The sequence below is a fragment of the Alosa sapidissima genome, chromosome 16 (genome assembly GCF_018492685.1).
Source record: "Alosa sapidissima isolate fAloSap1 chromosome 16, fAloSap1.pri, whole genome shotgun sequence".
Lineage (NCBI taxonomy): Eukaryota > Metazoa > Chordata > Actinopteri > Clupeiformes > Clupeidae > Alosa > Alosa sapidissima.
This window is the reverse complement of record NC_055972.1, coordinates 2,230,053-2,359,895: the sequence shown is the minus strand read 5'-3', so window position 1 is coordinate 2,359,895 and position 129,843 is coordinate 2,230,053. Positions and strand designations below refer to the sequence as shown.

Sequence of the window (129,843 nt, the reverse complement as noted above, 5' to 3'; positions counted from 1 at the left end):
AAGGTAACGACCGTCGGCCGTGTCAGAGCGGGGGGGTGAAGGTGGTGTTTGTGGATTCATGTAAAATCCCACTGTGACGAGCACGTAATGTCTGAGTCCACCTCCCCGGGACTTTTCCATCGCTGATCCCATCCTATTCATCTCTCTGGAACAGCACTGTGTCCCCCAGTATCATGCCATAATGCGCGCGCGTGTGTGTGTGTGTGTGTGTGTGTGTGTGTGTGTCGATGCCATAATGCTGTTGTGATTCGAGGCGGCGGTTGTGTGTGTGTGTGTGGATATCATGCCATAATGCTGTTGTGATTTGAGACGGCGGTTGTGTGTGTGTGTGTGTGTGTGTGTGTGTGTGTGTGTGTGTTGAGTCCCTGTGTGTTTACTGTGGTTGTGGGATAATTTTTATTTTTCTCAGTGAATGTTTAGTAGTGAAATCTAATTACCATCCTCTTACTCTGACCCTTGTGCCATCTGAAACCCCTGTTGGAATGTTTTGACTTAGGAAAGCTAAGATAACCCCTGTGTCACCGAACTGTGGGTGACCCTCAGGATGAGGGGTCGTAAACATTTCTTATCTCTGTTAAAATGCCAGATGTTTAGGTGATTACTGGAGGGTGACAACTTGTGATTTTGCGTGGGTGTGTGTTAAGGGTATAGGAGTTGGCTTCACCCACAGATGTGTGGGCTTGTTACTTTGACATTTCATGTGTGGAAAATGTTCCCGGCGTCGTGAATAAAGCTGCAGTCTCACACCAGTTGTCTTGGAGTAATTTTGACCTGTGGTCATCTCCTCAGGACTTTGCCATCGGTCTGGAGAACAAGGTGTCCTCCATCAACGAGGCCTTGCAGATGAAGGCCCTCACCTTCGTCATCGACGCCTGCAAGATCCTGGCACAGGCACGCAAGGTAGGAGGCAGCTTCTGAACATGAGCACACACTCTTCCTCACGAGTACACACACACTCTTCCTCACGAACACACACACACTTCCTCACGAGCACACACACACACTTCCTCACGAGCACACACACACTCTTCCTCACGAGCACACACACACTCTTCCTCACACACACACACTTTTCCTCACAAACACACACACACTTCCTCATGAGCACACAAACACACTCTTCCTCACGAACACACACACACACACACATTTCCTCACAAACACACACACACTTTTCCTCACGAACACACACACACTTTTCCTCACTAACACACATACACTCTTGCTCATGAGTGTGTGTGTGTGTGTTCTGACCTGACCTGCTGTGGTCATCCCCAGGTGCTGGCCTTCTCGTGTGTGTGTGTGTGTTCTGACCTGACCTGCTGTGGTCATCCCCAGGTGCTGGCCTACTCGTGTGTGTGTGTGTGTGTGTGTGTGTGTGTTCTGACCTGACCTGCTGTGGTCATCCCCAGGTGCTGGCCTACTCGTGTGTGTGTGTGTGTGTGTGTGTGTGTGTGTGTGTTCTGACCTGACCTGCTGTGGTCATCCCCAGGTGCTGGCCTACTCGTGTGTGTGTGTGTGTGTGTGTGTGTGTGTGTGTTCTGACCTGACCTGCTGTGGTCATCCCCAGGTGCTGGCCTACTCGTGTGTGTGTGTGTGTGTGTGTGTGTGTGTTCTGACCTGACCTGCTGTGGTCATCCCCAGGTGCTGGCCTACTCGTGTGTGTACAGCTACTACAACCAGGACACAGAGAAGATGGATGTGATGGAGCAACAGACGGAGGCTCTGGACCTCCACACCAACGCCCTGCAGATCCTCCTGGGTGAGGGGGGGGGAGAACGCCCTGCAGATCCTCCTGGGTGGGGGGGGGGGGGGGAGAGAGAGAGAGAGAGAGACCGAGACCTGCAGATCCTCCTGGGTGAGGAGGGGGGGGGAGAGAGAGAGAGAGAACGCCCTGCAGATCCTCCTGGGTGAGGGGGGGGGGGGGGGGAGGGAGAGAGAGAGAGGGGGGGAAGGGAGGGAGGGAGAGAGAGAGAGAGAGAGACCGAGACCTGCAGATCCTCCTGGGTGAGGAGGGGGGGGGGGAGAGAGAGAGCGAGAGAGAGACCGAGACCTGCAGATCCTCCTGGGTGAGGGGGGTGGGGGGGGGGAGAGAGAGAGAGAAGGCCGTTTGAAATATAAATCAACTGAAAAACAAATAAAAATGCAACTAAGATCATGTATACAAAGGGCAAAGTAAAGGGATGTGCTGGATTATAACTCAAAGTAAAGGGGTGCGCTGGATTATAACTCAGAGTAAAGGGGTGCTGGATTATAACTCAAAGTAAAGGGGTGCGCTGGATTATAACTCAAAGTAAAGGGTGCGCTGGATTATAACTCACTGCCTAGTTCTCATACATAGCACAGCCTCATAGTGTTGCCTGTGCTCACTGTCTGTATGCTGCAGAGCACAGTGTGAAAGTGCTCCAGTGTTAAATGTCTATGCTACATAGTGCAGTGTTAGTGCTCCAGTGTTAAATGTCTCTATGTTACATAGTGCAGTGTTAAATGTCTATGCTACATAGTGCAGTGTTAGTGCTCCAGTGTTAATGTGCTCCAGTGTTAAAGTGCTCCAGTGTTAAATGTCTCTATTCTACATAGTGCAGTGTTTAAGTGCTCCAGTGTTAAGGCTTCTACATACCTGACGCACCCGACCGGTAGCGCGACAATGTGACGTCAAAATGACGTAGATCTCTCTGGCGCGCCAGGGTTTTGGCCGTGTAGCGCGAGGTAGCGCACCACTCATTTTTTTTCAGACGAGCGCGACAAGGCGGAAACAGGAAGATGGACTAGTTCGAGGGCAAGCGAGTTGCAGTGTTTTGTTACAGTCGTGAATTTTTAATAGTTTGCTGGATAAGTTAACAAAGTTACCAGTGAGAGTTGCAACACATGGAATTAAGAGGAAAGAATAGAAACGATTTAGTTTCAAACAAAGGATATCTATTAAGGCCTGAACAAAATCTCTTTCCACTTCAGGAAATTACACAAACTCAGCCAGCTGCTAGCTAGCTAGCTAGCTAACTAAACTGTTTAAATTATTAAAATTTCCCTCGGGATGACTAAAGTACCTATCTATATATCCATCTATCTATCTATCTATCTACCTGTGCACACACCTTGGAAACTACATGATAATGATGATGGTAGTTGTGAATAGTAGCAACCAAAGTCTGAAGTACCATCACAGAGGCTAGCTACTGGTGTTTCTTACTGCAGCTTCTTCTGCTGTGTAAGTAGTTAATGTTAGTCTTTTCACAACAGCGACACCTCTGTTCAGGAGAATATTGCAACTAGTGTTGCGCCCACCACGCGCGAGTATAAATGGTTACGGCGCTTCTGTGACGTCACATTGTCGCGCTACTGGTCGGGTGCGTCGAGTATGTGGGACGTTTTAGTGTTCCGTGCTGACTGTGCTCTGTGCTGCCCCCAGAGGAGACGTTGCTGCAGTGCACTGACCTGGCCTCCTGCGTGCGCCTGCTGAAGCCGGAGCACCTGAACACGGGTCTGGAGCTCATCCGCCGCATCCAGGAGCGCCTGGTGGCCATCCTGCAGCACTCCACACAGGTGAGCAGGCCAGTGCACACACACACACCTGTCCACAGGTGAGACCAGTCCAGATCACTGATCAAGGATCCCGCATACAGGTGAGACAGGTCAGATCACCGATCAACACACCTGTGTACAGGTGAGACAGGTCAGATCACCGATCAAGGCACAAATAATAATAAGAAGAAATGGTTAGCATGTGAAGGTACACCTGTTTACAGGTGAGACATTATGTTGTAGCAGTGAACCGCTTTATATGGCAGTCTTGTTTAATGTTTCTGTGCGTGTGCATGTGTGTGTGTGTGTTGGCAGGACTTCCGGGTGGGCTACCAGACCAAGTCTGCAGACCAGGAGGCTGGACAGGCGTCAAACCTCAACCACACGGGGACTAACAAAGAGTGAGCCCTCTCTCCCTCTGTCTTCCTGTCATTATAGAGTTTAATAGGATAGCAACTATCTCCCTCTGTCTTCATAGAGTTTAATAGGATAGCAACTATCTCCCTCTGTCTTCATAGAGTTTAATAGGATAGCAACTATCTCCCTCTGTCTTCATAGAGTTTAATAGGATAGCAACTATCCCCCTCTGTCTTCATAGAGTTTAATAGGATAGTAACTATCCCCCTCTGTCTTCATAGAGTTTAATAGGATAGTAACTATCCCCCTCTGTCTTCATAGAGTTTAATAGGATAGCCCTCTCTCCCTCTGTCTTCATAGAGTTTAATAGGATAGCCCTCTCTCCCTCTGTCTTCATAGAGTTTAATAGGATAGCCCTCTCTCCCAGTCAGTGCTGTCAGTGCTTTTCAAATCATAAAGTGCAACAAGTATTCTTCTCATTCCTGCATCTATCATTTCTATCTCTCATCCTCTCTCTCACTCTATCCCTTATCCTCTCTCACTCTATCTCTCATCCTCTCTCTCACTCTATCCCTCATCCTCTCTCACTCTATCTCTTATCCTCTCTCACTCTATCCCTCATCCTCTCTCACTCTATCCCTTATCCTCTCTCTCACTCTATCCCTTATCCTCTCTCACTCTATCCCTTATCCTCTCTCTCACTCTATCCCTTATCCTCTCTCACTCTATCCCTTATCCTCTCTCACTCTATCCCTCATCCTCTCTCTCACTCTATCCCTTATCCTCTCTCACTCTATCCCTTATCCTCTCTATCCCTTTATCCCTTATCCTCTCTCACTCTATCCCTCATCCTCTCTCTCACTCTATCCCTTATCCTCTCTATCACTCTATCCCTCATCCTCTCTCTCACTCTATCCCTTATCCTCTCTATCACTCTATCTCTCATCCTCTCTCTCACTCTATCCCTTATCCTCTCTGTTACTCTATCTCTTATCCTCTCTATCTCTTATCCTCTCTATCCCTTTATCCCTTATCCTCTCTCACTCTATCCCTCATCCTCTCTCTCACTCTATCCCTTATCCTCTCTATCACTCTATCCCTCATCCTCTCTCTCACTCTATCCCTTATCCTCTCTATCACTCTATCTCTCATCCTCTCTCTCACTCTATCCCTTATCCTCTCTATCACTCTCTCTCATCCTCTCTCTCACTCTATCCCTTATCCTCTCTATCACTCTATCTCTCATCCTCTCTATCCCTCTATCCCTTATCCTCTCTATCACTCTATCTCTCATCCTCTCCCGTTGGTCTCACCTCCAGGTCGAAGTCCGAGAGGGGCTCTGAGTCGGGGGATTCGGACAACAACAACTACACGGGTGAGGAGGGGGGTGACGAGGCGGAGGAGGATGAGGAGTACGACGACGACTACGTGCCCGAGTGGCACGAGGACTACGACGAGGAGGACATCGACGAGGACGACTTCTTCTCCGATAACGAAGAGTCCGAGAACCTGGAAAGCGACTTCAGTCCCCTCGACTGAGGAGACGGTGCCGTACGGATCCGCCTGTCCACCCAGACGTACCGAACCCACCTCAGCATCTTCACTGAGCAGGCACCGCGACCACACGCATCCCAGAGTTCCCAGATCAACGACAAAGCACTTAGAGGAAGAATTCAGAATTCAGCTTTGGAATCAACCTAGTGGAGGTTGTGAATGTTAACAGTAAAATGCCATCCCCAGAGTGTATTGAGGGCGGTAGAGCCTGGTTGGCCTCTTACATGTTTGGATTGAGTCCCGTGTTTATAAAAGCTCCATTTTGGGGCGGTTGCCTTTTTTATTTAACCATTATGAGGAGCAGGCATTGTATGGCCTGCTGAGGCTCTTGCCTTTCTGTTTTCTTTTGCTCTTTATTTTATGAGACATCACATCTGTTTTCATTGCCAAGCAGGGTATGAAGATTCAAAAGCGTAGAGAAGGAGAAGTTCCAGGCTAGTTGTGCAGACGCTCTGAGACATGCGTTAGAGAGAGCAGCTTGCTACTTTTGATTTGATGCTAAATGCTGTTTCTTTTCTCTGCCTCTTCCAACTGTAATAAGAAGGGATTTGTATTGCAGTCAAAGCACCTTTTTTGGCAAACATTTCTTTCTTTCTGTTTTTTTCTTCTTTTTTATCCAAAATTGTGGATGCTAAATGTGTATTCCTTCATTTCTGTAACAAAATGCCTTGATTTCTGTTTATCCTCTTTTTTTTTTTTTTTAAATTCTAATAATTCATGAAAATGCCTTGGTATGTGTATTTCAAGCGTTCTGCGTCCTCTCTGTGGCTGCACATCAATTCCGCCCGTTGTGATTGGGTGTGAGAGGCAGGCACGAGAGGAGGAGGAGCCTCTGAATGCGTTAGTGCTCCAGAACTGTGTTGTCATAGCAACTGATTGCTGTGACGGAGAGCTGGGCCCTGGTTCTGGTGTTCAGACAAATCACATATTTCTGCTGTCCCCTACTGGACTCCATCACTACAATCATAAGTTCACGGGCGACATAACTCGTAATCGCTATTATGCTCCTAATGGCTTTATCTTGATTTCTTGCTAAAAAACCGATGGGTAAAAGAAAGTCAAACTTTTGGACATGTTTATGTTCCGTTGCAATGTTCAGAGATATCAAATATCCTACAATGTCTTGGTTTGAATTAGCAGTAAGTTAAAGATATCCTTAAAGATATCCTTATATTCATATATTGTTCCACCATTATATAATGTTCTCTTTCTGCGTGAAGTTGTGCAACTTCAGCTAACTGAATAAAGTGCTTTTCTCAAACTGCATCGTTGTGCGTTCACTGCTGACTTGGAGGTAATAAGAAGCTGGTCTGACTGAGAAGTGGTGTAGACCTACTGGGGAAGTTGTAGTGTAGCCTACTCGTTGTAGTGTAGCCTACTCGGTATAAAAACACGGTGCCATACTCCGTATGTATTCAGTCATGTAGTGAACGTAATGTACAGTTCAGAATAGGATCAACAAACCAAAATGACTCATTCACAAAAGGTTAGTGAATGAAACCTAGATACGGTCTATATCATGTGATGTCTTAGACAAACAAATAAATTGATTCAAAACTCAGAGAGACTGGAAATCCTGAACACTGGAATCTTTTTTCAGAGTCCGAACTGCAACTTGTTTCCGTCTGGTTGTGATGCTGCTTATATAGATTCCAAGTATGTACGGAATCAGAATCTGGATCCTCCCTGGTTTACCGAGATGCCATGTTCAAACAGAAGGTCAGCGTAACAGGAGGTCAACTTCCCATGCCTGTCTGGGACGATAACACGCATTGTATGAACAGGAGGCTGTAGTGTCTCTTTTATGCTGAAGGACAGGAGCTGTAACCTGATATTAGACCTCAAATAGTAAAACCCATAAGGACTTGGAGCCTAGAGATGCTGACAGTACAGATCTAAAATAGTAAACCCCATAAGGACTTGGAGCCTAGAGCTGCTGACAGAGCCTAGAGGTGCTGACAGTATAGACCTAAAATAGTAAAACCCATAAGGACTTGGAACCTAGAGGTGCTGACAGTATAGACCTAAAATAGTAAAACCCATAAGGACTTGGAACCTAGAGGTGCTGACAGTATAGACCTAAAATAGTAAAACCCATAAGGACTTGGAACCTAGAGGTGCTGGTCAGCACGGTTAAAGGGAGTAAATAGAATGCAACCTAAGCACTATCCAGTACCTGGAAAAGGAAATATATTGGGTCTCCAGTCTATTCTAAGTTTACAGAAACAAGTGATTTCTTGAAGCTGAGCAGCAACAGGATACGGCAGCTTACTTCATGAACTCATGCTCAAGACAGTCCGGATTGCATCAAAGCTACACATCTTAAGTATTCTTTCACTTTGTCAAAATCCTTCTGAGTTTCAATCAGTTAATCAGAAGTCGACACAACAAGGCTACCTTGACATGCAGAAGGTACATGGCCACCATGGTATATGGCCTTGCCCCAGGGTAGCCTTTAACTACTGTGGTACATTTCCATTGAAAAAGGCCTATGCATCATGTCGTGGAAAATTAACCACTTTCTCGAACCTCCAATCTCAACTAGATGTACCGCATAGCGGTACAAAATATGACCGCCGCTCAGTCCTGTACATCCATTCCGCAAAAATAAATCATATAAATGAATTTGTCTCCATCTTCTATTCCATCCCCCACTCTTGAAACTTTTGTGTATGCTTGTTTGGAATGTGTGTTTGCGGGCCTACTGGCACTGCAAAGGTGAGTAGATTTGTAGCACTTGCCAAAAAAATTGTAGCATTGTAATAAAACCTTTAAAATATCTAAACAATCACAAGTAGGGCAGTTCATCACAGTCCAGCCATTGCAACTGGACTGATGAAAGGTACACCTGTAGGCTACATTGTATTTGGGAAAAGCAGAAGGTAGCAGCATAATGTATTTATATATTTATTAAACAAAACAATCCCTGTCAGTTCCATGCAGTTTTCAACAGCTATCAAGAAGAGAGGTCATGTCATGGATTTTTGTGAATGTTTCTTCTTCTACATGCATAAGTTTAGTTATCTAGTTCATATGATATTCAGCTTTATTGTCAATGCACAAATTAAATACCAGTAGTAACAAAATGCCGTTTTACCCAGTGGTGCAAATAACTGACATGTCCAAAAGGGCCTTCATGAAATGCATTGCTAGACTGTTCATACACATTTTAACGGGCCAAGTTGAAGAGCTACTGTCCGTTATTGTTTGTGCAAATAATATGCTGATTCATGTTCCCTTGCATTTTGCAACTATGAGGTCCATGGTTAGTCTGGCTTTCGCCAGACCAAGCTCAATCTTTTAAGAAATCGAAAAGGAATCGCCGTCAGATCAGGCTGAGTTCACCCAGCCTAGTCCATTGTAGGCGCCCGATAGAAATATTGTTTAATTTTGCAATTGAGATATCCACGCACTGGCGCGCACCCCCCCCCCCCCCTTGCGACGTGTTCGCCCCGGTTTCAGAGCTATTCTAAATGCAAAAATGCATATAGGGAGTTATGACAAAACCGTGACTGTTAACAAACTATAAGTTATATAAGGTAGGCCCTATGATAGGCCTATTACACAACATAAATTGTCACTAGGCTGTGCTGGCGACCCAAATAAAATCTCCTTTGGGAACCAATGGCTTACAGTATCAAGCTGTCACCTCTTGGCGAAAAGTTAATAGTTTTGCATATCAGTAGTAGGCCTAATACATTTCACGCAGCTGTGTGAATCACGGAAAGCAACACTTCTAAATGAAACCCAACCCACTGTAGCTCAAGGTCTATAAAGCAGCCATAATGAAAGCGTTATCATTGTTTGGATACTTCACACACACGTGTTTTTTAATCACATAGACTACTACTACCAAGCTGGAATCAAAGCACATCGACTGCCCTCTCACACCCTAAACACGCACTTTGAACAAACAAAAAAGGTCTCAGTCTCATGGTATAGCCATAGGCAAAACTGTATTGGACCGGTGTAACGTTGGTACTAAATCATCCATCGCACAGAATGATTTTTGTAGCACGCAGTGGTGGACATTACTTGAGTACATTTACTCAATTACTGTACTTAAGTCGCTTTTTCATGTATCTGTACTTTACTTGAATATTTCAATTTTGTTAAACTTTTTACTTTTACTCCAGTACATTTTGAGGCCAAATATCTTACTTTTTACTCCACTACATTTTGCGACAGCTGAAGTACAACTGAAGTTCCTTTTGGAAAAAAGACTGTCCAAATACATGTGTACTTACATGTATCTTTTCTATTAAGTGAGCTAGGCTTTAAATAATGGTGTTGCCTAACCTATGTTATTGAGCCGTTCCAGAGTAATCCAGTTTTGAATTTGCAGTAAATTTCGACATGCATGGATGTCTCCAAATTTGGGCTTTAAGTTTTACAATGTGTTTAAATTGTTCCACATGATTTCATAACGGGCCAAATACAAAATAAATGTTACAAATATCGCCTAGATATTGGTAAATCAGAGGACAGCTGACTGAGTTTGTGAAAGTAGCCTTAGCCTAATGATCACAAAATGCTAAGCATACATCTAGGCTATTTGAGTTTCTTAAAGCTGAGCTGTGGTTAAATTGTTCAATACATGATTTTATAACAGGCCAAATATAAAATAAATGTTATATATAATAGCCTAGATATCTGTAAATATTAGATGATCAGATGATTTACAGTTCTATGTCATGTTTCATGTTTTTGTAATGTTTCATACAGTGATGCAGGTCTACTGCAGTGAATAGGCTAAATAAAACTTTGATCATTTTTATAGCCTACTACTGTATAGTTAACTTTGGCCTTGGTGCCCTGACATGTGGCCTTTGTGCCCCCCACTAAATATGCCCAACTGAAGGCCAAGTGGCCTTGCCCCCAGAATAGTGAAATTCCAAGCCTGGTGTGAAGTGTTCAAAACTAATGCTTTTCGTTGTTGTGGTAATTTACATGATAAAACTAAGTTTTGTTAATATTTTAGCCCATTCAAAACATTTAGTAAGAGCGCTTGCTTTTATCAGAGAATGTCTGATTTTATTAAATTTGGCGTGACGTAAGGGGTCAACCGGATATTTCTTTCATGATACCACCAAAGATTGTTAAGGCGGAGCAAGATACTTCGTCGTAGTTCATGTCTATGGGCGCGAAATGGGGATCGAATCCTGTCTGCATAAAGAGGCGTGTCGATTACGTATTGACGAGCGTAAGTTGCAACCGGCCAACAGCAGCGGCAGAAATAACCGGCGCACACCTGATATAAGGTTGATTTTCTCCAGACTGGATTGCTCAAAAATGCTAAAAATGTACCTGAAATGTTCAGAAGGGTTTGAGGATCATGAAAATGTGCCCGAAATTCACATTCCTAACTCTATAGAACCAAGACTTTAGCATATGTGGTGAAATTCTGAGCTATGCCCATAGACTTCAATGGAGCAGTCGCTGCCTCTGCTCTGCATAAAGGGGGATTTTGACCCCCCCCCCCTCGTGCGATCCGGGTTCCCGGAAGTGGCTCCTGATGAAATATCTTGCTCCGCCTTAACAATCTTTGATACCACCCATTCCAGTACAACAACATCCGGGCTCGGCAGACTCTCTGATTATGTGCTGCTAACGCTACGCAGCTAAGGTTACCGTGTGGATTCTAACAGAAGTATTATTATCGTTTAATGATTACAACGTTATGGGGAGAGTACACCAAAAGCCGTAACGAATTTATCAGGTTACCTTTCCCTGGCGGCTTTGTTAGCTGCGGAGTTTTCCGTTGTTTGCTGACTAGCAAGCTTCAAAGTTAGCTAACTTATCATTGAACGTTACGTTAGAGCTTCATGGCGCGAGGTCGAAAAAGAGGTGGAATGTATGATCCTCATGGCAGCGGACCCCGCTTCCCGTTGTATCAACAGGGGCCTCCCCAGCCAGAGCGACATTGGATGGGGCCACCACATTGCGATGATCCTGGTCAAAACTTCATGCACGAACCTCCACCGAGGTACCGGATGCCTATGGGGCGAATGTCCGAACCACATGTCCACGCTGGTCCAAGACCAATTCATCATCCAGTGGATATACAGCCGATGGATTGTCGTCCTAATAATGACACTGACTTGCGTTTCAGTCAAGGACCTTATGCGAACGATTACCATTCAGAAGCGGATCGTCCACCGATGGATAGTAGACATTATCCTCCGAGGATGTATGAACAGGGTCTGGAAGGGGATCGTGAGTTTGAGCCTGTGGAGCGAAGATTACCCAGGCCGATAGATTTCGAAACTGGACCGAATCGGTATAGACCTGTGGAGCATGGTCATGGACATGTAGATCCCCACTTTGCAGCGACAACGTCTAATTTCGGACCAGACAGGCGTCAGTTTGGACCTGGGGGTCATTTTGGACCGATGGACCCTGCCTTTGGTCCAGATTCGCGTCAGCCTGGACCAGGGGACCACTTTGTACCGATGGATCCAGACTTTGGGCCAGATACGCGCCAGTGTGGACCAGGGGGTCACCTCGGACCGATGGAGTCTGACTACGGGCAAGATTCGCGTCGGTATGGACCAGGAGATCGCTTTCGACCAATGGAGCCTGGCTTTGCGCCAGATTCGCGTCAGTGTGGACCAGGGGGTCGCTTTGGCCCGATGGAGTCTGACTTTGGGGCAGATGCACGTCAGCGTGCACCAGGGGATCACTTTGGAGGGATGGAGTCTGATTTTGGGCCGGATACGCGTCAGCGTGGACCAGTGGATCACATTGGAACGATGGCGTCTGAATTCGGCCCAGATTCGCGTCAGCGTGGACCAGGGGGTCGCTTTGGAGCGATGGAGCTTGACTTTGGGCCAGATTCACATCAGCGTGGACCAGGAGAGCACTTTGGACCGATGGAGTCTGACTTCGGCCCAGACTCGTTTCAGCATGGACCAGGGGGTCGCTTTGGACCGATGGAGTCTGACTTCGGCCAAGATTCGCGTCAGCGTGGACCAGGGAGTCGCTTTGAACCAGTGAATCCTCACTTTGCTCTGGGGGAGGATCATTACACGCGTGTGGGCGCTCGTCTTGGACCCATCGATGATCGTGTTCGACCGTTTGATCCTGATTCCGAAATGGAAGAGGATCATTTTATCCGTGACGAGCAATTACTTGACACTGTCGCTGCGGAAGAGGAGAGTTTTATACCTGTAGATCAAATGCTTGTCAATGTCGGTCCGGTCGAACGGACCGTTATCATTGGTTCAGCTGTGGACAACCGAGAATTTGAGTCGGACAGACAGTTTGACCACGCGTCTCCTCTCTTTCCAATCGAGGTAATTCTTATTCTTATTATTAGGCTTTTACTCTTAAATCTTAACATTTAGTTATTCATCAACTAATCAGAACGGGTTCTCTATGAATCTAAATTGTTGCCAGTGTCTTCAATTCTTTATTATTTTTGTGAGTTAAGGCTCTGTCTCATTGTGCTTAAAGCATACAGGCTACTGGAAACGGCAAGGAATGTATTCTGGATAACGGGCAGGGCTAGTAAAAGTCCTTGGTGACACATATTTGCTTAACTGTTTGCTTAACCTGTTGAGGAGTGAATTCTTTAAGACAATGCTACATGGTTTGTAAAATATTGTTTTATTTTCATTTATCACATATTTGTGACCGTACTCCTCAACAGGTTAATAGCTGCATCTCAGAAAGCTTACAGAAAGCACTCCATTAGAATTAGTTCTACTCTTGTAATGTTCTAGAATGCAGTATGTTGCTGAAGGTGCTCCGGTGAAGTTTATTGCAGTTTGCCATCGGCTACTTCCCTCTGGGTCATTTACTAATCTGTTTATCGCTCTGTGTGTCCATCCTCTGTGAAGGGTGGAGACCCTCTCTGTGTTCTTTCTGCCCCCTTGCCTGGGCTGGGGCCTTCTGCGCCGCCTTCAATGCCCACGCCAGAGCAGCCTCCTCAGGACGGTACCGCGGCCCCAGGGGCGAAGCCTAAAGTCACAGCCAAGGCTGCAGCCAACGCTCAACCAAAGTAAACCAACCAACCGTACCTTTTCCTCATTAAAGGAATTTATTTTTTATTTTATTTCCTCTAATTGAAACAGTGGGCAAAATGCAAAGGCTGAAGTCTAACTAAAGCTTATTAAATAATTTTGCTAAATGTATTTTCTAATTTAATACCCTCCTTGTGTAAGATCCTAACCACGAACACGGATGAGTCCACTCCATACTGCGTCCCACATGCTGCATCATAGCAGTAGTTTATACCGAGACCTGGCTGACTGACTTTGCACTTTGCCTGCCGTATAAATGAGGGCGTACTGAGAGAGGGAGGTGTTTTCACAAGAAGAGAGAGTGGACTTTGATATGTCATTGTATTGCTCCTCGTTTACCCATTTTGATATGTCATTGTATTGATCCTCATTTACCCATTTTTCCTGTATGGAAGTGGTGAAGCCAATAGCCAGAATATCACAGCTTTTTATGGAGGGCAAAGTTTGTTTGTGTGTAATATTCTTTGACCTTTGGCTGAGTGCTGTGTTTAACTGCTCCTCTCTGCTGTAGGCCTCCCCCAGGGCGCTCCACAGGGGTCCTCTCCTTCATAGGGGTAAGTACCGTCAGCTGTAGGTAGCGCTGCATTGATAATACCCCCCCCCCCCCCCCCTTTTTTGGGGGGGGGAAATCAGACATGAGATGTAATTTAAGGTTGTTATATGATGATGTTCCCTGAGTGTAGTGAGGAGGATCCTCCTCCAGGTGGCAGCACAGTCACAGAGTATAACTTGTTGCTGGAGGCTCTCATGACCACACCCATTTCCTGAAGGCCAGTCCACACCCAGGTTTAAAAACTTGTGTGTGTGTGTGTGTGTGTGTGTGTGCGGGTGCGTGTGTGTGTATTATTAGATCCAGAGGCAAAACACTAATTACCAGGATTGTATCTTGCGCGCAAAATTGTATCTTACCCTTACGGGATACAGGTAGGCCAGCTACACAACCAATCAGAACAACCCAACTATCAGCTACACACCCAGTCAGAACAATCCAACTATCAACTACACAGCCAATCAGAACAACCCAACTATCAACTACTCCAGCACTGATTCATGCGGCGGTTTCAAAGGTGCTGGGCACAGAGCCCTGATTTGGGCCACAGATGCTCTAGTTCAAGTTCAAGTTAAATTTATTTCTTTGTCCCAAATGGGCAATTTGATTGCAGATAGGATCACATACTACCCAACAATAGACACAACACACTACAATACAGACAGATATGCACAAAATAATAATTTAGTTGTGATAAATAGGTCTGACGATGCCTAAAAAAAAGATGAGTCAGTAAAACCAAGATAAAACTTAATTAAATAAGTTAGATATAAGAGGAGGAAGTGAATACCTCTGTTTAAAAGCAGACCGACCTGATGTTATCAGACGTCCGCCGATGCGGTTAGACCGACCTGCTGTTATCAAACGTCCACAGACCCTCTAAGACCGACCTGATGTTATCAGACGTTCACAGACGCTCTAAGACCGACCTGATGTTATCAAACGTCCACAGACGCTCTAAGACCGACCTGATGTTATCAGACGTCCGCCGTCTGCTTGGTGTTTGCTGCTCTTTACAGCCATAATCAGATAGCATAAAGATGAGTCTGCACTTAGGGAAGCTCTTTAGTGTTAAGACACTATATATAAAGTAAACATAGTGGAAGTTCCCAAGAGCTTTTACCTAAAACTAGTGTCATGTTTAATGTAAAATTACACTTTGCACTTCAGTTCATCATAAAGAAACCTTAATGTGGTCAAAATGTCCATTGCTCCTCCCTGCTCTCACTGTCGCAATGCTGTTGCTGAGTTACCTGACTCATGACTGATGTGAGGAATGCTGTTGCTAAGTTACCTGACTCATGACTGATGTGAGGAATGCTGTTGCTGAGTTACCTGACTCATGACTGATGTGAGGAATGCTGTTGCTAAGTTACCTGACTCATGACTGATGTGAGGAATGCTGTTGCTAAGTTACCTGACTCATGACTGATGTGAGGAATGCTCTCACAGTCGCTGAGTTACCTGACTCATGACCGATGACCTGACTCATGACTCTCTCAGCTTTGTCAGAAGTGGCTGATTCATGTGTTGTCACGGTTTCCTCAGGATAACAACGGCGTGATTGAAAGGGACGATCTGAAGAGGTTTTCCTTCAGCTTTAGTGTTTTTGTGGGCAACATCAAAAACTTGGTTCCTGGAGTGAAGGTCCATTTCACCGTCTACAAAAACAAGGTGAACCATTTCATTCCAGTCCAACAAAAGTGTTTTCATAACCTGCAAATGTTAGATGGATGGATAGGCAGATACATCCTCTCTCTCTCTCTCTCTCTCTCTCTCTCTCTCTCTCTCTCTCTCTCTCTCTCTCTCTCTCTCTCTCTCTTTCTATCTCTATCTTTATCTCTCAATCTGTCTCTCTCTCTCTCTGAAGAAAATTTTGCAATGTAATGTTATGTATCTTCTGTATTGTTATAGAGCAGATGATTGTGTGTGTGTAAGCATTGGCCTTGCTCTAGTACACCCCCCAAGATGATCATGTGTTCTGCTTATAACTCTCTTGAGTTTATAATCTCAAACATAACTGCTCTGTACCAGGTTAAGTTTGCAGCAAAATTACCATGGTAATCTAGCCAGGTTAAAAGATGGCTAATTTTGTGTCATTGAAAACCTTTTTGATTTAGCATACCACAAATGTATGTCACTAGCCCATTAGCCTTTCTCTGTAATACACCCCATAAGATGATCATGTGTTTGTGTTGTTCTGTATGCTCTGAACTCAGAAGAAGCAGGAGTTTGCCACGGATGTGATCATTCCTCCAGGAGGCACGGAGGAGCTGGACAGTGAGGAGTTCCCCGGAGTCCTCAACAAGCAGGTGACAGCGCTGGGTCCGCCTGCGGAGAGCTGCTCTAGAGCCGTGTTCTGTTACTATGAGTAGAAAGTGTACGGGTTCTGGAGAGCTTCTCTAGAGCCGTGTTCTGTTAACATAAGTAGACAGTGAGTGTACGGGTTCTGGAGAGCTTCTCTAGAGCCGTGTTCTGTTAACATGAGTAGACAGTGTAAGGGTTCTGGACAGCTTCTCTAGAGCTGTGTTCTGTTAACATGAGTAGACATTGTAAGGGTTCTGGAGAGCTTCTCTAGAGCCGTGTTCTGTTAACATGAGTAGACAGTGTAAGGGTTCTGGAGAGCTTCTCTAGAGCCTTGTTCTGTTATGAGTAGACAGCATACTGGTTTGGCCTCGAGTTTAGCCCTGATTCAGTCTTACCTAACAAACTTTAGAATCGTAACAATCAGTGTTCCAGCTCCAGCCCAATCAGATTAGATTTCTGGAATATCGTAAATATTATCAGTCGTCTTGCATTGTGAGTATAAGTATATATACTCTTTTGATCCCGTGAGGGAAATTTGGCATTTATCCCAATCCGTGAATTATTGAAACACACTTAGCACGGAGTAAGGTGAAGCACACACTAATCCCGGCGCAGTGAGCTGCCTGCTACAACAGCGGCGCTCGGGGAGCAGTGAGGGATTAGGTGCCTTGCTCAAGGGCACTTCAGCCGTTCCTACTGGTCGGGGTTCGAACCGCCAACCCTCCGAAGCATTACACATAAAGTAAAATATTTCAAGCCATTTTTTGTTTTAATCTTGATTATTCTAATGCTCTGGATGATTACAGTTTACAGCTAATAGAAGTAAAATATCTAGAATCGCAAAATATTCGAATAAAAAATGTAACAGAACTGTCGCCCTGAGATGAGCTGTAATGTAATCAACTGATTAAGTCAAAACACTGGCCGTGGTTTCCTGAGCCCTTAATCTCTCTGGCTGGGCAGGGCAATGAACTTTTCCATGATAATTAAATGATTTGAGATGCACCTGTATTTGGAACCTTTAGTTGAGGTCTAATATCATGCAATTATTTTGCCTGCATAAATAGCATCATAAACAGCAATGTTGTGAAATAAAGGGAGCATTCTTCTCATTCTATTGCAGGATTCCAAAGGAGGATTGATCGAAGCGACCCTGTTTGGTAAGGTCCTGGTGTTGCCGTTCGGCAAGGCCGACTCTAAATGGACGCTCTTCATGAACGACCGTGTGAGCTTCCAGGTGGTTACTGACCTCGTGACGAGAGCAAAGAGAGCCGCCAACGTCAAGCCACAGTTCCCCCTGACGGTCCAGTTCACCAGAGAGAAGAGAGAGATGGTGAGATGTCAGCTCTTCATGACCATCCAGTCGTCTGCACATTTAGTATCATTCTTCGTCAATATCATATCATAAATAATATCATAACTGAGCATGGCTGTGAATTCTTTACTACCATTTTATAAGTAGTATAGTAAGCAAACCTGCTAAACATGACAAAGAGATGGTGAGATGTCAGCTCTTGGTGACCCACAACCAGTCGTCTGCACATTTAGTACCATTCTTTCTCAATTAATATCATATCATAAATAATATCATAACTGAGCGTGGCTGTGAATTCTTTAGTATGGTAATAATGGGACGTAGCTAGCTGTTAGTTACTGTAAAAGAACTATAACTCCACTACCACTTTGTGTTCTGTAACAGTACCCCTTTTCAACCTCTTACTTGTGTTGTGTTGTGTTGTGTAAAGAGCTTTTGATGAACTGTAGAGAGGTGCCAGTACTGAGATGATGCCCTTCTTTTCTCTCTGAATCAACATCAGGGTGTGATCATGAACATGAAGGAGGGTTCCTGCTCCATCATGTCGGAGAACCATAGCAGCCTCCAGGCCGACGTCCGAGAGAACCTGAGTGAGGGAGAGCTGTCGGTCATGGACGAGGTGGAGTTCACCGCTCTCCCGGTGAGTTAGTTACGCACTGGCTCCTCACTGTTGCTTAAGTGTGTTACATACTCGCCGTTCCCCACCTGTAGCGCGACAATGTGATGTCATATTGACGTAGATCTCGCTGGCGCGCCAGGTTTTTGACCAGATCGTGCTCCAAAGCGGAAACAGAAAGATGGACGAGTTTGTGGGCAAGCAAGAGTTGCAGTTCGGAGGACTCATTTGTTACAGTCGTGAATTTTTAATAGTTTGCTGGATAAGTTAAGTTAAGTTACCAGCGAGAGTTGCAACATGTGGAATTAAGAGGAAAGAATAGAAAAGATTTATTTTCAACCAAAGGATGAGGAACAAAGGAACAAAATATCTTTCCACTTTAGGAAATTACACAGACTCAGCTAGCTAGCTAAAATTATTAAAATGTCCCTCGGAAATCTATCTATTTAACTATCTGTCTGTCTGCACACACCTTGGAAACTAGATGGTAATGATGATGGTAGTTGTGAATAGCAGCAACCGAAAGTCTGAAGTATCATCACAGAGGCCAGGTTTTACTGCCATTGACGCCAATGCCACTGACCGCTCAGATTGCTTCTTCTACGGTGTAAGGTAGGTAGCGATAGCCTTTTCACAACAGCGACAACTCTGTTCATGAGAATATTGCAACTAGTGTTGCGACCACCAAGCGCGAGTATAAATGGTTATTGTGCTCCCATGACGTCACATTGTTGCGCTACAGGTCGGGAATGGGGAGTATGTAACAGCCTTTAAGGCGTCTGCAGGTCGGGAATCGGGAGTATGTAACAGCCTAGTGTCAGAGTTGAGAATACAAGGTGGAGCTCACTGTGGGTGGGGAATTAGGCTGCGTCCACACTTCCGGTTTACGTTTGAATCTGAATCTTTTATGTTTGTTTTGTTGTTATTATTGATTTGTTGTTGTTGTTTTGCTCTTATCTACACTGCTCCAGCATTTTTGAGCTACTGAAACAAGAATAGAAAATGCTGTCGGCTTCGTATTCATTTGAATACTCCAGCTTTGCATTTTAATGTGGACCGCAAATCTGCAAACATCTGAATAGTCATGTGATCTGTGTGAACAGGCATGTGATTTGTGTGAATAGTGAATAGGCATGTGATTTGTGTGAATAGTCATGTTCCTGGTGAGGTGAAGGTGCAGAGGCAGGCCTGAGAAGAAATAAGACACCAAAAATCAGTTGAATGTCCTCAGAGGCTTCAAAGTTCACTACAGGGGTCATATATATATATTACTGTATTACTGTATCAGAATGTTTTGGTCTTTGCATGTATCAAACTCATGACATTTGAGTATCAAATTGGAGAAGAGCCTCCGATGAAGACAAGTCACACATTGTACACTCAAGGTTAAAGAGTTCCTATCGTGTGTGTGTGTGAGAAAAAAGAAACACCAAGATAGTTCACATGAACAAACAGTAATGCTACAGCAGTACACTCCGATACAACACAAAACTGCCTTGAGAGTGAACATTTCCCACTTCAGAGCAGGTATCGGGCCCCGGACTATCATGGACCCTAAATGTCCTCTGACCTCAACCTTGTCTTTACAGGAGGGGGCAGTTCGATTGCTGAAGCTTCCAGCAGGTACCGTGACCTTCCATTCGAGTGCCAAAAACAGAGAGATGAAGCAGATGAGTGAGGTGAATGCCTCCATGAAGAGCAAGGTGAGTAGGACTGGCAGCAGGAACTGTCTTTGATTTCTGCTCCTCAGAGAACAATCACAACAATGGTTTTGTCAAAATCAGAACGCCTGTAACTTGAGGGCTCTTCCATTTGTGTACAAATCAGTTTGAAACTGGGACAAGTTCTGTCAGAGTGTGAAATAAACAGCAAACAAATAAACAGCAAACAAACCGGTATAAACAAATAAACAGCAAACAAATCGGTATAAACAAATAAACAGGAAAACAAACCGGTAAATAAACGGCAAACAAACCAGTATGAACAAATAAACGGCAAACACGGGTATAAACAAATAAACAGCAAACAAACCGGTATAAACCCGGTAGTATTTTCGAATGATGGTGCTTCCCACCCTCATTTCTCCCCTGAGACGAGAGATCTCTGTATTTCTTGCCTGGAAAGACTGGGGAAAGGGAATAGTCTTGTTTTGCCTTCCTGTGTTCGGAACATCAACCTACCAGAGAGGCCTACCCGGCTCCCGAAAGACAGGAACGTTACTGTGGTTATCAAGAAACTGTTGACGCTCAGGATGAGCTATAATATGTTTTGATGGCATCCAGACCGGTTTCGTGTCTGATATTAGCGAGCTAGCTCGAGCCCTCCGTATGTTCGTCGTTATGTGTAAGTTTTGACAAGTTTGTTCATATATTTCTTTTTAATTAAAAGTTTACATTCATGTTGGTTGTGGTTTATTTTATAGTCCTTAATGTTGCTCCATTAGGCTACAGTATGTGAAATAGTGATTTAATTTGGGGGGAAAGGTTGACTACGCTTCATAACTGGAGCTATGAAGCTACTCTGTTGCCTTTAAAATGACGATAGCCTAGCGGAATGATAGTCCTGCCTTGCATCATCTTTTATTGTGCAAGTGTAACTTGTATAATAGCCTATATTAGTAAGTAATATCACATTACATATTAGGCTGAATGGATAATGATTTTGCTGTCCTTCCACAATAATGTTGAACGTTGGTGGGGGAGAATGAACGGTAATATTTTGTCACTAGCAACCTACATCTGTCTTCTGTCAAATAATGTACAGCTCTGAACAAAACCGTTTAGGAATTATTTCAGCAACAGTGGAAACGTGCATGTTTCATTCCTCCCTCCTGGTCCAGATGAATGAAACTGGCATGGGGACAAAATAAGCATGCAGTTTAAACTATCAAACAACCTACAACTTCGATATATTACAACATATACTAAATGTGTGTTACTTAACATCAGAAGTCATCACTACCTGTAGTATTGTGTATAGTATGTGTGTTCATCTAACCAATGACATTGCTGTCAGCAGCAGTAGGCTATGAAGTTTCATATCAGATGAGTGGCCTGGCAGGGCAGGGAAGGGCAGTGCATTCTGGGAGTTGTTGGCTGTCATCCACATGAGCCAAAAATACTTTCACATTCATCTTTCCAGTGGTGAAATGCTCATTTAATGATAGCCAATACTGCGGTGGTATTTTGGCTGTAGCCTACTCCTACTATCCTGCTTATGATTTCACATAGGACGGCAGAATGTCACATTCTTACCTTATTATTACCTCTTATTTAACACTGTTGCATGCCATTGGTTCATTCAAATTCACTTCACCAGAGAGGTCTCGCCCATTTCAGAGTCTACACCTTGACATAGTGTTTTCCAAACTTCCCATATCACCAGAGACATGTAATCCAGAGAACAGCCTTTATGACACAGAGATATCGCTGCCACACAGGAGGCCCTGGTGTCCTGTTTTGGATGTGATGCTCTCACTACTTCATCTGGATCGCTCTAAACCCCAACACGAAGCCCTAGCAGTGGTGTGACTGGCTGGGGCACCTGTACTGTACGCTGGCAACCCGATTCATACCCCGTGGTCCTTTCCTAATCCCACCCCGACTCTCTCTCTATCTCTATCTCATTAAAAGACATTTAACTCCCCCCCCCTCCCAAAAAAAACCCCCAACACGATGTCATATTATAATACCAATTTGAAATGTTCAGCTTGTTCAGATTCCTGTGTTTTCCTCCTCCCCTTCAGTGGAAGCCCTTTGGATCAGAGGCAACGGTGGAAAAGGAAATCGTGGAGGATGTCTGCAGCGAGCTGTTTGAGGGAACAGTGCTTCGACTCCCAGCAAACGACAAGGAGGGCGCCAACAATTTGGTGTTGAACAAGGCAAGTAGTTGAAGGACAGTGGCTTTGGAGAGCTTTGGAAAATGTAGACATTGTACAGATTTGGATAAGCAGTGTTGTGACTGACGCTTAAAACATAAAGGCATCCTATTTTTTATATGCAATAGAGCTACATTACCCTGTCTGTCAACATTACTCTTCAGCCATTATCTTTGCTGGTTTGTAAATAAACATGACTCAGCCATTATCTTTGCTGGTTTGTAAATAAACATGACTCAGGCATTATCTTTGCTGGTTTGTAAATAAACATGACTCAGACATTATCTTTGCTGGTTTGTAAATAAACATGACTCAGACATTATCTTTGCTGGTTTGTAAATAAACATGACTCAGGCATTATCTTTGCTGGTTTGTAAATAAACATGACTCAGGCATTATCTTTGCTGGTTTGTAAATAAACATGACTCAGGCATTATCTTTGCTGGTTTGTAAATAAACATGACTCAGACATTATCTTTGCTGGTTTGTAAACAAATCCGCGTTTACCTTGTCCCAGACGAAAGGTACAAGCCATGAGTGGTATTTACAAATATTTTCCAAAGGTCACGAAGAAGGTCGGAGAACTGACTGACTGTGTTAGAGTGTGTGTAGGAATGCTTACTGTGTGTGCAGGAGATGCATATGGGGGCTCTCTCTGTGTGTAATCTTACCACCATTAATGTTTCACATTTGAATTTGAATTGACCCCAAAGCAGTTCCATTAATGTCCATTTTTTTAAAGCCATCCTTATGTTCTAAAGCCGCGGGCGGTGGTAGTGTAGTGGTTAAGGAGCTGGGCTAGTGTGCAGTAGCCTGTAGGGTGGTGGTAGTGTAGTGGTTAAGGAGCTGGGCTAGTGTGCAGTAGCCTGTAGGGTGGTGGTAGTGTAGTGGTTAAGGAGCTGGGCTAGCGTGCAGTAGCCTGTAGGGTGGTGGTAGTGTAGTGGTTAAGGAGCTGGGCTAGCGTGCAGTAGCCTGTAGGGTGGTGGTAGTGTAGTGGTTAAGGAGCTGGGCTAGCGTGCAGTAGCCTGAAAGTTGTCGGTTCAAATCCCGGCTTCCACCACTGTGCCTTGAGCAAGGCACTTAACCCCAAGTTGCTCCGGGGACAATGTAATCCCTTGTAATATAGCTGACATATGTAAGTCACTTTGGTCAAGACGTGTCTGCTAAATGTAATGTAATGTAAAGCCATCCCTATGTTCTAAAGCCATAGCCATCCCTATGTTCTAAAGCCATAGCCATCCCTATGTGCTAAGGCCATAGCCATCCCTATGTTCTAAAGCCATCCCTATGTTCTAAAGACATCCCTATGTTCTAAAGCCATCCCTATGTGCTATAGCCATAGCCATCCCTATGTGCTAAAACCATCCCTATGTGCTAAAGCCATCCCTATGTTCTAAAGCCATCCCTATGTTCTAAAGCCATCCCTATGTTCTAAAGCCATCCCTATGTTCTAAAGCCATAGCCATCCCTATGTGCTAAAGCCATAGCCATCACTATGTTCTAAAGCCATCCCTATGTGCTAAAGCCATCCCTATGTGCTAAATCCATAGCCATCCCTATGTGCTAAAGCCATCCCTATGTTCTAAAGCCATCCCTATGTGCTAAATCCATAGCCATCCCTATGTGCTAAAGCCATACCTATGTTCTAAAGCCATCCCTATGTGCTAAAGCCATAGCCATCCCTATGTGCTAAAGCCATCCCTATGTGCTAAAGCCATCCATATGTTCTAAAGCCATCCCTATGTTATGCTGTGTGGCAGGAGTTTCTGTTGGGCAGTTTGCAGGCGTTTGTGGAGGGAGTGGAGAAGAAGCTGAGCTTCAGTGCAGACGATGTGCTAACGAAGGCCACCGTGCTGGTTGGGGATAAAGTTCAGTTTAAAATATCCACCAACCTCAAGACCAAGGCAGAGAGGGCCGTCAACGTGGAGATCCTGGCCGACACCTTTGAGTGCGATCACACAGAGGAACAACGCAAAATAGTGAGTCTGGTGAATGCTCAGTTGTCAGCAAAGAGTGTGCCAGAGAAGACTGTGTGTGTGTGTGTGTGTGTGTGTGTGTGTGTGTGTGTGTGTGTGTGTGTGTGTGTGATTTGAGGCACTTTGAAGGTCCAGAAGAAGCCCAGATCAGAAGGCACCGTCACAATCAAAGCCAGAAGGGTGATGTCATACCTTGCCTTAAAGGCAAATCGCAGTATTCTAACCTGGGCCAGAAGTGTGATGTCATACCTTGCCTTAAAGGGAAACTGCGGGAAGGGAAACTATTCTAACCTGGGCCCTAGTTTCTATCTGTCTGTTGGTGTCCAACTGTTTACTACGGACAAAACTATAGTAAAAAGATGGGCTAAATAGTAGGGCTGGGCGATAAAACGATAGCGATATCGCAAACGATATATGTATCGCAATAGACATGTAATCGATATCAATAAAAAAATAAGTTCGATAGAACATTCGATAATTAAAGCAACACACACCTCCTTAAGTTGTCTATAAATAAATAGGCTAAATATATCTTGCATTGTAGCTATGTGCAACTCTACCAGAGTAGGCGATAGAAGTAGGCCTACCTCAACACAGACTCTCAATGAGTCGTTGCTCCGTGCACACACACACACTCTCTTTCTCTCCCTCCCAACAGGCGCATCCCTCCTCAGCATGCACGTAATCCAAACATTCACAATCGTGCAAGATGACTGGCTAAATTGCTATTAAATCCGGTTAGCATTATTAGCAAGCTGCACGAATTTGTTCAAAACTGTTGCATTCAAATTGACTGCTAAGTTCTAATCATCTCAATCCCGATGCAAATGGAAAAGTAGGCTACTTTCCAAGACTCAAACGGGCCTGTCCCAAGAAGAAAAGGTATTCATTTGAAACTTAAACTGAACAGTCTAACCAGTAGACTATGATAAACTAGCAAATTAAGCTGCTTTGTTTACAAAATTTCCAGGCTTCAACCAGTGCTGCTTTTCATTCAGACTTGTGTGCACATTTATTTATTTGAGTGTTTTTCATGATTGTGTTGCTATTTCTTTTCCCTGTTTGCTTTAATTGATAACTGAGGTGATTAAAATCAGAGGAAGGTTAAGTTTAAAATAAAAGTGTTTAAATTGAACTTTTTATCCTTCTGGTCCTTATCTGAAATAGATTTTTTTTTTTTTTAAAAAATCAATAATTATCGATATCGACTGATATGAAATACTTATATCGTGATACAGTTTTCAGCCATATCGCCCAGCCCTAGTAAATAGTCATGTCAGTTCTATAGTTTAACTGAGGTAAACAAACGATGAAAGCTAGTTCGATTTCGTTTTTTGTCTCTAGTAAAAAAAATCAACCCCCCCCCCAAAAAAAAAATGAGAAAATGGGGTCCAGGTTAAAAAGAATCCTGAAGTTTCACTTTAAGGGGTGCATTTATCTGCTTTCAGGGCGTTGTTGTTGGCCTTAGTAATATCTTTGAGTTTGGATACATCAAGTACCCGCAGGACCCTGAACTGTACTTTAAATTCTGTGAGGTGATGGAGGAGAAGGAGCTCTCCCTCTTAGAGAAGGTGGAGTTCACTGTTGTGCCGGTAAGTGTATGAGAGTGGGAGGGGCTTTACTTTTGGGATGTAACTGTGCTGCTCCCCAGTAGAGGTGGGAATCGGCACTGATCTTTCGATTCGATTACGATTATCATATCTTCGATTCGATTCCTCGATGCATCACAATGCGTCAAATAAATGTTTCTATTAAAGCCATATAGGATATTTGACTTGACGGAATGCATTAAGATACTTTATCACCCGGAGAGAAGAAATACTCTTTTTTGATTGGCTGGTGGGGTGGCTATTAATTCTGAATAACAGGACACCGTTCCATATCAATGGTTATGAATGGTAACTAATGGTAACTATAGTAGGACGACGGTTGCAGCGCTCTAGAATCTTTGGTTGCAGGCTTCGCAACAATGGAATCAACTGTAAACAGCTACAGCTAACTGTCCATACTATCGCTGTTATAGGGCCCACGAAAGTTGTACAACAAGCTGAACTAGTGAGCTTCTTTATAAATGGAACCGCATGTATCCTTTGCTTTACAGTGGAAACCGGGTGATAAGCGGGATAACGGCCTTCGAGGTGTGTCCAGTTATACGGAATTAATGGACTCGGGCGGAGCTGATTTTTGCCCCTCGCCCTCGTCCATTAATTCCGTATAACAGGACACCTCGGCAGCCGTTATCCCTTACGTATAGTTCAATGTAATACAGTTTTCTATATTACTTCATATGGTCATAGGCTGCCAAAATTGTGTGCAAGATCTGCTCCAGTGAAATCCGTGTGAGACAACCATCTGAACACTTGCTTGTGCACCAACCAGCGGAATATTCCACTATTCCAATATTCCACGCCTAGCAAAACGGCTACTACTACGCCTTTTATAGTTATTGCACATCTGAAATCTCTGAAATCTGAAATTTTTAAAAAGGTGCGTTGGGCGCTTCATAGGCGCCCCCCGCAGGCTGTCTGCGTGTTGGAGACCTCTGACTCTACGGACGTGGACCAAAAATAACATTCTCTGTAGCCTAACTAGACTGAGAATTTTTCGTTTGAATGTTTAATCCGCGGCCGGAAAATTAACGAGCAACATTGCGTTATAATCGATTATTGTCGGCCACTGCATCGATGCAGCATCGGCCATGTCCGCATCGTGATGCACCAATTATTTGATTAATTTCAACACCTCTACTCCCCAGTGTGTTTTTCCCCAGGTTGGAACTATTTGGCTCCTTTGCCCAAATCAGTCTCCGGTACAGTCCATACGGTCATTCTAACCCTAGCCCATCTTTGTCACCTCTTCCTTCCTAGAAAAGCACATCTGAAGCTGGCGATCAAGCCATCAGGGTCAGGAGGTTGGCCGATAGCGTATTCATCCCTGCTCCAAAGCTAGAGGGTCTGGCGACTGCAGATAAAGAGAAGGTGCAGTAGACTGTGAAATTTGTTTTATCATGGAGGCAATTTCTGTGTTAACGTCCCTCAAAATAGCGACTCTTCTCTGCTCTGCTATGTACAGGGTTCTCACGAGTCATGGAATTTTAAAAAGTCAATTTTAGCCATGGAAAGTCAGGAGATTTGGTCATGAAATATGCCAAGGCACTTATTAAAAGCAATATATTTCATGGACTGTTTTTCTCTATTGGGTTTATTGCATACATTGCATAATTGTTATTGTTAGCATTTGATTTTTCCCACACTTGCTTGTCAACTTTCAATCACTTCAGGCAAGATGTATAAGGGTGTGTTGGGCCTAAAGATGTGTGTGTGTGTGTATATATATATATATATATAAAGGTGTATTAGGCTTAAAGGTATGTATATGTAAAGGTGTATGAGGCCTAGAGGTATGTGATCATAATTATGTGGTATGTTTCAAGCAATGCAAACTTTAAGTTGATGACTGAAAATGTCTCTCAAAGTGATGTGTTTAAGATGCTGTGGCTGACTGGTGTCTGCACAGAGCAAAGTGACGACTCAAATGTTATACAAATTAGTTAACCATGTTAACACATATCTGATATGGGTTAGAATAGAATGAATAGAATAGAATAGAAAGCCTTTATTGTCATTATACACAGTACAATGAGATTTAAAGAGCATCTCCGTAAAAGTGAAGTGCACACATAATTAGCACAATATAAAAGACTATACAATAAAAAATACACAGTAAAAAACACAAACATAAAAACAGAATATAAGTACAGACTTGAGTCCAAAAAGCGACTGAATGAGAATTGACGATAGAGGTAGTTTATGTCTGGTGGTCAGTGCAAATATTGTCAGTGCAGTTTACATTAGTGCAAATTTGCGTTAAGTATGGTGACAGCTTTGGGGGAGAAGCTATCCCCGAGTTTGTTCTGGCTCGTATGGACCTGAAGCGCCTGCCAGAGGGCAACAGGTTAAAGCAACACCAAAGCACTTTTCCTCTGTCGCACGCACGTTATTTGATTTTCCAGCACCGGCTTTGCAAAAAACGATGTCCACAGACAAGGTAGAGTATGTTGCATGATTTTACGAAAGTATGATTTATTGCGACATCAGAAGCAAGTCAAATTTGTAGTTTCTTATGTCTCATTCCATCGAACTGCAGATCCGCTACCCGATCTGGCAAACTTGCATAGTGCGGTTATAGCCGATAGAGGGTCGCAAAGCGAATGCAGAAGTGCCGTTCACCCTTTTACGAGTTGATGAACCACTGAAACGATTTTGGAAACATTAAGTTAAGGTACAAAAAACTCTTTGGTGTTGCTTTAAAGAGATGGAAGCCGGGGTGGGTGGTGTCCTTCCAGATGTTTCTGGCCCTGCTGAGACAACGAGAGTTATAGATGGCAGTCAAGGACGGCAGAGGGCAGCCGATGATCTTTTGTTCAGCCACCCTCTGCAGTCTCTTCCTAAATGTAAACAGCAGCCCAAAAAATGCATCAAGGCCCACCGGTATAAATGTGAGTGGGAGCCCTGTTTATGTGCTCCCTCCCTGTGTTAATGTGACTGGCAGTGTGCCCCTCTGCAGTCTCTTCCTAAATGTAAACAGGAGCCCAAAAAATGCATCAAGGCCCACCGGTATAAATGTGAGTGGGAACCCTGTTTATGTGCTCCCTCCCTGTGTTAATGTGACTGGCAGTGGGTACCCTGTTTATGTGCTCCCTGTGTTAATGTTCTCTGTTAATCCTTCCGTGTGTAGAAGAAGATGACCATCAATCTTCTGAAGGACTCGGTACAGACGCAGCATGCGGGAATCAAACCTGACCCAGAGGGTCCGAACATTGCGTGAGTTGGTAGACATTTACAGAAACGTTCTGAATTATTTTAAGCAGCAATATATAACTGGTACAGTAAGCAGCGAATAATTTGAAAAATCGATGAGTCATAAGTGCCAACCAAAATTGCTTTACATTTGAATGTTGTGTTTGAAATCAATTAACTGAGTTAAGTTGCTAGATGCTTGCCCCATTTATGTTGTGTGTGTATTGACAATTTTCAGTCTTTACACACAGTATAATGGAACAATTATCTGGTAGTAGACAGTTTATAATTTGCATTTAAACTTCTGAGTGCTCCTTTAAGATGTTTGTGATCTCTATCAGTGAATAAGGCATGGTTTTAGAGGTATTACTTAACCAGATATCACATTATTAATATAATGGCTAAAACATTAGATTGTTTTATTCTCCTCTACAGTAAGACAGAAGAGCAGCCTGTCTGTACTAAAAATGCTGCTGTGGTAACAAAGGATGCTACGAAGGGGGACCTGAGTGAAGCCAAGCAGTTCACTAAAAATACTGTAACAAAAGAGGCTATGCAAGGGGGAGTGCATGAGGCCAAGCTGTCCAAGACCAAAGAGGAGTCAGGGGAAAAGGAAAAGAGCAGCAGCCAGAAAAATGTCAGCACGAGCCAGGACAGTGATGGCAGGTCTGAAGATCACCTGAGTCACCAAAGCTCAAGTAAAGAAGGGAAACAAGGAGAGAGCAAGGACAGGAGTGATAGGGGCTGGAGAGGTCGCAGCAGGAGTAAAGAGAAGTCTCCTAGGCACAAGCAGAGCAGGAGCAGGAGCAAGGAGAGGAACAGTGACAGATCAATTGTGCAGTCCAAGAGCAAAGAGGATTCTGGGAAAAAGGAGAAGACTAGTAGCAATAGTCAGAAAAATGGAAATAGCAGCAGCAGCAGTAGAAGCGAGGACAGGAGTGGCCGGTCCGATCATCGGAGTCGGCGAAGCTCAAGCAGAGAAGGGAGACAAGGAGATAATAAGGAGAGGAGCGACAAAGACAGAAGTCGCAGCAGGAGCAGAGACCGCTCCCACAGGAGTCGCAGTCGGAGTCGGAGTCACAGTAGAAGCCGAAGCAGAAGCCGGGACAGGGGAAGCAGAGCTGATAGACATCCGAGTCACCGTAGCTCAAGCAAAGAAAGGAGACGAGGAGGAAGCAAAGAGAGGACCAATAGAGACAGGAGAAGTCGCAGCAAGAGCAGAGAGCGGTCTACCAGGCACAAGCATAGTAGGAGCAGAAGCAAGGAGAGGAGTAGGGACAGGGATAGAGAGAGAAACAGAGAGAGGGACCGAGACAAAGATCGGGGCAGGAGGAAGAGCCACAGCCCAGAGCGTAAAGATGAGAAGAGAGGAAAGCGAAGCAGCAGTATGGAGCGGTCCTCCAGGAAGCGGAGCAGAAGTAGCAGCCCCAAGAGAAAGACTGCAACCGCAACTGCACCTGCAACAGCCACATCAAAACCCCCCTTAAGTTCTGGGTCATTTAGTAAGAATCAGCCAGCTCCAGTACTGACCAGTGTAAGTGCCAAAGGAGGAGTGGCAAGGTCTGGGATTGTGGACGAGGAACTGGCACGCAAGAAGAGAGAACTGGAAGAGCTTAACGAGTTGATCGCTCGGAAGAGAGCAATTGTGGCCTTGGAACAGAAGAAACGAGCACCAGTTATTGATCCTAAAGAACAGACTGGTTGGAGTTCTCAGGCCTTGCTTGCAGACAAAGAGGAGATTCCGAAATGGTTGCCACCCTCCAGTCTTGATCGCAACCAAGATGTCAAATTGCCGACTACACCAATCAAATCCATTTTGAAGAAACCCAAGCAATCGTTCCTGGAGGTCACATCTTCTCCTAAGGTCTGTGATGGTTTTACATTCACCCTTCTTAACCTGTAATCAACTTTACTTTCTATACCTTTTAACATTTAATTATTTTTTTGTATAACAGGATGAAGGAGGGACAGTACCCCTGAAACCCTCAGTTTCCCAACTGCCCACTGGCCAGCTCTTTCCCATACCTGTACCCCCAGTCCGCCCTGATCCACCTCTTCCTCGTCAGTTTGATCTAACCTACCCAGCACATACACTAACATCAGTATCTGCTCACCCTGCAGTGCTGGAGACGCCCTCAGCACCCCCCCCCTTTCACATTACTGCGCACGCGCCTCCTCAGCGTCGCTTAAGCCCTCCTCCGCAGCAAACGGCACCCGAGGCAAAGAGTAACGCTGCTGTTCAGATGCAGCGCTTTCTTAAGATGCTCAACCAAGGTGTGGACTCTGGTCTGCTCTCTGCAATGGCCAAGCAGGAGAGTGCAGTCATCGAGCATAAGCATAACGTAGCCAGTCCTCCATGCAGGGAGTTACATAGGGACGAGCCTTATGATCCCTTTATGGCCGCTGACGATCAGGAGTACTCTGACAAAGATTACTTGCTGCCTCATGAGAGGCCTGTGGAGGATGGAAGTGGCTTCTCTCGCATTGTTGGCATGAAGCCAGGGCTGTATGTGGAAGACCAGTTCCTCAAAAAGAGCAATGTGGAGGAGGAAGAGAACTACCTTTATGGTGACCCTGTGGCAGGAGATGAACACAATGACCGGTACAGGCAAGGCCTTCAACAATATAAGAGCTCAGTACCACCTGAGCAATCCAGAGAAGAAATAATGTCTAGACAGACTCAATACCAAGAAATACCAGCATTGGCAGCACCTGCTGGTAAACAAAAAGACAAAGAGCAGACTTTTGATGGAATTCAGAACCTCATCAATATCCTAGGTATAGAACTAAATTCTTCTGATGTTAGCAAGCTGACAGACAGGACAAGAGAGCGTCTTTATGGCGGCAAGAAAGCCACAGTGTCATCGGAACACCAAAAGCGTAAACATTCCCCAAGTCGGCACAGGAGTCGGACGGCCTCGTCGGACTCGGACCAATTTCGGTCAGCCTCTCCTGATAAGCCGACCAAACGGCAGGTGTTCATGAGCTTCCGAGATCAGCCACAACAGGACACTGAACATGACTTGCACAAAGGGAAGAAAATGAAGAGCCTGGATCTCCGTGGGCTGACGAGGACTATCAAGAATGCACCAGAGAGCCCCACACTAGAATCCCCAGAATCAACAGCAGGGTCACAGTCATCTACTCTCCGGCCTGATCCATCTCAAGCTCCAACTGTCCCAGACTATGCATACCCTTACGCAGGACTTTCATATGCTGAGCCCTCTTACACCTCCAACCCATATGTTATTGATCATGCTGGAATGCCTCCGCCTCCACCTCCACCAAGTGCTTATAACCCTTACACCTTGGGAGCAGGGCCGACATATCCACCTCCCCTGACATATCCACCACATCCTCCTCCTGTCATGCCCTTTATGGGGATTCCTGGCCCTGGTCTCCCACAACCACTACCACCCCTGCCTTCATCTTCCTCATACTCTCCTGTCCTCTATACCCCTAACCCTTCCTGCAGTCATTCTTATGGGGAACCTCAGCTCCCAGCGACTGCTGTAATCCCCATCCTACGCTCCCAGCCCACCAAGAACATTGAACAAATCAGCACTGTGAAGCCTCGCTGCCTCAAAGTCATTGAAACAACTGCTTCACCGGTTAAAGAGAGACAAACTGCAAGCAACACAATATTAATTCAAACAAAACCGACACTAACAGAGGATGGTGTAAAGGAGAGACAGAAGAAAAGGGTAGGCAACCCTCTACTCACCACTGAAGATGAAGATGTATGTTGCTAAGTCTTCCTCATTGCAGTTGTCTGTCCACATTTGTTTTGCTGTGCAGCTGGAGCAGATCAACCTGAGACTGAAGGAGAAAAACCAGAAGCTCATGGAAGCTAGACGGGCTAAGAAAAACGAGTCTACAACAGGTATCAGTTTGGTATTAGTGGAATGCAGCCATGCTGCACGAACAAACATGAGGCCAAAGAGAAATATAATGTTAGTGAATGGTAAGTATTTAGTAGGCACAGTTGACATTAGGTTAGTAGTTTTTGGTCGTAGGCGTTTGCTTGTTTAATTGATGGGTGAGTTTTTATATTTACCCATTTGTATCTGGGATGTCAGGTGGTGATGACCTAAGAAATGATGCCTTGAATAATAACCCTCCAAAATTAGGGAATTGTTATTGTTGTTGACAGAACAGTTTATGTTTATTACTGTTCGCGTCATTGGTTGACGGAATCTAGCAGACCTAATGCGTTTAGATAAGCCGTTTTCATATGTGAATTCTGGACTGTGTCTGAAGAACCAGGTCCAGACTTCGGAATCAGGCCCTGTCCGTTTAACTGAGGCCTTCCTGGGTTGTGGTTACCACCAGGCTATGGAGCCAAACAAGTTGCAAGATCCATAACAGCAGGTTAGTGTGAGGAAAGCTAGTTTGTGGGCAAGCTAGATCCATAACAGCAGGTTAGCTTGAGGAAAGCTAGTTTGTGGGCAAGCTAGGTTCATAATAGCAGGTTAGCTTGAGGAAAACTAGTTTGTAGGCAAGCTACCAACTTAGGGCCCTGGGTTTTCCATAGTATAGAAAATGCGGACGGAATTGCAGAATTCAGTATGCAAATGGAGTAACGTTTAAACACAGAATCAATTCTATTTTGACAATCAATTCTATTTTCATAAATTATCTAGCTAAATACACGTATGGGTGAACTCATTGTGCTAGGGTGTAATGTCTAGGCCAAATTATCTAGAAATTCACATTCTCTTATACAGCCCTTCCATGTATTTAAAAGTGCAAGTCATCAGTGTGAAGGCAGGTTTATAGACGTTTTAGGTAGGTAGACAGACATCTTTTCTCATCATTGTACAGGTAAAATGAAATATATACTATAAAAATATATAATCGATACATATAAAGAAAGAGAGAGTAAAGTGACAGATCGTGGGGGCAAGTGAGAGATCAGAATGTATAATCAACAAAAATGCGAATTGTGAAGAAATCCACCACTTGCCAAAGACATAAGACCTTTTCTATGCACACAGGCAGTATCTCTGGTGGACGGCCCAAATCCAGTTAGTGAACATGTGTTTGATGAAGGTTCACTAACTGGATTTTTAACATATTCGTGAACAAACCTTGAGAGAAATAACACTTTTGTGTGTAGCTGAAATATTTTGCTCCATTTTACTTCATAAACAAATGGAAGTGAAAACAAAAGTGTTGCATTTATATTTTTGTTGAGTATACGTATATTGAGCAGAACATGTTATTATACGGGGCTCTGTACAGCTTGCCAGGTCGGCAGGCGGCTGTAGATGTGCTATCGGTTCGCTACAGATGAGCTTTGCGACTTCCGCGAGGTCTGCAGATCTAGATTTTCTACTTATTGTTAAATTGCAATGTGAGCGGCATCCAGCAGGTGAGGATACGTACAGTAGGCAGGATTATTTAAAAGCAACTGCAACTACATTGTGCGTCTGCCCTGATTCTGATAATTTAAACCGCGGCGGGCCGCCATGCTAAAATAAACGTAGATATAAACGTAGAGGAAACACTGAGTGAGCCTCTTTGTTCTCAGAGGTGTAACCAAGTACCGTGTTCTGATGCCACATGTGATGAGCTCAATGGTAAAGCTGTAAAAATGGAAGAAACACCGTTGTGGGAGTTGTGCTATCTTTAGGCTCCTCAGGAAGCAACGCCTCTGAAGACTTCTCTTGGCAGCCATTGTTGTGTTGGAGGACCACAAAATGTCTTTTGGACACCTAGGAATCTGAAACTCTGGACTGCCTCTACCCTTTCATGGTTGTGGTTGTGGATCATGGTTCTGATGGAATGGCTATCGTTGTTTCTGTCTCTAAGTTCATTATTAGATTTACTTTTTTGGGGGATGGGAGTGACGAAAGCAAGGTTGTTCAAATTCTACATTTTCAACTTCGACAACAATATTATCACAATATACTCTACAGGAAAATTAGACAAAATAGAAAAAATTAGGGCTGAATGATTTGGAGAAAATATCTAGTAGCGATTTTGCGATTTGATTTCAATTAATGTTTTCACCTCTGTCAGTTGGTTGATTTGATTGCGCTACAAATACTGGTCCATCATTTTCATGACATTTACTGCTAATTCTAAACTTTCATTCTTGTTTGAGAAAGATTGGGATGCGTTTCAGCTAGATCAGGGGTTTTCAACCAGTGGTCCGCGGCCCACTTGTGGACCGTGAGGACTTTGCTAGTGGTCCGTGACCATGGATTCAGTAATGTAGTATCAATGTGGGAATCAGTTATTCAGTGGTGGTCCTGGGGTTACGTAATTAGTCAGAATGGTGGTCCCTGGTTCACAAGCAGTTGAAAACCCCTGAGCTAGATAGTGGACTTTTGGGTTGAGTAATGGAGCAGTGATGCCTGCAGGGAACGTTGCGCCCAAAATGGAAATGCTGTTTAGAGGGGGGGGGGGGGGGTTGTGACTGCACTGAAATGGTGACATGCCTTACTTTGTTTAGAAATCGGGCAACAGTGGCGCTTGGTTTTTGAACTTTGCTAGGTGAGCAAACAAGGTTACAGGGGCCTTTGAGGGAAAGAACTAGGTTCCTAGTTACTGTTGAATACATTTAGGTTAGCTTAGCATAACTTGCCCTACCTAGCTTAACAAGCTCATACTAGCCACACATACTTGTATCTTCAGGGGCCTAAAATCACCCTTCACTTTAAGGGTGTGTTCACACCAAACAGTCAGGATAAGAACATTACCGTCCTACTCCACGCAACCTTCCATCCTTTTTGTTAGTAATGATAATACCATGTCTTTATTTGGTGTCAAGTGTTTGTCATCACACCATTCAAACTCAAAAACGTCAACCTTTAAAAGCCATGTTTGTGCTGTTAGCATGTAGACTAGTCCATAGCTCAGTTTAAGAAAGGGGTGTGAGGGAGGTTCTTTAGACACATGATGGTACTCTGGGCATGTCCTGGGTAATAGATCCAGGACAGAAGTGCGCTTCAGTGTCCATTAGGCAACGTGTAGGCTGAAGCTAACGCAGTGTACTGTGCTGTTGAAATCTTGCAGGCAATGTTTCCAGTGAAGAGGTTAAGAATGTCTGGATTTGCGGTCACTCTCTTGTGACGTGGGCCGAGAAAATCTCCAGACAGTCTCCAGAGGTTGCTATGCCTCTTAGCATGGACCCCGACAGCGTGCGCATTCAGTGGAAAGGCCTTCAAGGCATGACGTGGGAACAGCTGGTGCCCCAGCTGCACCAGCTGAAGCTGAACTGGCCCAATCCTGACCTGCTCATCATCCACCTGGGGGGCAACGACATCAACAAGAGCACCTCCGAAGAACTGCTCAGCATAATCAAGAGTGACCTGACTTCCATACGCAACATCTTCCCCCAGTGCCTGATCGTGTGGTCCGACATCCTGCCGAGACGCAAGTGGAAGCAAGGCGTAATGCCGGTGGAGGCCGTGGACCGAGCCCGTGACATGATCAACTGCAGAGTGCATGCTATACTAGCTGAGCTGGGGGGAACGGCGATCACGCACGAGAACATTGGTCCTGAACTCTACTGCCCCGATGGGGTCCGCCTCTCTAAAAAAGGGATCGAGGCATTCAACCTGAATTTGGAAGACTTTCTGGAGAAATGGAAGAATGAGTTCTGCCCCGAACCTAAAAGCGACTAGAAGATGGTGAGCTAGTTGTATTTTTGTTGGGTATCTTATTTTTTCACTTTGCAGGCAGTAACTACTTGTTTATGCTGCTGTTTATATGTATTGTACTCTTGACTCAAGAATGTATTTCAGTTTTATATCAGACTGTATTTAGCAAACCTGTACAGTCAATGATCTGAGTTACATTGTTTAAGAATGTTTTATGTTGTCATGAATAAAGTCTTTTGAATAAAATAATAATTATTATTTCCTGATTGTGTGGATTTTTTAAAACGTCATAAAAAATACCTCAATGAAAGTTAACAATATCATTCATTATCATTCATGCCATTTACATTCAATTCCATTATTTCTGTCCAATTCCATTAGCTTGCCTTGGACTTTTGATTTAAACTTTTTGCCCATTCTGGCTCTGATAAGGATAAATACTGAACTGAAATCAGACAAAACATGACTGTCTGGTTCAGGGATTGCTGAGATACAGGTTCAGATGCCTTGCACCAAGCATCATTTTATATTAAGCTTCTTAATTTTTAGCCATCTGTTTGTTGAGGAAGTCCACTTTGTTTGACCGAAAGCTGGATATGGGCCCCTCTTGAGATTCATGACCACCTCAGGAGCCCTTGACCTTTCCTCTAGATATCTGTTCGTTTGACCTTGACCTTTCCTCTGGATATCTGTTCGTTTGACCTTGACCTTTCCTCTGGATCTCTCTGTTTGCACTTCAGTCTTCTGGGAAGCCACTGAGTTCTGAAGGAAAGCAAATCTATCTAGATGTGCCATGATCTGATGTGTTGTCTTTTTGGGTGTTTGTACAACTTTTCTTTTTTTTTTTTTAAACCTGCTTAACATTACCAGTACTGCTAATCAAAGTTGCAGGTATTTTTGCCAAGTATCAACCAACAGGGCTTTGACTTTGACACGTGGACCTTTTTTGCTTGTGGTCATCCTACTCTGGACTGTTGTCTTTTTGTGTACTTCAGTCTTCTGAAGCTCCTCTGAGTCCCGAGGAGGACAAAAGCTTGCTTTAGATGGGCCATGATCCAATGTGTTGTCATCGTTTTGGATGTTTCTAGAACGTTTTTACTGACTTAACATGTTAATGTTGTGATCATCAAAAGTACTCAAGGTTACAGGTGTTTTTGCCAAACATCTACCAACTGGGCTTTGAAGAGTCCATAGACATGGACTTTTGTTTTTATCTTTGTGTTATGGTCATTCTAGTCTTCATTATTGTCTTTGTGTTATGGTCATCCTAGTCTTCATTATTGTTATTGCCCTTCGGAGCTGGAAGAAGAGGATGTGAAGAAAGCTTGACTCATCCTTCAAAATCAAGACCTTCCTGTTTGAGCAATGGACATTTTTCACCATGTATGGTGCATACACGTGGGCGGGTGCTATCAAATTACATGTTACCCACGTGTCTAAACTCTATACTCCAGCTTCATGTTTTAAATGCCAAATTGTGTGTTTCCCACTGACGAGTCACTCTACATGCAACAGTCCTGATATTTTCATGTATGCCTAAAAATAATCACAGATCTGTGTATGTGCCCAAAAACATGAGTGTGTTTGGGGTGAGGGAGAGTGTACCGGTTATTTATTTATTGTTTTGACGTGTGACTGCTCTGTTCTTTGTTGAAGAGTGTGGGCAGAAATGGTTCATACCTGTGGCCAGGTGCCATCAAATTGATTGTTTCCCAGATTCCTTGTAATGGCCCCTGCATGAATACTGAAGCAACTGGACAAGTTTACTTGTGCTTTTTCTCCCATTCTATGTTTTATAATTCAAACATGATTTCAGATTCAATAAAGTGTTTGTATTTTCAAAAGACTGGATTGTTTTACATCATTGTATGCATGTGCCAGGCCCTATCAGTTGCTGGGGGAAATACATTGGTGGGATATGTATCTTTAGGGCAAGTATAATAGTATAGTGTGTGTGTGTGTGTGTGTGTATCTCTATCTCTCTCTTCAGGGCAAGTATAATAGTATAGTATAGTGTGTGTGTGTGTGTGTGTATCTCTCTCTTCAGGGCAAGTATAATAGTATAGTGTGTGTGTGTGTGTGTGTGTGTGTGTGTATCTCGAGGGCAAGTAGTAATGTAATAGTAATAGAGTGGGATACAGAGGACAGAAATATGAGCCTTTGAACATCATTCTGCTCTTTGTGTGTGTGTGGTGCTCCCCATACCCATTCCCTTAGAATGTATAGTCTAATGTAGTGTGTAAGTATTATATGTGTGATATTCAGTGGCATTTCATCTCTTGTGAGGAGAGGGGCAGTGTCAGCAGAAAACAAAGATTCTTTTGTTGCATGTATAGTGTTTGGACTCTGTGTGGTAATAAAAAGATTATTCATCAACTAATGGCTACTGCAGCCCTATGAGCTATGCACCAAATAAGATGCACTTGCATTTTCAACTGACCCAGAATGTCAATAATAAACAACAATGTCAATTCAATCAATAGCCTAATGAAAATAAATAAATACAACCATAAGAAACACTTAATAAACTAAGTGCATGTGGAACAGAGGCCTTTAGACCCCTCTTATGGGAAAATATACTTTTAAAATATTATTTACCTATCTAGTTTAGGAGATAACCGGATGTTTCGTATGTAGATGTGAACCCTCACCTACGGAAGTACTCTGTTGACACCACTTTCTTGCAAAGCTTGTGTGTCTGGCTCCTGAGGAGATGTTTTCACTCGCCAGAACATCCGACATTTTTGGATGTAACACTTGAAACAGAGGGTTTCTGTAAACATATTTTTCAAAGTTCACACATGTAAGGGAAGTGTACTTTACTGATTGCGATGAGGCGCTGAACGCAGTTTACGGAAGCAGCCCACAGCTAGTTCCCTGCAGTTGCTAACGTTAGCTACGTTTGTTGTGCAGTAGTTTGAACAGTCTGCTAAGTTAACTTCGTCGCGAGGTAGCTTTACGTTTCATGTTATCATGATGTCACGAGATCCTCGGGGACCTCCTTTTGATCCCCGATTCCCAATGCATCCAAGGGGCCCTTTTCCACCAGACGGTCCATGGATGGAGCCACCTTTCCATGGTGGACCCGACCCACGCTTCATGCACGATGGTCCCCCGGAGCCATGGATGGGTCCTAGAGGACGAATGCCCCCTCATCCGTATGGGCCAGACCCATGGATGCACCATCCAGATATGGATCCGATGGGTTATGGACCTATGGATGACTACGGTCCACGTCCTGGTATGCGGCACCCTTACGACATGGACGGCCCACCATTACCTGGTGGACATTACCCCCCTCCGGAGTTTGACCATGGTCCTCCAATGCACCCTGACTATCCTCCCATGGATGGATATGGACCTCCTCATCCAGATCCGTATTTCAGGCACCCGCCGCTGCCCATGGATGACATGGAGTATGGCCCGCTAGAGCCTTACCCACCGATGCCCGGTAGGCATTTCCCCCCGCCGCCAGAGTTTGAGCACGGCCTTCCAGCACCACCGATGCACCCTGATTACCCTCCGATAGACCCAGGCATGCCGCCGCCTGTCTTGCCTCCACCCGGCATACCTCCCCCCGGCATACCACCGCCTGCCATACCACCCCCCGGCATACCGCCCCCCGGCATGCCACCACCTCCGCTACATGAATATGGTCCTCCCCCTCCGTTTGGGCCCCTAGACCCGCCCTTCGCACCTGTGGACCCTCACTACCTACATCCTCCGCCGTCGACTCAAAACCTCTCCGTCACTGAGGTAAGTTCTCTCTCCTGGTTGGACCAAAGCATTTCGTAAAGGTGCTCAGTACAGGACTGACGTCATTGTAACTTGTGGGTCTTGTCATCAGACACCAGTGGATGCTTTAGCATTGTAACTGTTGTCTCCATCATTAAGTATGATATAGTGAGAAAAGCAGCTATAAACAAGTGAATCCATTATAGTTTACTCTACCCAGTTGACAGGTATTGAATTGACTGTCACTGACTGACTGGCATTGACATTCTTTTTTGACAATGTGAAATAAAGAAGTCAGAATGACCATACAACTCTATGTCTGTCGGTCTGTGTACATTTGAACCCACACAGAGAGTTCAGTGCCCATTCCCTGGCTAGTCTTATCTTCAGTCTTGTGATGTATTGTTATTCAAACAGTTAAATTCCTTCTTTGTTTACACAAACTTGGCCAATAAAGCTGATTCTGATTCTGAAACAGCTATGCAAAAGCATGATCACGCAAATAGTGATGCTAATATTGCAGTATGATGGATTGTGTGTATATCGACAAAGAAGAATTTTCACTGGTGTGTGGTGTTTGTACAGTAGGGCTCTGTCTAGTCTGTACTGCACTGCAGTCATGATTAGTCTGTACTGCACTGCGGTCATGATTAGTCTGTACTGCACTGGCTCTGTCTAGTCTGTACTGCACTGGGGTCTAGTCTGTACTGCACTGGGGTCATGTCTAGTTTGTACTGCACTGGGGTCATGTCTAGTTTGTACTGCACTGGCTCTGTCTGGTCTGTACTGCACTCACTGGCTCTGCCTGGGTTATTGTTGGTATTTGGGAGGCTGCTCTGGGTGATTCATGAACGAATATTCCTAAAATGTGCAGGTGATGAAAGAGCGTGACATGCTGAGGAAGCAGGTGGACCTCAACAGGAAGAAGGAGGTTGAGCTGGTGAAGGAAGTACAGGACTTACGCACGCAGCAAGGTAATAGAAAAGAAGTCGTAAAAAAGAAACATCTGAAGCTGTTGTGTTTATAGAGTTATATACAGTTATATATATATATACAGTTACAGTATATTTATTTCTTCTTTAGGTCTGTCTACTTATCAATTATCTTTGCCCCCCAACACACTCACACTCACACTCTCACTCTCTCTCAAAAACTCACACACATACATTCTCTCCCTCCCTCCCTCTCTCTCTCAATTTTTTCTCTATTTCAATTTCATTAGAGCTTTATTGCCGAAGCAAACATATATCAAAAATCAAAACAACTGATACAATATCTGTTTAAAAAAAGAATACGAATAAAAAATAATTAAAAAATTAAAAAGAGAGTGTAATAAATAAAACTTATAATGGTACAGTATACTATACAGAATAGTTATCAATGTGCCATCATGGGTATTGATTATTGATAGAAAGTAAAGTATGCCACAATCTGGGTCACTCACTTCCTCAATTGGGGTGTGTCATGACCAAATGAGTCCAGTTCAACAACAACAAAAACAAAAACGAAGTTAACTATAGAATATTTGTCTTCGGTGTGTCGCATAGACGTCGTCATCGTCTTGCTGTCCCCCCTCCATTCTGTGATTGGTTCCTTCGTTGAGGTGAAAATCAGGTCCATGGAATCCAGGCTGCCTAGCACCTCGAACAAAAATCGTGTGCAAGGCATCATGGGAAACCCAGGCTAAGACTATAGAGCAACCTCTGGAAATTAGTGTTGCCCTGAACTCCAAAACATATTGAATCGGACCAATCGGGTGCAATCTCTGTGAGGAATCTGGTCAGCAACAACTATGTTTAGGTTGCTGTTTCTCCTCCTAAATCTCTTGGCTATTTATGATGACTTCTTGAAGAGGCCAAAAGCCCAAACACGAAGTTATCAGACCAAAGAAAAAATGGAAACTTTCCTGTTTTCACACAACAAGCGTCTGAATGAGGAAGAAAAACATCAACTTTTTTTATCCAAACTTTAATGCGCAGCCACACGCACATTTGGCCTTCAAAATCATATTTCTATCTTGTTTTACAGTAAGATACGTCAATGAGTGATAGGTAAGAGGTTATTAAGGAATGTGTTCATGGTGAAATTAGAAAATACATAATTTAGTAATTTCTCGACCCTCTCTGCATTCGCTGTATCTCAAATGGATATACATGACATATAGGACTCATTTGGCCGTGGCACGCCCCAATTTATGACATGTTAACAGGCACTGTGCAGCTAGTTTTGCACAACTTGTGTGCTCTCCCAGTAAGTATGAGAGCTTGTCTTCATTTTCGAATTATTTAAATTGAGGTATAATCTGAATTGATGGAAATGTTCCTGACTCTGCTGAATTTACTGCATTCAGTGAGGTTGTGGTTTTCGTCTTCAACTACTCCCTCACTACATGCAAACACTTTCCTCCCAGGGAGTGTTCACTGAATCTGTAGGATGTTAGTCATTGTCTTTGTTTGTAGTTTGTCATTTCTTTTAAAACACGATATTCATAAATTGTTTTTGATTTTTTTGGAAACATTTGAATTTGTTGGATTGCGCTCTCTCTCTCTCTCTCTCTCTCTCTCTCTCTCTCTCTCTCTCTCTCTCTCTCTCTCTCTCTCTCTTATCCCCCTTTCTCTCTTCTTCCTCCCCTTAGCGGTCCTCCTGAAGAAGGAGAAGAAGAAAAATAAGAAGAGGAAGCCGGAGGAGAAGGAAGTGCCAAAGAATCCGCATCTGACGGTGATGACCATCAGGGTGGAGATGGTGGAGACCAAGCTGGTGATCCTCCGGAAGGAGACCAGCGCCATGGTGACCAGGATGGCCGAGCTGGACGAGGTGGGTCTGACCATGGGCCTCCCCCCCCTGCCACCGCCCCCAGTGTCCGGCTCCGTCGACCTGCAGGACCTGCCCTTGCAGATGGCCAAGAAGAAGAAGACCACCTTCGCGAAGCCGAAGCCCCCCACTGCCTCCACCACTGCGTCCGCCTATGTCAGCCTGGAGGACCTGCCCCTGCAGATGGCCAAGAAGAAGAAGACCGCCACTGCCCTCACCCCCTCCACGCCTGCCTCTGCTGCCACTGCCACCACCGCCCCAACAACCACACCAGAAGCTACACCAGCCACCGTCACAACTGATACAACCACCGCCCCAACAACCACACCAGAAGCTACACCAGCCACCGTCACAACTGATACAACCACCGCCCCAACCACCACACCAGAAGCTACACCAGAAGCTACAACAGAAGCTACAACAGAAGCTACACCAGCCACCGTCACAACTGATACAACCACCGCCCCAACAACCACACCAGAAGCTACACCAGCCACCGTCACAACTGATACAACCACCGCCCCAACCACCACACCAGAAGCTACACCAGAAGCTACAACAGAAGCTACAACAGAAGCTACACCAGCCACCGTCACATCTGATACAACCACCGCCTCAACAACCACAACAGAAGCTACACCAGCCACCATCACATCTGACACAACCACCGCCCCAACAACCACACCAGAAGCTACACCAGCCACCGTCACATCTGATACAACCACCGCCCCAACAACCACACCAGAAGCTACACCAGCCACCATCACATCTGATACAACCACCGCCCCAACAACCACACCAGAAGCTACACCAGAAGCTACACCAGAAGCTACACCAGAAGCTACACCAGCCGTCGTCACATCTGACACAACCACCGCCCCAGCTACCACCCCAACCACCGTTGCGTCTGATTCTACAACCACACTAGCCACTGACTCGGTAAAGGTAAACTACTGGAGAAATAGGGCCATGTGTGTAGGCGGGCTAGTTTATATAATCAGTCAATTCAGTGCAGACAGCATTATTTTTCTACACTGAATGCCTACAAAGAACTGAAAACAACTTAATTTGTAATTCAGACATTTTAATTTTATTCAGACATAACACTTTTAATAAAGTTTGTAATTAAAACATTTCAGTGTGATAATAAGCAAGACATTGTGTATAAACATTTCTAAAACTGATAGTTCCGGTCCTTGATTGTGATTGGCCGAATCACGTTCGATGCCGTTGTAAAATCCAGCACAAACATACACCCTGACTTCATTCCACTCTATATTACTGTGCTATCATAACTTCATACAAAAGTTAAAGTAGCTGCGTCTCGATGTTGGCCACCATTCAGAGGAAAAAATATTTCTTGGCGGAAGAATGATTATCTACTGTAGGAGTAACTCGTTATATTTCTAGTTGCTGTACCTTTTTTATGAAACTTTGCCAGGTATTTATAGTAACAGTTTTAGAAAAGCAATAAGCCACTCGAGTCCGTAGGTTACGCTATTGACTTGAATGACGGTAAATGTCCAGTATATTGCACATCACACATCCCATGTCCTCTTAATCTTGGATGTGCATATTTTCCTCCGGTGTGTCTCAGGCCTCAGGTGATACAGAGATGGACACAAGTGCCGAGACAGCTCAGGTGGAGAGTGCCCAAGCAGAGACTGCCCAGGCCTCAGGTGATACAGAGATGGACACAAGTGCCGAGACAGCTCAGGTGGAGAGTGCCCAAGCAGAGACTGCCCAGGCCTCAGGTGATGCAGAGATGGACACAAATGGCAAGAGCGTCCAGGCTGAGACTGCAGAGGCCTCAGGTGATGCAGACATGGCCACAAGCACCGAGAGCTCCCAGACCCAGACCACTCCGGTGCAGAGCGCCCAAGCAGAGACTGCCCAAGCAGAGACTGTCCAGGCCTCAGGTGATGCAGAGATGGACACAAGTTCCGAGATGGCTCAGGTGGAGAGCGCCCAAGCCCAGACCTTGGGTGATTCAGAGAAGGGCACAAGTTCCGAGGCTGCTCAGGTGGAGAGCACCCAAACAGAGTCTGCAGAGGCCTCAGGTGATTCGGAGAAGGGCACAAGCGGTAAGAGTGCTCAGGTGGACAGCGCCCAAGCAGAGACTGCCCAGACTTTGGGTGATTCAGAGATTGCCACAGGTGCCGAGACCGCCCAGGCCTCAGGTGATTCGGAGATTGCCACAGGTGCTGTGACAGAAGCAGAGACCACCCAGGCAGAACCGACCAGCAGCCTGGTGAAAGAGCCTGACAGTCAGCCGGCATCCTCTACTCCCACTGCCTCTTCCACCAAGGTAAACAACAACAGCAGCAGCAGGATGGTTTCATTAATTACAACTTAGGATTCCAATATCTCATTTCTCTAACTGTAGTCAAACGTTTGGCCCAAAATTACTGAATGAGTGAAGCCTGCTCCCATCTTTGTGTTTCCAAATAGTTAACATCAAAGAAAGTGTTTTCACTGATTACAAGTTACAGAGGAATACAACATCTTGGGCTGTATTTTGGGCAACAGCGCATGGCGTAAAGTTTGTTATTCACCCGCGCAAAGTTGAATTCTGTATTTTGCACGTTTATTTTTTAAACACTGCGCCCAGGGGTGTGGCAATTAACAACTTAGGGAGGGGCCTAGCGCGTTGTCTAAAAATCGCTATCATACACCACCTAAACCTGGTCAGAAGTCAATGGCGAGTTGTTCATATGCTATTTTAAGAGCGCATGTCAACAGTCATATTGGCAGGTGCACGCACCATCCTTCTATCATTCATGAACGCACACAAGCGCACGTCCATGCAAAGCATTACAAATTGCACGATTACAATGGGAAACATAATTAGAATAAAGATATTACGAAATACTGTACATCTCATGATGAGTAGTTATTCACTATCATTTGCAAACGAGATATAAGCAACTCCTCTGCAGGATAAATGTTGTTTTATTCAGTCATTTGAGCAATATTAGGGTAAGTGTTGCTTTTTCCAGCCTATGTTTTCGATGGTAACCCATTGTCAGTCAATAGTGAAAGTAACTGCATATAACTGTCTTCGTTGACTGACACCTTGGTGAAGTTAGTTTCACTTTGCCAATGAGTTCAAATAATAGACGAGTGCAAATGCGTGAAGTGACGATGCACTTTAGAATGTCATGATAGGGCCCCTTGTTTAATTTCCTTGAGGTTATTGTCAAACGTGTAAAATAATGTCTGTCTTGATAGCTTGGATCCACAAAGTCATGAATGTTATGAATTGCTTGCCATTCGTTCCTGAATATTTGTCTTCCCAACCTGTAAATTGCACCTGCCTTGGCAGCTGTGGTCTGTGCTAGTATGCTAGTATGCTAGAGTCTGTAGGAAATGTTTCTCTTCATCGCATTTTCATGTTCCCCTGCTCTGGTCTTGTTTAAGGATGGGGACCCAGCGAGCAGCGGTTCCTCCAGCCAGCCGGGTCCAGTGAAGCTGACCCCTGCAAAGACCCCTGCTCCCCAGAGCAAAACCTTCAAACTCATGACCAAGTTCCTGCTTCCAAAGAGGCCCAAACCGGCTCCTCTGTGCCCTGCTAAGTAAGCTAAACCAGTTCCACTGTGCCCTGCTAAGTAAGCTAGACCTGCTTCACTGTGCCCTGCTAAGTAAGCCAGACCTGCTTCACTGTGCCCTGCTAAGTAAGCTAAGCCAGTTCCAATGTGTCCTTCTTAAAGGGACAATGTGTAGAATTTCAGTTGTCTTGGCTGAAAGGCCAATAATGTCCACGATGTCACTCTTCTATTGACTTGCATTTATTTGGCACAAAGTGGCATCATAAAAGAATTATGGTTATTATGTTAGGTTATGGTTATTATGTTAGCTGGTTAGTATGCTAACTTTAGTGGATAATTGGGCAGCACAGAAAATAGCTTTTGATATTTTTGATATTGGGTCAAAACAGTTATATGTCACATCTGTGTGCTATTTCTACAAACTCTTTGATTGTTTGAAGATAGTTGGATACGTTTGAAGATAATCAGACGCGTTTTAAGATAATCGGACACCTTTTAAGATAATCCGACACATGTTTTAAGATAATCGGACACATTGCACCTTTAAACAACTTTTCAATGGTGTGTGTGGTTGTACCACTTGCATTAATTGAATGAAAAAAGAAAAATAATGACCGCTTTTTAAAAGAATGTCTTTAAACAGCACGGCAGTGTAAGTGATTAATTTGTGGTATCTGGCAAGATTGAGCCGTGTATCACGTGACTGATGTGTGTTTGTAGAGCACCAGCTGGACGCTCAATGGGGGCCATCCTGTCCATCGGGGTGAGTACAGCCCACTGAACACGTTTGAAAATGTGCAAGATGTCTTGTTTTACTTAAGGGGTCCCTTATTGACAGGCGAAATCAGTTAACAAGCAAAGTGATATGGTGTGTTGGAGCGTTAGCAGAATTAGCAAAAAGTTTTGCCAAGTTTTGAAATCAACTGTACGAATCAGAGTCTGTATACAGTAATTTCCTGTATATTAGCCGCATTGTGTATAAACCGCAGGATAGTGTTTTATGCTAGTTAAAAAAACGAAACCATATTAACTGCCCCCGTGTATTAACCTCAAAGTTGAATAAATTTTGCAGAATCAATGTATAAACCGCGGCTAATATTTGGGAAATTATGGCACCCTGTTTTTAATCAAATGTAGTTATACTTTAAGCTTTGTCCATTAAGTAGATTACGAATCAGAGTCTGTACACCCTGTTTTTAATCTACATGTCTATTGTTCCTAGTTTGCTTAATTCACATATTTTAAGACCGTGTTAGTATTTCTTTTTAATGTTTTAGCTTTGAGGTTTAGTACAGGGGTGGTTTCACAGGGTGACATTTATACATTTTGCTACTGCCGCTGCTTCTAAGTGGTGTGCTTTTCAGGATTTTGAAATGCTGTTTCAATGAATTATACAAACTTAAAAATGTTTCTGGAGAAGCGCTGAATTATACAAACTTAAAAATGTTTCTGGAGAAGCGCTGAATTATACAAACTTAAAAATGTTTCTGACAAACTTAAAAACGTTTCTGGAGAAGCGCTGTTAATATTATAGTAGAAAGGGTTGGATCATAGCTGTGTTTCTTTGTCAGGATAATGACCTTGGTGTCATTGAACGGGCCGACAAAAAGACGTTTCCTTTCAAGCTGAGTGCTTTTGTGGGCATACCTACTAATCTGGTCCCTGGAGTGAAGGTGCACTTTACTGTCTGCAAGACTGAGGTAAGGCCTACTAGTAAGACTTTGTTGGTGTTGCAAGTAAACTAGATGAGAAAGATAAGAAAGAATAATAAGATATTTTTTTCTAGATATTAAACATTTCTGCGTTGAATGGCACCTTACGACAAGACCGTGGATATTTTTAATGCGATTCATTTCGGTCTCGTTGACAGAACCGCTACACCTACCATGCTTTCTTAATACTAGTACTGCTACACATTTCTTTAGGACTTGAGGACTGCAATAAACCTAGAAATTATTTCTAAAAAACAAAACCACAGCGGAAAAATGTCTACACTTCATGATGTATACACCTATTGCACTGTACACAACTGTACAATACTCCTTCGTATTTGAAAATAATTCTGTCCACACACACGGATACGCAAAATCAGCTGCTAAAGGCTGTCGTCGTCATGATCCAAAAATTCTGTTTTCCCTGTACACACGCAAACACAAAAATAATCATTTTCAGTGACCTAAAACAGCGTTTTCGTGTGTAAGGCAAAAATGCATGAAAATAACCATTTTTCAGATAACCCGGCTATGTGTAAACACCGCCTGAGTAAGACACTGAACCCCACATTACTCCTGAAGTGCTGATTGGTGCCTTTCATGACAGCCTCGTTGCGCCGTGTGTGAATGTGTGTGTCAGTGGGAGACGTAAATGTGTTAAAGGCCATGTTGCAGGGTTCATTTTCCAACGAATTTGCACAATTTGCTTGTTGGTAATAAACATTTAAACTGTTATCCATTGTATTTAATGATGTTGGGTATCACAAAACGGAATTTAATACGAAAAAGCAGGTACTATTTCACAGCGTTTGAAGTGATTCTCTTTTCCCCCACAATGCATTGCATTACGTCACCTTGGGGAGACTACAGACCAAAGCCCACCTTGAGACCCTTGAGAGTAACGAGAGAGGAGTAAAGAGAGACGAGTAAGGGATTGTTCAGCAGTAGATAGCGCATGATTATTGATAAATAGATAGGCTATAGATAGCCTAGATATGTATATAGACAGGTAGATAGATAACTAGATAGATCATGCTGGTCACGGGGGAGCTCCTCGACCAGCGGCCAAAATGCACTCGCTTCCCTAGTTACTGCAGCTCTCCACCACAGTTTCCATCGGGAAGGCACAGCCCACACAAGCACCTGCAAAACTGCGACTTGCCCATATTATCTCCCTCTTTGGTAAGCCGTACCCTGACGATGGCAATCAATCACGAGCAGTAGTTATCGAAAATATTCATGCTGAAGACACGACCAGCCTAATCGGCTGCGGCTAGAAACTAAGTTTGCAACAACAGGGGTGGCTCACAGGTGGGACTGGAAAGACATGAAAGCTAGCTATCATGATGCTTTATATTCTGATCTTCTGACTAAGTTTACCCGGTAGCCTACTTATCTGAACTAACGACATGATCACTATCACTAGATATAAAGAAAATGTAGACTTTCACTCGGTGCTGTTCACTGACAGTAACAAAAAAAAGTGTCGTAACGTTATCAGCATAATGCATTGAACTGAATAGGTGCATTATGTAGCCTCATAACGAGGCCTCTCAAATTGCATTAAACTAATATCGGAAGACATTGTTATCTTTGTTAGACCATAGGGTCGTTGTCATATAAATGCTGTAACGAAATTCGAAGTTTATGTTGAAAGTGTAACCGCGACCGTTTCCCATAGGAATAAATGTAAAACATACCCTCCAAAACGAGACCTCCCGAAATTCAGAAAAAAATTACTGAATTGATATCTGGCACCGTTATTACTATTGGTAGATCATATGGTAGCTGTGATATAAATGCTGTGACGAAATTTGAAGTGTAAATATACAAACTTTATGTTGAAACTGTAACCGAGATGTCCATTGGAATGCATTGAAATGAATGAAGCGCAGATCATGTAGTACCCAACGTGACGTCATCACCGAATTGCGTAAAAAAAAAAACAACAAAAACATTTAACATGGCATTTAACACCATTTGGAGACATTTTTAAAAATGATATAGCCTACATATATTGAGTGCTTTATGTAGCCTACCCATTAATCAACAGTGGTGGTTAACCTGCAACATGGGCTTTAAGCACTTTGGAGAAAGGTGCTATATAGATGCAGTCCATTTACCGTTTAATAAGTGATTCCTTCTAGAATTCTACGCAAACCATCTATAGTTTCAGTGTTCTCAATACAGACATGGGGAAAATCTCTGAGGGTAATTGTCACATCATAATGTGGAACTCTCGGTTCGCGAACATTCTAATCACATATTTGTGACCGTTCTCCTCAACAGGTTAATACGTGAGTTTATTGCAGAAGTTCTCATTCAGCGTTGTTGGCCTTTGTTTCTCACTGTGTGATGTTGACGCAGGAGGATGACGATTGTGCAACTGACGTGTGTGTCCCGTCTGGAGGCACAGAGGAGTTGCACGGTGAAGTGTTCGTCGGAGTTGTCACCAAGAGCATAAAAAACGCACAGGTGAGCGAGAGCCAGAGCTGAAACTTCCACTAGATTGAGATGAATCTTACTTGAAAGGATACAATGTAGAGGCAGAAAAATAATTGTTTTGGTTGAAAAAATGTCACAAAAATGATTTGAAAATGATTTGTTCCAGCATGTCAAAAAAGATGAGTGTAATGTAATATCTTGTTTGTTTGTTTGATTAGTTGAAAAACAAGGTGAAGCAGCTAAGGCTGGAGACATCCATCTACGGTACGGCAATGGAGCTGCCCTTCACCGAGGGCGACTGTGCCGTCACACTGGTCACCAATGACCTTGTGACCTTCCAGGTGGTCACCAGCATCGTCACAAAAACCATGAGGGCTACGAACATCCGGCCACAGGTTCCAGACACGTTCCAGGTCACCAACGAGACACGAGTCATGGTGAGGCTCCTATGTGCAGCTAAACTGAAATGGGCTTATTTACTGTAGATCTCCGTGACACTGATGCACATCTTTAGAAAAGAATGAGGTTACTTATGTTAGATCTCTGTGAAACTGATGCACATCTTTAGAAAAGAATAAGGTTATTTACGTTAGATCTCTGTGAAACTGATGCACATCTTTAGAAAAGAATGGGGTTATTTACGTTAGTGTGCAGCAAAACTGATGCACATCTTTAGAAAAGATTGGGGTTTTTACGTTAGTTCTCCGTGAAACTGATGCACATCTTTATAAAAGAATGGGGTTATTTTTACGTTAGTTCTCTGTGAAACTTATGAACATATTTTGGAAAGAAAGTGCTCTTGCCATTAGTGTGCTGAATGAAGCTGATGAACATCTTTAGAGAAGGGGTTATTTACGGTATTTTGCAGTTAAACTGATGAACATCTTTAGAGAAGGGCTCATTTACATTAGTTTGCCGCACAACTGATGCATATCTTTAGGAAAAAACAAGTTCCTTACATTAGTTTGCAGCGAAACTGATTTCTCAGTCATTGTTTGGTGTTTTAAACAAAAAAATGCCACAAAGCACCTTTAATGTTGGTTGGTTTGTATGGGGTCGCCTAGGTGGAAATATCGGATATTCATTACCGTTACAATTAGTCGCAATGGAGCTGTAGGTAAAAATTTATTTTCTGTGTTACAAACTTCTTGGAAGCAAGGACAAACATGTTCCATCTCCGTAACTGAAGCTGAGGAAGCTACAGACACCTTACACCATAACTGGGTTGAGCTACAGACACCTTACACCATAACTAGGTTGATGTATATATGACAGAAATGGAAATCAGGATTAGTCATGCAAAGGAAAAGCTACGAAGACCATTCCAGGAAAGGAACATAAAGTTACTCAAACAATGAGTTAATTTGAAGATGCAGCATTTAGATAGGGAAGAGATCAGAGTTGCCATTCTTTTCTAGTACTTTTAATGCCAGAAAAGACAGTTGAGACATATGTAAGACATTTCAGACATATGAAAGACAGGTATGATGACTAGTCCTGCCCTTCACGTCATTAAGCTTCCTCATCTGTCGAATGCCAGGGCGTGATCACAAGATTGGAGAACGGTGTTTGCGCCATAGAATCTGAGCGCTATGGAAATGTGTGTCTCTACACGGAAAACACCGAGAACCTCGGGGACGACAAATGGGCTGTGTCCGACCGGGTGGAGTTTACCAGGATGACGGTGAGTAAACGGCTCTCTACTCGGCTCTCTACACTCTTCTGTCCGCTCAACGTGCATTATACCTGTGAGCGCACGCTCGTTCTCTCCTCCCACCATATACGAGTAGCCTCCGCACACCTGGACAGCATATACGTGTAGCCTCCGCACACCTGGACACACCTGGACAGCACGCGTCATTACTCTTTCCACTAACTGATCTATTTTTACGACTTCTCTTTCATACGTCCAGTTGATGAAGGATCTGTTACAGAGTTGACCGTTATTTTGTAACTTAAGTGACATTGCATAGATTGACAAATTGAAAGTTAGCAAGTTTATTTAGGCAGTTATTAATGTCTTTCAGTGACTAGATAGAATGGTATGCTTTCACTCTGTGCTTAGAGGTTCAGCTAGTGTAGTCGGAATTAGATTTATATTATTTTATCAGATTAAGAACCCTTCACCATACCTGGAGATTGACATGGTTTCAGTTAGCCTAATAGTTGGATTGATTTGCATTGAGAGATGATCTTATGAAAAGTACCCCATGCCAATCTTTAGGTATGGTGAAGGGTATGTGATGATGTGGGGCCATTTTAATTCCAAAGGCCAAGGGAACTTCATCAGGATGCATAGTATCCTGGATCCATGAAATTAATGGCCTTTAAGTGGCCTGTATTTTAAAGAAGAACATTTATTTATTTATGATACATTATTCATTCACAAAAAAAATTGGTGTCCTTAAAGGTTGAATTTTTCCTAATTTTTTAAATAAAGGCATTAAGATTTTTAGTCAACTTGCATGGGTGTGTAAACTGTAGGCTGATGGATCAGGCAGTAAGGGGTTGACTTAATGTGAACTAATCACTATTGATTTCAGCAGCATCTACTCACCAGGGTTTTAAAGAGTTCTCGTCTCCCTATAAAACATTAAGACATTTACAGTTATGAAATATATTTATTCTCTAGACATCTTTTGCTATTACTAGAATGATACTGGAGATTACAATGTTATTTTGTGCAAACTTGCACTTCAGTTTGGTCTTGCAGACCCATTAAGCGAGAACTGTTTACCAGTAGTAACATTAAGCTGATAAAATAACAGCAATACTGTCAGGCGTTCAAATTAGCAGTGCCATGTCCTTCCTCCTTTAAACTACACTACCCACAATTCTTTTACGTTTCATTTATTTCATTGTCCAAACATTGTCATTTTCTTTGTTTTTGCAGGTGCAAGGAGTAGACATGGCCGTCAGAGTAAGGAAGCTTCCAGAGGGGATGGAGTCGTTTAATGACCTCGCCCAAACCGACGAGGAGGAGGAGGGGGGAAGCGATGAAGAAACTTCAGAAGAAGAAGAGGAGGAAGAAGAAGAAATCGAAGAAGTAGAAATGGAAGACAATGTGGGTGAAACCGTGAAACATGTCTCAGTGAGGGTGAAGCCTGTACAGCTGCTATCTTAAAGGACAATTCCGGTATTAAGCACTTTGCACACTTTAAGCACATCCAAAACAAACCAGAAAAGGGACTCAAAGTGCTAAATACCGGAATTTTCCTGCTATCTTGACGAATCCTGTACAGCTGCCATCTTAACGAAACCTGTACAGCTGCTATCTCAGTGAGACTAATGCTCCATTGTTAACAGTATAGTTCTGAAAACCTCCATTATATTTTTGTTCTACATTAGTTTTGTTTTAAGCGTCGTTGAGTATTTTCTCTTATACAGTTTCGGCAGCTGCATTCATTAAGCTACTTATGGTGTGTGACAAAAACTCATGTGTTCGTTAGGAGGTTAGTGCAGTTTGTGAGGTATTATTTACATTTGTAGTTTGCGGCTTTCAATTGCAGGTTGTCGAGAGTGAACCGGAGCCAGAACCGGAGTGTGAGCCCGTCATTGAGGACGTCAGTACGGAGAAGTACGACGGAGTGGTGCTCAGGGTTCCCACCAAGACGGAAAAGGCCACGGTGAGTGGAGCATGATGGGACAGGCACCGCACTGCTTACTGGGAGATCCCATAGGAAATGGAATTTCACCTGTTTCTCACAAGGGACCCTCAGGGGGGGAATAAGGAATAGAAATAGCTTGTTTTTCTTCTCAATTTATTACTGAACTTAAACTAGAGCTGGGGTAAGAAAAGGGCTATTCCTGAAAAATAATTTGAGAGAAGCTGAGAAGTAATATTGCTTGTAACTTATCACCATAATCATATTGTTGAAAGTAAATGAAATGGTTTTGTAGGTTCTTGACCTTGGCAGCGTGAAGATCTCTGTGAATGACGAGGAGAAGAGACTGACCTTCGGTGCAAATGATGTGCTAACTAAGGCCACCATGCTGGTGGGGGACAAGGTGCAGCTGAACATATCCACCAACCCAAAGACAAAGGCAGAGAGGGCTGTCAACGTGCACTTCCGCAAAGGCTTCCTGCGTATTCTCACAGAGCAACGCAAAAACGTAAGTCTTGCAAATTCTCACCACAAGTTTGAACACTGAACATGAAGCAGTTAACAAAAGTGTTAACATAACAGAATAACATAATGCTTTTGTTTTTAATTGCTTTTGGACGGGAGCTGCCAACAGTTTAAGTTGATCAATTATGTACACAATGTTTAGTTGATACATGGATGTTGGATGATGTCCCGCAGTCCCCTATTTTAGGATGTAGTTGTCTTTGTCACTTATGTAATGTGGACATTGTTGACCATTAGGGCGTTGTGATTGAGCTGGAGGAGTCACATGGATACATCAAATACCCACAAGACCCAAAGTTGTTTTTTGACCTCAACGAGGTGATGGAGGAGAATCAGCTCTCCGTCTCTGACAAGGTGGAGTTCACCGTGATGCCGGTGAGTGTCCCTGCACGGTGTTGCCATGCTGCAACCCGAATTCCGAAAAAGTTGGGACGCTTTGTGAAATGTGAATAAAAAAAATGCTATGATTTTATGTCAAATCATGTCAATCCTATATTTAATTGAGAATAGTTCAAAGACAACAATACTAACTGTGGAATGAGAGAAACTTTACTATTTCATGGAAAAAATATAAGCACAGTTTAAATTTGATGCCAGCAATGCCTCTCAAAACAGTTTGGACGGGGCCAACAAAAGGCTGGAAAAGTGGTGTGATGATAAAGACAACAATAATTAGGTGATCTGGAACCATTATTGGGTGTTAAAGGAGAATTCCGGTGTGATATTGACCTAAAGTGTGAACGTATGTCTCATAGCCCATCTCGGCTTGTCCCCTGCACTCCAAAATCTGGCGCTAGTTAGCCGATGCTACCAACAGCTTTTTCAATGGTGGTGCTTCGGCATCGGGCTAGCCATGCAAATAAATCACTGTTTTACACCATTTACGAGGCTCAATGTATCTCCACACTTCATTGGTAGACTTCCGAGGGCCCTGACATTTAAAACGAGACATTGAGAACTTTGAAAAAGCACTGGTAGTTTACTTACAAGACGATTTATGCAGACAGTATCTTCACGAAGTTTAGCGTTTGCAGCCATCTTGAATTTAGTCACGATAAGTCGAGCGACCAGTAAGAATGAACAGGTATGATAAGGGATCAGATTCCAAAAGTAATTCCATGGAAATGCATGGAAACTGGAATCCAATCCATGCATTTCCACAGAATTATACAACACATGCCAATGTTATTGTTTCATAGCATATTTGGGAAGAGCATTGGGTTATATTGTATTTGATCATGATGACTGTGATGCTGTTGCAAAGTGGGGGCTTCCTAGCCTGGAGATTCCAGACCCAAATCTGAAAGATTACGGTCTGGCCACGAATAATGTAATGGCCCAACTTGAGGGGCGGCACCAAGCATGCATTTGAAAATCTCAATGCAAGTAATTGGATAACACTATGCGACCAATGTTAACTGACTGATTCCGGACACGCAATTGGATAACACTGCGACTGTCGTCTGTTTAGCTCGCCTCTGGCCCACCTATATCAGATACACAGATATGATTGTTTCCCCGTGATGCAAGGGGCAAAAGTTATGTGCATCATTACTCATTGCCAGAGTCTCTCGCTGAGCAAATGCTTCCACGGGAATTCTGGATTTGCAGGGGTAGGGCCTTCCTGGAAACAACAGAACTCAATAACCCAGTGAGTTTCCACCTTCACCTTACATCTTTCTCCCCACAGAAAACAGAAGGAGTTGGGAACCAAGCCATCCGGGTCAAGAGGCATGTGGACCGAAAATTACCGCCTAAATTAGAGGCCTTGGTGGCAAAAAATAGAATTAAGGTAAAATGCTTTATAACTTAATTGTCCATTCTGTCAAATCATTGATCTGTTTTCATTTAGAGATAGATAGATAGATAGATAGATAGATAGATAGATAGATAGATAGATAGATAGATAGATACTTTATTGATCCCCAGGGGAAATTCAAGGACATTATTGATCCCCAGGGGAAATTCATTTGACATCAGATGTATGTTATGTATCTCACTGAGTGATTGATTTATGAATTATCATGCTTTTATATGATTCACTTTTTTATTATTATTACAAGATTTGTTCTATGCTATAGACCCCTATGGGAGTCTGAAATAAACAGTGAATTGAATATTCTATAACAATCTGATTGCAGAAGAAGATGACCATTAAAATCTCAACTGAGCCAAGAGACCAAACTCCAAATGATGAACTTAAACCTGGTACTGTGGACTCAGACACTGTGTGAGTTTTAAAAACATTTAATATGTTTATAATTCAGGGCATTTGTCTGTGGTTTACATCCAAGGCAAAACAATGCTGTAAAGGATACTTGTTTGAAGCCCAATAAAATGCTGACCATAGATGGGATTGATACTGACAAGTTTGACATCTTTATTGTCCCACAGAAAGACGGACGTCTTGCCAATGCGAGCAAAGCCAAACCCTATGAGCACCAAGATCACAATGCTCAGAAAGGAGGTGATTAAGAAGGAAGCAGAGGAGGCCAAGCGCTCCAGGAGTGAAGACCGCTCGAGTAATAACGACAGTCCGAGGGAAGACCGTCGAAGTCGCAGTCGTAGTCGCAGTCCTACCCGTACCTCAGCCAGCAGTCCTGGCCGGGACGGTAAAAGCGAGAGCCAAGACAAGGCGAATGGCGGCGAGGCAGACAAACGAAGCCTGAGCAAGGAAAAGAGGGAGGATGGGAATAGGGAGAAGATGGAGAAGCCCAATAGAAGTCGTAGCGGAAGCAGAGAGCGCTCCTACCGATACAGGGGCACTTCCAGAGGCGGAAGCAGGGAAAGAAGCCGAGACGGAGATAGGGACAGGGACAGAGAGAGAGAGAGAGACAGAGACAGAGAGAGAGACCGGCAGAGGGAGAGAGACAGAGACAGGGAAAGAGATAGAGACCGAGATCGCGATAGGGATAGGGATCGGAGCAGCCACCGGAGGACTGGTCATAGTCCAGTGCGATTGGATACAAGATACTTGAGAGGCAGCAGCACTGGAGACCCTGCACACTGGAGAGGCAGCAGCAGTAGCCGGAGTCCCAGTAGAGACAGCTCAAGCTCTCGGTCATATTACAGGGACCATCCAAGCTCTGATCCATATGGGAAGCCTCCTTATGGACCACCAAGTTCTGATCCATATGGGAAGCCTCCTTATGGACCACCAAGTTCCGATCCATATGGGAAGCCTTACGGGCCACCAAGTTCTGATCCATACGGAAAGCCTCCATATAGACCACCAAGCTCTGATCCATATGGGAAGCCTCCTTACGGGCCACCCAAACCGTATGGTGTGGACGAGGAGTTGATGAAAAAGCAAAGGGAGCTGGAGGAACTTAACGAGTTGATAGCCCGAAAGAAAGCATTGATAGGCCTTGAAGATGAGAAGCCTAAAGCACCTGCTGGCATGCCTAAGGAGCGCCTTGGCTGGGGGTCAGAGCCTTTGGGCTCGGACGAGGAAGAGACTCTCGAGTGGTTACCTCAGAACAGCGCAAGACGTCAAGCTGCCAAACCAATCAAATCCATTCTGAAGAAACCCAAAGAATATCCTCCTCCTGACGTTCCACCTCAGGTCACTATTGCTATAGATTATACGTAATACTTAAAACACCACCTCAGGTCACTATTGCTATAGATTATACGTAATACTTAAAACACATTGTTACACACTTACTATTATTATAGTTTCATACTTTTAATTTTAGAACACTGTTCATTATAAAATTACACTTTTTTTTTCTCTGTGTATCATACAACAGACAAGTCTTAGTAACAGTTTTGTTGTTGTTTCAGATGTTGTTGCAGCCTAAAAGCATGGAAGATTCCTCCAAACCACCAGCTTCGCACTACTCTTACGACAGAACCCATCCAACGTCTGCTCCCCCAGGTCATCCTCAGGACAATGCTACTAGGTATCCATTGAGTCACCTTCACTCAGGCCAAACGTACTCATACCGGGAAGAAAGGTCTTACCGTGACCCAGACCCTTACAGTCACCATTCTGCTTCTGGTCATTCTCAAGTTCATCACACGGCCTCACCTCCTCCCGCTCGCTACGGTCAACCCCTTCCTGACCAGCGCCGGCCAAGCCCAACTCAGAGCTCCCAAACACTTCCAGTTCAGAGCTCCCAAACACTTCCAGTTCAGCAGCTGGAGGCAGATTCCAGAGGCTGCGCGGCCTCCCAGATGCAGCGTTTCCTTAGTCTGCTCAACAAAGGAGTGGATATCAACCAACTTTCCACGCTGATTAGAGAATCCATGGGGAAGAACGCTGCCAGTAGTAGTTCTACTACACCACCGGTCAGGGAAGGGTCGTATAAAGATGACCGGTACGATCCCTTCAAGGTCGATGAAGAGCAGGACCACAAGCAGAGCAAGGATGACCTGCTGCCCCATGAAAGAGCTATGGAGGACGGCAGTGGATTTTCCCGAATTCTTGGCCTGAGTCTCGAGCCGCAAGACAAAGGCTCGCCATTGAGGCAGAGTGTAGAGAAGGAGAAGGATCCGTCCGGCAGCACGGCAGTAGAGGTGAGCGCCAACCAGTATGGCCACCAACCTGATCAGTCTGAAACATCAGTGCCTTCTGCCCAGTACAAACAAACCCCAAAGTCTAGCCTGACTCAAGATGAGTCGATGCCACCAACTGCTGGCAAAGAGAAAGAGAAGGAACAGTACTTTGACAAAGTTCAGAATCTTCTCAAAGCCATCGGCCTGAACCTCAACTCTTCAGAGGTGACCCAGCTAACAGACCGGATGAAGGAACGGCTTTACGGCGCTAAGACCCGAGAAGCCTCTTCCGAGTCCAAAGGGAGCAAGCACTCCTCAAGTCGCCACCAGAGTCGGACTCACTCAGCAGACTCCGACCCCCTCCGCTCAGCCTCGCCGGCCAAGAGAGCTCGTCGAGAGGAGCAGAGGAGCCAGTCGAGCCTCTCGCGGCGCAGCAGCGAATGTGACCCAGAGGACGTCCGCAAGCGAAGCGCTGAGCCTGGAGTGACCCCAGACCGCAGTAGCTATACGCCAGAATCCACCAGTCAGAAATATGACCCCTACTCATACTCACAGGATTCCAGGACACACACTCCTGACCCTGCCTACCCCTCAGCTGCGTCCAGCGCTGCCCATGCTGCCTCCAGCACATCATATCCTCACTCGGCCACAAACCCCAGCTACCCTTACCCCTACCCAGGCTCTCACTACCCCCAGTCCTCTTATGCTTCACATTATGCTGTTGGTCATACTAGCTACTCAGCCAGGGCGTATGACCCCTTCACTTATTCGGGTGGACACTCGTATGCCCCTTCAAGTTCAACCCATGCGCCGTCGGCCGCCGCAGCTTCCCCCTCTTCCTATTCAGGAAGTACTGCTTATCCCTTGAATCCAGAAGGTAGTGATCCCTATACCCCCCTCCAACCCTCAGGAAGCTCCTCATACTCCCTCACAGAGCCCCAACAGGTGAACCAGGGTGATTCAAACGCTGGCCGATGCCTTACTGTTATCGAGCCAGTCAGTAGCGAAACCATGAGTGACTTAGTCAAGGCCAAGCAACCCGTGCTGACGGAGGAAGATGTGAAAGCAAGACAGAAAGTAAAGGTAAGCTAGATTTCTTCCTTTTTTCTTTCTTTTTTTTTAATGAAAAGAGTTTGTGACATCAGGGCAGTTTAACCTTTCCTCACAATATTTCACTTGCACAATAAATAATATAATAGCAAGGACTATCACTGTACCTCGAGTTAGCCACTTGGTCATACTGAATAACAGTAACAAAATTAGCTCTCTTATGTGTGACAGACTACCTGATTATGTTTGAATTTTTCAGTATAAATTAAAATCATAATGAATAGAAGCAGATATTCAAAAAATGCCTTATAGTACTTAATGTATTGAGCGGTGATGTATTAAGTTAACTTGTGAAGTAAGATTGCTCAGTGTGTATAGCTAACAGTTAGCTTCAGCCTACTCAAAGAATGCTATATGGTTAATAGCTAACCATTCATTTAGATATAGTTAGAGTTAGTTAGCTAGGTAGCCAAAATAAATATGCAGTCAAGATAGTACTTAGTCACACTAGATGGTACAATAACATCTTTTTACTTTTCCAGTAGACATACCAGATAGTAAAAGAAGAGGTGAGATATACAAAACAAAACCTGAGTTCCCAGCCTGCAACTTTAATAATTGTTGTCTAGCATTGGACATTTGAAGGCACGGTACAGTGCCTGGGGCAACCACTTGACAAAACCGTGTTATGTGATAGGATGTGCTCTGACTAAGATTTAGCTAGAGAGAGAGAGCTAAGAGCGAGCTACACTAGCTAAATCTGAAAAACTTAGTGATTTTGACTTTTTGCACTTCAGTATTCATAGTTTTTTACTCACAAACATCAGGTTGCTCTGAAAGCAGCTTTCTTCCCTAGATGTTCTGAATGTTTCTGCAACAATACACCGAAGAGCCCAAACGAAGGTTAAAATGCATGACTAGATGTCATGGCTAAGAATGTTAAAGACTATAAAGGCATTCAGTCTGATTAGTCTATTGTTCATAGAATAAATACTAACTTTTAAACTTTACATTTGGAACATAGTATTGTATTTTAGATACTACTGTTAGTCCAATAGGTTGTTGTGCTATATAGTATTGTAGGCATCATTAGGCCAGGGTCTTCCGTAATACCAAAGAGTCAGAATTACTGTTGAACCCCCGCAGGGTTTGGTTTGATGATCCAGGGATGGCATGCAGGGCTTTAGCTGCGTCCAGTCTTGTGCCTCTTCCTCATGACACTCAGTGTGAGTTGTATCTCCACGTTTGTTTTGCTGTGTAGATGGACCAGTACACACAGAAGATGAAGGAGAAGCATGAGAAGTTTATGGAGGCCATGAGAATCTCTAAGCGGACCCAGGGGAAGAAGGAGCCTGCAGGTATGGCCCGCCACTATGGAGGGATGTACATGCCCCCATGGTCTTATCGATGTATATGCCCCCATGGTCTTATCCTAGCCCGACATTATAACTTCACAGCATGGCGGACCCTGACATGGTGCTCTTTAGCTTGAATGTTAAACAACGCCAGCTAGCGCTTGTGACAAATTGGTCACAAAAAGTAAATGTATATATATTAGGGTGCACAAGTGTAGTTTAGTGCATCATCCAGTCAACACAGTGATGTCCTTTAATGTAGTTGTTCAGGTGTGACATTCAGAGAGTTTATGTTGTGTAGTTGTGGCAGAAATACATAAACTGCAAATAAAAAAAATATGTAGTTTGTTCAGGCAGGCCAAAGTGAGGTTTGACCTCAGTAATTCCCTGCTAGGCATAGAAATGGCTAAATTTGTTTGCTTTAGCTATGTGTTGCTTACCCTGTAAACTGCTTTGCAACCCACATCCACTCCCACTCTTTTGGTCATGCTGTGTTTGACTTGTGCAACATCATGTCTTGGGGCCTGCTGCCCTGTACCCAGTAGAAATCTCTTTCTGCTGATCTTCCTTCCCTACGTTTTTCAGTCGTACGTCTATTGTTACAAGCAGAATTCCATTAGAATCAATACAGCTATTTACACCGGCAGTGCTTTATGTACATATTCCGCCTGACCAAAGCATATTTTTTTTAATGTATCTGTCCTATTTTTAAACATATGTGAAGCGTATACATATTAAAACACATTGTTAAATAATGTCAGAGGCAAATGTTTTATTCAAGCCTACATCTTGCCTGCGGTTTAGATTCCCAGTTAGGTTTTATATTTATGAAAGATCTCTGTAAGTTGCTTTAAATTGAAGAACTCTTTGACTAAAGACTGATTTGATGATCACATAAATACATAAGAAGGGATGTTCAACTTTTGAAACTCATCGCTAACTTGTTGCTTGTAAATTTAATCAGTACAGTTCTTTCTGTACCATTGCAGTTGATCTGAAAGAGCAGTAATTGAGAGTGAATGTCACAATTTTCTAGTCTGTTAGCACTAGCCAGTCAATTAGCTTGTTAGCGCTAGTCAGCTTTTTCATACTCAAGACATCTGTACTCAGCCAGCCAGCTTGTTAGCACTAGTCAGCTTTTTTATACTCAAGACATCTGTACTCAGCTGCAGGCAGGGCATTGTTTAACAGGTATCTTGTGTACTGTACACTGTTTAGGTTTCGCTTGCTTTTTAATTTTGTTTTAAGGGTTATTGTAGGTATGTCTAGTTCAATCCTTGCCTTCCACATCTATGCTAACTCCCTATTTATAATGTTGATAACTAATACAGTAAAAGACATACACAATCTCCGCGTTGTTAAAAGATAAATTCAAACTCTTCAGTAGTATCTTATAGGGTAGGTGCCCTTTGATTCGTTGTAAAAAAGTCATGTCATCATCTTCTATTTTAGTCTTCACTAAAAAATGAAAGTAAACCACTCTGATTTTGAAATAAACTGCTAGTAAATGAGACTACTTATTGCCAGGACAGCTGATGATGTGACATTGCATGCGGTAGTCCGCTGTATTGTTAATGAGTAGGGCACACCTGATGTAATTTTGCCTGTTCTTTTACTTAGCTGTTAATGGAAAGACTAGTTTCTATGTCTCAGGGTAAGATGCACATGTTCACCTAAGAAGAATGTGATGTGTATTGGACTATGGCGTCTGCAGAAGGAAAGGGTTATTGAATGTAATCAGCACTGTTGACATGATCTAAGGCTTACATTTCAATGTGCTCTCTTACAGCTGCTGTTGTCACAGAGATGAAGAATGTGTGGATCTGTGGTCATTCTCTTGTGGACTGGGCTGAGAAAAGGGCCAAGTCTCCAGAGGTTGGCGTGGAGCTGGGCATGGACCCCAACTGTGTGCGTGTTTGGTGGAAGGGGGTCCAGGGCATGACGTGGGACCAGCTGGTGCCCCAAGTGCACCAGCTGAAGCTGAACTGGCCCAATCCTGACCTGCTCATCGTCCACCTGGGGGGCAACGACATCAACAAGAGCACCTCAGAAGAGCTGCTCAGCTCCATTAAAAAGGACCTGGCCTCCATACACAGTATCTTCCCCAAGTGTAGGATAGTTTGGTCTGACATCCTGCCAAGGCGCTTCTGGAAGGATGGCAGTGGTATTATTGAGGATACTGACGGTTCAGTCAACTCTTTGGTTGGTGTGATCAATCGCCAAGTTCATGCCATCGTATCTGAATTAGGGGGCACGGCAGTGACCCACGATAACATCGGGTCCGGCCTTTATCGCCCCAATGGCATCCACCTTTCTAAGGGGGGCATTGATACGTTTAATATGAACCTTCAGGACAGCCTGGAGAAGTGGGAGAGTGAGGCGGCTCAGAAAACAGAACAGGGTTAAGGGGGGTGAGGGAGATGAGCCACATTTTGGGTTCGTTTGATTGCAGTCTTAGTTCCAATAGCCTTTTTTAGTTCTCACCTTAATGCTGTAATTGAAGTACATGACATTTTAATGTATTTTGTGTACTAGACTTTATTATTAAAAGTCTTAATGTGCAAATGAAATGGATTATAATTGGCTGTTTTGGTTTTGGGATTTAATTTTGTCATGAGAAAAATTCCTTTAAAAAAATAAAACAAGAAACTATCTGTTTTGATGGTCGTTTGTAAAGGCTGGTTGGAATTGTTCTGAAGTTTAAATGCATTAATGTACACTTTCTATATGTGGATGCATTAATGTACACTTTCTATATGTTGATGCGTGCAAGCCATTTCCGTCATTATGCTATTTTTCACATTGAACTGCAGAACTGCTGTATGTCAAGTGTAGGCCAACACTGCTGGACAATATCAGAGGAGTTGGTATGTATAGGGCAAAGGATAAAAACAAGTCAGTTTAATGAAGTCTTTAATAACACAAGATTACGACATTACTCAACAAAAAGCTGAATAAGATACTAGACAGCATGGGCCATAGTCAGGCAAGGCAAGTTTATTTATATAGCACATTACATACACCGGTGGATAGTAGGCATTTGCAGTTTATTATTTAGAAGTATATTATTTTGTAATGCATTATGTATATGCCCTTTCCTATCTGAGGAGCACTCACTTTGCCCGTCGATCTCCAGGTTTTGTTTAATGTTTACGGTTTACTTCCCTTCAGGATATATCTGGATACTGTTAAGTCTACTGATGACGCAATATGTTGAGAAGCAGCACAGCTAGCAACTTGAGATATTTTTCAGGAGTTGAAATGATGTTTCTTCCTTAGTGCATGTTTTATGTGTTATCACCACAGATAACTTATGCGTACGCTCCTAATGCTCCTCTTGTCTCTCACCTGTAAAAGTCTTCCTGTTTCTTTATCTTCTTCTATAGCAATGCATATTTAAAATTTTGCAAACCAGTAGCTGTGATCTGATCAAACGCATACCTGCCTTATAGCTTTGTGTAAAATAATCCCATTCAGTTCAATCTCCTCTTTTGTATTCTGTGCACAGAAACACGTTGACATGTCTTCATTTAAACCTTTCGGCCGTTACACTCTGAACTAGCAACACGTTGACATGTCTTCGTTTAAACCTTTTGGCCGTTACACTCTGAACTAGTTCAGCAGCCCTGAGATTTCCTCCAGTAGAACACCAGTGTTGATTCTGCACTCTGGGCACTGGAGTTGGGTCCAAGATTGATTATTGAAAATCAGTGATTGTTTTTTTGTAAGCAACAAGTGAAAAAGTCCAATGAGGAGCGGTAGTACCACTGACTTAAAAAAAAAAAAAGGTTGGAATTGGGTCCCAAGCATAACTGTTGCCCTTTGTTCCTCGCGAAAATGTGATGACCATGAGCTTGGACCGTGCAGGGAATTGTATGGTTTGGTTTGAACAGAAATCTCTGATGTGATGACCATGAGCTTGGACCGTGCAGGGAATTGTATGGTTTGGTTTGAACAGAAATCTCTGATGTTATGACCATGAGCTTGGACCGTGCGGGGAATCGTATGGTTTGTTTTGACACTGTGGAAGTGCTAAAGAGATTGACGTGTGACCGAGACCTCTATGGGGAAGGATGCCATCACCAGTCACCTGTGTGTGCTTCTGCTTTCAGGGAGTAGCCAGCTGTGAATGCCCGCCTCAGTCGCCCCCTCTGTGAGCTACCGGCACCCTTGTGTCCTTTCTTGAGTAATGCAGGTAAAGTCACAACATTTACTATTAATGCGACTAATTTCTTTGTTCAGCTCAATACATGTGCAACTTGGACGTCAGGTTTTAATTCCAGAGCTCCAGAGGTCAACCTGTTTCCTGAAAGGTAAGTGGATTTAAATCAAAGAGTTTGAATACTAAATGTGTAATGGTGTTCACTGTGATGTCACTTAAGGCTGGTGCTCACGATGTTGCCATCTCTACTACCTCCCTCAGATACATTCCACACACACACACACACACACAGTGCCCCCTCAGATGCATTCTACACACACACACACACACACACACACACACACACACACACACACACACAGTGCCCCCTCAGATGCATTCTACACACACACACACACACACACACACACACACACACACACACACACACACACAGTGCCCCCTCAGATGCATTCTACACACACACACACACACACACACACACACACACACACACACACACACTGCCCCCTCAGATGCATTCTCTACTCCACTCCTCCTTGTCCCCCCCCCCCCCAATACTCTACACTAGTCCACCTTGCCACCTGGCCGACTGCCCCCCCCCCTCCTTATGGCCTGACCCATGCATTCCAATCCATTATACTACATAGAGTTCAATTGCTTTGAAACTGTATCTGACCCCAACAATCACGATATCAGGCTGCTGCCCTTTCGGTTCAGTTAGTTTGTTTTAATATATATTTTGTAATCTCGAATACAAGCACATAATACAGGTACATAATTAATCTCTATCGTCTACATAACTGCACAGAATACCGCACTCAACCTGCACTTTGGTATGTAATGCTTCTTTGCACTTCTGGTTGGATGTCCACTGCATTTCATTGGCTCTCTACCTGTACTCTGCTAAATGACAATAAAGTTGAATCTAATTTAATCTAATCTAAATCATATACAGGTACAAGCAGTCAATTACAAATACATGAAGAATACTCTACCCTAGTCCACCTTGCCACCCCACGAGCCTTTGAACAAAATACACATGCACACACACACTGCCCCCATAGTTACAGAGCTGATATTCAGGTCTGATGTTTGCACTAAATATTAATGTTAATGGACACCATATAACCATTCTAACACTGTAGGTCACTGCAGCAGTGTATTAATAAACACATACAGGTGATAACAGAGACGTCAGCAGTGTATTAATAAACACATACAGGTAATAACAGACGTTGTCAGCAGTGTATTAATAAACACATACAGGTAATAAGACATCAGCAGTGTATTAATAAACACATACAGGTCATAACAGACGTCAGCAGAGGACGGAGGAACTCAACGGCCAGAAATGTGTTGGATACCTGTGGAGTGGATACCTGTGAAGTGTCTGTTTAATGTGTTGGATACCTGTGGAGTGTCTGTTTAATTTGTTGGATACCTGTGGATCTCGTGTTCACATTTTCTCTGTTTGAGATTTCTGACTACTATTGTGGTTGTCTGAATTGTGCTGTACATAACTCTAATTCTTCCAATAAAAGAGAATATCTTTGCATCTGTGAATATCTTTGCATCTGTGCTTATTTTCTATTTTGTGGTCTCTCAATTTATCTGATGTGTTCATGCAAGTGTCTTTTGGAGCAAGAAAGTCCATCCATGTTATTGCAATTGTTATTTATTTATTTATATCAGGGGCAGTGCCCAAATAAACATTAACCTTGTACAACACTAGGAGAGATGCATTGTGCCAGGTTGTAAATCATACAGATGACAAATATTAAGATGTCACATATCTGGCCGTAATAAAAGCTGGTTGCCATGCAACCACCTTAAAAACAAAGAAGAATCCCAAGGACCCTAAAGGTGGCACAGCTCACCCTCGTGGTCAGTCCACATTGGTCATCATGTCCCTTTCTGCCTCCGTCTGTTAGTCAAGTGTTCAGAGGTTTTCACAACGCTTGCCCCCTCACCGGGTCAGCACCTGATGGTCATTTATAACTCCTGTGTTTAGAGATGGCTAATGCAGCACCTGATGGTCATTTATAACTCCTGTGTTTAGAGATGGCTAACGCAGCACCTGATGGTCATTTATAACTCCTGTGTTTAGAGGTGGCGATGGCACCTGATGGTCATTTATAACTCCTGTGTTTAGAGTCAGTAAGTAAGTATATACCGTAGAACATGTCTTTATGTAACCTCTATAATAGCCATGAAAAGCACTGAAGTTTATTTTATCTAATCAAGTAAAACCCTGACGTTAACGTTACAAAGAAGTTATTCTTTGATGCTCCCAGTGTGTGCTAGCATATGAAGCAGATGACAAAAAACACCTGCAAAAGTACTGGTGTCAGCATAAGCCAAGCAAAGGAGCAGCTGGGCTGAGGAAACGACCAACTCCGGTATTTACGACCTGCAGTTGTCAGAAACACTCAACCCCATAATGTACGACTTACAAATATTACATGTTGGACCATAACTCTTCATCATTAGTGTTAATTGTCAAAACAATTGGAACAAGGAACAGGAAGACCATATTTGGATACCATTGGGTGCAGGGCTTTTTATATGAACTTGACACCATCTGTGGGTGGGCACATTCAACAGGTATTAAAATGCCGCCTCAGCATCTTACTGTATGTAGTGTGCAAAAACTGGTCTCCGTGTTCAGCACATATATATATATATATATATATGTGTATATATATATATATATATATATGTATTATGCTATAACTTATTTTAGAACACCTGAAGCACATAACTCAGTGTAAAAAGAAAATAAGTATTTTTCAAGTGAAGCAGTAGCCACGTAGAATGAAGTTTTCCATCATATATGGGCTATGTGTCCATATGGTATGTCCAAGGACAGAGCAACTTTACTGTAAATGGTAGAAATTAGAAATTAGCTCTTGAGCCCAGTGACACAGGACATGCATGCATAGCAATATGTAGGCCTACTCATAAATATGGCCTTGATCATTTGCCCAACACCAAATCAATGTAAAAGACTTGGTTTGGCTTTTAGTAGAAAACAATTCTGCTAAAGACGTCTCATAAGCCCAGCTGTCACATCTCTGGTGGGGTGGCTGACTTTTTGCATTAATGACTGCAGCATTTTGTCTAAGAGTGTTGATCCTCTTATTCCCTCCCCAGGATGGAAAACCGCAATGTTGTTAAAGTGAAGTTCAAAGACCACAATAAATATGTTTTTTTCTCCAACAACATTTACATTTGAAGCATTTTTGGAATGTGGTGAGAACTTTTAATATTTGTAATAATCACATTCATATTTACAAAATATATGGACACAAAATATGGCTGTGGTTATGTCATGTTTCAAACGATTTGTCTGCCTTAAGTTGCCAGGAAATTTGACCTTCCTACAATGGATTTTAAAGTCTTTGATGACTCAAAGACAGAGGTTGATCAGGAAGCATTTGAATATTTGATGATGCAGCCAGATGTTGGTGTCCTGGAAATTGTTATGTCAGAGACAACTTTTGAAGGTAAATGTTCCTTTTTCATTTTATACTTACCATTGTTATCTGTCTATTGATAGTCGTTTGGTAGCATGCTGCTAACATGATATTTAAATGTAAGACCATTGACTTGATTCTGTATCACAGATTCTTTTAGTTCAGACTCCCTTGCTGGTGCTGAGACTACTTCTGGGTCTGATGACACTGTGATATTGACCAGAAGTCCAAGTGAAGAAAAACGAATGGAGGAACGTTGTCATGCCCAAGTAAAGTTCATCAGTCTTGCTTTTGAATTGCATCTACAGGTCCTTACAATAGCGAAGACATTTGGGTTTTGTAATTCATTGTCATTTGTCAATCTCTTGCATCTTCTTAATATTGGACATTATGCCTAGATGGTCGAAAACATCTTAAAAGGAAGCCCAGGAGGCGACAAGATCATGAATGAATATGCTCGAACGAAGTGTTTGTCAGATAGCAGAAGACGTGACATGGTGAAGATCTTGGTTGCTCATATGACAAATGAACATGGGTAAGTAGCTAGTACAGTGATTTGTAAACAATGGTTATGATGCTCTGGGTTCTAGTGTGTGTGTGTGTGTGTGTGTGTGTGTGTGTGTGTGTGTGTGTGTAGAACAAGCCCACCTCGGCGTTTGAAGGAAGACTACGCAAAGGGGATCATCTCCCTCTTCCCCTATTTGGCCGACCCCAGGAGCAAGCTTGGTTATGTAATTGTCATCTTTTTTCATTTTTTCCCCCCTTGACTCTATAAAGCTTAACCAATATGGCATTTGCAGTGTGTAACTACCCTTTGTCCATTTGTTATGGTAATCATAGGAGCATTATTACAATGCAGAAGATGGAAGTGGCTATTTGGCATGGAGAATTAAAACGCTGCAGAAAGAAGCATCAGATGGACGACTTAAGCGCCCACGACAATCACAAACAGGTGCCTTATTTGATGTTGCTTATTGCTTTTATTAACTTGTGTTCCGGCCTTGTTTTAAACATTTTGTTGTGGTTTCAAAAGAACGCTTAGCTTGTTGTATATTATATTCTTGTTACACTCATTTAGAGGAAGATTAATCCAGGTGAGACTAGTCAAAATTCTATCAAGTCATATTGTGATTGTGGTGTATTGTTTTATGATTTTTCTATTCGGTTAATATTTTTCATAGAGCAAAGCAAGGTTTAAATGACTGCATACACATGATTTTCATGTTTTATCCACACCCAGTTTTGTGAGTACACTGTTCTCTGGAAAGAACGGTACCAAAGCACTGTTGCTTCATATTTTTTGTGATTTCAGGCGGGCCAACCGTGGACAGAGATCCTTACAAAGAAGATAACTGGTTGAGTGATGAACGCCAGTGTCAGGAAGCAATAGCTCTGATGAAGCACACAGCTGATGAATCCGTGGTGAAGGAAAAGATGAGGTTTACCCTGGTCTATCGTCAGAAGATTTTGCATGATCCTGACAAGTCATCTGATATTCTAACCATTTTCCCACGATTCATGGACATACCTGGCCTGGTGAGTCTTACAGTAGACATACAAATTTTAAATTCAGTGCTGTATCTTTGCAGTAATCCATAACTTGTTTCTATTCTGTCTTTTTTGTAGATTGAGCAGGATTTTACACTACTTTTTGGTGACTCAACTTCTGCAAAGCTGTTGGAGAAATGGTCCACCAACATAAAACCAAAGGTCATTGCACAGAGTCGTGGCCTGACACAGACTGGGGAGCTCCAAGACCTCGTCCAGAATGCTGTAGCTACTGAAATTGAAGAAAGTAACTATAATGGCTATGCCGAAAGACATTTCACATAAAAGTCATTACCGGAATTGTAGACAAATGAGGAACCTAAATCAATGTGTTATTGATGAGTGGCTAAAGTTTGTTTGAAAATGCTATTCCTTAACCGTAAATGTAGGCAAAGGAGATTACTGGGGTCTTAGACCAGTTCATTTTGTTTTCTATTTCTCCAGGTTGGGACAGTGACATGTCTTCCATTCTCTTGCTGGTCCACCTTCTACCACCTTCGAGTCAAGGGCGCAAAAGACCAGGGAAGATTTCGGCTCGACAAGCCTGTGATTGCCTAGTGAAATTCATCAAGGTGAAGCTATAGCACAGACTAAACACTTACGTTTAATGATGCTTAAGTCCTTTTGAAGTTTTTGAACATTGTACTCTTCATTTCCTTGCTTCCTGGAAAAAAAAAGATTTCCTTCCTGTAACAAAGATTTGATTTGTATTCCAACGTGTAATGCTTCCATGTCATTGGAAATGTTTGTAATAGTTTCCAGGTCATTTACCTTATTTAAAGCACGGCTATTTTGTCACACAAAACTGGTAAGCTAGTTCGTGGTAGAAATCCTCACTCCTTATTCAGGTTGCCTGCTGACATTAGGTCACATTTGGGTTGACTGTTTTTTTTTTTTCTTTTCTTTCACAGACTGGCTCAGGCTCATTATGTTTTTGGTACCACCTATTGTCAGGAGCTCACTAATGTGTTCACTTTTTTGCAAACAACCCTCTATGACATAGATGTTGAAATGACCAAAGTCAATCCTAGGGTGGCTGAGCTAAGAGCAAGAATGCTCCATTAAGCAATATGATTTGTTTCATTTGTCAAAAGAGGCATGCTAAAGCCAATGGACTTATAAAACACTTTAAACTTGTTCATGGACTTTGTTCGGGTAAAGGCCTCAAGTTAAAATGTGCCCATAGAGGCTGTTCTCATGTGTACCACAGTTTTTCAGGTTTAAGAAAGCATCTTAGTAAATGTTATGCAAATGACAACTTTTGTGTATCCCCTCCCCATCCCCACTGACTCGAGGTTGCCAACCCGGATGCCAAAACACTACTGACTTTGTGATTAGTAGATAGGTGGAGGGTGGCGCATCAGGCCAAAACACAACATAACATGACAAAACACAACATCAACATCAGTTGAGGGCTGCAACTTCACTTTTCAAATGACAATATCCTGGCCGGACTACTGTTGTCAGTGATATAAGTATTTGAAATGAACATGATTTCTTAATGTCTAATGACTTATCAGGGCCATTTTATGATTAATTGAAATGCATTTCTTACATATGATTTCTTTAACTCTTCACACCTTCGTAAAAATTATGTTTTCGTATCAAACAGTAACACAAGCCATCACAATAGTAAGCACACAATGTGGCAACTACACACTGATGGTATGAATAAAAAACACATCTGGCTTTTGCTTTCTCTGTGCACAAGGTAGACTATGTCAGTTTGAGGTCATACTTTTATCATAGTTCTGTCAACATACAGGGATCCAAACTTCAAGTATTGGTGTTTATTTACACACATCAAAACAAACACAAGTGTGTTTTTCCAAGTCAAAACACAAAACAACAATTTCACTGAGACAAAACAAATCAGTCTACATCGGGTCGTCTCTCTCAAAAAAATTTCTACATCACATGCAATGTCCTAGTCCAAGGCACCGGGGGAAATATATTCTGGAATGCCGTATCCAGGCCTGACATGACAATATCTCCACATGTAGACTGATTTTTTTGCCTGTAAAAGGGCTATTTCTTCCTCTTCTTACCCTTCCTCTTCCCCCTCCCCATCCTCCTCTTGCTCCTCCTTGTCCTCTTCCTCTAACTTTACCCTCGTCCTTGTCATCCTCTCCCTCTCACTTCTTCACCTCTGCATCCTCTTCCTCCTCTTCCTCCTCCTACTTCTTCACCTCCACATCCTATTCTTCGGCCTCCTCTAATTCTTACTCTTCTCACTCTTCCTGCTCCCTCCATTGTACCCATTGTACATGACCTGTGGCTTATTTATAGTGCTTAGGCTGATTGCAAAGTGAACTAATTATCTAAAACAGTTTTCACATTATAAAGTGTGCCAGAGATTTGGCAAAATAATGAAAACTAGATGTACCGCATAGCGGTACAAAATATGACCGCCGCTCAGTCCTGTACATCCGTTCCGCAAAAAGAAATCACACTTCAATTTGTCTCCATATTTTACTCCATCCCCCACTCTTGAAACTTTTGTGTAGGCCTATGCTTGTTTGGCATGCCTGAGTGTGTGTGTGTGCGGCTGCACAGAAAGTAGCCTACTGGTGGAAAAGGTGAATAGATTGTAGAATAGCCAAAGAAGATGTAGCATTGTTATAAAACCTTTAAAATCTCTAAACAATCACAAGTAGGGCAGTTCATCCATTGCAACTGGATTGATGAAAGGTCACTTACACCTGTAGGCTACATTGTATTTGGGAAAAGCAAAAGGTATCAGCATAATGTTATTTATTTATTTATTTATTTATTTATTTATTTATCTATCTATTTATTTATAAACAAAAACATCTCTGTTAGTTCCATGCCGTTTTCAACAGCTATCAAAAACAAAGGTCATTTTTGGATGGATGGATTTTTTGTGAATGTTTCTTCTTCTACATAAGATTTTAGTCATCTTTAGTTCATGTGATACTTTATTGTCAATGCACAAATTAAGTAACAGTAGTCTGAAACGAAATGCTGTTTTACATCTAACCAGTGGTGCAAATAACTGACATGTCCAAATGGGCCTTGATGAAATGCGTCGCTAGACTGTTCATACACATTTTAACTGGCCAAAGTTGAAGAGCTGTTGTCCGTTATTGTTCGTGCAAATATAGGCTGATTCATGTTCCCTTGCATTGTGTAACTGAGATCCATGGCTAGTCTGGCTTTCACCAGACCAAGCTCAATCTTTAAAAAAAAAACAATAAATAAATAGCGGGCAGATCAGGCTGGGTTCACCCAGCCTAGTCCATAGGCACCCGATATTGTTTAATTTTCCGATTGAGATATCCACGCTCTGGCTATTCTAAATGCAAAAATGCATCAGGGAGTTATGACAAAACTGTAACTACCAAACTAGATCCTAATAGAAAGCTGTTAGCTTCCCTAAGCTACAGGTAGGCTTATAAATTGTCAATAGCCTATGCTGGCGACACAAATAAAATCTCCTTTGGAAACCAATGGCTCACGCCTTACAGTATCAAGCGGACTTAAACTGGCATATCGTGGCGAAAAGTTGTAATAAAATTCACGCAGCTCCATGAGTCAAGGAAAGCGCGAATGAAGTAGCCACTTTTAAATGTATATAAGTATAAGTATAAGTATATATACTTTTTTGATCCCGTGAGGGAAATTTGGTCTCCGCATTTAACCCAATTGGTGAATTAGTGAAACACAAACCGCCCACAGTGTACACACAGTGAGGTGAAGCACACACTAATCCCGGCGCAGTGAGCTGCCTGCTACAACGGCGGCGCTCGGGGAGCAGTGAGGGGTTAGGTGCCTTGCTCAAGGGCACTTCAGCCGCGGCCCAAATGGGACCCACCACACAGTAGCTTAAGGTGTTTTGCTAAAGCAGCCATAATGAAATGAAGGTGTCATTGGATACTTCACACACACGTGCTTTTTAATTTCACAGACTACAACTACCAAGCTGTAATCAAAGCACATCGATTCCCCTCTCACACCCTGCACGCACTTAAAACAAAATAAACAGGCGTCTCAGTCTCACGCATGTATAGGCAAAACTGTATCAGACCGGTGTAACGTTGGTAAATCTTCCATTGCACAGAATGATTTTTGTAGCACGTGCAACAAATGACAGTCGAAAGATACAATTACAGTGCTGCTATCAATTTGCTTGGTATAACCGCATTTATAGTTTTCTACAAATGCAATCAATCAAATTGGCCTCCATCACTCAACCAACGGTAACATCCTTATTGATATTATTAGATTAACGTACCTGCAGTAAAAACCAAGCATGTCCGATAAACATCCTCAGATTTATTTCGGCATTACATTTCATGTGAACATAGTCCTATCCTTATTAGACGTTCTCTGAGGTAAACTACAGGTCCTTGTATATGGCAAAGCGTCCATTGTTTTTCCAACCCACTTTTAACTTCCAACAAAATTACATCTCACTGCAACGATGCGCCATCTAGTGGACAAACGGCTACTTATCGCCAATACTGGAAATGCAGCCATGATGATGATGATGAATATTTATTTTGGCTTTCTTTTAATCCTACTGAATTTGTAATTATGTATCGGTCGCGGTCGTTCTAATACCGATAGTATGTGGGTGCCTGTGTGTGTGTGTGCATGTGTATATGTGTGCACCGCCATCTACAGGCCAATGAGTGTACAGTCACTAAATGTACACATACCCTAATTTTTTTAGACCCCCCCATGGATGAAATTCTACGAAACTACCCCCAGAGAAATTCTACGAAAATACCCCCAGAGAATGCCAGGTCAATCATACACATAAAATTTGGTGCAGTTCTGAACATCTTAACTGAAGATAGGGGCGATTAAAGTAGAATAATATTGCATTTTCATTTTTTACCGGGGGGGTGCAAATCACAAATGAGTGATTATGAGCCAGGTTGATGTGGCCCTTAAGACCAACATAGCATAAAAGATTCTTCATCCCCAGTGCCACGGTTCAGGTAGTTATTTAGGAAAAACTGCTTTTTTTGCGGTTCGTGGGGCTACATACCCACCAAATTTCATGTGCCCCGGTGGTTCGGTGTCCCGGGTATCGTTGACCAAAAATTCAGGAAGTAGATGACGGGGAAAAAAAAACTTTGACAATCCATATATGACCGCTTCGCTAGCGGCGGTCATAATAATAGCCATAGGCCTACATGTAGATTTGCTAGGAGTGTGTTGATCATTTGGAAATTGAGCGCCAGTCCTCTGGTTAGTTATTGTTAAAGCCTCATCGGCGTATATGCCGTAGCCTGTCTCTGCCCCTGTTCATTCTGTTTGTGTATCAGTGCGATTGCCGTATTTGCCTGCTATGTATAGGTAGTTGAAGATAACTTTACTGCACTCTCGGTTGTGAGTTATTCCTAACTACTGGCGGAGTGTAAAGCATGAGTTGTGTTTACAGTTCCGCAAAAAGAGTGCTGTGCAGTGAATTGTGCCTACAGTTGTGCAAAGTGTGTGTTACAAAATTGCAAACGGAGTGCAAAGCAGTGTTTGTGCTTTTAGTTTTGTGAACTCGGTGAGTGGTTTTGCTATAGGTATTAATAGTTTTAGAAATTGTGCTATAAGAATCACGGTTGTGTTTAAGCATTCAGAAACAAACTGTATTACATTTAATGGAGTTTTTATTCCATAATAGATTTCTTCTTACAATTATCATTGTTTTAACAATTAACATATACAATCCATGTTATATATATATATATATATATATATAACATGGAATAAAAAAAATCGTTTTTTATCTTTTTTAACATTTTTATGAAAAATGGCATGTCCAAAATTATTCATACCCTTTGGCTGGGTCACTTTAAAATGTTGACATTGTTCTGTTATCCATTTCTTGGCTTGTTTTGGCGGTGTGTTTTGGATCATTGTATGGTTTAATGGTCCAATGAAGCCTATTGGGGCAGGTCTCTGGGCACACTGCCTAATCTTTTCCTCCAGAATCTCTCTCTCTGGTGCGCACTCAAGATGGGTTTCCCAATTAATTAGAGTAGCAGCCTAAGCTAAGTAACGTTCAAGGCAAGTTCGATGTTGCTGCATGATCATCCTTGCATGTAACACGAAGCTGGTGCATTTTGACATCGTAAACAAAAAAACATGCCTTTTATGCCTGTGTACGTAGGATAGCCTACACGGGATTTGATGCAGCCTAGCCTATAACACAATCAAGAACAAACCCGTTTGAAACTAGCAGAAATCATAATCAGAACTAGTTAATTTTCATCAAAAACCGGGACAATTCGTGTCCTGGGAAATATGTTAATTATCCGAGACAGTCACTCAAAGAAGAGAAAAATCCCGGGAAATCCAGTACATGTGGCAACTGTATGGGCAACCCTAGGCATGACTTTCCCAGTCCTCCTGTCACTGTGTGTCTGTGTGTTGTTTATCTTTCGCGCCGCGCACCGTTACCGACTAGTCCATTTCATTGTGAAAGTAGGGTGTGTATGTGTAGGGACAGATAACCATGAACTGGACATTTTAACTACTACTTCAACGTTTCAACGTATTTCTTAAGAACATGAATACAATGTACCATCCATGATGATAAGGGCCTTTTTCTTTTTTCTTTCTTTCTTTTTTTGAGGTTGGTTGGGGACCCCCCTACGACCGCTGGTAGGGGGCCTCAATCAGTCGCCTACCTATGCCTCTATGTTAAGACTGCCCCTGGTCTTAGACATCGGTACATTTTTGACATCGGTATATTTTTAGATTCTACAAGGTTGATAGGTTTACATTTACACATGTTTGCAGATTACTCTACTAGTATGTTTAATGGTATAGCCTATGGTGGTTTAATATTCTGCTGCTGATATGGCGTGAAATTCGTATGATTAAAAACACAAAAACACGACTTTTTAAAGACGGTCGTCGGCCCAGCCCACTTTGCCCACTGATCTGTCACGACCACAGTCTATGGTCACGACTCGAGAGATCAAAAGTTTGCTCTGTTTCCAGACCTGCAGACCTGCAGACAAGCATGGCTGGTGAGCGCGGAGTCAACACTGGACAAAGCGCGGAACGTGGATCGTTTGGACCTGTGCAACGGCTTAATTATGTCGAGCGTGATCTTTCCCAGGCAAGTAGATATTCTATTTAATTTGAATGTTAAAGTAATATCTTTTGGTGTCATAAGTTGCTTTGGTTGAAAGCGTCTACCAAGAACCAACATAAACAGCCTACTCCTGAACGCCATCATGAATTCTCAATAGTTAGTCAGTGGGATCTGATTATTATAGCCTACTTTAAATACTTACTAAAAATAAAACTTTTAAAATACTGGTTCCAAAGAGTTGGGGCAGACACACAAAGGTCCCAGACACAGCTGTCCCTAAAGATCTTGTCTGGTGTTGGGTACAGACAGCTGGTCCTGGTCAGAGGGGTTACCAGAATGTGATCTTTGTGCAAAAGGCATAGCCCACAGCTATGCCAGTCTTTCAGTGCAGGCCCATTGGTAGACACATGAGGCCCATAGCCTAGCCTACATGTGTTGTTAAACCAGGTGAATTAAAGGGTTTCCCCAGTGCCATTTATAGTGAAGTTGTAGACTGATACAACTATTTACAGATTATTTTATAAAATTATTTACATAATCACATGTAGTTTACAGAGCATCTATCTATCTGTCTATCTGCCTCTCTATCTATCTATCTATCTATTAGGGGTGGGCGATATATATATATATATATATATATATATATATATATATATATATATATATATATACTGTATCGTCTGCCATAATATCATGATTGTTGTTTTAACGATGTGCAAATTTACGTTATTGAGTATTTAAATTACTTATGGGGGGGACAAGGTGGGAATTTCACAGTCCCACGGCGGCCCTTGCGTTGGCTGTGATACCCCACCACGGCCCTTGCGTTGGCTGTGATGCCTCTTTGAAAATCGGAGGTTCACAGGCCAGTGTGGCCTTGGTGTCCTCTTCTTTCAATATTCGGCTTTCCGTCCGACTAGCAATTTTTATTCAGCATATGTCAAGTCAAGTCAAGTGCTTTTATTTGTCACATACATTTTACATGTAGTGAAATGTAAAAGGGTCTTTTGCTCTGCATTTGAATAAAATAACATAACGCAAAAAAAAAAAAGAAATGGCCTGTCAAATTAAGCTTAGCATTCACAGTTCACAGCTCAAATTAATTTAGTCTTTTACGCATTGGAGAAAGTGACACGGCAAGAAAGAAAGTGCCTCCAAATCACGTGTATCACAAGCCTATTCATCATCACACAGACATCACATGTATCACATCACAAGAAAGAGCTTTTTCTCAGCTTTTAACTCTCCTGTTGTGTTCGTTTTATGTTTACTAGTTTTGTGTTCCCGGTCAAAAGTGACCGCTGTATTATAACTTGTTATAAATCCACAGTAACACACATATTATCATCTAATGTTGTGATAGACCTTTGTATCAACTTGTGTTCTATTGAATATAACCAGTTGTGTACTTCTTCCATTTGCTATTTATGGCCTGCAAGCCTCACTGACCTGAGCTCATGGAAGTCAGAAAGGGGAAGATATTGGTGGGAGGTTCTAGTGGGGCTGGCATAGAAGCAAAGAGGGGGAGTGAGGGTGTGTTTGTGTGTGTGTTTTAATGTACAGAAGCACATATGCAATACGTTTGTGCCTGGACTCAATTTTATACACTGACCATTTTCTCACCCATTCATTTTGCTGGTCATTTTTGACTGAAAACACACATGGGTGTTCTAAAGTTATATAAAACACTCAAATTGTTATAAAAAATATCAAAATTTGTTTTGTGTGTTCAGATGCCCTGTGTTAACAAAGTCAAGGAGCCTCATGGTAGTCAGCATGGCGAACACAACAGGAGGGTTAAACAATATTAGGCGGTAGTTGTTGTGGTAAACGGTTTGCGAGAAAAGTGACTTTAATCATATTACATTCTGCGCCCATCTCCCTACCCATTCATCTCGGTGGAATACTTCACAAACTTTTCCATCAACACATGACAAACCATACAGTGCCTTTAAAAAGTATTCAGCCACATGCTAAAGTTGACTAAAAAGAGGAATAAAATAAGCATCTTTTGGAAATGGATCTTAATGCCTTAATTAAAAAAAAAAAAAAAAAAATGTTCTTCATTAAAGTACAGGGTGTATACATATTCATACCCCTATGTTGAATTCCCATAGATTTTTATTTTTAATAGCCAGTTATTTAATGGATCCAGGATACAATGCATCCTGATAAAGTTCCCTTGGCCTGTGGAATTAAAATAGCCCCACGTCATCACATACCTTTCACCATAGGGATTGGCATGGTGTGTATTTCAGGGCCTGTCCACACGGAGACACTTTTTAGCGGCCGAGCGTCCAAACGAATCCTGTAAACGCACTGCCCGAAACCGCACTTTTCTGAAACCTGGTCCCAGAGTGGAAAAATCTGAAACCGTAGCCCGTTTGAATTCGTTTAGACAGCGAGAACCGCACATCCTGCTTGCGTATCGGTGATGTCATCGCCACACCTCAGCTGCCCTAGACTTGCACTTTTTGCCTAACAATACTAGTTTTCATACATGACATTACCTACGATTACACTCCGTAAGATAAATATCACAACTGGTGCTGCGCAGCGCCGATAGCTTATGACTTGGTGGACTGAACACTGTTTTTCCCGGTGTTTTTTTATGCATTCTAGCAACTGTCAGTGACGCGAGAGAACTTAAGTTATTAGGAAAGTGCGGTGTATGTTTAGGCTACATTAATTTGTTCGTAGTGCCAGTGTCATTCATTTATTTTTACATGTCTTACAACATATATACATGCATTCACAGTCAAGTGAAATCAGATTTAAGCATACAAAGACGGTTAGAGCTCACGTTAAGCCGATGGTAGCACACTGAATGCAAATGCACGATTTGATGCAGGCAAACGTACTGACTGTTACTAACGAAGGTTTTATAGCAATATTATAAATGTGGTGACAGAATAGCCTAGAACTTGGGTAAGCCTTGCGTTTAGTAGCCTAATTGCGGTGATAGCCAAAACTAATGTGAATCACGGACTATCCTACAACCAAAGAAAGTAAAGGTGATTAGTAGGCCTACCTGCGTTAGCCAAATAAAGGACAGGACTGCACCCTTCACAAACCGTAAAATAAAGTTTATTAGTTTTACAGTTGACTACAGTTGACAGTTCACCATCAGTCCACACAAACAATTCTGGTTTCCTTGCACTAGCCATTTCGTCGTAGCCTATTCTGTCTGTTTGTAAAGCGCAAGTTTTGGTCAATTTCTGTAAAGAAACAGTGCCACCTATAGGCATGGGGTATGAAGTAACGTGTTGAGTCGTGTTGAGATGGATCCGTTTGGACGCAAATATTCTTGATACGGTTCCAGGGAAGACGGAGGAAAAAAAGATCGGTTTGGTATGTGTGGACTAGGCCTCAGTTACCCTATTAGCTGGTTTGATGCTCATTGAGCTCAATGCAAATCACATGACTTTTACTGCTGGTTTGAAAAGCACCCATTATCACACCTCTCACGCAAAAAGGTTTCCCCTCAACACCTAACCCCCTCTTGTCTGCATGTCTGTGCTGAACATCTGGTGCCAAACTTCACGCAGATCTTTAACCCTTTATTCCGAGAAAATTTGTGAAGTGCTCTCCTGTTACAAATGCTCCACCATCATTCCAGTCCCCAAAAAACCCCAGAGACGTATGCCATGATCCTGTTTCTGACTTCTGACTTCAGCTCAGTGTTCAACACAGTCATCCCTGAACTCCTACATCAGAAGCTCACCCAGTTCTCAGTGCCTGCCACCACCTGTCAGTGGATCATCAGCTTCCTGACTGACAGGCAGCAGCATGTCAGACTGGGGAGCATCTCATCCAAAACCCAGTCCATCAGTACTGGCGCCCCACAGGGGTGTGTCCTTTCCCCACTGCTCTTCTCTCGCTACACTAATGACTGCAGATTTTGTTCGCAAAAGTGTCCGATTTTGCATTGAGCTTAATCAAACCAACTAATAGGCTAACTGAAATAACACCATGCCAATCCCTAGGTATGGTGAAGGGTATGTGATGATGTGGGGCTATTTTAATTCCAAAGGCCAAGGGAACTTTATCAGGATGCATAGTATATAAATAAAAATCTGCCTGTCTCTATGGGATTTTAACATGGTGCCAATACTTATGATCCCTGTATTTTAAGGAAGAACATTTATTTATTTGTGATACTTTATTCATTCACAAAGAAAATTGGTGTCCTTAAAGGTTGGATATTTCCCCATGTTTGTACTTAAGGCATTGTGGTGTCTTTTATATATCTTTTATATATATTTTATGTAGTATCTTTATTTTGTGTAATATCATTATTTTGTGAAACTGAATTATGTAGTATGTTCAGTGTGTGGCAAAGGAAGACTGGTTTAGTGAAAGAGCAGACCTGGCAGAAAAGGTCATAGATAAGGTTTAGCGCCATAAAATGCAAGCAAAACCTAAAAAATGTATTGATAACAGGATGAGAAGGCAAAGGAGAAGTACCATATGTGACCTTGTCTGCTATTTATTTATTTATATATATATTTATAACATAGGTGGTGGGAAAGCCACAAAAGGTCCAGTCTATGATGACTTGAAGGGGTATAAAGGCTGGACAGCAGCCAGAGTAGGGCAGCTTGTTTCATGAACCAATGCTCAGGTGTGCGTTAAAGCCAGAGTATGTTAGCTTGTTTCATGAACCAATGCTCAGGTGTGCATTAAAGCCAGAGTATGTTAGCTTGTTTCATGAACCAATGCTCAGGTGTGCGTTAAAGCTAGAGTAGGGCAGCTTGTTTCATGAACCAATGCTCAGGTGCGTTAAAGCTAGAGTAGGGCAGCTTGCTTGGTGATCCAGTGCTCAGGTGCGTTAAAGCTACACTTCTTCAGTATTCTTTCGCTTTGTCAAGAGTTTGACTCAGTTGATCAGAATTTTTCTACAACAGCATTAAGATCAATTTCCAAAAGATGGTTTTATATTCCTCTTTTTGGTCACCATAAGCATGGGTGCCAACATGTTTGACCTCAGGGTTTATCTCTGAGGACGAGAGGGAGTAGGTCGGAAAGGTATTTAGATGCCAGAGCATGGAGCGGGTGGAGTAGCTCAGAAAGGTGTTCAGGGGCCAGAGCATGGAGCGGGTGGAGTAGCTCAGAAAGGTGTTCAGGGGCCAGAGCATGGAGCGGGTGGAGTAGCTCAGAAAGGTGTTCAGGGGCCAGAGCATGGAGAGACTTGTAGGTGAGAAGCAGAATTGTGTAAATAATGCAGAACAGGACTGGTAACCCCAACTGAGCTGCATGAGCAAAGAACTGCCAAGAATTGCTTGATTACCTGATTGATTTTGCTGTTTATCATAAAAATTATATAATAACCAACACCTGGTTGATTGAACTAATTTGGAACCGGTGTTTTGGGACCGACAGCTCGGGTTTAGTCGTCACAGGTTCAGACAACCTAGAATTTAGAGTTTATATCAGTCACTACGTTTTCATACAGCCAATAAACGATTTCGAATCAGTTTATTGGGAATAAACCGAATATGTGTGTGTCTGGTAAATACACATAATAAACGTCGCACAGCCTGTTTCAAACGGAATATTGGGTCATGAAAACACCTTAAACGGAATATGCTCCCAGAAGGAAGAGTGTTGTAGGCCTGCGCATGCTCAATTCCCACAGAATAACGATAGAATGAACCAATTGTCTCACACACTTTCCTAATCATGGTGAAACGACACGCACATGTAAACAGGAATATGCTCAAAACAAGACATTCTACTTGCTTGTAAACAGGTTAAACAGAGTATTGACATAAACGGAATTTGGGCATTAAACTGATTCAAAACAGTTTATTCCCGCCATGGAAACCTAGTGACTGTTAATCCTCCTTTCTGGAATACCCCCCTGACCTGGCTCAGTGTTTCATAAACAAGAGTGGGATGTAGTGGGATCTAGTGTGAACAAGAGTGGGATGTAGTGGGATCTAGTGTGAACAAGAGTGGGATGTAGTGGGATCTAGTGGGAACAAGAGTGGGATGTAGTGGGATCTAGTGTGAACAAGAGTGGGATGTAGTGGGGTCTAGTGGGAACAAGAGTGGGATGTAGTGGGGTCTAGTGGGATTCCTGTGGCCCATGTTCTGGTAATTGCCATTGCAGCCAGTACATTTGATCCAGCCATTAGCAAACATGCTGAATAGAAGTCTCATATATAGGCCTATATTATATTATATTATATTATATTATATTATATTATATTGTATTGTATTGTATTGTATTTGTATTTGTATTTAAATACTTCTTAAAGTGTCTTGCACTATTTCACCAAGTCAAATTCCTTTTTTCGCGTGGAAAAGAAAACTTACTTAATAAAATGATTCTGATTCTTAAACCTTGTGCTGTCCAGGTCCTCCAAGAGCGGGAGAAACTGAGGAAGGATCGAGGTGTTTACCTGCAGAGGATCCAGTACCTGGCTAAGGAGCAGATGTGCTTCCAGCAGGAGCTGCGTAGGTTTCTTGTGCTGTTGATTACGGGAAGATCAGGATAATTTAAAATGACTGGTTGACGGGAATACCATTTGCCCTGTCTGCCTGACCCTCTGTCTGTCCCTGTCTGTCTGCCTGCGTGCCTCTCTCTTTTTTTCTTCCAGGAGAGCTGGCCACTCCGTACAGCGTCTTGTTTGACCAAGAGGAGACCCAGCGACAGGCGGAAGAGCTGCTGGAGCGCATTAATACCCACCTGTTGTTCTTGCGGCAGGCTGACGACGCAGCCAGGTACCACCTCCTCAGGCTGCAGCAGGAGGCCATACTCCTGGGCCTTCCTCCTCCAGCCCACCCCTGGTCCTCAGACGCAGATATTCTGCTTCCAGACGAGGAGGACGAGAGCCAACAGCAGGTGAATTTCCCTGTTACATAATTGTTTCATGTATCATTCCTTTATCATGTGCCTTGATGGGGCAGCCGTGGCCTACTGGTTAGCGCTTCGGACTTGTAACCGGAGGGTTGCCGGTTCGAACCCCGACCAGTAGGCCCCTTGAGCAAGGCACCTAACCCCTCACTGCTCCCCGAGCACCGCAGTTGTTGCAGGCAGCTCACTGCGCCGGGATCAGTGTGTGCTTCACTTCACTGTGTGTTCACTGTGTGCTGAGTATGTTTCACTAATTCACGGATTGGGATAAATGCAGAGACCTAATTTCCCTCACGGGATCAAAAGAGTATACTTACTTATACTTGATGTAGTACACATTCCTGGCTGTAGTACACAATACTGGTTGTTGTGTTCTTTGATGTTGTGTGGCACGTGTCCAGTTTATTTATATAGTACATTTTATAACAAAAAACACACAAGTTAAAATCATTTAAAAATAAAGGATAATGAAAAAGACTAAATAAAAGACACAAGGTAGAGTAATTCAAAGACAGATTCAGAATTTGTAACTCAGTGCAGTTAGCAGAAGGCATCTGTGAATAGTTTTCTCTCAAGTCAAGATTTAAAACTGGCTGCAGTTGGGGCCTTTTTGATGTCATCTGAATGTTGGTTCCAGAGCTGAACCGCTTAGCAGCTAATAGCTGCTTCACCAACAGCAGGTTCTACCAACAGCTTTTTCTCCTGAGAGGTCGAGAAGGTGTGTACTGCTGAGGCATGGTACTATACAAACCATTTTGAGAGCTGTGAATGCAAATACAGATGTTTTCATTGATCATTTAAAAGGGTATGAATAGTTTTGGACATGCCATTTTTCATAAAAAATTGAAAAAAAGATGAAAATGTGTCTTTTTTGATTCCATGTTTCTCCCACATTGTCTTACAACCTTTTGGCATGTGGCAGTGTCATTTTCAGCCAGAAACATATTGGTCAATAGAAAATTAACATTAAATCAGTATTTGCCAGGGGTATTAATAATTTTGTTCTTAACTAAGTATTTAGGTCCTGCTCCACTAACTGATTTATAAACAGGCAGTAGTGCTTTAAAGTCAATTCTGTGACTTACTAGAAGCCAGTTTAGGGACTTCAAAATTGGAGTAAATGTGGTCAGTTCTTTTCGTTTTTGTGAGAACCCTAGCTGCTGCGTTTTGTATCACCTGAGGCTGTTTGATAGTCTTTTTAGGAAGGCCTGTGAAAAGCCCATTGCAGTAATCAACTCTGCAACTCTGCATGATTTAAAAAATCATGTTTTTTAAATGTTTTGACATCAGCCCTCTAAGTTTGGCAATGTTTTTGAGGTGGTAAAAAGCTGATTTAGTTATTGCTTTCATGTGGCTGTTTAGATCACTGTCAATTAATACACCAAGATATCCTTTGCATTTAAAACTTTTGTGTCAATGAGAGTGTCAACCTTCTTTCCTCCTTTTTGCCAAATATAATTACTTCAGTTTTTTTCTTTGGCCAGCTGAAGAAAATTCGATTTGTTAATTTGGCCAATACACTGACAAAGAGATTCAAGATGACCATAGTCATTTAAAGACAGAACTAAGTGAATGTGGGTGTCATCTGCATAGCTATAATATGAAATCAAATTATTTTTGATGATTTGTCCAAGTGGGAACATATAGAGGTTGAATAATAATGGCCCCAAGATCGACCCCTGGGGAACACCACAGGTCAAGGACGTTGGTCTTGAGGTAGATATGATTTGAGCTAGTTGACAACTAAACATGTAAATCCAACCCAGTGTTCTAATCTGTGTAGTAATACAGTATTGAGAATGATGACATGTTAACATGTTAATGTCATGGACGTGTAGACTTGCCCTTGCCCTGTGCTTGATAAAACATTTTCCTTTGGTTATGTCTTCCCTCTAGGGAAAACCGATAGGTGGTGCAGAGCCATCTCTTGAAGAGACAGACGGGCCTGTGGCTGTAAGGACTGAACACACAGAGGGAACTGTGCTGAGAGTCCCTCCAAAACAGAACACACTCATCAGTAATCTATCAGTTAAGGCAAGTTATTGATGGACTGTAATGGACACAGTTCAAAGTGTGTATGTTGGTTGTGGGCATAAACACAATCAAACGATGGGTATTGTTCATATTGTTGGCTCAGTAAATGGAAGGCAAAGGGAAAGCTATGCTTTGCTGTTTTTTAATCATTTATTTTCTCTCATAGATTTTTGGTTATCACACATTTAAAGGACAAATCCAGTCTAACAACCAAGGGTCTATTTATGGATGATAATGAGTGTAAACATAGCTCAAAATGACATTACACTTCTGTGGTACTGTGGAGTCTCTTTGTGTAACAGCCATTGTTGGAAGATGTCAGCACCTGTTGTAAATGGGGTAGCAAGTCTGATATTGGCTGTAGTCATGAACAGTTGGCTATCATTTTTTTTTTTGCTTTTGTTTTGCATTGTATACCCTCTAATTCCAGTAGTTTTTGTAATTTAAAAAAAGAGATACATTTCCATTATTCTTGCCAATGTTGATATGAATAAACATCTGTTTATTTCTTTTAGATATGTAAAGTACTTTGTAACTTTGTTATGGAAAGCTCTCTAAATTAAGATTATTATTATTATTATCAATGTTGTTGTTGTTATTATTATTATTATTATTATTATTATTATTATTATTATTATTATTATATGTTTGGTAGAGAACTGGGTAAAGAGAAGTCCTTTGCACCGAGTGAGCTAATCCAGTTGTAAGTTCAGGTACTCCGTAGTTAATGCTGTTGTATTTGTTGCAGGACCTTCCTCTTGGTAGTTTGAAGGCCGTTGTGGAGGGAGTGGAGAAGAAGCTGAGCTTCAGTGCAGACGATGTGCTAACGAAGGCCACCATGCTGGTTGGGGATAAAGTTCAGTTTAAAATATCCACCAACCTCAAGACCAAGGCAGAGAGGGCCGTCAACGTGGAGATCCTGGCCGACACCTTTGAGTGCGATCACACAGAGGCGCAACGCAAAATAGTGAGTCTGGTGAATGCTCAGTTGTCAGCAACGAAGGTGCAAGAGAAGCCTCTTTTTGTGTTAATTAATATTTGGAAGTTTAGTGTAGTTTAGGATATGTTATAGACCGCAGCAGTTCCGCCCACAGCCGATTCCGGAAGTAAGATTCCCTAGTACAATTTCTCCATTGACAATTGAAATATAAGCCATAAAATCGTTTCCGTCCGTGGTAGACTTAAAACCAGCTACGATATGACTAAGCGATTGTACATGCTCATATAGACTCGTTACTCACTAGAATCAAGATGGATACAGAGACTGTCAGAACCAATGTGTGGCCGTCTGATAAAAACAGTTTTTCTCATCTTGAAAGTTGAATTTACTCAATGGAAACGGTTGGAAGTCATCTTCTTGAGCGGAATTAAAATAGAAGCATGTTAAACTGTCATTAGGTTGCAAATGTTCGAAATGTTTAAGTTTGAAAAGGCTGTCGTGGATCATGGGAATGAGTAGTTCCTTCCCTCAGAAATTAAAATATGGACACAGTCTTTTACCTTTTTTTGTTTTTCTGATCTTTTTTTTGCTTGAAATGATACGTTGTATGATTATGAGTCACATCGTAGCTGGTTAGCCTAAGGCATGGCCTAAAATTCTTTATATATGGATATTTCCAGACGTTAATTGGAGAATTAAATGGGAAACTTACTTCAGGAAACAAAGTGTTCACGGAGGTTGGACTGTTGCGCTCTATTGTGGTGGTCCGTAATTACAAGTCATTATCAGTACAAAATAATGTCCTTGACGAAGTGCATTACTTTATCAGGGTGTGGTTCTTGGCTTGAGCAACTCATTTGGATACATCAAGTGCTCTCAGGACCCCAAACTGGTCTTTGACCTCTGTGAGGTCTTGGAAGACAAGAAGCTCTCCAACTCAGAGAATGTGGAGTTCACCATAGTGCCAGTATGATGCCTTTCACTTAGTGACAAAAAAGAGACAAACAATTATTTTTGGGATAATTCAGAATAATCTTACTTGGCGTCTAGATAGCTTTATATTCAGATACGTTCATATTCCTCTTGATCTGTCCAGAACACGGTGGCTGGGACTGGCTACCAAGCCATCAGGATAAGGAGACAGAAAATGTTCACCCCTGTGCCAACACTGGACAGCCCCACTACAACACATTCAGAGAAAGTGTTCATCTCTGTGCCAACATTAGAGGGCCCCACTACAACACAGACACAAAAGGTGCAGTAATTGGTTTTCCACATTTAACTCCCATTTCTAATTTTGTGGTTCTGTCCCTATTTGGAGAATGTTTTTTATATATATATATATATCTACTTCATAGGGATGAAACTTTTATCTACAACAAATCACAAACAAGTTCAAAACCTCAGTTGACCACAATTGTAAGAATTGTAAAATGATAAATACCATGTATATGTTGATAATCCTTGTCTTGTGCACTTCCTGTACACAGAAGATTACCATCCAACCAACAAACACCAAGGAAAGGATGCAGAAAGACACAGGAATCAATTCTGATGGCCCCAAAACAGGGTACGTTTTTGGTTCTCTGGGTCCAATGCACAGGTCTTGCATTTACCAGTAGAACATTTACAAAAGTTTCATTATCAGTAGACATAACAATTTATTTGTTTTTGCTACAGAACACATGTCCAAATTCTGCCCGGCTCAGTCAGAGCAGTAAGACTGAAAGAGAATACAGAGGACCCCAACACAAAGACAACAGAAGCATCTGGAAGGAGAAGCAGCATCCACCCAAACTGTGACCATGGCAATCAAAGCAGGAACAGAATCTCAGATAAGGGTGGCAGGATTGATCGACCTCAGAGTTACCGTAGCTCGAGCAGAGAAAGGAGACAAGTAGGAGTAAGCAAAGACGAGAGCGATAGAGAGAGAAGTCACAGCAGGACCAGAGAGCGGTCTACCGGGAACAAGCAGAGCAGGAGCAGTGACAGGGTTAGGGACCAAGGCAGAGATCGGAGTCACCGTAGCTCAAGCAGGGAAAGGAGGCGAGGAAGAAGCAAGGAGAGGTGGAACAGAAACAATAGTCGCAGCAGGAGCAGAGATCACTCCCATAGGAGTCACAGTCGGAGTCACAGCAGCAGTCACAGCAGCAGTCACAGCAGAAGTAGAAGCCGGGAAAGAGGTGTCAAAATTGGTCAATTTGAGTGGCACCATACAGCAACCAGAGAATGGATAAGAAGAGAAACGAGCAGGGAGAGGAGCCGTAGTGATGGGCGGAGTCGCAGCAGGAGCAAAGAACTTTCCCCCAGAAACAGACGTAGCAGTAGCTGGGAGGGGAGTAGAGATGGGGACAGGAACAGGGGCAGAGACCAGGATAGGAGGAGCAATCAGGGGAGGAACTTTAGCTCTGAGTGTAGAGATGAGAAGCGACAAAGCAGCAGTGGTGAGGGTTCCTCCAGGAAACGCAGGCGGAGCAGGAGTCCCAAGATAGAGCCTGTGACTGCAAAGGTTCGTAAGGACCTGTCCAGTTCTAAGGTCTCTGGTACTACAAACTACAGATCACCCAATCCTCATGCAGTTGAGGATGAGGAGGGTGAGGACTTGGCCACGAAGAAAAAGGAGCTGGAAGATTTGGATGCTTTAATTGCTGAAAAGCTGGCTGAAATTTCTGACTTGGAACTAGAGATGACATCTGTTATCTTTGATGGTAAGGACACTGCATGCCAAACCTCTCTTTCTCCACATTACATTACATTACATTTAGCAGACACTTCTTGACCAACGTGACTTACATATGTCAGCTATATTACAAGGGATCACATTGTCCCCGGAGAAACTTGGGGTTAAGTACCTTGCTCAAGGGCACAACGGTGGAAGCTGGGAATTGAACCGACAACTTTCAGGCTACTGCACGCTAGCCCAGTTCCTTAACCACTACACTACCACCACCCCAACATCAGAGAGCTATGCCCCATGTCAGACAAGCCCACGGAGACAACCTTTATGACCCCTTCCAGATTGACGAGGAATATAAAAAATATCTAAAAGAAGTAGTCTGGGAGGGGCCAAAGAAGTACAAAGAGATAACTTGCGACATGACCGCGCTTCGAGGTTCAGGAGGGATAGTTTATGTGGTGATGGCGTGGAACCAGTGCTGTGTGTAGAAGTGCAGTTCCTCAGACAGGCTGAGGAGGATACCGTGGGCCGCTGTGATCATGACAGAGATGCCGATGACTGTTGAGTATAGAAGAGTATAGTGTATAGTGCCACATGATCAGAAGAGAGAAGACCAAACACCAAGCCTGAGCCAGCATGAACAGTAGTTCTACCAGAAAGACTCAGTAGACAGAATAGAATCAGTTAACAATTTAATTAGTAAAGGAACAGCTTGGATACAAGCATGATAGAGTCCTGAATAGGTAACAGTCTTTGGCGTAGGCCCCGTCCAGCGATGAGCGAATCTCATCTCCTGCCGATGGATGAAGGCAGGGGCGGGGAGCCTACCCCCAAAAGTGATGCCCGCCAGGGCGGTGACTCAGTAACCTGGTTCTGAGAGGAACAAAGACATAGTATACATACAAGATAATTTAAACAGCATGTCTGGGCAGGGGTGATGAGGTTGTGCCAGGACGCCGACAGAATTTTAAAGTGGCTAGGTGTTAACCATTTAACCTAGGGTTGCAATGGGGGCCCGCAGCATGCTTTCGCTATAGTGGGATTTAGAAGCTTGACGAGCTGGGCAACCAGCGTCTAGGGCAACCTAGACCAATGCGGCGGCCGGGCAACCGGCGTCCAGGGCAACCTGGACCAAGAGCACTTCACGATCTGGGCGCCCAGTGACTAGCAAGCTAGTACATCGTGACGAGCCAGGCAACCGGCATCCAGAGCAACCTGGACTTTAGTGCTTATGCGAGCTGGGCAACCAGCATCTAGGGCAACCTAGACCACGAGACGTGCCGGGCAACTGGCGTCCAAGGCAACCTGGACCATTAGCTGGGCAACCAGCATCTAGGGCAACCTAGACCAACGTGGCGGCCGGGCAACCGGCATCCAGGGCAACCTGGACCGAACTGGGCAACCAGCGTCTAGGGCAACCTAGACGAGCATCACGAGCCGGGCAACCGGCATACGGCGCGACATGAATGATGAGCTGGGCAACCAGCGTCTAGGGCAACCTAGACAGACATGACGGCCGGGCAACTGGCATCCAGGGCCACCTGGACCAAACTGGGCAACCAGCGTCTAGGGCAACCCAGACGAGCGTCATGAGCCGGGCAACCGGCGTCCAAGGTAACCTGGACAGTGAGCTTGGCAACCGGCGTCTAGGGCAACCTAGACAGACATGACGGCCGGGCAACCAGCATCCAGGGCAACCTAGACCGAACTGGGCAACCAGCGTCTAGGGCAACTTAGACGAGCGTCACGAGCCGGGCAACCGGCGTACGGTGCGACCTGAACCATGAGCTGGGCAACCAGCGTCTAGGGCAACCTAGACCGATGTGATGGACGGGCGACCGGCATCCAGGGCAACCTGGACCAAACTGGGCAACCAGTGTCTAGGGCGACCTAGACGTGCATTACGAGCCGGGCAACCGGAGAGAAGTGACCTAAACCATAAGCGTCGAACGAGCTGGGCAACCACTGAAAAGGGCAACATGCCCATGGCTGAGACTAAATCACCACAAGCTACCGGCATGCTGGGCCCCAATATGTTTCAGCGATTAGTGCAAGGCGAATGCCAGAATTTAACCACCGCCACCAGGATTTGTGAAGGTAAAATGAGGTACCTGAGTTAACATGGGAGAGCAACTCTGAGCATCGAAAATGTCAAGAGGAGTTAGTTTGATGCATCCTGATGGATGACGTGGATAGCCCTTTTTGGGCGGCAGTCTTGGCTGCGCCGATGCGGAATGAGTGAGAAGTGAACCTCTTTGGAGAGAGGTTACATTTAAACAGCACGTTAGCTAGATGGCTGCTGAAAATCAGGTAAAGTGTGAGCCATAGTTTAAGGTAGTGAACGGGGACCAGGGAAGCAAAACATGGTTAGGGTTAAAAGGTTAAACATGCTTTACTCAGGATCAATGCAGGGGAATAGAGCTTGTGGTTGCAGATGCTTGGGACCGGAGCAATGAGTTAGTTGATATGGGTGCTTGAGTATATTCGCATCGAAGACATGTGGTTTAATATTTAGGACAGATGAGCATTATGACTAGTTTTGTGGAAGACTAGTGCTTGTGAAGCCAGATGTGTGTTCTGGTTCGATAGCTCACCTGCAGCGGCTAGAGTAAGATGAATGCATTGAGCTGCAGACCAAAGGCCAAGATGGATGCGTGAGAGCTACACCTTAGCACCTGCTCTTGGAAAGCCCCCCAAAATAAGATGATCAGCATCAGTAATCCGAGGGAAGCATGACCTTGCGACGTAGACAAAGGACTTCTCAGGACAATTCATGCCTGTATGTGACAGGAGGAAGAAACATATGTAACTGAAATATGACAAGACAACGAACAGATGAGTGCCGGGGTACCACCATGGTGCTTATGCATCTCAGAGTGCAGAGGAGCTCTGAGTGACGTAACGAGAGCTCGCTATACCAGCTGCACCAACTGTGGCAGGATAGTACAGTTTAGAACTGGCTGCTGGAGAGACAATGAGTAAAGGTAGCAATGAGGAGAGAATAAGCAATACATATCGCCCAACTGGATGCAGAAATGATATCAGTCATGCGCCAAGCACTGGCTCCTGAGTGATGAGTGGAGGGGTGTGCATACACGTGACATTACATGTGGGCAGCACATTTTAATCAAAGCGACTGACAATGTACCCTGGGAATCCAGAGTTCTCACGGAAGCGTTTGCTCAGGGAGAGACTCGAGTCTGGCAAGGAGTATGATGCACGTAACTTTTGCCCCTTGCATCGCGGGGAACCAATCATATCTGTGTAGCTGATATAGCGGGCCAGAGGTGATCTAAACAGAGTCATCCCATTGCGTCGAAGTTAACATTGACCGTATAGCGTTATGCGATTGCCCTTAATCCCTTAATCAGTCAGATTGGGTCAGGTCCTCCAGGCTACTGACAATGCGGTAAACAGGTTAAAGCTAAAACAATTCTCCCACAATGCCAGTGCAATTAAAAACAATTTAGAAGGTAGAGCACAATAACGAAAAGTGCATCAGTGAGTTTTACACAGACAAGAGTTAGTTCTAGACAGGTGATAAGTGCTGGGATTAGTAAGGCTAGTTTTAAGCTGTGCCACAAGAGGAGATATCCTCGAAAGCGCTGGCCTCCGGGAGAATTGTGAAGACGGAGGGATGACCCCACTCCAGTATGAACTGGAAACATGATCCACGCGATTGCGTGATTCCGTGAACCGGCACTGCCATCCCTGTAAGAAAGTAGATGTTAGTGTGATATCTGGAACTGCTTCTCCATTGACGAACTCCATCCCCTCAAGAGGGGAAGAGGGGAGGCATGATGCACCTGCAGGGGTTAGCAAATTAAAGATTGGGAGGAGAATGTAAAAGGAACTTGCAAAAGGAAATTAGAGTATACATTATTTGCAGGAGGATCCTGCTAAAACGGCAATTCGAGTCAACAATCAATGTGACGGATGGCGTGACTAGATGGGCTGAAATCACATGGACACGCAGAGACCCGTTGTGTTTAAAGAGAGTGCATGAAGGGCGCAGCATTGGCCTGATGGAGACTTGAGTCTTCCAGTGATGATGGACCGCTCCGTTTGACCTGCGAGAAGGAAGGAGTGGTTAGATAGGTGACATGTAGCATTGTCATCGGTAAAACAGTCAGCCAACGGCTACGTTGGTAGTCGTGATCAACGAACTTCCAGCATAGGCCACCACTTAAACCACAACTAGCGAAATGTAAAATTGCCGACATAATCATGAACAGCCGGTAACCATTAACACCAATATATGGAGTGCTGAAGCGACCCACTGGTTGGCAGTGAGCAAAGTGAGGCCTGCCATAGAATTCCTAGGAACCCAATACACAATACGGAATCAGAAAAGACATTTCAAACATACAAAAGATGCTAGAAGGATATGTTAAATACACAAATGACACAGCTTCTTAATTAAAAGCTCAACCAACACCATGTGGGCATGAGCCCATCACTGTGGTGTCAGCTCATGAACACAGACATAGTAGCCTACGGGCATTGAAAAGAAAACACCTATTATTGCCTAGATAATAGCTTGTGTGACATACTTGCAATTGATGACCATGGGCCGCCGTGCCGTCATTTTGGTTCAAGCTTTGGTGTAAGACCCCCCAAAACTGAGAACCCAGATAGCCGAGAACGTCGGGGACGTCACGGCATACCTGGGACATGACAGATCAGCGGTAGCTGAAAGTAGTTTGATCAACGACAACTAGAGATCAACAGCCCGTGCCATGTGAGCAAGTGCAAACTCGCATACAAGACCGACTGAGGAGGACTTGAGCAGTGCATGCAGAGAATCACCCGAGGAAGGCCGTGTAGACTTCCCACCAGAAGGTATGGGACGCAATCCCAGATGATTAAACAAATGCAACGAATGAACTGGCTTCCCGCAGCCATGCACAAGGAGTGATACCTGAACCGAAGTTCCAGCAGCCTAGTGCCTATGCAGCCCAACGAGCCGCGAGGCAAATTAAGAGGCTACACAAAAAGACAACTGGTTTGACGACGCTCAACCAAGGTAGACATCGAGATAACCACAGTGAGTGTAGAACATCAATTAAACAGGTCTTAATACAGGGCCGGGTTCAACGGCAGCGTGGTGCAGGCTAGCAATTAACAGCACAGAACAGCGCAGCGAACGAGCGCGGTTGGATTGTAACAAGTAACACCACTGAGGGCAGAAGGGGCGAAGGTAAAAACGCAGAGAGCCCAGGTCCACGCGGAAGCCTGAGCTAGGACGTCAAAGTCGGCGTACTGAGAAGCAAAAGCAGTGTTAGGTGGAACATAATTAAAGAGCCCACTGAATTCCTATAGGCTAGCGCTGATTGAATGAGTGAATGATCAGATTGCAGGGCTTTCCCGAAAAGTAGGCAAAGCTAAGCCCTTTATCGGTAATGCATCGGTATTGCATCTGTAAATGCATCGGTATTTTGGCATTCAACGGCGCATTTGAAAGAAGGTTGCTTGCAAGACCGTATGAAATAGTCATTCTTAAACCATGCATTACTAAAACCTAGCATAGCCTTCACGCATTTGCACTCGTCTATTATTTGAACTCATTGGCAAAGAGAAACTAACTTCACCAAGGTGTCAGTCAACGAAGACAGTTATATGCAGTTACTTTCACTATTGACTGACAATGAGTTACCATCGAAAACATAGGCTGGAAAAAGCAACACTTACCCTAATATTTCTCAAATGACTGAATAAAACAACATTTATCCTGCAGAGGAGTTGCTTATATCTCGTGACAGTGCGTCTTCAGCTGTGCTCCATACGTGTCTCTCTCCTCTCCCCTAATCACTTTTAACCGTCATTACCAATTTGCAAATGATGGTGAATAACATCATGAGATGTACAGTATTTTGTAATATCTTTATTCTAATTATGTTTCCCATTGTAATCGTGCAATTTGTAATGCTTTGCATGGACGTGCGCTGGTGTGCGTTCATGAATGATAGCAGGATGGTGCGTGCACCTGCCAATATGACTGTTGACATGCGCTCTTAAAATAGCATATGAACAACTCGCCATTGACTTCTGACCAGGTTTCGATGGTGTATGATATCGATTTTTAGACAACGCGCCAGGCCCCTCCCTAGGTTGTTAATTGTCACACCCCTGGTCGCAATTTTTAAAAAATAAACGTGCAAAATACCGAATTAAGCTTTGCGCGTGTGAATAACTAGCTTTAAGCCATGCGCTGGAGCCCAAAATACAGCCCTCCGGGTCAAAGATGAATGAAAGACTAAGAACTGGATGTACATTATTTCCTTACAATCAGTGTGATTATACACATTATCTGTGTTTGTATATTTCCATGATTTGTTATTCAAGAATAACTAAACACCAAACTTATCAAATTACAATTAAGTATGTCAGAGAGCCATTTAATAACCAGACAATAACCACGATTCCCTCTCTCATTCTGTTGATCCCTTCCACGATTCCCTCTCTCATTCTGTTGATCCGTTCCACGATTCCCTCTCTCATTCTGTTGATGACGTGGACGTGACTCGAGAAGACTCAGGAAACACCATCATCTCCCTCCAACAGCCCCAGAAGGATAAGAACTCCCCAAAGAACACATCTCAACCCCGAAGCCCTCCAGCCACCTCAACTGCTTCTGATGTTTCATCCAGCTCATCTCCTGCGATTTCATCCTCTGGAACACCCAGACCAGAAAACAGCGGTGGTCTACCTCCAGATTTGGACATGACTCCAAAAGACTCAGGAAACACCATCATCTCCCTCCAACAGTCACAGAAGGATGTGAACTGCACAAAGAACACAGCTCAGCCCCATAGCTCTCCATCCACCTCAACTCAAAAACGCATTAAACCTGAAACATATAAAACAGTCTGGATGTGTGGATATGCTCTTTCAGGTTTGGCCAGATGGATGGCAACAGCTCAAAAACATGCCAGTAAACTGGGGAATAATAGTCCTAGCATTAGGGTGCACCACTTGGGAGGTCCTGGAATGACCTGGACTAACCTTGTGCTCCAAATGCACGAGGTCAAAAGCAACCAACCCTATCCAGACATGCTCATCATCCATCTTGGAAGCAATAACATCATGACAAAAAAGGAAGACTTGCTGAACACAATCAAGAAAGACTTGACTCTCACACACAACATCTTCCCCCAGTGCCAGATTGTGTGGTCTGACATGGTGCTAATGCCCTTCTACAAACAAGGCATGACTCCTAGTAACAAGGCTGATGAGGCAGGCGACAGAATTCATGAGGTGATCAATCGTACAGCGCATGCTATAGTTAATGACCTGGGGGGAAGAGTCATCACCCATGACAACATTGGCCCTGAACTCTATAGCCCCAGTGGCAATGAAATGGTCATCTCAGACAAAGGCATTAAAAGGTTCAACCTTAATATTCTGCAGTTTGTGAATGAGTGGAAGAGGCAGGTCAACTTTGTGTCTGCGCACACAGAAACTATTCCAAAATCCCCAGAGCCCACTAACAACAACCTAGAACCTGTTAATCAGTTCCACGATTCTCTCTCTCATTCTGCATCTCAACCCCAGAGCCCTCCAGCCACCTCCACTGCCCCCGATGTTTCATTCAGCTCATCTCCTGTAGTTTCGTCCTCTGGAACACCCAGACCAGAACAGAGTGGTGGTCTGCCTTTGAATCCGGCAGATGCGGATTTAGATGTGACTCGAGAAGACTCAGGAAACACCATCATCTCCCTCCAACAGTCACAGAAGGATGTGAACTGCACAAAGAACTCATCTCAACCCCATACCCTTCCCCCCACTTCCTTTGTTCCTGACATTTCATCAAGCTCATCTCCTGCAGCGGGTGATGACATGGATGTGACTCCACTAGACACAGCCACCATTTCCCCACAACAGCAGTTAAACCAGAAGGTAAACAGGCCTCTGACTTGTTCATCACCAAATTAATCACATTGAAAATGTTGTTCCATATTAGTGTTCAGACCAATCCCATTTCACCCCTATCCCTATACATTAGACTTATCCCTCTACATTTGCACCTATCCCTATACATTTGCATGTTGTAGCCTTCTATCCCTCTACATTTGCATGTTGTAGCCTTCTATCCCTCTACATTTGCATGTTGTAGCCTTCTATCCCTCTACAGTTGCATGTTGTAGCCTTCTATCCCTCTACATTTGCATGTTGTAGCCTTCTATCCCTCTACATTTGCATGTTGTAGCCTTCTATCCCTCTACATTTGCATGTTGTAGCCTTCTATCCCTCTACATTTGCATGTTGTAGCTTCTATCCCTCTACATTTGCATGTTGTAGCCTTCTATCCCTCTACATTTGCATGTTGTAGCTTCTATCCCTCTACATTTGCATGTTGTAGCCTTCTATCCCTCTACATTTGCATGTTGTAGCCTTCTATCCCTCTACATTTGCATGTTGTAGCCTTCTATCCCTCTACATTTGCATGTTGTAGCCTTCTATCCCTCTACATTTGCATGTTGTAGCCTTCTATCCCTCTACATTTGCATGTTGTAGCCTTCTATCCCTCTACATTTGCATGCTCACTACTCCCCCTCCCTCCCATGTTGGGCAGCCGTGGCCCACTGGTTAGCACTCTGGACTTGTAACCGGAGGGTTGCCGTGGCCCACTGGTTAGCACTCTGGACTTGTAACCGGAGGGTTGCCGTGGCCCACTGGTTAGCACTCTGGACTTGTAACCGGAGGGTTGCCGTGGCCCACTGGTTAGCACTCTGGACTTGTAACCGGAGGGTTGCCGTGGCCCACTGGTTAGCACTCTGGACTTGTAACCGGAGGGTTGCCGTGGCCCACTGGTTAGCACTCTGGACTTGTAACCGGAGGGTTGCCGTGGCCCACTGGTTAGCACTCTGGACTTGTAACCGGAGGGTTGCCGGTTCGAGCCCCGAACCAGTGGGCTGCGGCTGAAGTGCCCTTGAGCAAGGCACCTAACCCCTCACTGCTCCCCGAGCGCCGTTGTAGCAGGCAGCTCACTGCGCCGGGATTAGTGTGTGCTTCACCTCACTGTGTGTACACTGTGTGCTGTTTGTGTTTCACTAATTCACCGATTGGGTTAAATGCAGAGACCAAATTTCCCTCACGGGATCAAAAAAGTATATATACTATATATACATACTATTAAAGGTACTCCTGTTGACGTTCAAACAAAACAGAGCTAGCTCGCTACTCCCTCCCCCTCCCTCCTGTGCAATTGAAACTCTCCTAAATGCGCATCTCATCGGTGATTGGCTGGAACAGTTTATGTTTTTATGGTCCAGGCTGAAGTTGTTTTTGTTGCCGTTTTGGAGCCTGGGCTGTCCACAGAGACTACGTTTTTTTTTACAGTGTATTTAAGGTACAGGCAGCTAGCGGATGGTGAGGTGATGTTTGCTGTACTGTATGTCGCAAAAAATGTTTTAGCTAAGAAACCAGGTAACATCACTAAGAGCACCTTTTAAAGTCATTAATGAAAATCTGTAGATCTGGATATTGAAACCAAGAAGGTGCGCTTTGGTGGAGGGGCATGAACAATTCAGCAATAAACCAAGGCACTGGTCTGTTGAAGAAAAGGTTCAAATGTCTTTAGTGTAAAGGCCCCCTGAAGAGTTTTTTTTTACCTTAAAATAAGGTTTCCAAAATCATTTTGATGACACATAAACTCTTAATAAAACTAACGACACTTCTGCAGCACTCTAAGTGGGGTTGCATCGCTTGCAATAGGACTAAGCAAGTTGCTAGTTTGGGTCAAAAAAAGCCCTATTTTTTTACTTGTTCAGGGTAGCAGAAATCATGTCTGATATCAAGATCCATTTTCTCCTCATTAATGTGAGAATGGGCATAGCAAACAGATTTGTTGTTGATTTTATAGCCATTTGAGAGTTGGAGAATGAGGTAATGCAGGTGTTATTTCGGTGTGTAGAATTTCTCAGATTACCTAGCAGTCTGTCTCAAGTCAGAGATTTCATTTTTATTTTGGCTTTTGGGGGTAATAATAACAGCTCAACTTGTGAAAAGATGTCTGCAGTCTGCAATAGTTTTGACTGATCTTGTGTGTTCTTGACCTCCAGCAGCAGCAGGTCAGAGAGAGCAATGAGAGTTCTGTGGAGGTGAACCAGACACATGGGAGCAGTGAGCCCATCACAGGTACCACACACACTCTGAGTGCTGTTTACACACACACACACACACACACACACACACACACACACACACACACACACACACACTGAGTACAGTTTACCAGAGATGTTCACAAGTCATTTTTTGGAAGTCCAAGTCGAGTCTCAAGTCTTTGAGGGAGAAATTCAAGTCAAGTCTCAAGTCTTTTGTCACAAGGTCAAATCTCAAGTCTCTGGCCATCTGATCTGCCCCTAACACTGTATTGTTAAATATTATGCTGTATTGTTATACATTCAAAGCATGCCCTGTAGCTACCAAAACTGCAAAATCAGTTGTAGGATAACGTTATGAGGTCTACTGCAATGCTGCAATCTGAAGAAACATAAATTAAGATCTCTGTTTCAATATTATTTTTTTCCAATTGCTTATTTTGCTTGCCACTTATAAAAAGTGCATGATACAACTGACGTGTAGTTTTTTGGGGGAAATAGCTCTAAACTAATACTACAACATTTCTATCATGTTTTTTTTCTGAAATCAAAGTGTGGGCAGCCAAGAGTAGATGATCTTGTGACAGGAAAAATATCACTTATGCTGGAGCTAGCTTAATTTAGTCTACATCCAGAATTTACTTTGGGTCTCCAACTTGGGTCTCCAACATTGTGTCTAATCTGCTACTTAACATATCCCTCTAGCCCTAACCTAAGTGTGTCACATCATATGGCCCATATATTCCCACACTTTGCGATGGTTAGCGTGATACCTGTGATGATACATGCTAAATTTAACGTCTCTTTCACAGTAGTGACTGACCTACAGTATCTGGGTGCGTTTTGAGATGCCTGTTGAAGTTAAAGGTTATTGAACCGGCATAATTACAGTGCATGAAAATGCACTGTTCTGTTATCCGAAGTCTTCTTCTTCTTCGTCTTATTTTCTTTTTTGAGGGGCAGCCGTGGCCTACTAGGGCTTCGGCATGTAACCGAAGAGTTGCCGGTTCGATACCTGACCAGTAGGAAAAATGTGGGCAGGGGAAGTGGTTGAGCACTGCTCTCCCATGCCCACATCCACGGCTGATGTGCCCTTGAGCAAGGCACCTAACCTCTCACTACTCCCGGAGCGCCGCTGTAGCAGGCAGCTCACTGCTCCGGGTTAGTGTGTTCACCTCACTGTGTTTACTGTGCACTGTGTGTGTTTCACTAATTCACGGATTGGGATAAATGCAGAGACCAAATTTCCCTCACGGGATCAAAAGAGTATACATACTTATACTATACTTATACTTCCCACCAAATTTCTGCGTCTAATTCAGCTTCAACCGTTTAACGTAGAAATTTCGTTCAAAATTTCGTTGTAACGTAGGTCTTGAAAAGGACACTTGAGGAATGTATTTTTCATTTTTTAAACTTTATACTTTTGGAGATATTAACATAAATCAAGCTTATTTTCCCCCATAGACTTGGCATTGGCCCTATGACATCACAATGGGCTAATTAAATTGATTTGCACCTGTATCAACTGCCAGCTGCTCAACTAGGCCCCCTCAAAGAGCCAGTTAAACTGATTGCACCTGTATCAACTGCTTTCTGCTCCACTAGGCCAACTCTCTCTGTTACTCTCCATTCTACAAGGCACATTGTCAAGTCTGAAGTCACTGTTTTTCCGACTCAGACTTGAGTCCCCATCTCTGTAGTTTACACACACACAAACACACACACACACTGAGTTTACACACACACTCTGATCACCAGCAGACCATAGAGTTGTGTTCGTTGTGTAGATTAGTTGGGTTAGAGTTGGCTTTAGGGTACAGCTGTGCTCTTTGTGTAGATTAGTTGGGTTAGAGTTGGCTTTAGGGTACAGCTGTGTTCTTTGTGTAGATTAGTTGGGTTAAAGCTGTCTATAGGGTGCAGCTGTGTTCTTTGTGTAGATTAGTTGGGTTAGAGTTGGCTATAGGGTACAGTTGTGTTCTTTGTGTAGATTAGTTGGGTTAGAGTTGGCTATAGGGTGCAGCTGCTGGTGGATTTGTGTAGAACTGTGGCTCTGCAGTCAGACCATTCTCATCTGTTACTTAAGAATAACACTTTAAAGACCCATCCTTTAATAATGCTTTAAATCTTCAGCCCTTGTTGTTGTCTAACATATCTAATGTAATTAACAGGAAGAACACTTGTAATTACTCCAACAGTGATTGACTAAACGCTAATGCAATGCACTGTGTTTTTTCTGTCTTGCAGGCCCTGTTACCAAAACATGTGATGTGAAAGGTCCACCCAAAGTGGTCTGGATGTGTGGTTTTGCTCTTTCAGGTTTGGCCAAAAGGATAACATCAGCACAAAATCAGGCCGCTAAACTAGGGAATACATGCGCGAGCATGAGGGTTCACCAGTGGGGGACTCCTCAGATGACCTGGACGCAACTGGTAATCGAGATGTGCCGGTTCAAACGGCAACAGCCCCGCCCAGACATGCTTCTCATTCATCTGGGAGGGAGGAACGTTGACCTGAGCTATCCACACTCTAGTCTGAACAGCATCAGGAATGATTTGGGTAAAACACACAGAATCTTCCCCCAGTGCCTGATTGTGTGGTCCAACATACTGCCAGGAGGCTCCAGGATCAAAGGCATGACTGACGAAGCCACAGCAAAAGCCATTAATAAAATCAATCACAAAGCACGTTCTTTAATAACTGACCTGGGGGGGAGAGTTATCACTCACCAGGACATTGGGCCTGAACTCCATCTCTCCAATGGCCTCTCAAAGCAAGTCATTGTAATGTTTAAAGAGAACATACGGAAATTTTTGCATGAGTGGGAGATGGGGGTCAATTCTCAATCAGAGCTCACAGACACCACCTCAACAAGCATAGCGCCCCCTACTGACAATACAGGGCCTACTTCAGACAGATCACATCGCAGCCAGAACGCATCTGAGCCCCACAGCCTTCTGGCCACCTCCACTGCTCCTGCTGTGTCATCAAGCTCACCTCCTGCAGCCACCTCCACTGCTCCTGCTGTGTCATCAAGCTCACCTCCTGCAGCCACCTCCACTGCTCCTGCTGTGTCATCAAGCTCACCTCCTGCAGCCACCTCCACTGCTCCTGCTGTGTCATCAAGCTCACCTCTTGCAGCCACCTCCACTGCTCCTGCTGTGTCATCAATCGCACCTCCTGCAGCCACCTCCACTGCTCCTGCTGTGTCATCAAGCTCACCTCCTGCAGCCACCTCCACTGCTCCTGCTGTGTCATCAAGCTCACCTCCTGCAGCCACCTCCACTGCTCCTGCTGTGTCATCAACCGCACCTCCTGCAGCCACCTCCACTGCTCCTGCTGTTTCATCAACCGCACCTCCTGCAGCCACCTCCACTGCTCCTGCTGTGTCATCAAGCGCACCTCCTGCAGCAGGTGATGATGTGGATATGACTCCCGAAGACTCGGGAAACACCACCATCTCTCACCAGCTGTCCCAGAAGGTAAACCAGGTCACTTACTTAATCATTATCTCATTAAGGTCATTAAAGAAAATCTGTAGATCGGGAAACCTTCTTGGAATTGGTGATATTGAAACCAAGAACCGCTTTGGTGGAGGGGCATGAACAATTTAGCAAAAAAACAAGGCACTGGCCTGTTGAAGAAAAGGTTCAAATGCCTGCCTTTATTTTAATGGGCAAATCTACATGATTAAAAAAAACAATACTTTGGTGCTTTGCAGCATTTGAAAAGGCTGTCGTAGCTCATGGGAATGAGTAGTTCCTTCACTCCGAAATTAAATTATGTACACAGTCATGTACCTTTTTTTTGTTTTTCTGATTGTTCTTTTGCTCGAAATGATATGTTGTATGATTATGAGTCACATTGTAGCTGGTTAGCCTAAGGCATGGCCTAAAACTCTTTATGGATATTTTCAGACGTTAATTGGGGAATTGAATGGGAAACTTACTTCAGGAAACAAAGTGTTCTCGGAGGAGGGGCTGGACTGTTGCGCTCTATTGTGGTGGTCCGTAATTCCAAGTCATTATCAGTACAAAATAATTTCCTTGACGAAGTGCATTACTTTATCAGGGTGTGGTTCTTGGCTTGAGCAACTCATTTGGATACATCAAGTGCTCTCAGGACCCCAAACTGGTCTTTGACCTCTGTGAGGTCTTGGTAGACAAGAAGCTCTCCAACTCTGAGAATGTGGAGTTCACCATAGAGCCAGTATGATGCCTTTCACTTAGTGACAAAAAAGAGACAAACAATTATTTTTGGGATAATTCAGAATAATCTTACTTGGCGTCTAGATAGCTTTATATTCAGATACGTTCATATTCCTCTTGATCTGTCCAGAACACGGTGGCTGGGACTGGCTACCAAGCCATCAGGATCAGGAGACAGAAAATGTTCACCCCTGTGCCAACACTGGACAGCCCCACTACAACACATTCAGAGAAAGTGTTCATCTCTGTGCCACCATTAGAGGGCCCCACTACAACACATTCAGAGAAAGTGTTCATCTCTGTGCCACCATTAGAGGGCCCCACTACAACACAGGCACAAAAGGTGCAGTAATTGGTTTTCCACATTTAACTCCCATTTCTAATTTTGTGGTCCTGTCCCTATTTGGAGAATGTTTTATATATATATATACTTCATAGGCAAATCACAAACAAGTTAAAAACCTCAGTTCACCACAATTGTAAGAATTGTAAAATGAATACCATGTATTTGTTGATATTCCTTGTCTTGTACACTTCCTGTACACAGAAGATTACCATCCAACCAACAAACACCAAGGAAAGGATGCAGAAAGACACAGGAATCAATCCTGATGGCCCCAAAACAGGGTACGTTTTTGGTTCTCTGGGTCCAATGCACAGGTCTTGCATTTACCAGTGGAACATTTACAAAAGTTTCATTATTAATAGACATTACAATTTATTTGTTTTTGCTACAGAACGCATGTCCAAATTCTGCCCGGCTCAGTCAGTGCAGTAAAACTTGCAATGACAGAGAATACAGAGGACCCCAACACAAAGACAACAGAAGCATCTGAAAGGAGAAGCAGCATCCACCCAAACTGTGACCATGGCAATCAAAGCAGGAACAGAATCCCAGATAAGGGTGGCAGGACTGATCGACCTCAGAGTTACCGTAGCTCGAGCAGAGAAAGGAGACAAGTAGGAGTAAGCAAAGACGAGAGTGATAGAGAGAGAAGTCGCAGCAGGAGCAGAGAGCGGTCTACCGGGAACAAGCGGAGCAGGAGCAGTGACAGGGTTAGGGACCAAGGCAGAGATCGGAGTCACCGTAGCTCAAGCAGGGAAAGGAGGCGAGGAAGAAGCAAGGAGAGGTGGAACAGAAACAATAGTCGCAGCAGGAGCAGAGATCACTCCCATAAGAGTCACAGTCGGAGTCACAGCAGCAGTCACAGCAGAAGTAGAAGCCGGGAAAGAGGTGGCAAAATTGGTCAATTTGAGAGGCACCATACAGCAACCAGAGAATGGATAAGAAGAGAAACGAGCAGGGAGAGGAGCCGTAGTGATGGGCGGAGTCGCAGCAGGAGCAAAGAACTTTCCCCCAGAAACAGACGTAGCAGTAGCTGGGAGGGGAGTAGAGATGGGGACAGGAACAGGGGCAGAGACCAGGATAGGAGGAGCAATCAGGGGAGGAACTTTAGCTCTGAGTGTAGAGATGAGAAGCGACAAAGCAGCAGTGGTGAGGGTTCCTCCAGGAAACGCAGGCGGAGCAGGAGTCCCAAGATAGAGCCTGTGACTGCAAAGGTTCGTATGGACCTGTCCAGTTCTAAGGCCTCTGGTACTACCACCTACGGATCACCCAATCCTCATGCAGTTGAGGATGAGGAGGGTGAGGATTTGGCCAGGAAGAAAAAGGAGCTGGAAGATTTGAATGCTTTGATTGCTGAAAAGCTGGCTGAAATTGCTGACTTGGAACTAGAGATGACATCTGTCATCTTTGATGGTAAGGACACTGCATGCCAAACCTCTCTTTCTCCAGATCTCCACAACATCAGAGAGCTATGCCCCATCTCAGACAAGCCCACGGAGACAACCTTTATGACCCCTTCCAGATTGACGAGGAATATAAAAAATATCTAAAAGAAGTAGTCTGGGAGGGGCCAAAGAAGTACAAAGAGATAACTTGCGACATGACCGCTCTGCGAGGTTCAGGAGGGATAGTTTATGTGGTAATGGCGTGGAACCAGTGCTGTGTGTAGAAGTGCAGTTCCTCAGACAGGCTGAGGAGGATAGCGAGGGCCGCTGTGATCATGACAGAGATGCCGATGACTGAGTATAGAAGAGTATAGTGTATAGTGCCACATTATCAGAAGAGAGAAGACCAAACACCAAGCCTGAGCCAGCATGAACTGCAGATCTCTAAGATGCGTAGGCGGTCAGATGGGGGTAGGTGTTTTCCTGAAGGAGCAACCCTTGGCAAGTCTATTGATCTAGTGGGGACCAAACATGTACAGCCTCGACATGGTACGTTCTTCCTCGTTTAGTCAGACAAATGTACCCTACTGCTCTAACAATCAGTGAGAATTATTTAGTATTAATTGCAATCCTAGCTCTTAGTTGTATGTAAGATTACTGTATCCCCCCACATCATTCCTTATGATATGATAAACAATCTGAAAAGGGGAATTTAAAAATATGCCTAAAAAGTAAAAAATGTAGGGAAAGAAAGAGTCTTTCATTGATATTTGGGGTCAAAGAATAATGAAAGACTAAGAGCTAGATGTACATTATTTCCTTACAATCAGTGTGATTATACACATTATCTGTGTCTGTATATTTCCATGATTTGTTATTCAAAAATAACACCAAACTTATCAAATTACAATTAAGTATGTCAGAGAGCCATTTAATAACCAGACAGAAACACTCAAGCAGTGCTTGACTGAAGTACTGTTTTTTCCCCTTTCTTTCAGGTGATGGTACTGACAGAAATGATAAAACAGTCTGGATTTGTGGTCATGGTCTTGTAGCTGTGGCCAGAAGGATGAGCATGTGGCCAGAGTGTGGCATTCAGCTGGATAAAATGAAAGGGTTATGGAGTGGAACGCAAGGAATGACCTGGAAAGAGCTTGTGCCCCATTTGAACAGACTCAGAAACAAGTGGCCCCTCCCACACATGCTCATCATCCACCTGGGCGGCGACAACCTCAACATGAGGAACACCGAGGACCTGCTGATCACCATCAGGGAGGAACTAACCCACGTACGCAACCTATTCCCCCAGTGCCTGATTGTGTGGTCTGACATCCTACCCACATGCTTCTGGAAACAGTGCATGACTCCTGATGTGGAGGTGGATGAGGCAGCAGGCAGAATTCATGACATGATCAATTGCAGAGCACATGCTATAGTAACTGAATTGGGGGGAAGAGTCATAACCCATGACAACATTGGCCCTGAACATTATTACCCCAATGACATTTGCCTTTCAGACCAAGGCATTCAACAGTTCAACCAAAACCTCCAACAGTTTGTGGAAAACTGGGAGAAGGAGTTAATCACAACATCAGAACATTTAGAAATCACCTCAAATTCCCCAGAGCCCACTAACAACAACCTAGAACCTGTTGATCCGTTCCACGATTCCCTCTCTCATTCTGTTGATCCGTTCCACGATTCCCTCTCTCATTCTGTTGATCCGTTCCACGATTCCCTCTCTCATTCTGTTGATGACGTGGACGTGACTCCAGAAGACTCAGGAAACACCATCATCTCCCTCCAACAGCCCCAGAAGGATGAGAACGCCCCAAAGAACACATCTCAACCCCGAAGCCCTCCAGCCACCTCCACTGCTTCTGATGTTTCATCCAGCTCATCTCCTGCGGTTTCATCCTCTGGAACACCCAGACCAGAAAACAGCGGTGGTCTACCTCCAGATTTGGACATGACTCCAAAAGACTCAGGAAACACCATCATCTCCCTCCAACAGCCCCAGAAGGATGAGAACGCCCCAAAGAACACATCTCAACCCCGAAGCCCTCCAGCCACCTCCACTGCTTCTGATGTTTCATCCAGCTCATCTCCTGCGGTTTCATCCTCTGGAACACCCAGACCAGAAAACAGCGGTGGTCTACCTCCAGATTTGGACATGACTCCAAAAGACTCAGGAAACACCATCATCTCCCTCCAACAGTCACAGAAGGATGTGAACTGCACAAAGAACACAGCTCAGCCCCATAGCTCTCCATCCACCTCAACTCAAAAACGCATGAAACCTGAAACATATAAAACAGTCTGGATGTGTGGATATGCTCTTTCAGGTTTGGCCAGAAGGATGGCAACAGCACAAAAACATGCCAGTAAACTGGGGAATAATAGTCCTAGCATTAGGGTGCACCACTTGGGAGGTGCTGGAATGACCTGGACTAACCTTGTGCTCCAAATGCACGAGATGAAAAGCAACCAACCATATCCAGACATGCTCATCATCCATCTTGGAAGCAATAACATCAACATGACAAAAAAGGAAGACTTGCTGAACACAATCAAGAAAGACTTGACTCTCACACACAACATCTTCCCCCAGTGCCAGATTGTGTGGTCTGACATGCTGTTAATGCGTTTCTACAAACAAGGCATGACTCCTAGTAACAAGGCTGATGAGGCAGGCGACAGAATTCATGAGGTGATCAATCGTACAGCGCATGCTATAGTTAATGACCTGGGGGGAAGAGTCATCACCCATGACAACATTGGCCCTGAACTCTATAGCCCCAGTGGCAATGAAATGGTCATCTCAGACAAAGGCATTAGAAGGTTCAACCTTAATATTCTGCAGTTTGTGGATGAGTGGAAGAGGCAGGTCAACTTTGTGTCGGCGCACACCGAAACTATTCCGAAATCTCCAGAGCCCACTAACAACAACCTAGAACCTGTTGATCCGTTTCACGATTCTCTCTTGCATTCTGTTGACGATGTGGATGTGACTCAAGAAGTCTCGGGAAACGCTATTATCTCCCTGCAACAGCCCCAGAAGGATGAGAACTTCCCAAAGAACGCATCTCAGCCCCGAAGCCCTCCAGCCACCTCCACTGCTCCTGATGTTTCATCCAGCTCATCTCCTGTAGTTTCATCCTCTGGAACACCCAGACCAGGAGAGAGCGGTGGTCTACCTCCAGATGCGGATTTGGATGTGACTCGAGAAGACTCGGGAAACACCATCATCTCCCTCCAACAGTCACAGAAGGATGTGAACTGCACAAAGAACTCATCTCAACCCCATACCCTTCCCCCCACTTCCTTTGTTCCTGACATTTCATCAAGCTCATCTCCTGCAGCGGGTGATGACATGGATGTGACTCCACTAGACACAGCCACCATTTCCCCACAACAGGAGTTAAACCAGAAGGTAAACAGGCCTCTGACTTGTTCATCACCAAATGAATCACATTGAAAATTGTCGTTGTTCCATATTAGTGTTCGGACCAATCCCATTTCACCCCTATCCCTATACATTAGACTTATCCCTCTACATTTGCACCTATCCCTCTACATTTGCATGTTGTAGCCTTCTATCCCTCTACATTTGCATGTTGTAGCTTCTATCCCTCTACATTTGCATGTTGTAGCCTTCTATCCCTCTACATTTGCATGTTGTAGCCTTCTATCCCTCTACATTTGCATGTTGTAGCCTTCTATCCCTCTACAGTTGCATGTTGTAGCCTTCTATCCCTCTACAGTTGCATGTTGTAGCTTCTATCCCTCTACATTTGCATGTTGTAGCCTTCTATCCCTCTACATTTGCATGCTCACTACTCCCCCTCCCTCCCATTAAAGCTGCTCTAAGTGATATTGGGTTATGTCACTTCTGTTGACATTCAAGGTACAGGCAGCTAGCGGATGGTGAGGTGATGTTTGCTGTACTGTATGTGACAAAACATGTTTTAGCTAAGAAACCAGGTAACATCACTAAGAGCACCTTTTAAAATCATTAATGAAAATCTGTAGATCTGGATTTTGAAACCAAGAGGGTGCGCTTTGGTGGAGGGGCATGAACAATTCAGCAACAAACCAAGGCACTGGTCTGTTGAAGAAAAGGTTCAAATGCCTTTAGTGTAAAGGCCCCCTAAAGAGTTTTTTTTTACCTTAAAATAAGGTTTCCAAAATCATTTTGATGGCACATAAACTCTTAATAAGACTAACGACACTTCTGCAGCACTCTAAGTGGGATTGCATCGCTTGCAATAGGACTAAGCAAATTGCTAGTTTGGGTAAAAAGAAACCCTATTTTTTACTTGTTCAAGGTAGCAGAAATCATGTCTAACATCTCTCATGTGATATATCTCATGTCTGAAATGTATTTTCTCATTAATGTGAGTATGGGCATACAGTAGCAAACAGAATTGTTGTTGTTATTTCGGTGTGTAGAATATCTCAGATTACTTAACAGTCTGTCTCAAGTCAGATATTTCATTTTTATTTTGGCGTTTTGGGGTTAATAATAACAGCTCAACTTGTGAAAAGATGTCTGCAGTCTGCAATAGTTTTGACTGATCTTGTGTGTTCTTGACCTCCAGCAGCAGCAGGTCAGAGAGAGCAATGAGAGTTCTGTGGAGGTGAACCTGACACATGGGAGCAGTGAGCCCATCACAGGTACCACACACACTCTGAGTGCAGTTTACACACACACACACACACACACACACACACACACACTGAGTGCAGTTTACACACACACACACACACACACACACTCTGAGTGCAGTTTACCAGAGATGTTCACAAGTCATTGTCTTTGAGGGAGAAGTTCAAGTCAAGTCTCAAGTCTTTTGTCACAAGGTCAAATCTCAAGTCTCTGGCCATCTGATCTGCCCCTAACACTGTATTGTTAAATATTATGCTGTATTGTTATATATTCAAAGCATGCTCTTGGGTGCTCCTTGTTGGTGCCCCCCCCCACCAATCCCAATAAACTTCCTTGTATCCTTGTATCCTTGTATATCCTGTAGCTACCAAAACTGCTAAATCAGTTGTAGGATAATGTTATGGGGTCTACTGCAATGCTGCAATCTGAAGAAACATAAATTAAGATCTCTTTCAATATTATTTTTTTCCAATTGCTTATTTTGCTTGCCACTTATAAAAAGTGCATGATACAACTGACGTGTAGTTTTTTGGGGGAAATAGCTCTAAACTAATACTACAACATTTCTATAATGTTTTTTTCTGAAATCAAAGTGTGGGCAGCCAAGAGTAGATGATCTTGTGACATAAAAATATCACTCATGCTGGAGCTAGCTTAATTTAGTTTACATCCAGAATTTACTTTGGGTCTCCAACTTGGGTCTCCAACATTGTGTCTAATCTGTTACTTAACATATCCCTCTAGCCCTAACCTAAGTGTGTCACATCATATGGCCAACTATAAAGATGCAATCTGTCTGTTCCCAGCATTAACACTTTGCGATGGTTAGCTTGTTACCTGTGACGATACATGCTAAGTTTAACGTCTCTTTCACAGTAGTGACTGACCTACAGTATCTGGGTGCGTTTTGAGATGCCAGATGAAATTAAAGGTTGTTGAACCGGCATAATTACAGTGCATGAAAATGCACTGTTCTGTTATCCGAAGTCTTCTTCTTCTTCGTCTTATTTTCTTTTTTAAGGGGCAGCCGTGGCCTACTGATTAGGGCTTCGGGCTTGTAACCGAAGAGTTGCCGGTTCGATACCCGACCAGTAGGAAAAATGTGGGCTGGGGAAGTGGTTGAGCACTGCTCTCCCATGCCCACATCCACGGCTGATGTGCCCTTGAGCAAGCCACCTAACCCCTCACTGCTCCCCGAGCACCGCTGTAGCAGGCAGCTCACTGCTCCGGGTTAGTGTGTTCACCTCACTGTGTTTACTGTGCGCTGTGTGTGTTTCACTAAATCACGGATTGGGATAAATGCAGAGACCTAATTTCCCTCACGGGATCAAAAGAGTACGGTATACATACTTATACTATACAGTACTTATACTTCCCACCAAATTTCTGTGTCTAATGCAGCTTCAACCATTTAACTTAGAAATTTTGTTCAAACTTTGTAGCGTAGGTCTTGAAAAGGACACTTGAGGAATGTATTTTTCATTTTTGTAAACTTTATACTTTTGGAGATATTAACATAAATCAAGCTTATTTTCCCCCATAGACTTTGCATTGGCCCTATGACATTACAGTGGGCTAATAATTAAATTGATTTGCACCTGTATCAACTGCTTTCTGCTCCACTAGGCCAACTCTCTCTGTTACTCTCTATTCTACAAAGCACATTGTCAAGTCTGCAGTTCACACAAACACGCACACACACACTTTACTTTACACACACACTCTGATCACCAGCAGACCATACAGTTTTGTTTGTTGTGTAGATTAGTTGGGTTAGAGTTGGCTATAGGGTACTGTGTTCTTTGTGTAGATTAGTTGGGTTAGAGTTGGCTATAGGGTACTGTGTTCTTTGTGTAGATTAGTTGGGTTAGAGTTGGCTTTAGGGTGCAGCTGTGTTCTTTGTGTAGATTAGTTGGGTTAGAGTTGGCTATAGGGTACAGCTGTGTTCTTTGTGTAGATTAGTTGGGTTAGAGTTGGCTATAGGGTGCAGCTGCTGGTGAATTTGTGTAGAACTGTGGCTCTGCAGTCAGACCATTCTCATCTGTTACTTAAGAATAACACTTTAAACACCCATCCTTTAATAATGTTTTAAATCTTCAGCCCTTGTTGTTGTCTAACATATCTAATGTAATTAACAGGGAGAACACTTGTAATCAGGGTGCGATTTGTAGGGGGGGATGGTGAGGATTTCCCCCCCTCTGGTTTTCCTATCCCTACCTCTGCTAAATTATTTTTATCCCCGGTGGGGACAACATTTATCCCCCTCTGCCCCTCATATTGATTAATGCTACTTCATATAAGTAAAGCGCTGCAACGTGAGAACAGTCTAGCTAGCCTACATAATAATCTGACATATCATAAACGCACTGTCACTGTCAGCACTCATGCTGCTGACACAGTGGCTGCGTGATAACTTAATTTGGCCTTGATCGTGCAGGACATTTCAGAATGTCGAGTGTGTAATCCATCATAAATGGCTAGTTTCAATGGAAAAGTTAGCTGGACAAATGAAAGAAAACGAGAAGGATTCAGTGAAGCATATAGTCATATTTTAGAACCTTCAAAATTAGAAAACTGTTGCAACTGAGATGGAGGACAACTGCACGTAGAGTAGAACGTAGGCCTGTTGTCCGAAGGAACTTACATTAAATGAGGAGATATTTGCTGATTGTCACAAAAAGTGTTACAGAAATTGCTTGGCATCACTTATTCAATGGCTCTCTACCGAAACACCTGTAGTTTGCGGAGGACGAACGAGAAAGCACTTGTTTGATAAATCAGCCAGTAGGCTAGGCCTAGTAGACAAATAACTTTCAGAAATAATCTGTAAAAACAAATGTAGGTGGGTATTTAAACTATCTACCGGGTGTTTTAACAGCTGCAAGAAATAGAAGCTTCATGGTCTTTATGTTTTGGTTCGTAAATTATTTTCATAAAACTTCAAGTTGCCCTATAACTTTACTCTCCAAACTCTTCACTGCACTGTAGCCAATTAACTGACATTATGATAGTAGGCTATTTATTTTCTGTAGGCTACAATAAACACATTTATTTTTTCAACTTTTGCAATATTACGCACTTGGCTACTGAACCCAAATCAGCAGGAGAGAGAATGCACGTAGCCTACGCAGCATGTAGCGCAATGTGTAGGCTATTTGGTTACCAACACTGTTAGCCAATTTACTAACTTAAGACTTCAGTGCCATCATATACAACGTTTTTTTACACAACAAATACAGAAAGGATGGAGGCAGCAAAAGTAGAGAAGTCATTTCAGATGGGGCAAGAACAAGGTGAATTTGTATGCTTGTCAAAACGTAGTCCTACCCTGCATTAGAGGAGCTGATCATCATACCAAGCACACTCGCTGTTTAAAGTCATACACCACGGTAAACTGAAACTAAAATGTTACAAAGGTGGCAAAATTAATATAGGCTATTATTAGCCATGACATTACTAGGCTATGAATCGTTAGTTAATTTTTTTTTTTTGGGGGGGGGGGGTTACAAAATCATCCCCCCCTCTGGTTTTTACACAAATCGCACCCTGCTTGTAATCACTCCAACAGTTTTTGACTAAACGCTAATGCAATGCACTGTGTTTTTTCTGTCTTGCAGGCCCTGTTACCAAAACATGTGATGTGAAAGGTCCACCCAAAGTGGTCTGGATGTGTGGTTTTGCTCTTTCAAATTTAGCCAAAAGGATAACATCAGCACAAAATCAGGCTGCTAAACTAGGGAATACATGCGCGAGCATGAGGGTTTACCAGTGGGGGACTCCTCAGATGACCTGGACGGAACTGGTAATCGAGATGTGCCGGTTCAAACGTCAGCAGCCCCGCCCAGACATGCTCCTAATTCATTTGGGAGGGAGAAACGTTGACCTGAGAAATCCACACTGTAGTCTGAAAAGCATCAGGAAGGATTTGGGTAAAACGCACAGAATCTTCCCCCAGTGCCTGATTGTGTGGTCCGACATGCTGCCAGGAGGCTCCTGGAAATTCAAATGCATGACTGACGAAGCCGCAACAAAAGCCATTAATGTAATCAATCACGGAGCACGTTCTTTAATAACTGACCTGGGGGGGAGAGTTATCACTCACCAGGACATTGGGCCTGAACTCCGTCTCTCCAATGGCCTCTCAAAGCAAGTCGTTGTAATGTTTAAAGAGAACATACACAGATTTTTGGATAAGTGGGAGATGGGGGTCAATTCTGAGTCAGAGCTCACAGACACCATAGCGCCCCCTGCTGACAGTACAGGGCCTACTTCAGACAGATCACATCTCAGCCAGAACGCATCTGAGCCCCACAGCCTTCCGGCCACCTCCACTGCTCCTGCTGTGTCATCAAGCTCACCTCCTGCAGCCACCTCCACTGCTCCTGCTGTGTCATCAAGTTCACCTCCTGCAGCCACCTCCACTGCTCCTGCTGTGTCATCAAGCGCACCTCCTGCAGCCACCTCCACTGCTCCTGCTGTGTCATCAAGCGCACCTCCTGCAGCCACCTCCACTGCTCCTGCTATGTCATCAAGCGCACCTTCTGCAGCCAACTCCACTACTCCTGCTGTGTCATCAAGCGCACCTCCTGCAGCAGGTGATGTGGATATGACTCCCGAAGACTCGGGAAACACCACCATCTCTCACCAGCTGTCCCAGAAGGTAAACCAGGTCACTTACTTGATCATTATTTCATTAAGGTCATTAATGAAAACCTGTAGATCTAGAGAGCTTCTTGGAATTGGTGATATTGAAACCAAGAAGGTGCGCTTTGGTGTAGGGGCATGAACAATTTAGCAAAAAAACCAAGGCACTGGTCTGTTGAAGAAAAGATCGAAATGCCTGCCTTTATTTTAATAGGCAAATCTACATGATTAAAAAGCTATACTTTGGTGGTTTGCGGCGTCTAGCCTTCTTCAGGAAGTTTCTGATTGTAGATTGTTTAAATAAAGGTTTGTAAAAGTGAGAACATATTTTTCCTTCCTTCCTTCACAGACTCCCCACGTACCTCAGTCTAAAGATATATCAAGCATCACTGTCAAGCAAAGTCTCTCTGCGGAGAAATCCTCCAACACACTGAAACCTCAGAAGGAGGATGTCTGCAAACAGGAAGTCCGACCGATATCTGCAGCTGGTTGGTCACCTTCCTGATTATAAACTTACACTTACATTAAGTAATGGGGGCAGCTGAGCAAGGCACCTAACCCCTCACTGCTCCCTGAGTGCCGCTGTAGCAAGGTAGCTCACTGCTCCGGGTTAGCGTGTGCTTCAACTCACTGTGTGCTGTTTGTGTTTCACTAATTCACGGATTGGGATAAATGCAGAAACCAAATTTCCCTCACGGGATCAAAAGGGTATATACTATATATATGTTACTGCTTCTTGTAATGGATCAAATGCATAACTCTTGTAAACCGGTCCTTTCCAGTTCCATATAGACCCTTTCAACAATAAAAACAAAAACAATGCTTGAACATTCTATTTGGTTCCCAATCTACTTCCTCTGCATTAAGATAACATGGAATGTTAAAACGGAAGCCTTGTGGGGCCAACTATGATGCTGATAATGGAACTCTCTTGAAAGGGTCCATAAGTGCCTGCACTGCAAAAACTGCCTATCTACTGCTTATATCAAGATCAAAATATCTAGTTGCCATTGTTTTCAGACTTACCTAGCACTTTCTCTTAAAATCCTTTGACCTGATTTAAGAAGAAGTTTGATCTTATTTCAAGACTTCTCATCCTGAAAACAAGCTAAATTGTCTGCCAGTGTGTTAATATTTTGTCACTAGCAACCTACATCTGTCCTCTGTCAAATACAGTTGCATTTACAGCTCTGAACAAAACCGTTCAAGAGTTATTTAAGGAGAAGTCGAACGTGCGTTATGTTTCATTCGTCCCTCCTGGCTGGGACAAATGAAACAGCATGGGGGACGAATGAAACACCTTCAATATTTGACAACTTCCCATGAATGGTACTTCAAGTATGTGTTATTTTAGATAGATTGCTGCTGGGCTATATGTCTTGGTTTGTGTCTGTTAACAACTCATTGCCGTCATGGTGATGCGCGTATTTCGCGGTTATGGAAATAGCATGCACTATGCCATTAATATAGCTAGAATAATGCATGTTTCGAATTATATAATGTTTCTTTATTACACGGCTCTTCAGAGTGCTGCAGAAAGTTCCATTCACATGAATGGGCCTTCCCAACGTTCGGGCCTATGTTAAATCTATATAAATCACCGGCAAAGTATATAATCACCGCTGTCAATGGCAACGGGTTGATTAACATCTTTCATATCCCTCCGCAAGAATTCCGTTCGCTTATTGCAATGGAATTTCATTGAAAGGGAAAGTAGGCCTAAGCTAGTAAGACATTGCCACGCAACACCTGAAACTGTCAAGTTCTACAGTATGTGTGGCAAACTATTTATTTTGTCAGCGGAAGAAACGAAACGTTGGCAAAATCATTTTTAAAGATTCATTGTGTTAGGTTTCTTTTCTCATTTTGGCAAGTAGCCGTGTAATAAGCGGGATAATGTATTGTACGCCGGTAATTATCAGAAAATAAGTTAATAAATTACCGGCGGACAATACATTATCCCTTACTTAACATAGGCCCGAACGTTGGGAAGGCCCATTCATGTGAATGGAACTTTCTGCAGCACTTTGAAGAGCCGTGTAATAAGCAAATGTATCTTGATACGACTCCTTAAAATAAGTCAAAGTCTTCTTAAATTGAGTAAAAATATCTTTTGAGAGAACACTAGGCAAGTCTCTTCATGCTAAAAACAATGGCAAATAGATTTTTTTTCATTCTTCATATAAGATTAATAATACATTTTATTTTTTGTTGGCAGTGTGAATGCTGTTTGGTTCTGATGGTGTGATGCGTGTGCTTGTGAGGCTGTTTTGGTCATAATATCATTTTTTATCTCCCACAACAGTGACGGACATTAAGGCCATTTCAACTGAATCAAAGACCAGAGAGTTGTTCTTAAAATGTGAGACAAAGACACACACACACACACACACACACACACATAATGTCAACATTGACATATGGACACACATACACATAAGGGTCTGTCTTCCTTACTTGCATTAAGCCAAGACTAAAAGAGAGCATCTCTGTGGAGATCTCTGCTGAAAAACAAACTTTTGTGTCTAGAATTAGTTTTAAAGGAGAATTCTGGCGTTTTTTCACATGGATCTCCATTTTATCAGTGTCACCGAGTACTGCTGGTACGAAAAAACCTGAAACCAATCAGTTTTACCTTTTTGAAGTTGCTGCAGCCAACAGCTACTTCATATAAGTAAAGCGCTGCAACGTGAGAACAGTCTAGCTAGCCTACATAATAATCTGACATATCATAAACGCACTGTCACTGTCAGCACTCATGCTGCTGACACAGTGGCTGCGTGATAACTTAATTTGGCCTTGATCGTGCAGGACATTTCAGAATGTCGAGTGTGTAATCCATCATAAATGGCTAGTTTCAATGGAAAAGTTAGCTGGACAAATGAAAGAAAACGAGAAGGATTCAGTGAAGCATATAGTCATATTTTAGAACCTTCAAAATTAGAAAACTGTTGCAACTGAGATGGAGGACAACTGCACGTAGAGTAGAACGTAGGCCTGTTGTCTGAAGGAACTTACATTAAATGAGGAGATATTTGCTGATTGTCACAAAAAGTGTTACAGAAATTTCTTGGCATCACTTATTCAATGGCTCTCTACCGAAACACCTGTAGTTTGCGGAGGACGAACGAGAAAGCACTCGTTTGATAAATCAGCCAGTAGGCTAGGCCTAGTAGACAAATAACTTTCAGAAATAATCTGTAAAAACAAATGTAGGTGGGTATTTAAACTATCTACCGGGTGTTTTAACAGCTGCAAGAAATAGAAGCTTCATGGTCTTTATGTTTTGGTTCGTAAATTATTTTCATAAAACTTCAAGTTGCCCTATAACTTTACTCTCCAAACTCTTCACTGCACTGTAGCCAATTAACTGACAGTATGATAGTAGGCTATTTATTTTCTGTAGGCTACAATAAACACATTTATTTTTTCAACTTTTGCAATATTACGCACTTGGCTACTGAACGCAAATCAGCAGGAGAGAGAATGCACGTAGCCTACGCAGCATGTAGCGCAATGTGTAGGCTATTTGGTTACCAACACTGTTAGCCAATTTACTAACTTAAGACTTCAGTGCCATCATATACAACGTTTTTTTACACAACAAGTACAGAAAGGATGGAGGCAGCAAAAGTAGAGAAGTCATTTCAGATGGGGCAAGAACAAGGTGAATTTGTATGCTTGTCAAAATGTAGTCCTACCCTGCATTAGAGGAGCTGATCATCATACCAAGCACACTCGCTGTTTAAAGTCATACACTACGGTAAACTGAAACTAAAATGTTACAAAGGTGGCAAAATTAATATAGGCTATTATTAGCCATGACATTACTAGGCTATGAATCGTTAGTTAAATTTTTTTTTTGGGGGGGGGGGGGGGGGTTACAAAATCATCCCCCCCTCTGGTTTTTACACAAATCGCACCCTGCTTGTAATCACTCCAACAGTTTTTGACTAAACGCTAATGCAATGCACTGTGTTTTTTCTGTCTTGCAGGCCCTGTTACCAAAACATGTGATGTGAAAGGTCCACCCAAAGTGGTCTGGATGTGTGGTTTTGCTCTTTCAAATTTAGCCAAAAGGATAACATCAGCACAAAATCAGGCCGCTAAACTAGGGAATACATGCGTGAGCATGAGGGTTCACCAGTGGGGGACTCCTCAGATGACCTGGACGGAACTGGTAATCGAGATGTGCCGGTTCAAACGTCAGCAGCCCCGCCCAGACATGCTCCTAATTCATTTGGGAGGGAGAAACGTTGACCTGAGAAATCCACACTGTAGTCTGAAAAGCATCAGGAAGGATTTGGGTAAAACGCACAGAATCTTCCCCCAGTGCCTGATTGTGTGGTCCGACATGCTGCCAGGAGGCTCCTGGAAATTCAAATGCATGACTGACGAAGCCGCAGCAAAAGCCATTAATGTAATCAATCACGGAGCACGTTCTTTAATAACTGACCTGGGGGGGAGAGTCATCACTCACCAGGACATTGGGCCTGAACTCCGTCTCTCCAATGGCCACTCAAAGCAAGTCGTTGTAATGTTTAAAGAGAACATACACAGATTTTTGGATAAGTGGGAGATGGGGGTCAATTCTGAGTCAGAGCTCACAGACACCATAGCGCCCCCTGCTGACAGTACAGGGCCTACTTCAGACAGATCACATCTCAGCCAGAACGCATCTGAGCCCCACAGCCTTCCGGCCACCTCCACTGCTCCTGCTGTGTCATCAAGTTCACCTCCTGCAGCCACCTCCACTGCTCCTGCTGTGTCATCAAGCGCACCTCCTGCAGCCACCTCCACTGCTCCTGCTGTTTCATCAACCGCACCTCCTGCAGCCACCTCCACTGCTCCTGCTATGTCATCAAGCGCACCTCCTGCAGCCACCTCCACTGCTCCTGCTGTTTCATCAACCGCACCTCCTGCAGCCACCTCCACTGCTCCTGCTATGTCATCAAGCTCACCTCCTGCAGCCACCTCCACTGCTCCTGCTATGTCATCAACCGCACCTCCTGCAGCCACCTCCACTGCTCCTGCTATGTCATCAAGCGCACCTCCTGCAGCCACCTCCACTGCTCCTGCTGTTTCATCAACCGCACCTCCTGCAGCCACCTCCACTGCTCCTGCTGTTTCATCAAGCGCACCTCCTGCAGCCACCTCCACTGCTCCTGCTGTTTCATCAACCGCACCTCCTGCAGCCACCTCCACTGCTCCTGCTGTTTCATCAAGCGCACCTCCTGCAGCCACCTCCACTACTCCTGCTGTGTCATCAAGCGCACCTCCTGCAGCAGGTGATGTGGATATGACTCCCGAAGACTCGGGAAACACCACCATCTCTCACCAGCTGTCCCAGAAGGTAAACCAGGTCACTTACTTGATCATTATCTCATTAAGGTCATTAATGAAAACCTGTAGATCTAGAGAGCTTCTTGGAATTGGTGATATTGAAACCAAGAAGGTGCGCTTTGGTGTAGGGGCATGAACAATTTAGCAAAAAAACCAAGGCACTGGTCTGTTGAAGAAAAGATTGAAATGCCTGCCTTTATTTTAATAGGCAAATCTACATGATTAAAAAGCTATACTTTGGTGGTTTGCGGCGTCTAGCCTTCTTCGGGAAGTTTCTGATTGTAGATTGTTTAAATAAAGGTTTGTAAAAGTGAGAACATATTTTTCCTTCTTTCCTTCACAGACTCCCCACGTACCTCAGTCTAAAGATATATCAAGCATCACTGTCAAGCAAAGTCTCTCTGCGGAGAAATCCTCCAACACACTGAAACCTCAGAAGGAGGATGTCTGCAAACAGGAAGTCCGACCGATATCTGCAGCTGGTTGGTCACCTTCCTGATTATAAACTTACACTTACATTAAGTAATGGGGGCAGCTGAGCAAGGCACCTAACCCCTCACTGCTCCCTGAGTGCCGCTGTAGCAAGGTAGCTCACTGCTCCGGGTTAGCGTGTGCTTCACCTCACTGTGTGCTGTTTGTGGTCCACTAATTCACGGATTGGGATAAATGCAGAAACCAAATTTCCCTCACGGGATCAAAAGGGTATATACTATATATATGTTACTGCTTCTTGTAATGGATCAAATGCATAACTGTTGTAAACCGGTCCTTTCCAGTTCCATATAGACCCTTTCAACAATAAAAACAAAAACAATGCTTGAACATTCTATTTGGTTCCCAATCTACTTCCTCTGCATTAAGATAACATGGAATGTTAAAACGGAAGCCTTGTGGGGCCAACTATGATGCTGATAATGGAACTCTCTTGAAAGGGTCCATAAGTGCCTGCACTGCAAAAACTGCCTATCTACTGCTTATATCAAGATCAAAATATCTAGTTGCCATTGTTTTCAGACTTACCTAGCACTTTCTCTTAAAATCCTTTGACCTGATTTAAGAAGAAGTTTGATCTTATTTCAAGACTTCTCATCCTGAAAACAAGCTAAATTGTCTGCCAGTGTGTTAATATTTTGTCACTAGCAACCTACATCTGTCCTCTGTCAAATACAGTTGCATTTACAGCTCTGAACAAAACCGTTCAAGAGTTATTTAAGGAGAAGTCGAACGTGCGTTATGTTTCATTCGTCCCTCCTGGCTGGGACAAATGAAACAGCATGGGGGACGAATGAAACACCTTCAATATTTGACAACTTCCCATGAATGGTACTTCAAGTATGTGTTATTTTAGATAGATTGCTGCTGGGCTATATGTCTTGGTTCATGTCTGTTAACAACTCATTGCCGTCATGGTGATGCGCGTATTTCGTGGTTATGGAAATAGCATGCACTATGCCATTAATATAGCTAGAATAATGCATGTTTCGAATTATATAATGTTTCTTTATTACACGGCTCTTCAGAGTGCTGCAGAAAGTTCCATTCACATGAATGGGCCTTCCCAACGTTCGGGCCTATGTTAAATCTATATAAATCACCGGCAAGGTATATAATCACCGCTGTCAATGGCAACGGGTTGATTAACGTCTTTCATATCCCTCCGCAAGAATTCCGTTCGCTTATTGCAATGGAATTTCATTGAAAGGGAAAGTAGGCCTAAGCTAGTAAGACATTGCCACGCAACACCTGAAACTGTCAAGTTCTACAGTATGTGTGGCGAACTATTTATTTTGTCAGCGGAAGAAACGAAACGTTGGCAAAATCATTTTTAAAGATTCATTGTGTTAGGTTTCGTTTCTCATTTTGGCAAGTAGCCGTGTAATAAGCGGGATAATGTATTGTACGCCGGTAATTATCAGAAAATAAGTCCCTTCCTGTCGGGACTTATTTTCTGATAATTACCGGCGGACAATACATTATCCCTTACTTAACATAGGCCCGAACGTTGGGAAGGCCCATTCATGTGAATGGAACTTTCTGCAGCACTTTGAAGAGCCGTGTAATAAGCAAATGTATCTTGATACGACTCCTTAAAATAAGTCAAAGTCTTCTTAAATTGAGTAAAAATATCTTTTGAGAGAACACTAGGCAAGTCTCTTCATGCTAAAAACAATGGCAAATAGATTTTTTTTCATTCTTCATATAAGATTAATAATACATTTTATTTTTTGTTGGCAGTGTGAATGCTGTTTGGTTCTGATGGTGTGATGCGTGTGCTTGTGAGGCTGTTTTGGTCATAATATCATTTTTTATCTCCCACAACAGTGACGGACATTAAGGCCATTTCGACTGAATCAAAGACCAGAGAGTTGTTCTTAAAATGTGAGACAAAGACACACACACACACACACACACATAATGTCAACATTGACATATGGACACACATACACATAAGGGTCTGTCTTCCTTACTTGCATTAAGCCAAGACTAAAAGAGAGCATCTCTGTGGAGATCTCTGCTGAAAAACAGACTTTTGTGTCTAGAATTAGTTTTAAAGGAGAATTCTGGCGTTTTTTCACATGGATCTCCATTTTATCAGTGTCACCGAGTACTGCTGGTACGAAAAAACCTGAAACCAATCAGTTTTACCTTTTTGAAGTTGCTGCAGCCAACAGCTAAGGCAGCCAGACATGGGGGCATGAACATGGGGGCTCATGAACATGCCCCCAGAGAGTGGCACTGTAGCTGCTCATGAACATGCCCCCAGAGAGTGGCACTGTAGCTGCTCATGAACATGCCCCCAGAGAGTGGCACTGTAGCTGCTCATGAACATGGCCCCAGAGAGTGGCACTGTAGCTGCATTGAAGCTTTAAACTGTTGGTTACAGCAACGCAAGCTAGGTAGCACCGATTGTTTTTGTTATTTTCGTACTGACAGTTCTACAGTGACCTCAAGAAATGGAGTTCCATGTGAAAAATCGGTGGAATTCTCCTTTAATCCATGTGCAAGCTAATGTCCCATGTTTGTACTTTTAGAGATTTAAACCCCTGAAACATGGTCTCTTGCTCCTCCAAGGTTATCGGCTCTTCACTCTGAATCCAAACACGGCACACAAGAAGCTCTATTTGATGGAGAACAACAGGAAGGTGGAATGGAGTGACCAAGACCAGCCATATCCACATAACCCACGAAGATTTGTTGAGAAATGTTTCCAGGTGCTGTGTTGGGAGAGCATTTCCGAACGCCGCTACTTTGAGGTTGAGTGGAGTGGAAGTGTTTGTATATCACTCTCATTTGACAACCAACACTGGAAAAAACGGGTTGATGTTATGTTTGGATCAAATATTCTGTCCTGGGCGCTGAAACTCTCCCGCACTAGCTGTTGTGTCTATCACAATGATGAGAAGATCAAAGTTCCTCAAGTGACGAGCTCCAGAATAGGAGTGTGTGTGGACTACAGGGCTGGCACTCTGGCCTTCTATAGTGTCACTGACACGGTCACCCTCATCTGGAAAGTCCAGACCAAATTCAGTTATCCACTCTTTCCTGGATTTGGTTTAGGTCAGGGATCATCAGTGAAGCTCCTGTGATTCCCATTATAGTGCTGAAATCCGCAAATTTCTGTACGAACCCGGCCCGCATCCGACAGAGTTGCGTCCAAACCCGACAGGCATTTTAATTTTTATGTTCGAACCTGACCCGAGCTCAACGCAGATGATGCCTCAGTTATTCCTATGCTAGTGATTAAACGTTTGTGGATAGCCTGTCTTTAGCCCATTAAACGGAACAAACAACAAATGGAATTCTTCATTGTTTACAGAATCAGATGAGCGTGCACGCATGCAGGTCACACACAGCGCATGTTAACACAAGAGGCCCAAGCAAGCATAGCCTATTGAAATAGAATTCTAGGCTTACCATTGACAAAAGGTCTTGAAATGAACTGCAACAGTCTTTGAAACTACAGTCCTTCTGTCACTGATCCCTATGCAGCATTGACGTTAATTGGAGCAACTCAAGGAAATCCTCTTCCAATTGAACAAGACAACCTTATACCTATAGCCTATGGCTTTACCACAGTATGCAACGCACATAGGCCTTCACATAGTAGGCCTAAACTTAATTCGCTTAGTTTTCTATGGTCTTAAAATCTTCTGATAGGCTACAAACTTTTTTTTTAACGTCACCCAAGACATGCCGCCTGAAATGTTACATGCGTTGTTACAGCTACATAAACACACAGGAAAAAAAGCTGTTTGGTCTTTTTTTACATTTTATTTTATTCTCAAAAAACAAATGTTTACATCATGTGAAGCAGACCCAACATAATAAGGTATTTTAAATGTAAAGCGTCCAATGCATATCGCCCCCATGTGTCCGAACCAAACTAGACTATAATTTCTAAATATTTGTTCAAACCCGACCCGACACGTCGGCTCCCATCGGCTCCCATAGGGATCGGCTCGGGCAGCCAACTCTAATTCCCATAGATAAAGGTTGTCATAATATGCATGTCTTATTGTCCATAAACATATAACTATATACTGTACATATGTTGTTATATTGTAAGTTATACATATTGTATTGCTGTTCACATGTCCCTATGCTCTGTGTCTGTGTTTTTGTTCTCTTGTGAACAGCGTGTTTGTGAATCTCTTTGTATACAGTGCTTATTGGCCTTGGATTTGAACAGTGGCCTTGGGCAACTTGAAATGTGTTTATAAATAAAATGTATATTATTATTATTATCTATATTATTATTATTATTATTAGTAGTAGTAGTAGTAGTAGTAGTATCATCATTAATAAACCGCTCTTATGGTCAGACCAACTCTAGACTAATGGACCAACTCTGGAAAAATCTGGACTAAATCTTCATCATCATCTTTACAATCATTATAACCCCACTAGTGCAGTGCCCGTTCAAACATGCCATTCCTGAAGAAAACCCATAGCCCAATTACATGCCCACAGGTATGCTTGCTTGTATGTATGCCTGCTTTAAAAATAGGATGATAGGGAAACAACATTCCATAATTCCATTCATCAATAATGAATACTGAATATTATAATATATTAGCCTATAATTAATGTGGCCTCTAATAAATGTGTAATTAATTTAGGCATGCCTGCATGTGACATTTCTACAGATCAGAATGACATAAGCCTAACAACTGTTTTGAGTTAAGGCTAAATGTGTATATTAAGCTTACTGAATAACTTCCTAATACTGAAGTCAAACCATTTTTTGGAATGATGCATCATATGCATAGCTAGTATGATCTATAGAACATCGGAATATAGAATCAACATGAACATTTTCATCAGTCAGACAGTGACAGGAATATAGCTCAATTAGTAGCTGTGCACTCTCTGACGCAGGAGACTGGGGTTCGATTCCTGCTCGCTGCAGCAATTTTGAAGGTGCATTTCCCAGCTAAACCAAGCTAGATAGATAGATACAGTATACATATAGAGATAGAAGGTTGGGCTTGTGGAACTATAGGCTACATGGTCCTCGCTTTAGATTGGGGGGCTGCAAAATTTACTACAAATAGGTAAGAAAGGTCTTATAAGCGTATTAGTTATCCACCTCTTTGTCTTATACACCATTAACAAGCATTAACAAGCTGCTTGTTAACACTTACAACTGTTAACAAATATGCTTGTAAGTAAATTAAAAGGCTGATTATTAACACTTACGAGCTGCATGTTAATAGTTAGTTAATGTTATTAAAGGATAACAACAGTTAACTAGCTGTTAGTAATGAATTGTTAACTGCTTATTATGCACTGTTAATACCTAATAAGCACATGTTATTCTAAAGCGTTACCAAGTTTTCTTGTGCTTTCTGGCCGATGATGATGAGATGCACAATTAATCCAATCAGGCTCCAACATAGAAAAATCCAACATGTGATTATGAAACCAAAAAGTTCTTCAAACGTCATCCTGATTAGGCTGTGGGTTTTTCTTGTAATCCTTTGGTTTTTTGTAATCCTTTGTTTTTCTTGTAATCCTTTGTTTTTGTAGTTCCTGTGTGACAGTACAATATCAGGCCACTAGAGTGTGCTCTTTCTCCACGGTGTTGTGTCCTTATGGCTACAGGTGTATTCCATGTAGTTGTTGGACGATAGCCTCATTCATGTGAGTGGCAGTACTATGAAAGCTCATTATTGAGCTGAAATTGGCTCCTGTCTCTGCATCTTCCATTATTAGTCGGTACCTTTCGCTAGGTAGTTTTATAATAATTATGGTCTGTCCTGTCAGCATTAGTCTCATTTCATGCCTATTTGTGTCTTCACTTCTTACACCTTATTAGTTGTTCTTAACTGCCTGACTTAATTATTTTGTCCTTCCTAAGTTTTATGGCAAGCAAGCCTTCCAGGTCTGGGTGGCCTAATTATATGTCGGCTTATTTAGCTAGACTGACTTGGCTTGTCAGGTGCAATTTAGTGGTCTTGTGTGTCTTCGCTGCTGTTTCTATCATTATTAACATTTTCTCTGCTGTCTGTTTCACTTAGGTACTCTTCCTCTAATGTATAGTTTATGGTATTTAGTCAAGTCAAGTCAACGTTATTTATATCGCATTTCATACACAGAGGTCATTCAATGTGCTTTACATAAACAAAAGCAAACAGGAATAGTTGATAAAAGCGTAGAAGGGCAATAGTCAAAGAATAGTTTAAAAAGTAAAGAATAATAATTAATAATAATATAATAAGAAGAAAACTTAAAACACACAAGGTGATAGTACATAAAAAAAATAAAAGGGCAATAATTTAAAAGTGTTTAAAATCTAACTATAGTCATAATCAGGGTTCTAAATTAATACCCGCCAAATGCGGGTAAAAATTCATTTTGGCGGGTGTTAATAAAAACTTACTAGCCAGTTTGGCCGGTGAGGCATGAGGCATTACATAACATGATACATAAGGCTCTGTCATATATCCCACTGGCAGTACTTCCTACATTTCCCATGACCGTAATGCTACGTGATGACGTTTCATACGCCCATTGGCTGTGCGCAGTTTGCAGTGAAACCAGCGCAAGAGGCCATGAAAACGAATGGAGCATCTACCAGAAAACACAAGGAATTAGAAGAACGAACGGAGGCTAATTGAGAACGTGTCTGAGTGTGCAGGAGAGGGAGAGAAAACGAGTGGCAGATTCCAGCTGGCTTGTCATTGTTGATGATAATTGATATCTCCTTTTTATTAAGTTAAGATTATAAGTTAAGATTAAACTAAATGCGGCGGTGGTTGGGACAGACTCATGGGGGCGAGAAGAGGAATGAAGCAGGGGATGAGGATATTGAGAGAAATAAATAGATAGATAGATAGATAGATATCCCAAACATGAAATGAAGTGTTTGCACTTTCTGTGTATATTTTGTGGTATGTATTCATGCCAACAATGTTAATAAAATGATCAAATGCATTCAGTGACACTCATCTCATAAACTCATAATTCTCCTATTTTTACCGGAAAAAAATTGAAAGTTTAAGAAAGTTACCAGCCACATTGGCTGGTGATCAAAAAAGTTAATTTAGAACCCTGGTAACAATAAAAAAAGAAACATAGAAATATGTATTAATTCTTTAAAGCTACTGCATAGGTCATGGTAGGACAACATCCTCCTTGTTCTTAATGATCCCATTCATTACTCGACAGTGGTGACAGTTAAGACCCGCATGCTTAGGTTCCTCGGCCAAGTATATTTGCGTATACAAGGAATTTGGTCTCTGCATTTATCCCATCCGTGATTAAGTGAACACACAGAGCACAGTGAAGACAAAGTGAGGTGAAGCACACACTAACCCGGAGCAGAACACACAGTAAGGTGAAGCACACATACTAACCTGGAGCAGTGAGCTGCCTTGCTACAGCGGCGCTCGGGGAGCAGTGAGGGGTTAGGTGCCTTGCTCAAGGGCACTTCAGCCATTCCTACTGGTCGGGGATCGAACCGGCAACCCGTTGGTTACAAGCCCGAAGCGCTAACCAGTAGGTCATGACTACTGAACAAGGACTATTAAGAGGACGAAGCCCTAACCAGTAGGCCACGACTACCCCAACAAGGACTATTGAGAGGACAATTGAAGGGTTACCTGCACTAATACATGTTTTCTAGGGCATCTTCTATCTCTCAGCTTCCCCTGTGCTATGACCCTCGTGCAGTTGTGCACATTCCGTGTGATAGATGTGCAGTGGTGGACATTACTTGAGTACATTTACTCAATTACTGTACTTAAGTCGCAAATTTCATGTATCTGTACTTTACTTGAGTATTTCAATTTTGTCAAACTTTTTACTTTTACTCCAGTACATTTTGAGGCCAAATATCTTACTATTTACTCCACTACATTTTGTGACAGCTGAAGTACAACTGAAGTTCCTTTTGGAAAAAAGACTGTCCAAATACATGTGTACTTACATGTATATTTTCTATTAAGTGAGCTAGGCTTTAAATAATGGTGTTGCCTAACCTATGTTATTGTCATAACCACCATTTACTGTACCTTGTTTACCCCTTTTCACAATATTGATGTTACCATAACTAGCCTCTTGACGCCATCGAGCA

At 43.3% G+C, this 129,843-nt stretch overlaps 6 protein-coding genes across 20 annotated transcripts in view; all 6 read left to right on the top strand.

The window, feature by feature from the left end:
* LOC121685734 (cullin-9) overlaps positions 1–6,697 on the top strand; it is an 80,807-nt gene extending 74,110 nt beyond the window's left edge. For 7 of the 8 annotated variants that reach the window (XM_042066449.1, XM_042066448.1, XM_042066450.1 and 4 more), the window contains 6 exons: positions 1–3; positions 790–900; positions 1,645–1,762; positions 3,410–3,543; positions 3,838–3,923; positions 5,199–6,697. The exon at positions 1–3 is cut by the window's left edge and continues 72 nt beyond it. In XM_042066449.1, the coding sequence (XP_041922383.1) occupies positions 1–3; positions 790–900; positions 1,645–1,762; positions 3,410–3,543; positions 3,838–3,923; positions 5,199–5,418 (672 nt within the window). In that variant the 3' untranslated portion in view covers positions 5,419–6,697. Of the gene's footprint in view, positions 4–789; positions 901–1,338; positions 1,591–1,644; positions 1,763–3,409; positions 3,544–3,837; positions 3,924–5,198 lie in introns of those variants that run through there. The other variant, XM_042066453.1, reaches the window with a different exon arrangement.
* A 4,294-nt stretch (positions 6,698–10,991) lies between these two features.
* On the top strand, positions 10,992–36,765 carry LOC121685737. Of its 4 annotated transcripts, XM_042066471.1 has the most exons (18): positions 10,992–12,728; positions 13,275–13,435; positions 13,969–14,011; positions 15,556–15,681; positions 16,227–16,319; positions 17,438–17,647; positions 18,132–18,269; positions 19,835–19,948; positions 21,991–22,125; positions 23,883–24,101; positions 25,547–25,690; positions 26,966–27,076; positions 28,836–28,921; positions 29,333–30,761; positions 30,853–32,601; positions 32,696–32,780; positions 34,533–34,654; positions 35,921–35,983. In XM_042066471.1, exons 1-17 carry the CDS (start codon positions 11,259–11,261, stop codon positions 34,616–34,618), a joined length of 6,399 nt encoding a protein of 2,132 aa, XP_041922405.1. In that variant the 5' UTR covers positions 10,992–11,258; the 3' UTR covers positions 34,619–34,654; positions 35,921–35,983. The 4 variants fall into 4 exon arrangements, with proteins under 4 accessions (XP_041922405.1, XP_041922403.1, XP_041922406.1 ...); XM_042066469.1 differs by lacking the exon at positions 34,533–34,654 and having other exon boundaries at positions 35,921–36,765; XM_042066472.1 differs by lacking the exon at positions 35,921–35,983 and having other exon boundaries at positions 33,158–34,652.
* A 2,386-nt stretch (positions 36,766–39,151) lies between these two features.
* Positions 39,152–64,452, top strand: LOC121685732 (titin homolog). Of its 5 annotated transcripts, none has more exons than XM_042066446.1 (20): positions 39,152–40,263; positions 41,117–41,216; positions 42,878–43,992; positions 44,726–45,361; positions 46,474–46,628; positions 47,322–47,364; positions 48,173–48,301; positions 50,681–50,788; positions 50,977–51,195; positions 52,299–52,442; positions 53,652–53,822; positions 54,268–54,384; positions 54,659–54,871; positions 55,126–55,263; positions 56,579–56,680; positions 57,030–57,118; positions 57,283–58,453; positions 58,675–60,471; positions 61,700–61,796; positions 63,583–64,452. In XM_042066446.1, the coding sequence occupies exons 1-20, from the start codon at positions 39,481–39,483 to the stop codon at positions 64,197–64,199; spliced, it is 7,944 nt and encodes a 2,647-aa protein (XP_041922380.1). In that variant the 5' UTR covers positions 39,152–39,480; the 3' UTR covers positions 64,200–64,452. The 5 variants fall into 5 exon arrangements, with proteins under 5 accessions (XP_041922380.1, XP_041922377.1, XP_041922379.1 ...); XM_042066443.1 differs by having other exon boundaries at positions 44,651–45,361; XM_042066445.1 differs by having other exon boundaries at positions 42,878–43,998.
* A 4,650-nt stretch (positions 64,453–69,102) lies between these two features.
* On the top strand, positions 69,103–71,566 carry LOC121685549. The gene is made up of 9 exons (XM_042066143.1): positions 69,103–69,210; positions 69,318–69,464; positions 69,585–69,703; positions 69,833–69,969; positions 70,072–70,165; positions 70,275–70,386; positions 70,747–70,970; positions 71,061–71,229; positions 71,427–71,566. The coding sequence occupies exons 1-9, from the start codon at positions 69,162–69,164 to the stop codon at positions 71,564–71,566; spliced, it is 1,191 nt and encodes a 396-aa protein (XP_041922077.1). The 5' UTR covers positions 69,103–69,161.
* A 6,410-nt stretch (positions 71,567–77,976) lies between these two features.
* LOC121685548 lies at positions 77,977–115,438 on the top strand. Its single transcript, XM_042066142.1, has 13 exons — positions 77,977–78,075; positions 84,414–84,513; positions 84,657–84,901; positions 86,810–86,947; positions 87,696–87,914; positions 88,717–88,854; positions 105,009–105,221; positions 105,426–105,505; positions 105,616–106,637; positions 108,388–110,042; positions 111,211–111,286; positions 114,896–115,391; positions 115,426–115,438. The coding sequence occupies exons 1-13, from the start codon at positions 77,977–77,979 to the stop codon at positions 115,436–115,438; spliced, it is 4,494 nt and encodes a 1,497-aa protein (XP_041922076.1).
* Positions 115,439–115,455: 17 nt separating this feature from the next.
* LOC121685755 (tripartite motif-containing protein 16-like) lies at positions 115,456–124,980 on the top strand. The gene is made up of 4 exons (XM_042066503.1): positions 115,456–115,938; positions 116,272–116,410; positions 118,228–118,284; positions 124,338–124,980. The coding sequence occupies exons 1-4, from the start codon at positions 115,480–115,482 to the stop codon at positions 124,850–124,852; spliced, it is 1,170 nt and encodes a 389-aa protein (XP_041922437.1). The 5' UTR covers positions 115,456–115,479; the 3' UTR covers positions 124,853–124,980.
* The last annotated feature ends 4,863 nt before the right edge of the window (positions 124,981–129,843 follow it).

What these genes read in the sequence shown, in the direction of transcription:
- LOC121685755 (XM_042066503.1), top strand. Translation starts at nt 115,480, where the DNA reads ATGGGGGTCAATTCTGAGTCAGAGCTCACAGACACCATAGCGCCCCCT. An exon ending in CTCACCAGCTGTCCCAGAAG is followed by an intron (nt 115,939 to 116,271) that starts GTAAACCAGGTC and finishes CTTCCTTCACAG; the next exon opens with ACTCCCCACGTACCTCAGTC. An exon ending in CCGACCGATATCTGCAGCTG is followed by an intron (nt 116,411 to 118,227) that starts GTTGGTCACCTT and finishes CTCCCACAACAG; the next exon opens with TGACGGACATTAAGGCCATT.
- LOC121685737 (XM_042066469.1), top strand. Translation starts at nt 11,259, where the DNA reads ATGGCGCGAGGTCGAAAAAGAGGTGGAATGTATGATCCTCATGGCAGC. An exon ending in GCAGCCAACGCTCAACCAAA is followed by an intron (nt 13,436 to 13,968) that starts GTAAACCAACCA and finishes TCTCTGCTGTAG; the next exon opens with GCCTCCCCCAGGGCGCTCCA. An exon ending in GGGTCCTCTCCTTCATAGGG is followed by an intron (nt 14,012 to 15,555) that starts GTAAGTACCGTC and finishes CGGTTTCCTCAG; the next exon opens with GATAACAACGGCGTGATTGA.
- LOC121685548 (XM_042066142.1), top strand. Translation starts at nt 77,977, where the DNA reads ATGGCTGGTGAGCGCGGAGTCAACACTGGACAAAGCGCGGAACGTGGA. An exon ending in TGGAGTTCACCATAGTGCCA is followed by an intron (nt 88,855 to 105,008) that starts GTATGATGCCTT and finishes TGATCTGTCCAG; the next exon opens with AACACGGTGGCTGGGACTGG. An exon ending in CTACAACACAGGCACAAAAG is followed by an intron (nt 105,222 to 105,425) that starts GTGCAGTAATTG and finishes TCCTGTACACAG; the next exon opens with AAGATTACCATCCAACCAAC.
- LOC121685732 (XM_042066442.1), top strand. Translation starts at nt 39,481, where the DNA reads ATGATGTCACGAGATCCTCGGGGACCTCCTTTTGATCCCCGATTCCCA. An exon ending in GCTCCTCTGTGCCCTGCTAA is followed by an intron (nt 46,629 to 47,321) that starts GTAAGCTAAACC and finishes GTGTGTTTGTAG; the next exon opens with AGCACCAGCTGGACGCTCAA. An exon ending in AGAGCATAAAAAACGCACAG is followed by an intron (nt 50,789 to 50,976) that starts GTGAGCGAGAGC and finishes TTGTTTGATTAG; the next exon opens with TTGAAAAACAAGGTGAAGCA.
- LOC121685549 (XM_042066143.1), top strand. Translation starts at nt 69,162, where the DNA reads ATGTTTTTTTCTCCAACAACATTTACATTTGAAGCATTTTTGGAATGT. An exon ending in CATATGACAAATGAACATGG is followed by an intron (nt 69,970 to 70,071) that starts GTAAGTAGCTAG and finishes GTGTGTGTGTAG; the next exon opens with AACAAGCCCACCTCGGCGTT. An exon ending in CCAGGAGCAAGCTTGGTTAT is followed by an intron (nt 70,166 to 70,274) that starts GTAATTGTCATC and finishes TGGTAATCATAG; the next exon opens with GAGCATTATTACAATGCAGA.